Genomic DNA, 144,179 nt, shown 5'->3' with positions numbered 1-144,179 from the left:
CAATGAAAATGCCTTTTATAAGGTTCAACTCTTGCAATTCAAATCCCAAGGTAACCTTGGGTATTTATAGGAGAAGCATCTCCGTCCCCTTGATATTCCATCAATGTGGGACTTTGCAAAGTTGAGAAATATATGCATTTATTTTAATTCTAAAATACATTAAAGTGCTTAAAACAAATAATAAAACAACAAGTGGCAAGCAAGAGGGAGTGGTTAGGTGAGGACCACATGGCCTCCTTGTTCCCCAAGCCACCAAACCCACTAATCACACGCCGCCAGCTGGCAACAAGGTGCGCCTGCTGGCAGCCCTCGTGCTCTTTGTTAGGCTGGCCTGCAAGGCCCAACGAAGAGCAGCAACCTTTGCATGCTTGCGGGCTGCTGCCGTTGTTGGGCATTGTTGTTGCTGTCATAAGCCCGCATGCGAGCTGTTGTTTTTTGCTGGGCGTAGCACTCGCAAGCGAGGCCTGGTGATCTGCGATAGCTGCAGGGCCTTGCTTGTAGTGCTGCTGCGGCAAGCACTGGGCCAACACTTGGCTTGCGACACGCCCCGTCCAGTAGGCCTAGCTAGTGCATGCGCACAATGCTAAGCTTGCAGCTGGTACTTTCCTTCAGATAGCCCATGCTAGCCTAGCCCTCGAATAGCTAGGCCAATGAGAGGCTAGGGCTATGTTGTTTAACTTATTTGTATGTCTTGTCTATTCCTAGAATTTGACTCGACGTTCGACTTTCGGCTTTGATGCTCTAAGCTCGGAATCCGATGTCGGAGTACATATCCTCTTGTTTGTTGTATTAAGACCTAATTCGTCGCCTTAGTTTAGTTGCACGCTTGGGTGTGACCTGTTGGGTTCGGTCAAAGGAAAGTTGTGAGATTAATATAATTAATCTGACTAATCGAAGATGACCTTTAACCCGACTTTCCGATCACTTGACTTCACTGAATATTAACTCCGTAATTTATTTTGAACCCTCTCAGAATAATACACTTGTTCAAAGGACACCATTCCTTTCAACCTTCAACAACCATCATTGTCCATACCACCAACAAAGTAAACAAACAAGAGAAGTGTGAAAATACCCACACCACCACCTACCGTCACATACTTGACCAAATTCTTAAGAATATTGAGAGCTTGTAGGTCGAATTTGACTATGGTGGTGTCAGATCTGTAATAACCGCCAAAATTCGACCACCATGGCCTCAATTTTGATAAACTTGAGCAATTCTACAGTCAACGGTGATGGCGCAAGGGTGGAGGTGACGAGAATGGGTGACTTGTGCGGGAAGGAGGCCAGGGTCGAGGCTTTTTCTAGTGAAGATGAGAGATAAGGGTGGTGATTGATGTTTGGAGGTGTTTTCAAAAATAAGGGTGGTGGTGACAGTGGTTTCCATAATAGATAATTTGGAGGAGGAAAGGTGGTTTCAAAAACTATGGGTTTTGGTGAGTGACTCAAGTGAGAGAGCTATAGAAGGTAATAAGAATATGATGGGTTAATGATGTTGAAAAGGTGAGGGAAAATAAGTAAAAGTGTAGTGTTAAAATTGCCAAATAATTAAGAAAACAACTCAAGTAATAAAGAACGGCGGAAGTACATTTTTATCTTTAATTTCACGTTTGTCAATTCATAATTTCATCTATTTACATCTCCAATTATACTTTTTTAACAATATTAAATGCTAGATTAGATGTCGTGTCACGAACAATAATTTTGAATATTTTAATACAAAGTTCGCTTATAGTCATAGGGTTGTAATTTTAAGAATTTTAGGTTTGTTTGTAAACCCCTATTAATAAAATTAAGCTTGTTATTTTGACAGTCTTTTTGCTTAATTTTGAATTTAATGAGATTTTATCTCTTTACCCGTTATCTTTGTGATTATTTTTAATCTATGTGATTGCATCAGAATGAGGTATTTGATCGTAAGGGATGGAGGAGGAAGATTTTTGTGGATAACTATACGAAATAATCATTTTTTGGTCATGTAGTCGGCCCACTTATGGCATTAAGGCTTTGATTAATTGATTGATTATGCAATTTCTCACATAATCTTAGCTCTACTTTGTATTAGGCTTGGATTAAACTCTTATTGCATTTAACTTGGCAAGTGAAGTAATAAGAATTTAACTTTGTTATTTATTCTCTCTCAAATTGCAATTTGAATATTGAAACTTGGATTAAAAGTTGGTTTATCTTGGTTATTTCCTATCATACAAGAGAGGGTTTTAGGTCAGGTGAAGGTGATAGTAAGGGTTGATTTATGGAGGTGAGAGAGGGGGGATAAGGAGGTAGGTGAAGACAGTGGCAGAGCTAGGATTTTAACCTTAGTAGGGCACCACCGACTAATACTAATCTAATCGACAACAATATAATCCAATACAATCACATTAAATTATATATATATATATATATATATATATATATATATATATATATATATATATATATATATATATATTGTTTCGGGTGAAAACAATGGGACCTTATCGATGGTCCGATGAAGTGGAGAAGACTGGATTCGGTCCAAGTGATGTTGGGCCGAAGGTTTCCTGCACAGTAAACACACGTAAACTAGCCTCGGGGGTGTTGCCGAGGAAGGCCCCTCCGATGCTAAAGTCAGTACAGTGTGTAGAAAGAGAATGTTATGCAAGAGAATTAGTTGCTTGAGGCTTTGTTTTGAATCCATGTACAAATGTAATATTGATAGCTTTTATACCTTTGCATATATGGAGAATTTGGGCCTTAGCCCAATTGACTTGCCTTGAGGACTGATCTTTGACTTTAGCACAATTGGAGAGTTGAACCTTGACCTTGGGCTTTAAATTGGATCATTTAATGACTAGGCCCAATTGGACTAAATTGGACCCAAACAACTTGCCCCCCAGACCCGATTTGGCAGGATGACGGGTCGGGTTTGATTAATCAGGAAAGGAGGGAAGTCAATGATTTAATTAATCCAAGAAATTTGAATTTAAACCGTAATTAATGAGATAACAACAGTTAAGGCGAATAATTGTGGAAGTTGGACGGATAATGGGCGGTTTAATCGCAAGGTCGTGTGTTTAACGGTTACTTAGTGGGATGTTTAAGAGAAATTGAAATGCGGACTCCCAGAATTCCCATTTCTGGAGATATAATTAGAGGCGCGTCATCTCTCCTCACTTATTCACTAACACAAACCAAGAATTCTTAAGAAAGTCCCAAGAACCCGCGTCAAAACTTCGCAAATTCCCAGAGCATTAAGCTTAGAAACTGAGACTCGTCACTACCAATTCGTAAATCGGCAACTTTCGCTTCAGATTAAGGTAAATTCCTTTGATTTTAGTTTATTTTTCTTCGAATTTGAACTCCTTCCTTTTTTTTCTTCTTTTTTTTTTCTTCGAAACTCATCCATGGTGAGAGGAGTTAAAGGTAGAACCCGTGCTCCAAGAAGAGCAAGGCCAATTCCCGATCCCAGGAACAGGATTGGGACCTGGAATGGACAGAGAGCAGAGCCTGACCCTGCTGAAGGGATTAGGGCGACTCCCATTTCTTCGGCTCCTCCTCAGAGAACGGAGGGGCCGAGCGCTTCTGGGCGGGACGATGAAGTTCCCGCTATCCTTTGGGACATCCTTCCTGGGTTTTCGGAGTGGGAGGATGCTGAAGTAGCTTCGGCCATGATAAAGAACCGCCCCTACTCATGGTGGGTAGAGAATGCTGAACAGTATCAGTTTGCCGAACAGATTGAGTTGCATTACGGCATCCTTGAAGCTGATGGGTATTGGTGCCGAATGCCCGTGGCATCCGATAGAATCCATCGTCCACCCCCGGGGTATGTGGGGGTGTACACAAGACAACTTCAGTATGGGCTGAGGTTCCCTTTGGACGTATTCGTCCGAGACTTGTTGATCCATTATAATATTTCCCTATGTCAGCTAACTCCCATTAGCATCCGAAGGATGATGACATACTTATGGGTCTGCAAGTTCTTCAGGTATGTGCCGAACCTGCACTGCTTCAAAAAGCTCCATCGTCTAGTGCCAAATATTCAAAGTGGGCACGGAAGTCACGGTTCTGGGTGGTACCGGATTGAGTCTCGACCCCAATACCTAACCATGTGGCCGAACGACTCTTCAGACAAGGACTGGAGAGGTCAATGGATTTGGGTTAGGGCGCCCACGGACCCGGGCCACCCTTGCGTCTTCAGCGCTCCCAGGTATCTTGCTGAGCCTGATCCCGACATGGGAAGTTTAGGTCCCCCCGAAGATAACGGCCCAGATCCGAACCTTAATCAACAGAACATCTTCGGCAAGCTGCCGAACCGGGGGGGCAGCGGTCGAATGCAGCATATCCCAGAGACTTGGCTCCCCGTTACGCATTATGTCTTCCAAGAGAACATGTTAGCAGCTGTCGGCCTCAGCCGAAAGTTTAGGGATGGTAAGCTTCTTCGGCTGGGGCCGAGGCCTTTTAATTATCTTTTTTCCTCCGTTTTCACTTCGCTCTTTTCTGCTGTGCCAACCTAACTGAACTGACCTTTTCCCTCTTCTTTTTCAGAGCGGGATGAGACCAACGTCGGCATTAACTACGCTCGTCTTGGCGTCAACCGAGAACGAGTTGTAACCGATCGGGCCCCCTCTATCACTGAACCGAGGCATAGGGAAGTTCATCTAGAGTCTTCCCATTTCCAAATTGAGGCTGTTGCTCTGTATCAGAGGCAGAAGCCTTGGTGGAAGAAGAGAGATCCCTGGTTTCAGCTGTTAGACGAAGAAGCTGAAGCTGCCCGTACGGCCGAAGAGGTTGCACGGGTTATTGAAGCTTGTGAAGGAGGAGAAGGGTCCTCCAGGGCTGCTGAAGAAGAAGCTGCAGCTAGGGCAGCTGAAGAAGACGAGGCTTTGCTGAAGACCTCAGTGAGCTTTTAGACCTAGTTTTGCCTGTTTTTTTTTTTTATTTTTTTTTTTTTACTCACATCCTTCCTCCCCCCTGTCTTTTACAGTCCGAAGAGAGTAATAGACATAGAGAAGGGAAAGCCCCTGTTCGTCCCGAAGACCAGGCACAAGAAGAGTCTTCAGACTCAGACATGGAAGAGCAGCCGCTTCAGAAAAGGCGACGAAGAATGGCCATCATCGGCCCGCATGACTCTCAGCGGAGGCCGATGACCATCGGCGTCGAGATAAGGGAACCTGAGGAAGGCAATGGATCACCGAGGGTTCCCCGTCCGCCACCTCAATCACCTCCAAAGACCCCTCCGCCACCTCCCGAGATGGAGGTGGATCAGAAAACTCCCGAACTTAAGGGAGGGGTCCAAGAGGAAGTTCAAGAGAGTGCTGCTGAGCACAGAGATGAGGATGCTGTGATGCCCAGTGATGAGGGTTTCACGGCAGACATTGCAAGAGAGGTTGAGGCCTTCGTCCTCACACCTGAAGAAGAAGAAGAAGAAGTCATAATAATTGACTCTTCTGAGAAGAAGGGGGATGCCGAGCCATCCAAGATTCAAGAAGCTCCATCGTCATCCTTCCTTTCCTTCAAGACGCTGCAGTCTGGGGAAATGGGTTTCTAAGCCCCCCGAATTCCAATCCCAGATCATATCTGGGACCTCATATGGGGTCAGAACCGAGAAGGTGCTGCAGCCTACTTCGGCGATTTTGCTGGCATGTCCGAAGTAGATAGGGCAACAATCTGGTCGCTAAAGGCCACTGCTGGGATGGGCGAATCCAGCAAATCAGTTCCAGACCCAGCCAGGTCTAACCAACTGCTGATGATGCAGGTGATTCTCCTTGCCTTTATCTTTTTTTCAATTCAGCTCTTCAATTCAGTTTCAGTTATTATTATTATATATTATTTTTTTTTTGTTGACTTTGCTCCTGTTTCCAGTTCGTGCACAATCAGACTCTCACTGTAGAGCTGATAGATACCCTACAAGATAGGGTAGATGCTGCCGAGTTAGACAAGAAGGTAGCTGAGGAGGAGCTAAAGCTTGCTAAGCTGAAGCAAGCAGCAGTTGAAGAGAAGCAGCAGAAGGGTGAAGAATATGAAAAGAGAGTTGCTGAAGCCCTTAAAACATTCTGCGATGCTATGGAGAAGGAAGTTTTTCCCCCACTGATGGAAGGGGAAAAATTTCTTCAAGAGCACATGGGAGTGGACATCTCGAAGTTCAAGGCTACCATTGGGAGCCAAATCCAGGAAGGAGCTGCTACACAAGCTGAAGTGCAGCAGAAGCTGGAAGCTCTTGAAGCCAGTAGAATGGCCGCTGAAGAGATGCTCCAAGCCCGGAATATCCAACTCTCAGAGGCTGCTAATGCTGCTGAAGCTTAGAGAGCTAAGCTCCAAGAATTTTAGGATCAGCTGATGGCCAAAAAAGAAGAACTAACCCAGGCTCAAACAGAGGCTTCCCAAGTTCAGCAGCAGCTGAATGAACTGAAAGGTTCCTCCTCCAAGCTCGCCGATGAGCTGAAGAAATCCAAGGAAGACTTGGAGGAGACAAAGAAGAAGTTGGCTGATGCTGAGGCTCTACTCAAAGTCCGTATCTATACCCAAGAAGAGTATGAAATGGGTTTCAGAAACGGGTTCAGAGTGTACCGAAGAGTCTGCCTACATGCTAAGCCGAAGTTGGACTGGTCCAAATGTGCTGAATGGGTCCAGAATCCCGAAAACCCTCATATGAAATATGCAACTCCAATCGAAGCTGAAATCCTTCAGGCTGAGGAAGCCGAAGAAGAAGCTGAGAGAAAGGAGTTAGAGGCTGAACAGAAGGAAAGGGAGGCTCGGCAGAGTGCAAAGACTACTTCTTCTGCTGCTGGGGTAAAGGCCACCATGGGGCCCCACAATGCTAATCATTCTGATCCTCGGGCTGAAGCATAGGAACTCGGGCAGTCGTCTTCAGAATCTTGCGGTTCATCATGCGCTCAACTTTAGACTTGCCGCTTTCTGAATTTTTGCCTTGTTTTTTTGCTTCAGCTTGCCTTGTCGTACAAACAGTTTATTTTTTGCTTCTGTACGTATTTCGGCAGCTGTTATTTTCCGCTTGTGAGCGGCTGCCGATATATTTTTTAATTTATTTGAACTTGTAGCTCAACTTCTGAGCATGAATTATTAATCTGACGATCCTTTCTTCAACTGCTTTGTCTTACTTTGAATGCTTTACTGCTTCTTCAATTCTGCTGAACATAAAATTGCACTGGTAGTGCCTCTTGCCCCACCAGAAATTGAAGTATGACTTCAGCTGAATAAACAATTTCTCTATTTCTTAAAAATGGGTATCCGAAACACGGGGCCAACTGAAGGCAATGCTTCGGATAATGGCTTTCTGGGATACAAGGCTCAGTTAAGGCAATATCCCAGACTTGTCCATGGACTCATGCCTTTAGAGAACAAATCTTACTGAAGTTTGACTTCAGCTAAAAGACTAGAGTTCTTTAAAAAGACGAGTCTGTCAGCAATCTGAAACCCAGTTACCCGAAGGGGAAGGTTGCAGACGAGGCTGAATAAACAATTTCCAACAGTTGTTGTTATCCTTATTTTCTAGCTATCTTTAAAAAAAATGGATATCCGAAACACAGGGCCAGCTGAAGGCAATGTTTCGGATAATGGCTTTCTGGAATACAAGGCTCAGTTAAGGCAATATTCTAGAGTTGTCCATGGACTCATGCCTTTGGAGAACAAGTCATACTAAAGTTTGACTTCAGCTGAAAGACCAGTGTTCTTTAAAAAGACGAGTTTTGTCAGCAATCTGAAACCTAGTTACCCGTAGGCGAAGGTGTCAGACGAGGCTGAATAAAAACCCTTAAAGAGTAGATAGAACCAAGAAAACTTTAAAAGAATAAAAAGTTGCAAATATTTATATAATGGTTTACAAAGATTAATTCAAAATGTACTTACAAAGATTGTTCTGCCCCGAAGGGTTTACACATGATATTTTTTCAGTACATCAGCGTTCCAGTGATTTTTCAACTCAGTTCCCTCCAACTGCCCGAAGTCGATATGTCCCTGGCTGAAGCTCATCACAGATTTCGTAGGGCCCTTCCCATGCAGCTGAGAGTTTTCCATGAATTCGGCTTTTCTGAACTGCAGCAGCATTTCGAAGGACAAGGTCTCCAATTTTGAGAGGCCTTTCATGGACCCTTCGGTTGTAAAACTTGCTGATTCTCTGCTTATAAGCAGCCATTCTGTCTCGGGCCGAGTCTCTTACTTCGTCGAGGAAATCGAGAGATTCCTTCATCAGTCGCTCGTTCTCAGCCGAGAAGTGGTGCACTCGTAAGCTCTCAGAGCCAATTTCCACTGGAAGAACGGCTTCGGCACCATACACTAGTTCAAAAGGTGAATAGCCCGTTGCCTCTTTTTCAGTTGTCCGAAGGGACCAAAGGGTTCCAGGGAGCTCCTCCAGCCACTTGGACTTTTGATCTTCCACCCTCTTTTTGAGGGCATTTAGGATCTGTTTATTTGCAGCTTCAGCTTGTCCGTTACTTTGCGGGTGGCATACCGCTGAATATGCCAGTTTGATATCGACCTGGTCTATATACCGCTTCAGTGGTAAGTTATCGAATTGCCCCCCATGATCGAAGACAAATACTCTCGGGATGCCGAAACGAGTGATGATATTCTGCCAGATAAATTTTCTGACAATTTGCTCTGTAATGTTCGAGGCTGCTTCGGCCTCGATCCACTTACTGAAGTAGTCAACACCAACTATCAGCCATTTTTTTTGGTACATAGCCTCTGGAAATGGTCCTAGTATATCCAGTCCCCATTGGGCAAACGGGAGTGGATTAAGGATCGGCTGAAGATCCCTTGCTGGCTGGTGGATAACTGGTGCGTATTTTTGACATTTTTCGCATTTCCGGACCAGCTCCTTACCATCTGCGATCATGGTGGGCTAATAATATCCAGCCCTCAATGCCTTGTGGGCTAAAGTCCTTCCCCCGATGTGGTTCCCACAGATGCCGAGGTGAATCTCCCGTAGGATATAATCTGCATCTGTTGGTCCCACGCATTTCAACAATGGGGCTGAGAATGACTTTTTCAGAAGCTCCCCCCTGAAGACAATGAACCTTGAGTTGGTTCTCTTCATCTTGGAGGCCAAAGCTCAATCTTCGGGAGTTTCTCCCCGAAGTTTGAAAGCTAGGATGGGGTCCATCCAGCTAGGCTCTGGGTCAGCGCAGCACACTTCAGGTGCTTCGTCGACACTTCTTTCTCGACGCACTTCCACATATACAGATCTATTCAGCTCAGTGAGAGTTGAACTGGCAAGTTTGGAGAGTGCATCGGCTTGAGTATTCTAACCCCTTGGGATCAGCTGAACCTCAAAAGTTTTCAGCTTTGTAATGACTGATTTGATCTTGGCAAGATAGACTATCATGGAGGGCTCTTTGGCCTCATAGCTGCCGCTGATCTGATATGCAACTAGCTGAGAGTCTGTTTTCAGGCAGACATGATCGACTTCCAGGTAGATGCACAATTCTAGGCCAGCGATTGTTGCCTCATATTCGGCTTCGTTGTTCAAGGTCTTAAAAGAAAATTTTAGTGCATACTCGAAGGATTTGCCTTCGGGAGAGGTTATCACTACTCCTGCCCCCGAACCATTTTCGGTGGAAGATCCATCCGTAAACACGGTCCAGACTTTCTTTTCATTTTCTAGCGCTTCCTGGTATGAGCATTCGGCCAAGAAATCCGCTAGAGCTTGAGCCTTAATGGCAACCCTCGCATGGTAGCTGATGCTGAATTCGGTGAGCTCAAATGCCCACTTGGCCAGCCTACCAGATTTTTCAACTTTGCTGAGAACTTTTTCCAGCGGCTGATCAGTTAAGACCACTATCTGATGGCAATCAAAATAGGGCCTCAGCTTCCGAGCAGCTACCACTACCGCAAAAGCGACTTTCTCGAGAAGAGGGTAGCGAGTCTCGGCTTCCGTCAGAGTATGACTGACGAAATAGATCGGTTGCTGACTTTTGCTTTCTTCCTTCAGCAGTACTGCACTGATGGTTGCTGGGCTAAGGGCCACATACAGATACAAAGTTTCTCCTTCTGCTGGGCTTGCCAGCGTTGGGAGTTGAGCCAGATGCTCCCGAAGCTGCTTAAAGGCTTCTCTTTGCTCTCTCTCCCAAACGAGCTCTTTTGTTTTCGGGAGTTTCAGGGCTTTGAAGAAAGGTAACCCCTTATCCGAAGCTCTGGAAATGAACCTCGAGAGGGCTGCCATTCTTCCGGTGAGCCGCTGAACATCCCGCTTTGTTTTCGGCTTAGGAAGGTCGAGCGCTGCTTTGACTTTGGAGGGATTGGCATCAATCCCCCTCTTGCTGACTATGAACCCAAGGAATTTCCCTGACTTCACGCCGAAGACACACTTCTTCGGATTCAGCTTCATTTGATGCTTTCTTAAGGTGGCGAAGGTTTCAGCCAGGTCTTTAACATGGTCCTCAGATTTTTTGCTTTTGACGATCGAATCGTCGACGTAGACTTCCATGTTTCGGCCCTTTTGATCGGCGAAAACTTGATCCACCAGCCTTTGATAGGTTGCCCCCGCATTTTTCAATCCGAAGGGCATCATTTTATAATTGTACACCCCGGCGTTCGTGACGAATGTCGTCTTTGCTCGATCGTCGGGGTGCATGAAGATCTGATGATACCCCGAGAATGCGTCCATGAAACTAAGCAAGGCATGGCCACTTGTCGAATCAACTAGATGATCGATCCTCGGCAAGGGATAGAAATCCTTCGGACAAGCCTTATTTAGGTCCGTGAAGTCAACGCACATCCTCCAGGTACCATTGGCCTTCTGAACCATCACCACATTTGCAAGCCATTCTGGATACTGACAAGGCTCGATGAAGCCTGCCTCCAGCAACTTTTTGACCTTGGCTGCGATGTCTCGGTTCTTATTAGCGGAGTAATTCCGCTTCTTTTGCTTAATTGGTCGACACGTTGGGTCAACATTAAGCTTATGGGAGATGAGGTCTGGACTTATCCCGGGCATATCAGCTGCCGAGAAAGCAAACACATCTCTGTTGTCCCGAAGGAGCTGAATAAGTTCACAACGGGTGTTCGTATCAAGGTCCATCCCGATTGTTACACATTTCTCAACGTCTCCTTCGACCAACTCAACTGTTTCAGTCTGTTGGTCCATGTCCATTGCTGATGGACTGGACTCTTCAGAATCTGGCCTGCTGCCTATGTCAGCAGGTGTCCCAGTCTTTTTGTTCTTCGGCTGGGTCTCTGAGTCTTTCGGTTCAGCTGAAGAGCTAGCCTTTTCCTTTTCGGGCCCTTTTTCTCTGGGCACAGATCCTTGGGCCGAAGCACTTAGGCCTTTTGGCTTTTTTGTGCTTGTCTCTCTTTCTTTTTCTTTCTCCTCATCCTTGTCGTCATCTGGGCGACTACTGGATGGCTTGAGGTAGTTGCACCTTCGGGCGTCCTTTTGGTTGCCCTGTATCCTTTCGGGGAAGCCAGCGTCTGAGACGTAAATCATCAGCTGATGATAAGTTGAGACGACCCCTTGGATCTCATGAATTATGGGTCTCCCCAAAATCACGTTGTACACTGAAGAAGCGTCGATGACCAAAAACTCAATCATGACATTCCTGGCTGCCTCATCGCAGCCGATGGTGATAGGAAGTGTCACCTTCCCATCTGGATAAGTTGAAGCCCCGTTGAACCCGGATACCAGGTAGGGTACCGGCGTAAGGTGCTTGGGCTTCAGCTTAATTTGATTGTAGGCCTTTCGGAACAGAATTTTTGGTCCGCTGCCACCGTCAACAAGGACCTTACTTACGTCGTGGTTGGCAACCGTGGCGATGATCACCAACGGATCCTCGTGCGGGAACGCTACCCCCCGGCAGTCGGCATCTGTGAACGTCATGTTCTGCACCGGCGACTGGGGAGGCTGAATGTGAGCGTTGTTCACCTGGTGGGTCAGAGCCCTAAGGTGTCGCTTGTGTTCCCTCCGAGAGCATATTCCTCTCGAGATAACATTGATCGGAGAGAATTTTCCCTCTGGCTTTTTACTGTTCTTCCGGGGGAAGTCGAGGTCTTGCCGAGAGTCCTTTGCTGACTTCTCGGACTCCGTTTTCTCGCGGTGATCCGCGATGTATTTTTTCAAGTATCCCTTCCGGACCATGTCCTCTATCTGGTCCTTCAGTTGGATACACTCCTCAGTGTTATGTCCCGGAGATTCGTGGAACTCGCACCACTGATTTTTATTTTTTCGCTGATACAACTCTGGGAGTGGTCTCGGCTTTCGGTAACTCTGCTCCTCCTTCGTCACGCTGTAAATTTTGGCACGTGGAAGAGAGAGCGGAGTGTAGGACTCGTATCTGCCTGTGTATGAGGCAGATTTTTCCTTCTTTGGGTCGCTGGCCGAAGATTGTTCCGAGGCCTTGGCCTTTCCCTTTGTCCTCTGGCCCTGGCTTTCAGACAAGGGTGTTTGTTTTTGCTTCCCTCCCCCAGATTGAGGTTGGGTTTTTGTTTCGTTCCACTCTTCGCCTCGGATGAATTTATCCGAGGCGCTCAGAGCTTCCTCCAAGGTCTGCGGGGTATGCATGACCATGAAGTCTAGGAACTTCCCGGGCTGAAGGCCATTCTGCATTGCAAAAACGGCTAGCCCCTGGTCCAGCTGAGAGACGCTGGATGACTCGTTGCTGAAACGGGTCAGATAGTCTCGGAGGCTTTCGGTCTCCCCCTGTTGCAGACCCATGAGTTCTGCAGTAGTCTTCTCTCGGCGGTTTGCCGTGGAAAACTTGCTCCTAAATTTGGAGGACAGATCATCCCACCCTGTTATAGAGCCTTGCTTTACTCCCTTGGAGATCCATGCTTGCGCGACCCCCTTGAGAGTGGTTGGGAAATATTTGCACCAAGTCACTTCGGATCTGGGGCAAAGATGCATATGAGCCTCATACGAGGCAACGTGGTCCTTCGGATCCGAGGTCCCATCATATGTGATGTGCGACGGTATTTTAACCGTGGGCACGTGCTCTTCCAGTATCCATTGCTCGAATGGGGAACTGGCGGGTAGCATAACGGCCTTGCCCTTGTTCCTGGCCGAAGGGACCGCGCTCCGCCCTCTTAGAGAGGTAGGAGTGGTTTTCGTCCCTGGCTGGGAAGTCTTGGCCTCGGCCGCAGGGAACGAGAGGCGACTGTGCACGCTCGGTTCCTTGCCGCCGTGTCGGTCGAGGACACTTCGGCGAACAGTCTCGGGTTGTTCTAGGCGAGCAGATTCTTGCCGAGAAGCTGAGCTGCTGCTCTTATGCGTTTCCTGTCGGGAGGTCGAGGATCCTCTGAAGAATTGAGGGTTCTTTTTCCTCTCTTTTTCAGTTTTCCAGGTATCCTCTTCCCACTCTTCCAATTCCCGGAAGGAAGGAAGTTTCCCACAATCATGGTCTAGCTTCCTCCGTTGATGCCGGGTATGCGGAGGAGTTCGATCGCGAGGTGACGACATATTTTGTGCCCTCATTGCCTCCATGAGCACTGCCAGCGCTCTTGCCACCTCCTCCGAGATGGGCCCCGTCAAAGGGGTCCTCGGTTGAGTATGGGAATGAGAGCGGACGGTCGATGGTTGGCTTTGGGGCACTGAATGTGTCCTATGATCGGACTGACCCCTGCTAGACCGAGAGTGACTCGGCCTATGATGAGAGTTATGAATTACGGGAGAAAGGGAATCCTCCCTGTATGATCCTCCCCCCGAGCTGGCACCCTTGGGAGAGTTCCGGTCCGCTAAGGGTGATGGTGTAGGGGTTTTAGGCTTTTCGCCTGCTCCTTGACGGAGGCTTTTGCTCTTGCGGTTCTTAGCCATTGCTACTAAGATAATTGCAAGATGATTTTGGTTAGAAACTTCGCTTAAAGATTTTTGAAAGTCTTCCCCACAGACGGCGCCAAATTGTTTCGGGTGAAAACAATGGGACCTTGTCGAAGGTCCGATAAAGTGGAGAAGACTGGATTCGGTCCAAGTGATGTTGGGCCGAAGGTTTCCTTCACAGTAAACACACGTAAACTAGCCTCGGGGGTGTTTCCGAGGAAGGCCCCTCCGATGCTAAAGTCAGTACAGTGTGTAGAAAGAGAATGTTATGCAAGAGAATTAGTTGCTTGAGGCTTTGTTTTGAATCCATGTACAAATGTAATATTGATAGCTTTTATACCTTTGCATATATGGAGAAATTGGGCCTTAGCCCAATTGACTTGCCTTGAGGACTGATCTTTGACTTTAGCACAATTGAAGAGTTGAACCTTGACCTTGGGCTTTAAATTGGATCATTTAATGACTAGGCCCAATTGGACTAAATTGGACCCAAACATATATATATATATATATATATATATATATATATATATATTTAAATATATATATATATATATGTATGTTGATTAGGGGATTTTGCTCCCACCAATCGGAATGCGCCACGTGGGCCAATCAGGTCCTGCCAAGTGTCCCCCAGTTGGACCTCTCAGGGCTTGCCACGGGGCACACGCCTATTCGTCCACCCTGGACTTATTATGTCATGACACGTGGCATACTCCATGCCTAATGGAGAAGCCGGTCACCTAGGCCCAACTTCCGAGGGAAGCCCATTCAGCCCAAGGTTAACCTAAACCTAGATTGGCACGTTTCCCGAGGTTATAAATACCTCCCTTAATCCTCATTAAGGAAAAAAACGCAGATTACACACATTAAACACTCTCACCTAGAGAGACCCAATCACTTTAATTTCCGCATTAATTACTCCTTAATCAAGTACTAACTTGACCGTCGGAGGCGGATCTCCAATCATCCGGAGCATCCGTTTGTTTTGCAGGTACAGGCGTCCGGTTCCAGTCTCGGAATTGTAACTCTCCCGCAGGATATCAGAAAACCCCGAAACATTTTGGCGTCGTCTGTGGGGAGAGTACTTCTTAGATGGCACCCACGTTTGTACCGGCTCCTGAAGAGAGACGCCCCCTGGACGATCCTCTAGTTCAGTCCGACCACGATACTCAGAATGAATTTGAAGTTGAAGCTCACACAGCTTCAGACGGGACCCTAAGGGCCCGACGTACCCGTCATACCGAAAGGAGGGAACGGGAACATCTTCAAACTGGAAGCGAGCCAGCAGGCGCCCCGCATGTTCGGCAGCAGCCGACTGATGGGTTTGCTCCCATCACAAGGAACGAACTCATGACCTTCATGAGGGACTTCAAGGGAGAAATTCAAGAGTTGATCAACAAGAAGCCGCCTGCTCTGGACAAGGAGCAGTCGGCTAAGAAACCCTCCACTTCACAGAAGAGGAAGCCAGTTCAAGGGCGAGAGGCAACCCCTCATCCTAAATCTAGGAAGTCGGAGCCACCTGCCCTTGATTTCACAAAGTACCGTTTTCCTACTCCAGGAAATAGGAAACTTATTCGTCATATTCAGGCGGACGGGTCGAGGAAAACATACACATACGCTCGGCTACTGCTAGAGCAGAAGAAGAGTGACCGATAGTCAGAGTCGGCCTCTACTTCAAACTTCCAAGACAGTCTGCGAAATACCTCGATGAGGCATACTCAGTCGTATCATGAGGGTCAGTCAGGCGGCACCTCCCGTCAGTCCGGCTTTCATAGCGACTAGGCGGTACCAAACTTACCGTTTGTACCGCAACAACAGTATTTTTTACAGCCACCTCCGTTTGGTGGACATGCAGCAAAAAATGTCCAACCTATGGACTGGCAGCTACGGTTGCTTAGACTTGGTGAGCAGCCGTCGGCCTTCTCCAAGGAAATTACTGAAGCCGCTCAGCCGGCCAAAGTGAAAAATGTATTAGTAGGCGCCTATGACGGCACTACTAACCCAGAAGACCATCTGATGGCATTCACCAACCTGATGTACCTTCAAGGGTTTGATGATCCCACTTGGTGCAAGTGTTTCCCAACGACTCTCAAAGGAATCGCACAACACTGGTTCGGCAACCTGCCGACTGGTTGTGTAAATAACTTCAAGACGCTTGCTTACTTATTCACCTCCAACTTCGCCATGAACATCCCTGCGAAGAAGATGACCCTTGATTTAGGAACAATTCAGCAGGGCGAGAAGGAGGGGCTTCGTTCTTACATCAGGCGATTTAACCTGATGAGAATACAGATTCAAGGGTTACCGGATGAAGTAGCCTATACGACTTTTTCAGAGGTCTCAAAGACGGGTCGACCTTCAAATTTGATTTGGTCCGAAAGAGGGTGTCGACTCTTCAAGAGGCCTTGATTAAAGCGGAAGCCTATATACAGGCGACTGATCTTTGTAGTACGGTAAAACAGTCAGACGGGAAAAGGTCCGACAAAAGAGAAGGACGACAGAAGCAGTCGTCAAACAAAGACGAGAAGAGAAAAGAGGTCTGGGCAACTGATTCCTCTAAACAGCCGTCCCAGAAGAAGAAAAAAGAATTCAAACCATACTCCCCAAAGTATGTGTTTAACAAGGATAGATAATTTATCCTAAAGGAAATCAAGGGACGGATCTCAATTAAGAAGCCGGTCCCCATGAAGGGTTCTGCAAACAATCGGAACCAAGACAAATTATGTGATTATCATGAAGATGTTGGTCATCACACCAATGAATGCATCACTCTCATGCGGTATCTGGACCGCCTGGCTGAGCAAGGTGACCTTGACACTTATGTCAAGAAATCTACGGGGAACACTACCTCGAAAAAGCAGTCGACCAAAAAGAATCAACAGGCCGACAGCTCCGATACAGATGATGCAGTCGTCTACACCATTGCAGGCGGCTTCTCAGGAGGCGGCCCCACTATTAGGGGCAACAAAGACAATATCAGACGGTTAGATGTAAATTTCGTTCACCAAGAACGACCCTCCAAATATTCATTTCCTGAGATTGTCATCACTGAAGAAGATCTAGGAGGGGTAAGAGGGCCGCATGACGACCCTATCGTTATTGAATGTAAAGTGGCCAACCAGAGAGTTGGCCGAATCCTCATAGATACCGGAAGCTCCTCAGATCTCATCAGTAGCAAATGTCTGTCGAAACTAAAATATCAGACTGATTGCATACATCCGGCATCCCACCCTTTAGTAGGGTTTGGAGGAGGAGTCGTCCACCCAGTGGGACGAGTGGATTTACCCATCCGCCTGAGCGAAAAAGGGGAAGGACGACACATGGTAGTCCGGTTCCTGGTAGTAGAAGAACTCTCGGCCTACAACATGATTCTGGGACGACCAACCCTGAATAATTCCAAGGCTGTTATAATCCCATCTCTTGTGTTGCTCAAGTTTGAGAGGGATAATGGAACAGTCGGGTCCCTAAGGGGAGATCAGAGGATGGCCCTAGAGTGCTATCTCTCGGATGTCAAGCCCACTGTTATGGCCACTATGTCGAGCGGTGGAAAAATAGACCTTGACAATGTCAAGGAGAGTGCGCCTGTTAAAGAAGCAGGCGACAAGAAGAGAAAGGCATCCCAGACAGGGGCCGCAAGAAAAGACAGAAAATAGCAATCATTGGCAGAGGAGCGGTCGGATGAATTCCGCCCTCAGCCAGCTGGTGAACATACGGACCTGATCTTAGATGACTCGCGTCCTGACACAACAATCAAGGTTGGGAAGACTGCTCTAAGGGACCTGAGTGACCACTTGCACAAACTATTGAAAGAATACAAGGACATCTTTGCATTCGAAGTCCATGAAATGCTTGGCATTAGTCTTGATCTGGCGGTACATAAACTGGCCGTGGATCCGAAAAAGAAGTCGGTACGGCAGAAGAAGCGGAACCATGGCGAGGAAAGAAGTCAAGCGGCAGCCGCCGAAGTTAAAAAATTACTTGATGCAGGGTTCATTCGGCAATGTTACTTCCCAGACTGGGTTGAAAATGTGGTGCTTGTTAAAAAGCCGAATGGCACCTGGCGAATGTGTGTAGACTACACAGACTTAAAAAAGGCGTGCCCCAAAGACAGTTACCCTCTGCCTAAAATGGATAACCTGGTCGACTCAACAGCCGGCCATGCTTTGATGAGCTTTATGGACGCCTACTCTGGTTTCCATCAAATTCCTTTATGGAAGAAAGATCAGGAGAAGACGGCCTTCGTCACTAATCAGGGGTTATACTGTTACACGGTCATGCCGTTTGGTCTTAAGAATGCCCCGACCACTTTCCAGCGAATGATAAACCCTGTGTTCTTTGATTAGATTGGGAGAAATGTCGAGGAATATATTGATGATATGATTGTCAAGTCTAAACTTCAGAAAGATCATCTGTCGGACCTCCGAGAAACTTTCGCCACACTAAGGCGGCACCATGTCATGCTCAATCCCAGGGAATGTTTCTTTGGAGTTGAGTCTGGGAAATTTCTCGGATTCCTTATCAATCAGAGAGGAATAAAGGCGAAACCTGAGAAGGTGCAGGCGGTCATCGACATGCAGTCGCCTCGTACCATCCGAGAGGTTCAGAAGTTAACAGGTTGTCTGGCGGCCTTGGGAAGATTTCTAAGCCAATCAGGCGACAAATGCCTATAATTTTTCCAGGCAATTAAGAAAAAGGCAAGGTTTGAATGGGGGCCAGATGCTGAGGCGGCCTTCCAGAAATTGAAAGTTCACTTGCATTCCTTGCCGAGGCTGGTCAGCCCTTTGCCCAAAGAAGTACTCTACATGTACCTGGTCGTCTCTGATCATGCTTTAAGCGCTGTTCTCCTTGCTGAAAGAGATGGCTGTCAGCTCCCGGTCTACTTTGTCAGTCACGTACTGAAAAATGCCGAGTTGAGGTATCCCTTAGTGGAGAAATTTGGTCTTGCACTCTTCATGGCTGTTAAAAAATTGAAGCCCTACTTTTTGGCACATGCAGTCGTCGTGTATACAGACCAACCTATCAAGCGGCCACTGACCATCATGGAGTCGTCAGGCCGAATGATCAAATGGGCCATAGAAATACAGAGCCTCGAAGTTACCTTCGAGCCTAGAAAAGTAGTGAAGGGGCAAGCCTTTCCTGACTTTATTGTTGAGATGACTCGTCCTCCTGACTCTCAAGTTCCAGACCAAGTCTGGAAGGTATATGTGGATGGAAGCTCTACTTCAAATGGTTGTGGAGCAGGCAACATATGTCAGTCGCCAGAAGGCGACAGGTACGATTATGCTCTACGCTTCAGTTTTCAGGCCTCAAACAATGAGGCAGAATATGAAGCTTTACTAGCTGGAATCCGCATGTGCAAGGCGGCAGGGGCAAGAAAAATAGACGCCTGTTCCGATTCACAATTGATAGTTAGTCAGTACAATGGCGAATACGAAGCAACCCATTCGGCCATGATCAAGTATTTACAGGCGGTCCGACAAGCAGTCGGCTCCCTTGAGGATTTCCATCTGACCCAAGTGCCGAGATCAGAAAACAACCAGGCGGATGCACTTTCAAAATTAGCATCATCCGCTTCCTAAGATACTCCTCGAACTGTTTTTTGGGAAGTAATGGAGAGGAGAAGCATTGAGGAAGACCCTATTGGAATCTTAGACAGAAGCTCAACCTGGATGGATCCAATCAGGGCATATCTGACAAACGGTACCCTGCCGGATGATCATCAACAGGCGGCAGCACTAAAAAACGAGCAACAAGTTTTGAAATAATAAAGGGAGAACTTCACAAAAGGGGGTACCTTCAACCCTTCTTAAAGTGTGTTACTCCAGAAAAGGGGCGAGAGATACTAGATGATCTTCACTCTGGTTATTGTGCTTCCCATATAGGCGGTAGGACGCTTGCTCAACGGGCAAGGCGGCAGGGCTAATTTTGGCCTACTTTAGAAGCAGATGCGATGGGGATGGTGAAAAAATGTTACAAGTGCCAAAGGTTTGGCAAACTAATTCACCGTCCGGCTACTTGTTGCCGTCGACTACTTCACTAAATGGGTAGAGGCGGAGGCTGTAAAGGGAATCAAGACGAAGGATGTAATTTCATTCATTTGGAAAAATGTCATCACTCGGTTCAGGGTTCCCATGTCTATGGTTTTTGATAATGGTCCCCAATTTGAGACGCCTGTTCTCAAAAGCTGGTTGGGTGACCAAGGAATTGCACACTACTTTGCATCTGTCGGCCGTCCACAAGCAAACGGCCAGGTAGAAGCCTTTAATAAAATCATCTCAGACGGTCTCAAGAAAAAGATTGAACGAGCAGGCGGCCCATGGGCGGATGAATTACCACATGTTCTCTGGGCCATTAGGACGACTAAAAAGGGGGCAACTGGAGAAACTCCATTCCTCCTAACTTATGGTGCGGAAGCTGTTCTTCCAATAGAACACTACGAGCCGACTCTTCGAGTAATGCTATATGACAAAGAGGCAAACTGGGAAGCCATGCGCCTGGCATTAGACTCACTTCCTGAAAGGAGGGGCAATGCTGTCTTGCGCTATGAGATTTACCGCCTGAGAATGACTAGATCATACAACAAAAAAGTACACAATGTCCACTCAAAGTGGGGGACTTTGTACTTAGAAAAATGGAAGCAGTTGGAAGGGCTAATGAGTCTGACAAACTAACTCCCAACTGGGAAGGACCCTACCGAATCTGTGAAGAGGTCAGGGACGGTACCTACCGTCTGGAAACACCAGACGGCCAACCGTTGCCTCGAACTTGGAATGTAGATAATCTTAAGAAATATTTCTTTTGAATGATATAAATAGTCAAGGGCTACTTAATAAAAGTTTGCATACTTAATATTCAATTTTTTACTAAGAGGGGCACGCCTACTAACAAACAGTCGGCTACTCTCCAAACTCAGTTTTCATTTCTACTTAAGAGGGGCATGCCTACTGACAAACAGTCGGCTACTCTCCATGTTTAATTTTTATTCTTACTTAAGAGGGGCAGGCCCCCTGTACCTTTACAGTCGGCTACTCTCCATTGAGTATTTTACTCTATCTTCAGAGGGGCATGCCGCCTGTACCTTTACAGTCGGCTACTCTCCATTGAATATTTTACTCTATCACCATAGGGGCATGCCGTCTGGACATATAGTCGGATACTCTCCATAGAAGAGGGCCGACTGGTTCCAAAGCACACAGCCACCCCCCTTATACTTAGCTAAAAATGATCAGGGCCTGGCCGACCCTCTGCCTAAACAGGCGGCTACCCTCCTCTTACTTAGCACCTACGTTCACCAAGAACTAACCAAGGCCAAAAGCCGAATGATCAGTCCAGGCGCCAAGCCAACTGATCCAATCTTTAAACTAATACGACCTGTCCCAACATCATAGCAGGCGTCCGGCGGCATCCCTCCGGATGAAATTCATCGCAGAGAGCAGCTCCCTTTTGGGTGGAACATTGCTCTATAAACTAATTACACGGCACCTATACGACTGTCCCCAAGGGCAACCACGTAACCGTTTTTGAGACAAGGATAACTCTATCACTAACCAAACAAGTGGTAGCAGTTGACATCTGAGTCAGATGACCGCCTGTATTACTTGGGATAAATGCAGGGGGTACCTCTTGAGTTAATAGCCAACAAACATTGGCGAATCAAAAGGTTCAGCCGGCCTCCGCCGCCTGGTACCTTTACTACTCAAGCAGGAGTGACGGCGACTGAGTAACACCAAAGTTAACTCATAGTCACTGTCTCAAACTTAGTATGGAGCCTAAAAGGTATGAGTCGTCCGCCTGTTTTTAGCAAACAGGGGCTCTCAACCACTACTCCTGCTAGGTTAACAACCTATGAGTTAAAAGTCAACAAACATTGGCGAATAAAGGGGAACAACCGGTACCCACCGCTTGATACCTCTACTACTCAGTTACTTGGCGACTAGGTAACAATCATGTTTACTTGGTCACTCCTTAAAAATTTAGTATGAAACTAAAAAGGTGTTCATACAGCACCTGTTCACACTAGATTAAATATGGCGGCGAACAGTCGGCCTAGACGGCCTAAAGTCTCTAGCCTAAAAACATGACAAGTAGGAAACCACTTTCCTACTTGGTTAATTTTACAAATGACAGAACCGCCTGCCTAAAGGGAATCCAGTCTTTAAAATGGTTCGAATACTGATTGGATAAATGGCCGACTGATCGTCTAGCCTGGAAACAGACAACCAGTTGTCCAGGGGCATAGGCGGCGTGACTTACTATCCGTACCTGTCTGCAACTATCGGCCATGTAAAACAGTCGGTATAGTGTACATTTGGATATCAGAATATTCAATACTTGAACAAATTTGAAGCAAAACAAAAATATTCATTAAAAGGAAGCCGGTCATTAAAGACCGGCAAAATATTCAGAGCCCCGGCCCCCTGGCCGGGTAAATACAAACAAACGGCACTTAGGCCGGGGAAAGAAGACATAAAGCTTATGAAGGGGGCAGATCTTCAATATTAGCAGTTGCCGCCTGGTCAGCACTCTTTTTGCTGGACTCGGCTTCAGCTGCATCCTTCTTCGATGCATTACCCCCTAGCGGCGCAAGCGCCACTACCGGCTGCTCCTCCTCCTCCAACGCCTCTTCCTCAGCAGCCGCCAAGATCTCTTGATTATATCTATCAGAACACTGGTGGTACGTTTTTTCCCAGGAGGCAAAGTCGGCATTGGGGAAGAGGCGGCCCCAAGTCATGCGCTGGATTTGAGCAGAGTCTTCCATCATCTCCCAGACCAGCTCTTTCTTTTCTTGCTCGGCCTTTTCCGAGAGCTCCTGAGTAAGACTCTTCTCCTGTGTCACCAGGCGTTCCTTTACGCTCGCCAAGGATTTCTCCAAGGTTTCGTATGAGGACATCTTTTGGCGAAGAGGTCTCAACTCGGTTTTGAGGTTGTTGATGGTCCCCTCCAGCTCGCTATTCCTCTTCTGGGCCGCCTCTAACTAACCCGGATAGCGGCGGTAGCCTGCGCATGATAATAAAGAATATCAATTGTCAGAACTTTATTTTGGGCAATTTGAAACATTGCCTTATCACAGTCAGAGGCGGCCATAGCTTTTGCAGCCTTTACCTCTTTGTTCTTCCGGTCAAGCGGCTTCCGAAGGCCGTTCACTCGGAGCAGGGCCTAAGTTAAAAGGGGAACAGGCGTCAGTTTCCATACAAAAAAGAAAACAGGCGTCCTGGAATTCAAATACTCAAAAATATGCTAAGTATACCTCAGCAAGGACCCCTGCAATCTCGTCTAGGTCAAGGGTGCCGACACCCCTGACCGCCTCCCTTTCAGCTGGAGGTACGGCCTTGATCATAGACTTGGCCACTTCGACCAAGTCAGGCTCCTGAGGGCCGGCTGCATCAAGCATAAACAAACGGATTAGACCTAGTAAAAAAGGGAGCAAGTCTAAAATTTACAAGGACAATTTCATACTTCTAGGTGGCCCAGCTGGAGTTTAAGAAGAAGTGGTCGGCTGTTTCTCAGCCGCCGCATGTTTCCTGGCAGAACCAGGAGAGCTCGCAACAGTCGTCCTCCGGGCCTTGGGGTCCGGCTGTTGGGAAGAAGAAGCTCTTGGAGCGCCCGTCTAAAAAAGAAGAAAAGAGTCAGTATATGCATAAACACAACTCCAAAAAGAGGGTGAAAGGTTCGAAGCCCACCAAGGGTGCCCCCTTGTTAAGGGAGTCGGTTGAAGACTGTTGCATGATGGAGGCCCGCAACATGGTCGCCGCAGTCTTGGAGGCGGTAATTTTGCTCATGGCGTCCGCTGCAAAAACAAATAGCAAAGTTAATAAAAGTCATAACAAGAAATGCACGGAACAACAGAGTATTCGACAGGCCGGCTACCTCTTGAGCACCGACTGCTGAGGCCACAGGCGGCCAAAAAGTACTCGTCGTAGAGCCATTTAAAGCTCGGGACGCAGTACAGGGGTACTTGCTCTCGTACCCCTGAAGTAGAGTTCACCTTCGACTCTACTTTGAAGAGTCCTTTATCTAGGATCACTTTCTTAGCCTTGGGGGGAACAGGCGGCATGCTGCGGCCGCCTGCAAGAAGGGGCGGATTCCTGTTCCACCTGTTGAAGCGCTTGTTCAGCTCTGTGTCTGAACTCTCAATGATAAGGAAGGTGCTCCTCCAGTCCTTCCATTTGTTTGCTTTACCTCTCGTCATGAGGTAGCCCCTGTGGCTCGTCAATTGATACCAGCCGGTACCGCCTGCCTTAGGGGTCCGGCTGAGGTAGTTCATGTGGGCGAAAGCCTCGAAGTTCGGCTCCACCCCGTGCAGTTCGCACCCAGCCACATAGCCGAGTACGTTGACCCAGGAGTTCGGGGCTAACTGCCATAACCCCAACTCATACCCATCCAAGATCCGCTGAACAGCCGGAGGTAGTGGGAAGCGCAGCCCAGCCTTGATGGCCGCCTCGTAGCAGCCAAAGCAGGCGCCATCATAACTGGTACCAGCCGGCTAGACGACTGTGTCTTCTGGATCCGACACGAACACTAAAAAGCCGGGGCCCATTGTGTGGTTTGCGATAAAGCTCTCCACTTTCTCTTGCATGGCCGTGATCCGGCCCCGAGGTACCGTGCAGTAGTAAGGGGTATTTTGCTCTCGGTCAGAGGCGGATGGCTCCGCCCAATCGTCCCCCTTCTCAACTGCGTGAGAAAGCCTCGCCTCTTGTAGGCGACTGTTTTTCTCTTCTGTGTCCAGAGAAGCATGGCCAGAAGAGCTAGACTCGGAATCGTTTTCTGACGAGTCCGAAGAGGACGACTCCTCCCCTCTCCCGGAGGGGCCCGCCTCCTCTCCTTTAAAAGGAGCAGGAGAGAATGTAGAATTGCCAACTGTAAAATGGGAAGGGGTCACTTTGACTCCTCCCTCAGAACTGCCGGCTTTCAAGCCGCTTTGTTTCACTTCCACATCTGGCGCCTGGTCAGATGTTTCACTAATCGGCATCCAGTGGGAGGAGCCGTCTGAGTTTGAGATCCTGACAGTCTTTTTTGTTCTGGCCGTCATGCTCTGCATAGACACATATACAGTCGGACTTTGTATAAAGGGCAAAGATGGGTCCAGAAAAGGGCAGGCGGCACTCCTAGTCCTAGATTCAGCCGTCCCCGGTGACTGGCTGATCACTAACCTAGGTCGTGTCGTGTGCTTCCGTGGTGCCATTTCAAAAAAGAATAAAGTAAAGAGAAAATAAAGAGTAAGAGAACCGACGGTTACCTGAACGAGTGACGATTGATGAAGTTCTGAAAATCCTTTGCAATCGGCTTGTCAGAGCAGGCGGTAGGTAGAAAGGGTCCAAAATGTCAGAGCAAGTTCAGGGGTCCGAATGTTCTCTCACAAAGTTTTCAAGTGTGAAAATGACCGAAGTCAACACTCCTTTATATAGGCGAAGTGAGAAGGCGAAGGGTCACTTCCAGAATTCAAAATTTTGGCGGGAGAATCTCTCGGCCTCTCGCCGAGTGACATCTGTAGCAGGCCGTCGCCTGTTACAGGGCGACACTTGTCACAGGTAACACGTGACCAGTCACGTGCCACTTGTGAGGGGCAAATGATTAGGGGATTTTGCTCCCACCAATCGGAATGCGCCACGTGGGCCAATCAGGTCCTGCCAAGTGTCCCCCAGTTGGACCTCTCAGGGCTTGTCACGTGGCACACGCCTATTCGTCCACCCTGGACTTATTATGTCATGACACGTGGCATACTCCATGCCTAATGGAGAAGCCGGTCACCTAGGCCCAACTTCCGAGGGAAGCCCAATCAGCCCAAGGTTAACCTAAACCTAGATTGGCACGTTTCCCGAGGTTATAAATACCTCCCTTAATCCTCATTAAGGAAAAAAACGCAGATTACACACATTAAACACTCTCACCTAGAGAGACTCAATCACTTTAATTTCCGCATTAATTACTCCTTAATCAAGTACTAACTTGACCGTCGGAGGCGGATCTCCAATCATCCGGAGCATCCGTTTGTTTTGCAGGTACAGGCGTCCGGTTCCAGTCTCGGAATTGTAACTCTCCCGCAGGACATCAGAAAACCCCGAAACATATATATATATATATATATATATATATAAACAAAAAAATAAAAAATAAAAAATTAGCCAATTACTAAAGATTACCATTACGAAAGTATTATCATTGATACAATAATTATTGGTTATAGAGCAAAACATGAACAAATTTAACTACTATTTAAAAGAACTAGGAAGTGAGCAGAAATCGACAAGTAATATTTCATGAAACATGAGGAGAATCTAAATTCATCAACATTACCATTATCACTTTTATCAGTTTATATTGTTACAATCAAGGAAGCTCACTCACTACTAGCATCATTAAAGATTACATAGGATTAGCAATTGAAAAGGGCTAAACGGACAATATAGTGTAAAACAAAAGGCATAAGATTAATCATACAATACTCATCCACGCACAGATCTAAAGTATTTAGTACACAAACTAAGATTGAAAATTCTACACCCGCTAGCAAGTTAGAGTAGTTAATTGCGTGCAGTTCATGTTAGGTTTGTTATTTGATTTCAATTTTATTTTTTATTTTTTTTCTTACAAAAAACATCAAACTTAAAAATAAATTTAAAAAAAAAAAAAAAAAACACGTTAGTTACATGCCCTATCAGGTCCCCTCCTCCTCCGTCCTTGGGACGTGAGAGATGTTGTGGTGGTACGCCATATAACATAGGTGTGGTGGCAATGGTAGCGTATGCAGGAGTAGCTTTTCCACGTGTAGGAAATACCTTATAGTAGGAAAATTAGGTCCAACTCTAACCTCTTAGGATCAAACAAAATTTATATCACTCAACCACCCTAATACAAGTGTAGGGACAAGTCAATGGTCGAACCACTAGAAATGGTAATGTCTAAGCTAGGTCAAAGCCGTTAATGATAGAGAGAACTAAAACTAATCAACTAACATTACAAACAAACAAACAAAAAAAAAAAAAAAAGTCGGGCCAAGATCCACATTGTGTAACTAATAAGCTAAAGAGAATCCAATTAACAGTAAATCATGCAAACAAAGAACTTAAATGGAAATCAATTACACTTAAGAGTAGTCTACCAATAAAGTTTACTTTGATTAAGCTCATTACAAATTAATAGAAAGGAACAATCGTCCAAAGAGGTGTTCAAGCAAAAATGCAAAATGATGATAAAGCATATAAGAGTTGTGGAAATGGAACTTCAATTCTCTGTTAGAATTAATCTAAAACAGTTATCAACAGAGTCAGAGCATTATACATAGAGTGCAAAAGAATTGAAGATCTCAAGTCTCCAGTCCAACAATAAGAGCACCCAAGCACCATTCCCACCAAAACTAGTTGGATGAAATTCTCAGCAGAAAGATGTGCTGCACTGAAGATGAGTGAACTTATCATTACTGCCTGATACCATTCCATACTGGACGAAAGAGAGGTCAAGAAAAACCGTCTGTATACAATCTCCTCCAGCAGGGGAGCAACCACGCAATATACAAGTGTACAAGCAGTCTGAGCTATATTGCCGCTCAACAAAATCTCCTTCACTACTTGATTGTTCATATCCTAGATGAATCAGAACCAAATTTGTTAAGTGAGGTTTTTCAGCAATAAACGCATAAATTTAATTAGAACATTATAAAAGCAAAGATAGGAGAATGGAATAGACCGGAAAGATTGACAAGCAATTGCTTTAGGACACTAGGGTAGTCAGATTCGCCACTTAATTATCTCATGAGATTAAGAATTCCAACCAAAAGTAATAATAACAATAGTAATACAATCTGCCAACGGAATGCCCTTCAAAATAATATGCACCAAACCAAGTTTTGATTTGTTAGCACATACTTCTTATATTTGAACATTACTCTGAGCCGATAAAGTTAGTTTCCTCTCGATAGATATTCCTCTTCGTACATGGTAAAATCTTTTGATTACATTACTTTCTAGGTGTCCTAAAACTAAATGGAAACCTCATCTCAAGTTTCAAACCTGGGCCTCCAAAGGTATAATGGCTCCATGTTTCAAAAACATGTCTTTTTTCCTCAAGTGTTAGGTGTGGATTATGAAATTGCAATGTAAGAACTTGATCCCTAGGGAATCACAAGGAAACTATAGTAGAAAATGATGGTAAATAAAATGTATGTATCGACCTGTAGTCTATACCAAATTCTTTTTTTTTTTTCTGGTTATACTATTATAATTGATAAATATATTGTTATTGTTGATTTTATAATATTATTTTTTATTTTATACTGTTATTGTTCCAGCGAGATTTTCGATGGAGAAGGAGGGAAAGAGGAAAGAGAGTTTTTTTTTTTAATTATATTGTTATTGTTGATTTTTTACCGTTATTATTGATTTTATACTGTTTTCGCCCCTTGGTATGGTCCATACCGTAGCGGCCCATCATGCCTCTGTATGTATCATAAGCATTCAATACATCTCTGAAGTGGTATAAATGGTAAATAAAATGTCTGTAAATAAAAAAAATCACATGTTTTGGGTTGGAGGTACAAAATAAACCTCACGAACGGGTCATTCGGGTCGGGTCATTACTAGTAACATCACTCGGGTTGGGTCATTTCAGGTCGGTAACATCCTTCGGGTTGGGTCGAGTCAATTCAGGTTTCGGGTATGTTTTGGGTTGGTTATCGGCTCGAGTTCGGGTCGGATCAATTCCGAGTCGAGTATGTTTGGGTCATGTTCGCATCATTATGTGTTGTAGTCTGGATCTAGCTCAAATCAATAATTTATATATTGTTTTTGATATAATAAGCATTGTGTCGGTTTGTGAGTTCGATTACAGTTTAGGATGAAACAATTAGAGTCATTTTTGGCACCTAAATTTTTAGTTCGGGTATAAGGTAATTTTAGTTCGAGATATCGCATCTGTTTGGGTAAAGCAATTAGGTTAGTGTTTAGATCTTATTTTCTCTTATTTCCTTAAATTTTTCAATCTCAATTTTACTCTTGTGGCTTTCTCATGTGTTTGATGAAAGATTTACTTGTTCACACTTGTTTTTAATGATTTTGATGTATTCTTTCATAATTCCCTCGCTCCCGTAATCTTTGTTGTCCCATTGTAGGTTCCATGGCAATCTCATGTACTTAGAGTGTCCTTGGCCGAGCTTAGAAGCATAGATGAAGACCAAGGGGCAAAGAGAAGAGGAGAAGTTAGATGGAAAGCTTCAAGCATGGGGTTCGACCGAACTTCTCAGTAGTTCGGCCGAACCATGAGGTCCGACCGAACTGTTGAAAACTTCGGGCGAATTGCCAAAAAAAAAAGTGTCAGAAACTTAGGAAGTTTTCTCATTTTTACAGGTTCGATCGAACTTCTTAGAGTTTGGTTGAGCCAGGCACAGAGGAGTTTGATCGAACCCCATTCTTGAAGCTTCCCCTCTTAACTTCTCCTCTTCTCTTTGGCCCTTTGTCTTTATCTATGCTTCTAAGCTCAGCCAAGGAACCCTCCAAGTGCTTGGGATTGCCATGGAACCTACAATGGGACAACAAAGATTACAGGAGCGAGGAAATGATGAAAGAAAAAATCAAAATCATTAAAAACAAGTGTAAACAAGTAGATCTTTCAACAAACACACGAGAAAACCACAAGAGTAAAATTGAGATAGAAAAACCTAAGGAAATAAGAGAAAATAAGCCTAAACACTACCCTAGGAGTGACATAAATGTCACTTATCAAACTCCCCCACGCAAGGCTTTAGCTCACCCTCAAGCAAAACAAAAGTAGAATATAAATGAGAATGATCATGTTATTCAAACAAGCAAATAAAAAAAAAGTCGTAGTAGCTTTTAGCATGAGCAACAAGCCATTTAAACCCCAAAGTCGCTAATGAGGACGAGTATGCTCTCGTGAGGATTTCCAAAGAGCTTAACCCACAACTCTTCCAAAAATGTGTTCCAGACAAACCAAAGACAAGGAAAAGAGGGTAAAGGGAAGCAACTATTACAACACAAATCATAATCAAATCAAGCTTTTAAAGACAATAAGCACAAATGAATGACAAGATTTCTATGTAGTAGAAGTGAGCACACAAGGGGATGTCGAAGGTTGATTGAAGGATAAACCATGCTAAGCGTAGAGAACTCTAACATTCACCACTCCCCCCACATTGCATAAAATCTTACCGCGTTCTCTCATCTACATACAAATCCACCCTTGGAGGTACCATCTAATGATTACTCGAAGGAGCCGGAACAAAGATAAGACAATAAAAACAAGGGGAACCCAACATCTTACCAAGTCGTGCTCTCTCAATTTGCTTGAAATCTAACTCCCTCCACTGACTAATGACTTAACTAACCTAGGTCGAAAGGACATTAAGAGTGCTGTAACGTTGGCTAGGGGGTACCGGTGAGGAAAAAATTTGGAAATTGGTGCTAAGCCTAATTGTGATGCAAAGGAGGATCAAGCCTTTATTCCAAAATCAAACTCTTCCGAACTTTCAAACAAGATTGCCATAAGCATTAACCAATTTGCCTAACACTTTAAACTTATTTCTCTTCCTCTTTTCACCTCCATTTTCTCTTCTTTTTTTCTTTTCAACTTTTATTTCATTGTCCTTGCCTTTTATAATTATGGACGACTTTTTTTTCCTTGAATTTGCACTTGCTTTTATTAAACACAAATCTTCAAAAATCACAACCTCACTTTCCATTTCAAACCATCACCTTCCAACTTTTCAAACAAAAATCACAACAAACTTTCATGGCTCAAGCTTCACAATTCTGTAGGTGAAAAATGAAACAAAAGGGTCATGGGGTTTGTAATGTGCTATAACCATGGAGGGATAGGCTCAACATGGTTAGCAAAAGGGCAAATGCAAATAAAAATACAAAAAGCAATAAAAACAAAAGCTAATCCTAGAAAACAAAATAGTCACCGAAGGAAGAATGTCTTTGTCATCCCTAGATTCAGTTCGGTCGCGATCTCAGGTAGCTAGACGTCAAGTTCTCGATCTTAGCATGCCTTGGTAAGGATCCTATGCCACTAATATAAGAAATGTTGGAGGCTTGAACAATTAAGCTCACATCGAGTTACAAAAACTACCTTTAGGGCTTCAAATCCCCTAATGAGAGAAACACCTTCTTACCACAAACAAGTGAATTTGGGTTCGATGGGCCTTACGAGCTCTAGCACAACTACCTTAGCATAGACATATCCTAGAGCCAACCAATGGCAATCCCGAAGCGTGCAATCTTACAATACTCAAGAAGATAGGCATTCAAACACACAAGTAAACTTTTATTATGGTCAAAATAAAAATAGAACAGCTAAAATTCACATGGTTTGTCTTGAACAAAAAGGAAAATCTTTTCATTTTTCAAATTTTTCGATTTGTTTTCAGGTAGGAATAAATCAAAGCAAGAGTCATGTAAGCATATAATTCCCAATCAATAAACAAAGATCGCTTGGCATCAATACCAACAATCACCAGATTCCGTAGAATCGAATACATACAACCTCGAACAATCAACTCCAACCTAATCTAAGCTAATCTATGCAACAAAAAATTAAAAAGAAAGAGAGGAATGGTCTCACCAAATGTCGCTTGAATTAGAACACAGAGCAAATTTTACGATCTAACCAAGGTTTCCAAAGCTTAAATTGCTCTTTAGCCCATCTCTTTTTTGTTTCCGATTTTCGAGCTATAAGAGAAGGTGAGCAAAAAGAAAACACTACAACTTTACAATAGAAAAGTTAGTAAACAAAAACAAAAACTAGAGCTATAAACAAAAAGGAAAAGAAACTAACAAGAGGCTATTTATAAGTTTAGATTAAGGGAATTTGAATTAAAGAGATTTGGATATGGGGAATAAAACTTTCAAGTCAAGAGAGAAGAGGGGGACATCACAACATATAATATCATAGCATCACATCATCATCATTACGAAATAGAGCTGACCAACAAACAATCACCAACTACAACAAATAATCATCATCCTAAATGGACCACCTTATGTGCAAGCCTCTATCCTACCACACCACATTCCTTATGTACACTTCAGCCAAAATCGATTGTTTTTGCCCAGGCTAGTCTTTTGCACGTCTCGAGCAAAAGTAAAGGCATGGAAAACGGGGGGGGGGGGGGGGGGGGGGGGGGGAGGGGGAGGGAATGAACCCTCATTGTGCGCTTCTATCCACTCTTTCCTTGAGTGGGTTGTTAAAGTCAAACCCAGGTCTATCCATGAAAAGATGAAACGGCTTGTTGAAGTGCTCATAAGGCCACCCTTGAGCGCCCCAACCACCATCAAAAGGATTTAGGGTGAATTGTGGTGAGCACGCCAGATCGTAGTGCCAATCACAACCTCCCGGCCGGTATAGATCGAAAGGTGGGGTCCCAGTACATTGGGAAGGGTCGATAGGCCCTTCCCGATATGGAAAAGTATTGAGGGTGGGGTTGTTAGGATCATAGGGGGTCCCAACCCTCTGGAGGTGGGTGATAGGGATACTTATCATAGGGCGTTTGAATGCCCGCTTTCACATTTGTGTCTTACATCATTCTTCCGTAATACCCCCAATGTTCCATATAAGATTGGTTGTCATGACGAATGTCATTGAGGGTACTACGGGGAGGTCACTTAAATCAAAAGGAGAAGAGGAAGATGCCTCACCTCCCCCACGAGGGGGGTGAACGGGATACTCTATGTGGTAGACCGGTTGAGGGTGTGGAACGTCACCACAACCTTGAGCTCTAACCTGCAAACCATCGGGGATAAAGTGTCGTGGAATCTTCCACCGTATTGGGTTGGAAGGATCAACCTGAGTGAGAGGCACATCCGGAAGCACACACCACTAGTAGAAAAAATTTAATGGGAGCGGTTCTTAAAATCCGCTTTGAAATCCCTACAAAAACCCACCCAAAAAAAAAAAACATCAGACCTCAAATGGCAAGCGGTTTGGGTTGAACTGCTCCCAAAAATGTAATGGGAAGCGGTTCAAACCACTGCCCTTTTTAAAAATAAAAGCGGGATCTTTATAAAAAATGAAACCCTTCCTTGAGTTTAATCCCCCGCTTCATCTTCTTCAGTGTTTCACTCCTCCTGTTCATTTCGCACCCCCCTTTCACTCTCAAACACCGGCACTCCACTACCACCACCATTGCTACTGTTGTTGCTGCTTCACTTAACCCCCACCACCACCACCACCACCACCACCAACTCGTTGCTTTAAACATCACACCATCGCCACACCTAGCATTGCTACTACTGTTGCTACTGCTGCATTGGATATTGACACGGCGCGACCATCGCAGCCACCATCGCCGCCTCCACCACAGTCGGCCACACCACATGCACGTGTTGTTGCTGCTACGTAGTACCTGCTGCCCCTCTCACCTTACATTCTCTCGATCCCCTGCTGCAGCTACTTCACACGGCACCGCCACCACACCTCTCCCTCTCACCCCGCATTCCTTCTCTTTGTCCCTCTCAAATTAGGGTGAGTTCATGCTGAATTTTACTTCCTTATCTATATTTTCTCAATGATTTCCCAAATTTTAGGGTTTCAATTTTAGTTAACCCAATTTTATCTTAATTATTTTATTAATTATTTGTATCCATAATGTTAATTGTTACCTTAATTGTTTAAATGTTATATGTTGTTTGAATTTGAGTAGCCTAAAAGTGATTTTTCTGAATAAAATATAACTATTAGTTAACTAGTTAGTTTGTTTAATTTGGTTATTAAAATATAATGTAGTGGGATTTTTGGCAATTTTAATGAATGAAGTAGATAATTTAAATATCGGCAAATCCTAGTTTATTGGTAATGCATTATATGAATTAATGAATGGATTGCAAGTAAGATTAGTTTGCTTGTAGGTAGTCTAATTAGCATTATATGAATGAATGAACTTGTGTATTGTTGAATGTCAAACAAATGCAAATTATTGAATGCTTGCATCGTCATTTGCCTAGATACCCGTTTCAGTCGTTCTCATTAGGAGAAAGTCTTGAATAGTCCCCAGTTGGGACTGTTCTTGGACGTTTAATCTCACTTAGGTAGTGAATGTATGTCTCTTTTTCGATTTTAAGGAATATCTCGGCTTATCATTTTGTCACCATGTTCTCTGGGTGCATATGTAGGTAAGTAATTACCTACATTGTGTACTTGGAGAACTGGGGGGAAATGCTGCCGGATTTTCCTTAAAATTGGAAAGTTGACATACATTCACTAGTGAGATTAGACGTTCAAGGATGGGTTAGGTTGGAGTGATAAGGACCTTTTGGGAGCATTCATTTTTACACTATATGAACGATATAAACTATGTACTTTAATTGACATAATATATGTTGCAGTTATACATTATTTGTAATGTGTTGGTATGTTTAAAGGCAATTTAAAACGTCGATGGATCGTGGTTGGATGTATGGTAGACGTGATACATTGGAATTCTTTAATGGGGTCCAAGAGTTTTGCAAGAGTGCTTCACAATATCAGCTCAGAACGGGTGTGAATGACCTTTATTGTCCTTGTGCCAATTGTAATAATGTCACAATGGTCGATAGTGTTGATACTATTATGGATCATGTGGATGTCATGGGTTTAGGCCTCAATATCATGTGTGGGTTTGGCACGGTGAACAGGGATCGTACAGAGAGAATGTTGTTGGGAATGATACGCATGATAAAAGTGCCGAGATTCGTGTGGAAGAGGAATATGGGAGTGATGATGGTGGAGATGGGGATGCGGAGGGGGATGAGATCGAGGACGGTGGTGGTGATCACTTGGATGAGATGATGCATGATGTTGAAGGTGAATTTGGTGACCGATCTGATGTATTTGAGTCATAATCAGAGGCTGCCAAAAAGCCTTTGTATCCTGGGTCCAAAAAATACATCAAACTCTCAGCTGTGCTAACACTTTTTAACATTAAGTCAAAGCATAACTGGAGCAACACTAGTTTTACTTCTTTGTTGAGTGCGTTACGTGACATGTTGCCAGATGGGAATGAACTTCCTAATTCCTACTATTATGCAACGAAACTCATGTGTCCATCTAGTTTGGAGTATAAGAAGATACATGCATGTCCTAATGATTGTGTTCTTTATCGAAATGAATATGAAGAGTTGGAGGAGTGTCCACATTACGGTAAGTCGCGTTACAAGCAAAAGAGCTGCAATGCTGGTATAAAGGGACCTCCTGCCAAGGTGTTATGGTATCTTCCCATCATTCCAAGGTTAAAGCGTCTATTTTCAATACCAAAAGATGCTCAGAACTTGAGATGGCATGCAAAGGGAAGAAAGAAAGACGGTTTGCTGAAGCATCCGGCTGACTCTTCAGATCGGAAGAACAACAATATGAAGTTTAGGGCATTTGGTGATGAAGTCAGAAATTTAAGACTTGGGTTGTGCACTGATGGTATGAATCCATTTGGCACTCTTAGTACCCAACATAACACATGGTCGGTACTTTTAGTGATTTACAACTTGCCTCCGTGGTTGTGCATGAAACGAAAATACATAATGCTTCCACTTTTGATAACGGGGTCAAGACAACCTGGAAACGACATAGATGTTTACCTTGAGCCCCTTGTTGATGATTTGAGAAAGATGTGGGAACAAAGGAGTTTCTGTTTTTGATGCCCATAAGAACAAGATGTTCCTATTGCGTGCAACCCTTATGTAGACTATTAATGATTTTCCCGCATATGGCAACCTGTCCGGGTACAAGAACATAGGGCATAAAGCATGTCCCATTTGTATCGATGACACACCAAACGTGTACCTTGATCATTATGGCAAAGATGTGTACGTGAGGACCCGAAGATTTCTTAGGCGCAATCACCCATATCGTAGGCAGAAAAAGGCCTTCAATGGGAAAGTGGAAGAGGAGGCTGCGCCTAGGCTATTGAGTGGAAAGGAGGTGTATGGTCGAGTGAAGGGTATACCAACTGTTTTTGGTAAAACATCGAAACCTTTAGACCCACATGCTCTCTTTAAAAAGGAATCGATCTTTTGGAAGCTTGAGTACTAGAAAGAACATGATGTTAGACATTGTCTCGATGAGATGCATATAGAGAAGAATGTTTGTGATGCAATTGTTGGGACAATTATGGGTATTCATGGCAAAACAAAGGATGGAAAGAGTGCGCGATTAGATTTGGAAGCGTGGGAGGGTACGTCCGGAATTGTGGGTCCAGCCAAAAGTAGGGAAGGCAAAGGTAATGGAAAAGGGAAGCAAAGATGGTGGCAAGAAACTTAATGGGAAGCGCAAAGGAAAGGGCACCGGTGTATCAAAGAAGAAAGATGATGGAAAAGGCAAGATGACATTGTCTCGAAAGTTTTGTGCTTGTTTCTATGACATTAAGGTTCCATCTGGTTTCTCGTCAAACATGAAAAGATTTGTTTCCTTAAACGGAGAATTGAAGTTGACAAGTATGAAATCCCATGATTGTCACATGATGATGCAAGTATTCCTACCGATTGCAATTCGTGGTATTTTACCAAAGCACGTGAGAGAAGCTATTACAAGCCTCTGTTCGTTTATTAATACTATATGCAGTAAAGTGCTTGATCCTTTTACACTTAATTCTCTCCAGGCGAATGTTTTTGTAACTTTATGCAAATTTGAGATGTATTTCCCACTGTCATTTTTTGACATAATGGTGCATTTGATTCTTCATTTAGTTCGTGAGATTAAGTTGTGCGGTCTAATCTTTATGAGGTGGTGCTATCCTTTAGAAAGACACATGGGTACATTGCAAGATAAAGTCAGATATCCAGCCTATCTAGAAGGTAGTATGATTCAAGGGATTGTGGCAGAGTAGATTGGTAATTTCGTGGCAGAGTATGTTACCGTTGCCGAACGTATTGGGCTTCCCACTTCCAACATGAAGGGAGACTTGATGGTCATGGCACACTCGGGTCGAAACGGATCTCACCTGCTCGAGATCAGTTCTTGCAAGCTCACCTATTTGTGATTCATCATGTTGCGGAGGTTCACCCATATTTAGAAGATCACATGGATAGTTTGCGTGTCGAATTTCAATCAAAAGGGGAAAGGTCACTAATGCAGTTGCATAATAAGATGTTTGTGACCTGGTTCCATAATCGAGTGATGCGTCAATTGGATGAGAGTGTCTCTGATATAATAAAGTGGCTAGCTTATGGTTCAAAGGAAGATGTTCATTCATTTGAGGGATATGACATAAATGGGTATACATTCTAGACTGAGCATCGTGATCAGAAATCCTCATCGACTCAAAATAGTGGTGTCACTCTTGTGGCTTCATCAAGAGAGTTTGCAAGTGCGAAGGATACAGCACCAGTTGACGCACAATTATCCTACTACGGAGGAATTCAGGAAATATGGGAACTGGATTATCGTGAGTTCAAGGTAGGTCTATTTAAGTGTAAATGGGTCGATAATAATAGGCGCAACGTCAAACATGATGACTTCGCTCTTGTAGACCTTGGCCACTTACGAGATAGTTTGGAACCATTCATCCTTGCATCTCAAGCTAAGCAAGTGTAATATGTAACCGACCCAGCCGATCCAAAATGGTTCATCGTCCTTGCTGGCAAAAGAAGAATATTAGGGGTTGGAGATGTTGAAGACGAGGAAGAATATGATGCGTTTGATGATTCGCCCCCTTTCACTGCCCCTAGACTTGATGTAGCAAATGATGTAGACAATGATGCAAATTATATTCGATCAGACCACAATGAGGGAATACTCGAATGAGGTACTTTTATTCATGCATCATACTAACAATCCTATTGTTAGAAGGATTAGATGTGTATTTGGGATGATAATAAAGATGTTAGGTAAGTTAGAAGCTCATTTTAGGCTTTTTTAAATTATTTTTGCTCCTATAACCTTGTATTAGCATGAAATCAATGACTTTTAAGCATTTTCAATTTATAAACATGTTATGTATACCAAATATGAGTTGTTAGAAGGATTAGATGTGTATTTGGGATGATAATAAAGAAGTTAGGTAAGTTAGAAGCTCATTTTAGGCTTTTTTAAAACTATTTTTGTTCCTATAACCTTGTATTAACATGAAATCAATGACTTTTAAGCATTTTCAGTTTATAAACATGTTATGTATACCAAATATGAGTTGTTAGAAAGATTAGATGTGAACTAGTAATGAAAATAAAAAAGTTGGGAAAGTTAGAACCTCATTTATGCCATTTTGAACTTCTTTCGCTCCTACAACCTTGTTTTTGCATGAAATCAATTTCTTTTAAGCATTTTCTTGTCTTTAGTGATGACTAATTATTTGCTTTGCTTGTGATGGTAGGTGTGTATATATCATGGGTAATGATGAGTACCTTCACTATGATGAGGATATGGATGATCAAGATCGTGGTAGTTCTCACTCTGATGACGAGTTTTATGATATCAATAAGGAGACAGAGTTGGGTGAACCAGAAGACCAAGCTCATGATGAGTTGCACCGTAGGCTTGACGAATATGAGATAGCAACTGAATATGCCCCCCTGTTACGGATAATTTTGTTTCCGAGTTCGTAAGAGATTCACAAGGACAAATTCACACGCAAAGTCAAGTGAAAATCAACGGTGGTGGAGAAGGGGTAAAGGCACCGGTGAAGAAAAAGGTTAGGGGTGCAACAAAAGCTTTTAAGAAACCCGGGGTTCCCATGGTTCTTGAGTATGACGAGTTGGGTCAACCTACTGGCCAATGGCGCACCAAATATTCCACTCACATTGGCATACTTACTCGTAAAATACCCAATATACTTGAGTGGCCCGAGATACCTAAAGGGTTGCTTCAAACGTTTTGGGATGATACAATGGTAAGTGGTTTTTATTTGCATTTTTGGCAAAAACCTTTGTACATGAATTCAAAAGAGGCAAAACCCAAACATAGATTTACCAAATTTCACCACATTCACCAAAATTCACCAAATTCATCAAAATCCACCAAAATTCACCGGGCTACGGCTGCTGATTGGGCAGCTACGTAGCTGCCTAGGCTCTTACAGCTGCTTGGGTTGCTGCCCTTGGCTACTGGCAGTTGCCTGGGCTGCATTTTTTTTTAATTTTTTTTTTTTGTGCCCTTAACTAACGTGGATTTTTGCCATTCGTACCGAGTGTGTTTAATATTCCTGATGAGCCAGTCAAGAGAAAATCGTTTGAAGCTTTTGTATAAGACAGATTCAAAAACTTTAAAAGTTCCTTGAGAACAAGATGGATCCATAAGAAATAAAGGAAAGGACCGAAGAAAAATGTGAAACCTACTGGAGGAGAGGAGGAACCTGAGAAGAAACCATGGGATGTACATCCACAATAACGGTGAAGGACTGGGAGAAGTTTGTGGCCCAATCAACTACTACTACTGCACTTGTATGTAGTTTATATATCAATTAGAGTTGTCTAATAAATTTGGTTCACTACAAATAATGATGCAAACATTTGTTAATGTGTAGGAAAAAAGTCAACAAGGTACAAGCAATGCTGAGAAGAATATGTATAACCATCATATGGGTTGTAAGACATTCGGAAAGTAGACCAAAGTGGATCAAAAAGGGTCTATACCCCACATCAAAAATATCATCATCTGATAAACCGCATTCGTCCACGGTCACAACTTTGGTAAGTCGTGCAAATGACTGGTGGTGTGCTATGCACGGGATCGACAAGAAAACCGGAAAGTATGTCATCATGCATCCGGATACAAAAAGAGTAGCAAATGCACTTATAAGCACCCTATGATACTTATGCTAATAACTACATCTAACTTAGAGCTGGAAACTTTTTATGTTGTTACAGCTCCAGCGTACGTCAGAAGTGGTTGAAGGCAAGCTCACTCCAAGCATAGACAACGATCCTTTTACCTTGGCTTTGGGAAAGTACCACCCTGGGCGAGTTATTGGTTCGGGAGGGAAACAACTAGGGTGGGAAAAGGTTATGGGTTCAGAATACACTAGATCAGGAAGAACTAGATCAAGTGTTAATTCGCCACACCATATGGATGTCAAGGAAAAGGAATCAATTAAGGTGGAGATACGCAAAGAGGTGCAAGAACAATTGCAAAGTTAATTCAATGCCATATTGAAGCACATGAACTTGTCGAGCTTGTCGTTGCCCTCGATTACCCCAGTGGACTCATGTAGTCACCCAAAAGACGCTGGGGACGATCCACTTGTTGAGAGAGAGGTAATTTCATTACAATCAAATTGCAAAACATGAACTTGGTCAAACGAGGCCTTATGTAGCATAATTATTTTACTATTGCAGATTCCTAGTCCTACGCATGCAGACGCAAGGGGGATTGCAAATCCGACACCTGATCCTTTTCCAGATGTTAAGGTAAACTTCAACAGCTAATCAAATGTGCTTGTATTGGGCTTACGTTGGTTAATTAGTTCATAACTTGTCCTAATCAAATGTGTAGGAAGAGACGCCTTGTGAGCTTCTTCACCCCGGGAAAAACATGGATGGAGAGTTGGTGGGGTATGGTAGCGCACAACCGTTTGACAAGGTCCATTTCAAGTCTAATACTAGTACCCACTATATTTCGGTCGGAATCAATTCTATAGTACCTGGGTTTGAGGACTTACCATTACCGGTGCCTAGAGAGGAATATGACTTTTTCACGCTGCTTGATGCGAACAGTAGCTTTGTGCAATGGCCACGTGATCGGGTGAGGTTGATAGGAGGGGTTGTCAGCTAAATAGAGGCAAGCCCCCTCATCCTTCACCATAGCCCCGTGGATAGCCTTAAAGAACACAGCGTATTGGAGAAGTCGGGCAAAGTACCTCATGGCTATGTGAATGATATTGTTGACTATGCTGGTGTTCGTTCAGAAGGTGTCATTAGTGGAGATACTCCGCCACCGAGCTTACTCATCATATGGAATCCGACAATTTGCGGTCATGGCGGATGATTTATCCAAGGAAGTTGCATGCTAATGAAATATTTCATTGAGGTTATTCTCGGTAAGAGAGTGATCTTCGTTGAACAGGCTGAAGTGGAGGACAACATTCATTCCCATCCTCATCATCCTCCACAACCTCCATGCGCAATGAAGCAAGGAATTCCAAGGTGAGACGCTCATAGGTGCATGCATTAAGCTTGATAAACTCTTCTCAACCAAAGTTTGTCATAAGTCGGAGCACCTCATTCTTTTCCTCAAGTTTCTTGAGTGTTGAAGCACTGAAGAATCTTGTTGGTCGAATTGGATGATCAACAAGAGTCTTATAGGCCTCCCAAAAATGTTGATTGGTCGCGATGATGCCATGTGTTTTGTGACGTTTGTGGTAGCTATGATCATGATTCACAAGATTGCATGTTTCTTTATACTTCCCAATCCCCTTCCCTTGAGAATGAGAATGACAATAATGTTGAACATCTAAATTCTATGAATTACAATCCTCGCATGGGGAACATGGGGAACATAAGGCCTAACCCCAATCAAATGGGAAGCTGGAATCAAAATTAGAACCATGGTTAGAATTATATGGCATCATCATGTTCAAGAAAACGGGTGACACATCCACACCTGAATTTCCTCCACCTCTGGACATTCAAACACATGGCATCATCGCGACCAATCAACATTTTGGGATACATATAAGAATCTTGTTGGCCGTCCAATTCGGCCAACAAGGTTATTCTATGCTTCAACACTCAAGAAACTTGGGGTAAAGAATGAGGTGTTCCGACTAGCAACAAACTTTGGTTGGGAAGAGTTTATCAAGCTTAATGCATGCACCTACGAGCGTCTCACTTTAGAATTCCTTGCTTCATTGCGCATGGAAGTTGTGGAGGATGATGAGGATGGAAATGATAGTTATATTATCCTTCACTTCCGCCTATTCAACGAAGATCACTCTCTTACCGAGAATGACCTCAATGAAATATTTCGGCATGCAACTTCTTTGGATAGACCATCCGCCACAACCGCAAATTACCGGATTTCATATGATGAGCAAGCTTGGTGGCGGAGCATCTCCACTAAGGACACCTTCTGAACGAACACCGGCATAGTCAACAATATCATTCACATGCCATGAGGTACTTTGCCCGACTTCTCCAATACGTCGTGTTCTTTAAGGCCAACCATGGGGCTATGGTGAAGGATGAGGGGGCTTGCCTCTATTTAGCCGACAACCCTCAACGACTAAAATTCAGTTACTCATCTACTTTCATTACAAGGTTGTTGGACACCCAGGATGGTCGTCTTAGTGGTGAGATTTATATGGGAGGCATGATCACACTTATTGCTCTCCACTTGAACGATGAAGCCTAAAAAGATCCCATATCCATGCTCCCCTTCGTGAACCAAGGCAAAGAAGAAGAAGCCATAGATGTTACGCCCTATTCCCTTCACATCGCCGCTCTCCGCCAACAATGATTCATTAACTACACCACCAACCATGAATGACAGGTGTGTGCTTCCGAATGTGCCCCTCACTCAGGTTAATCCTTCCAACCCATTGCGATGGAAGATTCCAAGATAATTCATCCCTGATGGTTTTGTAGGTTAGAGCCCGAGGTAGTGGCGACGCTCTACACCCTCAACCGGTCTACCACATGGAGCATCCTGTCCCCCCCCCCCCTTCGTGGAGGAGGTGAGTCCTCTTCTTCTTTTGATTTAAGTGACCTTTTAAGTACCCTCAATGACATTCGTCATGACAACTAATCTTTTATGGAACATTGAGGGTATTACGGAAGGATGATGTATGACACAAATGTGCAAGCGGCATTCAAACGCCCTTTGTTAACTATCCCCATCACCCACCCCCCAAGGGTTCGGCCCCCATTGGACCCCCTATGATCCTAACAACCCCACCCTCGATACTTTTCCATATTGGGAAGGCTCAACGTGTTGGGACCCCACCCTTCGATCCATACCGACAGGGTGGTTGTGGTTGGCACTACGATCCAGGGTGCCTACCAGAATTCACCCCCAATTCATTTGATTGTGGTTGGGGCGCTCAAGGGTGGCCTTATGAGCACTTCAACAAGCCGTTTCATCCTTTCATGGATAGACTTGGGTTTAACTTTAACAACCCGCCCAAGGAAAAAGAGGATAGAAATGCGCAATTAGGGTTCATTCCCCCCCCCCCCCCGGTTTTTTCATGCCTTTACTTTTGCTCGACACGTGAAAAAGACTAGTGTAAGGGAGGACATTCGATTTTGGTTGAAGTGTACATAAGGAATGCGGTGTGGTAGGATAGTGGCTTGCACATAAGGAAGTCCATTTAGGATGATGACTTGTTGCAGTTGGTGATTGTTTGTTGGTCAGCTCTATTTCGTGATGATGATGATGATGACGATGCTATGATATCATATGTTGTGATGTCCCCCTCTTCTCTCTTGACTTGAAAGTTTTATTCACCATAACCCAAATCCCTTTATAATCTAAATTCCCTTAATCCAAACTTGTAGATACCTCTTTTAAGTTTCTTTTCCTTTTTGTTTATAGCTCTAGATTTTGTTTTTGTTTACTAACTTTTCTTTTGTATAGTTGTAGTGTTTTCTTTTTGCTCACCTTCCCTTATAGCTTGAAGATCGGAAGCACAAAAGAGAAGGGCTAAGGAGCGATTCAAGCTCCGGAAACCTTGGTCAAATCGTTAAATTTGCTTTTTGTTCCAATTCAAGCAACATTTGGTGAGACATTTCCTCTCTTTCTTTTTATTTCTTTGTAGCATAAATTATCTTAGATTAGGTTGGAGTTAATTGTTCGAGGTTGTATGCATTAGATTCTATAGAATCTAGTGATCGTTGTTATTAATGTCGAGCAATCTTTGTTTAATGATTAGGAATTATATGCTTACATGCCTCTTGCTTTAATTTACGCCTTCCTAAAAAACACAATCGAGAAATTTGAAAAATGAAAAAGAAATTCCTTTTTTGTACAAGACAAACCATGTGAATTTTACCTGTTTCATTTTCACTTTGACCATAATAAAAGTTTACTTGTGTGTTTGACTGCCTATCTTCTAGAGTATTATAAGTTTGCACGCTTCGGGATTGCCATTGATGACTCTAGGATATGTCTATGCTAAGGTAGTTGTGCTAGAGCTCGTAAGGCCCATCGAACCCAAATTCACTTGTTTGTGATAAGAAGGTGTTGCTCTCATTAGGGGATTTGAAGCCCTAAAGGTAGTTTTTTAACCCGTTGTGACCTTTATTGTTCAAGCCTCCAACATTTCTTGTATTAGTGGCATGGGATCCTTACTAAGACATGCTAAGATCGAGAACTTGAAGTCTAGCTACCCGAGATCGCGACGGAACTAAATATAGGGATGACAAAGGCATTCTTCCTTCGAAGACTATTTTGTTTTCTAGGATTAGCTTTTGCTTTTATTGCTTTTAATATTTTTATTAGCATTTGCCCCTTTGCTAGCCATGTTGAGTCTATCCCTTCTTGTTTATAGCACATTACAAACCCCATGGCCCTTTATTTCATTTTTCGCCCATAGAATTGTGAAGCTTAAGCCATGAAAGTTTGTTGTGATTTTGGTTTGAAAAGTTGGATGGTGATGGTTTGAAATGGAAAGTGAGGTTATGATTTGTGAATATTTGTGTTCAATAAAAGCAAGTGCAAATTCAAGAAGAAGAAAAAAAAAGGCGTCCATAGTTATAAAAGTCAAGGACAGCGGAATAAAAGTTGAAAAGAAAAAAAAATTCAAAAGCTAAAAAAAAAAACAAAAATGAAGATGAAAAAAGAAAGAGAATGAAAGTTCAAAGTGTTTGGAAAATTGGTTAGAGCTTGTGGCAATCTTGTTTGAAAGCTGGGAAATGTTTGATTTTGGAATAGAGGCTTGATCACTCTTTACTTCACAATTAAGCTTAGCACCAATTTCCAAATTTTTCCACACCTTTACCTTCTATCCAACGTTACAACCCTCTTAATATCCATTCGACCTAGGTTAGTTGAGTCACTAGTCGGTGGAGGGAGCTAGATTTCAAGCATATGGAGAGAGCATGACTTGGTAAGATGTCGGGTTCCCCTTTTTTTTATTGTCTTATCTTTGTTCCGACTCCTTTGAGAAGTCATGAGATACTACCTCCAATGGTGGATTTGAATCTAGATAAGAGAACGCGATAAGATTGTATGGAATGCGGAAAGAGTGGTGCATGTTAGAGTTCTCTACGCTTAGCATGGTTTATCATTCAATCAACCTTTGGCATCCCCTTGCTTGCTCACTTATGCTACTTAGAAAGCTTGCCATTCATTTGTGCTTGTTATCTTTAAAAGCTCGATTTGATTATGACTTATGTTGTAATCGTTGCTTCTCTTTACCCTCTTTTCCTTGTCTTTGGTTTGTCTTGAACACATTTTAGAAGAGTTATGGGTTAAGCTCTATGGAAACCCTCACAAGAGCATACTCGTCCTCATTGGCGACTTTGGGGTTTAAATGGCTTGTTGCTCGCTGAAAGCAACTACAACTGTTCTTTTTCTTCACTTGTTGAATAATTCAATCATTCTCCTTTGTATTCTACTTTTGCTTTGCTCGAGGGCGAGCAAAAGCCTAGCGTGGGGGAGTTTTATGAGTGACATTTATGTCACTCCTAGGGGTAGTGTTTAGGCTTATATTCTCTTATTTCCTTAGGTTTTCTATCTCAATTTTACTCTTGTGGCTTTCTCGTGTGTTTGATGAAAGATGTACTTGTTTACACTTGTTTTTAATGGTTTTAATGTATTCTTTAATCATTCCCTTGCTCTCGTAATCTTTGTTGTCCCATTGTAGGTTCCATGGAAATCCCAAGCACTTGTAGGGTTCCTTGGCCGAGCTTAGATGCATAGATGAAGACAAAGGGGCAAAGAGAAGAGGAGAAGTTAGAGGGAAAGCTTCAATCATGGGGTTCGACCGAACTTCCCAGTCGTTCGAGCGAACCGTGAGGTCCGACCAAACTGTTGAAAAGTTCAATTGAATTGGCAAAAAAAGTCATAAACTTAGGAAGCTTTCACATTTTTACAGGTTCGGTCGAACTTCTTAAAGCTCGGTCGAACCAGGCATAGGGGAGTTCGGTCGAACCTACCCTCTGTTTGATCGAACCTTTGCCCGATTATTGCTGTAGTTTGTACGGGCTATTTAAGCCTTAAGTTAGAACGTTCTGGAGAACTTTTTAGCTTTGCTTAATCTAGGGTTTTTAGCTTAATCTTAGAGAGAGAAACACTAATCTTGTGACCTTAGATGATTTGTAATCAACCTTTTTCAAGATTAATGAAGCTTCATTAGTAATTTCTTCTCATTAACTCTTTTTTTACTTGCTTTATCTCTTTCATTTGCTTGTTAATCATGTCTTTCCTTCTTAGTTGTATGATTAGCTAAGTTTCCATCATGATTAGTGAGTAATCCCCAAATTAAGGGAATGGTGATGGGTTAATCTAATCTTGAGCATGTTGGGGATTGGGATTAAGGGTTTATTAGTGATTAAAGTCCTTGTTTTTCATGATTTACCAACTATTTCTATTAAGTGGCCAATCAATGTGTGTAGTTGGGTGAGCTGATCTTGATTATGGCGACATTGTGATTAAGGGAAGCTTAGTAGATGATTCATGGTTATAACGACAGTGTGATTGTGTATGTTGAAGAAAGTAGTTGCTCTCGACGGGAGTGTAGGTATGCTTTTAATCTATGCATGGTTATAACGACAGTGTGATTGTGTATGTTAAGAAAGTAGTTGCTCTCGACGGGAGTGTAGGCTATGCTTTTAATCATCTTTCATGAGAAACTTAGTTTGCTTGATTCCCGTTTTCTTTCCCCTATCATTGCTTGAGTAAAGATTTGCCTTAATCCATTTCCTTAGAATTTGTCATACTTAGTTTTTCCTCTAGTTTAGTTATAATTTGTTAGTGTTTGTTCTTTTGTTCAACATATCGAAATAGATTAGTTGTTGATGGTGATTAAAGTGTTTTAGCATCTCCCTTGGTTTGACCCCTTTGCTTGCCCAATACTTGTGTTTGGTTTACCTAGGTTTATAAATTCTATTCGATTTAAGGGTAGGTAGTAACGGCCTATTTATTCCCTTATCAGTCGGGTCATTTCAAGTATCGAGTCAACTCTGGGTCAGGTCGAATCACTTCAGATATTGGGTCAAGATCGGGTTAACTCCACTTTCAAGTTAGATACGGGTCAAGTTGGACAGATTTCATATTTCAGGTCGTTTTCGGGTAAAGTTTAGGTAATGATTGTCAGGTCTAGTACAAAACCATGAACATGAGGATGAAACAAACCAGATTTAAATTAATACTATTGCCACCATTTCTTACCTCCTCTTAAATGGATCATAGATGTCTTTTACTCAACTTTTCACTTTATTTCCTCTAAAATTCTAGATATGCATAGTTTGTAGTTAGAACATAACACCTCACCTCAAAAGTTTCATAGGGAAGAAAACCAAGTTCATTTTGATATTTAGTTTGAAACAGTGACTGATTATAGAGAAGTAGGAATTAAGTTCCCTCTCTTCTATGGTAAGAGATATTTGGAGAATCTAAGGTTACTGATTCTTAGTGCTTGTTTGGTTCGATTTAGATAGTAGAAACTGTTTAGGGTAAAAATTACCCATGACAAATGGACCAATCCGGACCTGCCACGTGTCCACCACGTGGGCCAATCAGCGTCCGCCATTTGTCACCCTAAGAGGTCCAACATGAACTAATCAGGCCACGCCACGTGGCCTCCCATATGCCAAATAGGCAAAATGGCCACCAAGGCCCAAAGTCCGAGAGAAGCCCAATTTGCCCTGGTTAACCTAAACCTAAAATTAGCACGCTTCTCAAGACTATAAATACTTAATTAATCCTCATTAAAGGGGATTCAGCAATTGATGACTCTCACCTAGAGAAGTCTAAACACATTGATCACTCCTCCCCTATAGGAACCAGATCTCCCACCTTTACTTTCCGCATTTATCACTCCTCAAACAAGTACTAACTTGACCGTTGGAGGCGGAGCTCCCACCACAAGGAGTCTCCGTTGTTTTGCAGGTACAGGCGTCCGGTTCCAGTCTCGGAATTGTAACTCTCCTGCAGGACATCAGAAAACCCCGAAACAATTTGGCGCAATCTGTGGGGAGAGTACTTCTGAGATGGCATCCACGTCTGTACCGAATCCTGAAGAGAGGCGTCCCCTAGACGACCCTCAAGTTCAGTCGGACCATGATACTGAGGAAGAATTTAAAGTTGAAGCTCACACAGCTTCAGACGGGACCCTAAGGGCCCGGCGCACCCGTCCTACCGAAAGGAGGGAACGAGAGGCTGGTCCCAGTCGGCCAGCCGGCCCACCGCCTGAGACTCAGCAGGCGGCCGAAGGATCTGCTCCTATTACTAGGACAGAACTCATGACTCTCATGAGTACTTTCAAGGGAAAGATCCAAGAGCTTGTCAATAAAAAGGCGACTGCTCCACCAAAGGAACAGTCGGCCAGATCAAACAACTCCCAGTTGAAGTTACATGTGCCTCGCATGAAACTACTGGGTACAACCGGCAATATACCAGCCTCCGAGCATCCGGCCAGGCGGCCAACTACTGCAGGCGTCATACGGCCGAATGCAAAGAGTCAGACGGTCAAGCTTGTAAGCTATTTATTATTATCATATCATTATTATGATGGTAAAAAAAAAAACTAAATCATTATTATCAAAACATTATCATACGGCCACATGCGCCTAACTTACTGATTTTGTATGGCAAAGCTCCACCTAAGAGCCTTAGGTGGCAACCTACTACAAAGTTAATCTTAGCATTTGATATTATCAAGTGGCATAAGTAGTGTCATAACTACCAGCCCACATCGCTATATACATAGCCGGCTCCCATGATGCTTGTCACGAACAGCTTCCTCGGTCGGTTGTTCTACATGTCTAGGAAGCCTGCTGTTTTTCCTTCAATAAAGGCCCGACTGTGAGTGCAGTAGTGGCATGCCAACGTCGAGCCTTTGAGCTTTTAGGCGGCAACCATAAGAGCAGCCCTCATTCTCGCATAAACAGCCGGTTCTATATGATGTTTTACCAAGGTACAGTCGCAAGGTTTTTGCTCAAAATATAATGTCAAGTATACTTGATACAAATGAGTTTGGTTCCAGCTTGTTCTTCCAAAAGCAAACAGCCAAAATACTCGCACATACAAAAATCTCTCGGCCTGCCGAGAGGAGTAGCGCTTGGCTCGTAGTAATATAATTGGCCATGAGAGTGAATGCTTTAACTTGTTCATGTGCTAGTCTCTTATTGTGAAAGCTGGGCATTGGCGTCTCGCCCAAGGAAGCAAGCGGCCAGATGACAGCCGGCCTAGTCCTAGCCACGAAGCATGACAAATCAGCTAGCCATGCTAATGTAGGCGACACCTAAACAGCCAGCCCAATCCGAGCCACCAAACAGCCGGATTGATCACTTCAAGAACAAGCAACTCAAAAGGCCGAGAAGAATGAGTTCGTGTGTATGTAAAAAATAGGCAGCTAGGCAGCTGTATTTATGTATGGGAAGCATTGAAACCGGCTGTTTAGCCATCAAGTAAATCCAACAAACCATTGTCTTTCATGAAAGCAGGCGGCATCCACAGCGAACGCATCAAGCAATGCGTGAGGTGATATGGGTCTTCATGTTTTGTAATGAGGGCCGAGTCTTGAATCACTTTGGTCTAAATAATGCCAAGCACGTAAATAGCATGCAACCGGCATCATGCGCTAGTCACCTAGCTTCAGCCGGCATTTACATTATGGCTTATTGTATTGTGATGCAATGAACAAAGCCATGATTAAACGACACCTTTGTTCACATGTAAACAGGCGGTAAGGTGGTTAACCTTCGAACTTGGCTAAGCAAAGAAAGCAAGAAAGCCACTAACCGACAATGGAGCTAGCAATGTTACAAAGCAAGTGGCACATGCTCACTTAAAAGTCAGTGGTTAACTAAAGTGGGCAGCCCTTATTGGTTGGATATGAGAAAAACAGAGCAACCTTCGTATTTTGTTAGACAAGCCATAATAAGCATGGATGGCCGAGATCATCATGAAAACAACCGGCAATTTCTTGCTAAGTCAGAACCTTTATTGCTCTTATTTTAGTGAACGGATGCGCAATAAAATCTAGCAACTTCTCGTGGACGCTTCAGCTTGGGTAGCCGGCACTTCGATGGCACCTTCATTGGTCCTCACAAATAGGCTAGCAGGCGGCAGCTCAAACTCCAACCGGCACATCACGGCAGAACCAGCCGGCCTTTGAAATCATTGACAAAGTACAAGGTGGAGCATGGGCACCTATGATTAAAGCATCCGGCAGTAGCACAAGCAAGGGGCGAAAGCCGTATGTTTGATAGACTCCTTGCTGAGTGGAAAACTGAAGATGAATTAGAAACACAAGCGACATAATAAGCCACCTGTGAATATGCAAGCTATATACAAGTGGCTCGGCAATCGACATCATACAACAGGCGGCATGCCAAATGATTATTGAAAACACCCCCTCGTATCTTGGTGCTATGAGAGAGCCAGCTCTCTTTGATCAACCACCAAAGGAGACCAGCACCATGATTGGCCGGATGTGAAGCTTGAGCAGGCGGCATGTAAAGCGTCGTAGCTCAAGCAGCCGGCCTCAAAACCCAAAGAGTAGTCGATTGCTTGTTCATTGCAAGCATGTGTGGGGCTTGACGCCTTGCATATCGTATAAAACCTGCCGCATGATTGTTCAGAAGTCTCATCTTATGTGTGAGTTGTCACCATAAGCACATTATCATTATTATGATTGCAAGTAAAAAAAAAAAAAAAAATTTGCCTTAGGTTAGTAAAACCGGCTGTTTAGGCGGCACCCTATTGAAGACAGTCTCCCTTCTGTTTAGGCGACACCTTAGTGAAGACCATCCTCCACTTATTTGTGTGACAATCTATCAAGCAAGAGAAGCGGCATGAATAGTAGTCGGCCCCCTATACGACGAAGTCTCGAAGCTATGAAAGCAGTCGACCCTCATTAATTTCACTAAGGGGCTAAAGACCGGCAGAAAATGTGTGGGCCGAACAGCAAGGTCGCAAACCACATTAAAACAATTGTTCCCATTCGAAGAAAGTAGAGTCACCAATCCTCCATGGAAGGGACCTAAGTCCTCCATGGAAGGGAGCTAAGTGATCTATCTACTCTAACACTTGAAATTATTTCAATACTTGATACTAATTCAGAGGGGCAGGCCGCCTATACATTTACAGTCGCCTACTCTCCATTGAGTATTTCACTTTATCATCAGAGGGGCATGTCGTCTGTACCTTTACAGTCGGCTACTCTCCATTGAGTATTTTTACTCTATCTTCAGAGGGGCATGCCGTCTGTACCTTTACAGTCGGCTACTCTCCATTGAGTATTTTACTCTATCTTCAGAGGGGCATGCCGCCTGTACCTTTACAGTCGGCTACTCTCCATTGAATATTTTACTCTATCACCATAGGGGCATGCCGTCTGGACATACAGCCGACCCTGTGCCTAAATGGGCAGCTGCCCTCCTCTTACTTAGCATCTGCGTCCACCAAAGGACTAACCAAGGCCACAGGCCGAATGATCAGACCAGGCGCCAAGCCAACTGATCCAATCTTCAAAACTAATACGACCTGTCCCAACATCATAGCAGGCGTCCGGCGGCATCCCTCCGGATGAAATTCGTCGCAGAGAGCAGCTCCCTTTTGGGTGGAACATTGCTCTATAAACTAATTACACGGCACCTATACGACTGTCCCCAAGGGCAACCACGTAGCCGTTTTTGAGACAAGGATAACTCTATCACTAACCAAACCAGTGGTAGCAGTTGACATCTGAGTCAGATGACCGCCTGTATTACTTGGGATAAATGCAGGGGGTACCTCTTGAGTTAATAGCCAACAAACATTGGCGAATCAAAAGGTTCAGCCGGCCTCCGCCGCCTGGTACCTTTACTACTCAAGCAAGAGTGACGGCGACTGAGTAACACCAAAGTCAACTCATAGGCACTCCCTCAAACTTGGTATGGAACCTAAAAGGTTTGAGTAGACCGCCTGTTTTTTGGCAAACAGGGGCACTCAAACCCCTATTCCTACTAGGTAACCACTCCTTAGGTTAATAGCCAACAAACATTGGCGAATCAAGGGGATCAGCCGGCCTCCGCCGCCTGGTACCTCTACTACTCAAGCTAGAGAGTGACGGAGACTGAGTAACTCCCATGTTAACTCATAGTCACTCTCTCAAACTTAGTATGGAGCCTAAAAGGTATGAGTCGCCCGCCTGTTTTTAGCAAACAGGGGCTCTCAACCACTACTCCTGCTAGGTTAACAACCTTTGAGTTAATAGCCAAGAAAAACTTGGCGAATCAAGGGGACTATCCGGCCCCCGCCGCCTGGTTTCCCTACCACTCAAACAAAATAGGCAGTGATTGACTAACCGCAAGGTTAACCAGTCGCCCTCCTTAGTACGGAACCTAAAAGGTATGAGGAGTCCGCCTGTTTTTTGGTAAACAGAGGTACTCGACCACTATTCTTACTAGGTTGGCTATACTTAAAGCTGCCGTCTGTAACCCAACAGGCGTAGCTACTTTGGTTGGACGTCCTGTCTGACGCCTGCTTCTATGCAGCCACCAAAGCAGACGACTTGCCATCCCCCAACGAAAAAAACTAAGTACCAAACTTAGTATATTGAATCAAAAAAGGCCAATGGCCGAATAATGCTAAACGCTTACCCCTTATGCAATAGTTGACAGTCCACCTGATCAGGGGCTATCTGCATAGTGGGGCAAAGAATCGGCATCTGTCTAGTTCGGCGGCAATCATTATTATGATTGATAAACTTTGAAAATGTCATACCGCCCAAGGTATCAAAATTTTCTAAGTTAATCAAGTCCATCTCCCATTAGAACTAGACAAGATGCCGACCTAGCAAAGCTTCGAGGGTCTAACTTTCGAAAGGAGCAATCCCTCCTGGAAAGAGAAATTACTCCTTCCGAGGGGCAAATGTTTAGGGTAAAAATTACCCATGACAAATGGACCAATCCGGACCTGCCACGTGTCCACCACGTGGGCCAATCAGCGTCCGCCATTTGTCACCCTAAGAGGTCCAACATGGACTAATCAGGCCACGCCACGTGGCCTCCCATATGCCAAATAGGCAAAATGGCCACCAAGGCCCAAAGTCCGAGAGAAGCCTAATTTGCCCTGGTTAACCTAAACCTAAAATTAGCACGCTTCTCAAGACTATAAATACTTAATTAATCCTCATTAAAGGGGATTCAGCAATTGATGACTCTCACCTAGAGAAGTCTAAACACATTGATCACTCCTCCCCTAGAGGAACCAGATCTCCCACCTTTACTTTCCGCATTTATCACTCCTCAAACAAGTACTAACTTGACCGTTGGAGGCGGAGCTCCCACCACAAGGAGTCTCCGTTGTTTTGCAGGTACGGGCGTCCGGTTCCAGTCTTGGAATTGTAACTCTCCCGCAGAACATCAGAAAACCCCGAAACAGAAACTTCCATGAAATCTCAATGTCCATGCCATGGAAGTTCCAATTACCTAAGGGGAACTTGGTAATTTAATTCCTTCATTTTGTGGAAAATAAAACTTCCTAGCAAGTCGTACTTCCAACATTATTGTCAGCAAATAAGTACACATATATCCATTTCCTAGGAAAATAAACTTAACATGAATTTGTTTGTCAACCAAACAACCACTTAGGCATGATGATGATGAGACTGTTGTGGATATTTTCAGCTAGAAAATAACGCCCCAACTAAGAAACTTTCGTCGGGAGGAAAATCCTATTCATTTCAAAAGTTAATTTGAATTTTTGAATGTCAATATCTTAAAATGTATGAAGCATTGAATTCCCCTGATTTTACACACCTGTGGATTAGCATGTCACAAGGCTGATTTGATGAAATTATGTACGGGACTAAAGAAAATCCAAGATTCAAAAGGAGGGGACTTGGGAAATTCCAGATAATCTGTTTAGGTCTTTAAACTCACCATAAAAAAAATATTCTTTCTATGTTTTAGACAAACATGTAAATGCATTAACACTTAATACTCTAATATATTAGAAGAAAAAAAAATGCAAATACATTAAAACCTAGCACTCTTTCTCCCTATATTCTATCACATCATCAATAGGTTTGGCTTTTTAATATGGAATAATAAAATATTTAGGGATAATCTAGCACCTAATATCACCATTATTCCTATTGATAACATCACATGGAAACAAACATGTTAGTTAGCATAATAATAATTAAGGAATTATATTAAGGAAGAAAAATTTTATACCTTGAGGTAGACGTAGCTAATTTTTAGATAATAGATTTGTTGTACTAAAATTAAGAATGGGATTACGGCAATTAAAGTAGATCAGGAAAAGGATAGGTGATTTTAAAATTTTAGATATTAAAAGAAGTAAATGGTTTAAAATAAGTAAAGGTAAAGCTAATGAATTTTATTTTTTATTTTTTTATTTTTTGTTGGATTTTTATTAGAGAAAATAAGTTTGAGCTAATACTTGGAAATTAAACCAAATCTTAATTGCTTACAAATTCAAAATAATAAATGAGGAATTAAACTTTTTTTTTTTGGGTTTTTAGTATAAGGGCTAGGAACAATAATTTAAAATAACACCTAAATAATTAAACAATTTTTGTGTTTTTTTATATAAAGATAAAGAACAATAATAATAATTAAGCTAAAGAAAGTAGTTTTGTATTTTTGATATAGACTAGAGATAAAAACACTTAAATAATTAAAACTAGAGATAGTAATTTAAACTAAATGATATTTGAATGATTATAATTTTTTATCTGTAAGCTAAAACTTTAAACGAAGCTAGATTAGTGAGATTTTTACCAATAGAAGAGCTTAGAAAATATAAAAATTTAAAAGGCTATTTATAGAGAGATGAAGTATATATTTTTTCATATATTTTTTATGTAATTGAGTTGTGTATAATTTTTTTTCTAGTGAAATGTAAAAATTAGGAGGTATTTATAGGAATAGAAAAGGATGATTTTGCAATTTAAAAAAAATGTAATTAAATGAAAATAATTAGAAGATTTAGAGTTTAAATATCTATATTTAGGTAATAATGAGATTCTTTTTTATTAAATACATTTGTTTTACACTTCCTCTGTTTTTTTAATGGACACCATTTAACTTTTACACTATTTACAAACTACACTTTGACTAGCTTTTGCGGATTATAGCTACGATAAAACATAGTCAATTGGGATCTTGTTTGAATCTTCTCTATGTATATTTTATGAACATACACTTTTTATAATTTAACAATGTCAAGAATTAAAGATATTAATCGTTAAAATAATGCACTGGCAAACGTAATAAAAGAAAAATGTCAACTAAATAAAAACGGAGGTAGTATGTAACAAACTAAATAACCTAAAAAAAATGTTAAACTGATAAAATGAAAAAGAAACGGTAACTGAATTGGACTTTAATAGTCATAAAATAGAGAAGTTCTAAAATATCATGATATTACAAAAAAAAAAAAAAAAATATACAACATTTTTATGTCAAAACTATAAAATACACAAGTGATACACATATAATGGGTACCAAAACTACTCAAGTGATTACCCATGATCCTCACAACTTATCACACTCACTAGGGTATTCAACCAAAACTTATAATAAAACAAACGCCTCTTTGAGATATCAGCTCCGAAATTCAATTAAGCTATAGAGTTACAATATTCTCGAAGCTATACCTTTGACATATATCCGCAAGACATAAACTTTTAACTTTATTAGATCAAACGTAAAAATTTAAAAGGACATGTAATAATACAACAAAATCTTACAAAAAAAAAAAGAATGATTTAAAATAAATGACCCTTTCTAACAAAAGTGAGATATAATATAATCTAAATTACCTTATATATATATCTAGACTATATTGTATGCAAAGTTACACAACCTAGTGTTGATGTGCTCAAGGATTACATTTTTCTCATGCATTTGGGGAATTTAGTGTCTACATAATGCCCCTAATTGATTGAGTTTGAATAAAACGAAAATCAATGTTTGAGAAAAGACACCAAATTTTGATTAATGAAATGCAATGCAATTTTAAAAAATGACTTTAAAAAAGAATGAAAATCCCACTTGATTTTCAATTAATTGCATTTTAAACGTCAGCTTAGGTGCAGTTGAAAAACTGGCTTTAAAAATAATGAAATCCCACTTGATTTTTCAATTAGTAGGAACTTAGCTGTTGGCTTAGGTGCAGTTGAAAAATTAGCTTTAAAAAGAATGAAAATCCCACTTGATTTTCAATTAGTTGCATTTTAACCGTTGGTTAATTGAAAAACTGGCTTTTAAAATAAAAATCACACTTGATTTTCAATTAATTGAACTTAACTACTGGCTTAGGTGCAGTTGAAAAACCGGCTTAACCTTGTACCAATTAAATGGTAATTGTAAGTGGATGTTAGAGAAAAACTCACTCTTTTTATTCCACAAAATGATGGACTCCCATGTGTCTAAATTCAAATGAATGATTATCTGATGCTGTAAGGCAAATATTAGGAGTGTAACAAAAAATGAAAAATCATATAGGTTTTGAGAGTAGAAAAATTATTTTTGAAAGAACATCAAATAATCTATGGATTTTGGATGAAACAACATAAGGTGATTTGTACTGGGTTTGCGGAAAAGCAAACCCTTTTGGCCTTTTGTGTTTTGTAGCATTACCACCACCTTCCCTATATAAAGGGTGGTGGTGTTAGTTTTCTCACCATTTCCATCTTCTTTTCACTAATTTTTTTATTCTTCTCCAACCTCCTCTTTTCTTTTCAACTCTTTCCAAAAATGATTAATGTGTATCAAGAAGTTAATGAAATTAGTGGAGCTAGAAAGCTCCAACTTGAAGGGGTGGTAGAAAATATTTCCACACCTCGACTTTCACTTTTTACTATTGTCTTCACTATAACCATCACTCTCCTTCCGCCTTTTCCAACCCTGCTATGATATGATTCATGCTATTGTTGAATTTTGGAATACAGAACGCCATGTTTTTCGTTTCGGAGAGACAGAGATGAACCCTCTTCCAAAAGAAGTGGAGGGTCTATCATGTCTCGTCTCTAAATGAGGTCGTGTGATTACTCCCGCTAATGTAAGGGAAAATGATGCAGTCATGAGAGATTTAATAGGCATACCATGCAATATGGTAAGCAATTATCGCCTTGCTTGATATTTTAATAGTAGAGAATTTCCTTGACTCTTTCTCTTTATCTCATTGGGAAGATGCTACGCATAAAAATTTCCAAAAGTGTTAAGAAAGAGCTTGTATCCTCTTGTTGCTTGGCCTTGATACTCAAAGACTCGTTATTTTCTTGCCATCTTAGATGTCTTTCTTTGCTATCACTGATAGAGTCAAGGGATCGTTTAGGGCCGCTCATTTTGGGCGAGCTTATGATGGGGCTTGACCATTTAAAACAAAACCTAGGAGGTTTAGTCAAAGAATGTCCTGTTGTGCTTCAACTTTGGCTATGTGAGAATACCAAAAATATTCTTACTTGTGACTCTCTTATTTGCGAATTAATCGTGTTTCGTTCCGTTTACCCGTGGAGAATCAACCCTATTTACCATTATAATCGTTAATTGGTAGTTAGGTTAATTTGATAGGTTGGCTTAATTAGCGACATATCCATAACTTATAGATCTGGTGTGTTCACACAACCTTAACGTACTAACTTTTTATTTTTCTCTTCCTTTTCTAATCTATAAATACACCATACTTGTAATTTATTAAGCTTCAAATTCATTTTTTTCTACTGCTCATCAACCTAATTAGATAGAGAAAGTGTAGAGCTCAATAATTTTCTTAGTTCTTTCTTCCTTTCTAGCTATCTTTTGCATTGATCATTTTCAATGAGCTTTAATCTTGTGCAATGACCTTGATTTTGCTGTGTTTTTGCTTAATTTTGGCCAAAAGCATCTACTATAGCAGTTTTTGCCATATTTGTAGGTACTTTGCTCGGGAGTTCTTAGAGTTGAGTGAAACGAGAAGCTGCTGTGAGCAAGAGTGCAGCCTGTGCACCTTGGAAGCCTGTGAGGAGCAGCAGAAGCGTGAGCAGAGCCAGCTCCATGAGCAGCCCACAGCCACAGCAAAGGCATAGCATAGTAGCAAGTGCAGCAGCATCTCAGCAAGGCCCCCATGCTTTGGCAGCAAGGCCTTGGGCATGCAGCAGCAGAGACAACATGCACAGCAGCAGCCCAAGCACTGGCTTAATTAGAGAGAAAGTGTAGAAAAAATTAATTTTCTTCATTAATTCAAGTAATCCAAGTTTCAATTTCAAGTTTTGGTTCAAGTTTAGTAAGATGTCTTTACTTGCAACTAAATTTCTGTTTTTGTTGCCAAGTTTCTATAATTGATTGGTTAGTATAACTGTGATTCATTTGCTTCCTTTTTGTTTGATCTTAATGACGTTGATAATGATGAATATTTTGATTGCATTTTATTTCATTATGCCTAATGAGTAGTTTCTTTAGTTGGGGGATTAGGTGAATCTTGATCAAATGGTTATTAAGGTTTTATTAGAGGAATTTTGGGTGTTCACTCAATGATCAAAGTGATTATTTAAGGTAATTTTACCCTCTAAATGTATTTTAATAATTTCATTATTTACTGGAATTGGGCGCACTTGGTGGTCCAAGCATCACTCGATTTGAAAAGACGAGCAGGCTCCCCTGCTTTCACATATCGAATTTATGATGATGTTTGTTTGATTTGATAGGGTACCTCTGATGGCATATATGATTTGCATGACAATCTAAATTTAGCATAGGAATGTGAGTTTGGATTTGTTTTAATTGATAGCTCTTTATCAAATTTCTTTTATTGATTAAGTCATAGAGGAATCTAGACTTGGGACGTTTTAGATAAGATCATGCAAGGAATTGGTTGCTCTTAAAAGTTATGCTCATCCCAAACTTGCCCCCAATTGATTGATTTCCTTTGGCTGAGTGGATCCTCATTCCCTAGTGACTTTAATATCTTATATCAATCTCAATAGCTTAGTGTTTCTCTAGTAGACTTTAGATCAAACAACAAGTTTGACTTCAAATTAGCAGGTCTCTGGCGTTTGACACCCTTTTTGCTTGCGGACCAAACCATTGATTGCCATTGTATTTGGTTTGTTTGATGTTTGTCATAAAATTATTTTGATTGAATGTGAAATTTGGCAACAATTTTATGCTTGAAACTCAGTTGACAAGTTATAAGAACCAGAAAAGGAAGTTAGCAGACTAACCTTAGGGGCAACCAGTTTATCACCAACAAATTCTACAAAGAACATGGCTAGAATAAGAATTGCGAAACCTAGAAGAGCACTGGAGATCCAGTTCCTCTCATTCTGTTTTTTGCCAACTTGAAAGAACCTAATAGGCTTATGCTTTGCAGTAAACTGCAGAAGCAGCACAGCAGAAAACAGCTCCAGAATCTCAATCAAAAGTATGGCCACTGCCTACACAACAGAAGGGAAAATAACGAAGTTTCAGTATCAGCACGCGATTATCAATCTGAATCACTACAGATTCTCTCATTCTTAATATCAAAGATTGACTTTATGGTAGGTAATCTCGGACAAAAATTACCATTTCTGTGAATCAAGAACATGATAATTCCTGAATAACTATTTAAAGGCATATTTGATCAACATTTCTTCAGCAAATGGGTTAAAACAATACCGAGCAATGGTACCCAATTCACCCAACCAAAAATGCATATCTAACTATATAAAGCGAGAAATGAATACAGCATCAATTTCCAATATAATTGAACTAAATTTCATAAATGCAGTAAAAAATAAGATTCAAATCATTATTCATTCCTATAATTTCACCATCCAATTAGAGACATTCCACCCCTCCTTAACATGACAATTAATTTTTCATTTACAAAATAAATCAACGTCTCATTACAATCACTAGCAAAGGTATCAATAACTAATAGAAACTTTACCTTAATTTGAGGCTCGAGATCAGTCAGATGCAAAAGGTTAGCAATAACAGATAATCCACCAAAACTTAATGGTACATGCAAGCTAAAAATATACAAAGCCATTGTGCTCCAAACACTCCCACTTTCCCATGGTGGGTCGGATTCCAGTTGTGAGAAACGCTGTTTGAAAAATAAATCCAAGAATAACCCATTGAAATAATCACACAATTAAATAAAGGGTTGAAGCAAAAATTCAATTTTATGAAAAAAAAAAAAAAAAAATTTACAACCTGCACGGTTTGCTTGCGTTTTTCATGGTTTCTGCAGCAGATATTAGATTGGATTTTGGGTTTGAAAAAGTAGGGGATTGATTTTTGAATAACTAATTTATGAGTGGCAGATGAAAAAAATTGAATTTGGCTATTAACTTTGGCGGGTATATACTGAGTTGTGCTTAGTATTTCCATTTTTCTCTTGCGGTGTTAGGTCACGTACCTAGACGGCGTCGCGCCCACACCTGGCTGAAAACTTACCTTTTGTTCTTGATATGGATGACTTTATAAAATCGATAAAACAACCTTATATAAACATTAAAAAAACTATAGGCAATAAGTCTTTTGTAAAACGATTGTACATTAATTTTATTATAAGACGATCAGTTTGAGAGTAAATTTAACTATTTTTATGGTAACTTTAACCTCTTAAACGATAACTTTTAATGTGTCATTAGTTTGAATTTTATTTTAATGCGTAATTTCTTATAAATTTATGATTACATATTATAAATGCTAATATGATTAATCTAATACATTATAAGTTTTTGATAAGATAATATTTATTATTAGAAAAATAATAATTTTTTCAGTATAAAAGGTAACTTCAAATACTTTTAAATAAGTTTAACTCATTTTACAATAAATTAATGTACACCCGCTCTTTCGGGGAAATTGTGGAGTCATTTGGTTGGAGATGTTAGAATATAGTTAGAGTCTATTACATCTATTTATTGTTTAGTACTTTTGTTAGACATTTTTGGTATGAAATCTCATATCAATAGGATTTTTTAATCCATCCCATACCCCTAGCTTGAAAGATGAGGCGGGCTTTGTCCTCTTACATGTTATCTCTCCTTACAATATTTTAACACATCATACTCTCTGTCATCCACCACATTTCCAGTATTTGTTTCCTCTCCACCATCCTTTTTTTTTTAATTTTTCCACACAAAGGCTATCCTCTTAATTTATTCTACTCTATAAATATGGTCAAGGCCGTCTTAATCATTTTAGGACCTATTCTAAACTTAGAAATTGGGCCCTAAATTTTTTTTTACAAAATTATCATATAACAACATTGTTAAACGAAACTCAAAAGTGCAAACTACTTTTTATAATTGTAAATAATATGATTATTATCAAATTACAATCTCAAATTATTAAAAATGCAAAAAGGATTGAAACAACCTAGTAAATTCCTATAAAAAAAAAACTCAGTAAATTGATAATTTTTCCCGCAACTTTAATTGCCGATTTGACGGTTTGCCGCAACCCACTTCGCCACTTCACTAAATCAGTTCAGCAATGCCATGGCATGCATCTTCTTGACTTCTTGTTAACCACTTACACCCAATTTACAATTATTAGTAATTTACTATGAATCTTAATTTTTTTTTTTTTAATTCTCAAATATAATTTGAGTATGATAACAAAGGTTGTTTTGGGGTTTTTTAATTCTCAAATATAATTTGAGTATGATAACAAAGGTTGTTTTGGGATTTTTTAAAAATCCTCGGGATACAGGTTTTGAACTCGACCGGATGGATTCGAACACTTTCAAAACAACGAATATTTCGGTTGACGGAATATTTGTCTCCGACGATCAAGTTAGTCAGCGGAAAACGAAATAATTGTAGAGAGTAGTTGGAGCTAATCAACGCTGTTTTTATGATATGTCTTAATCCACTCCTCTTGTTTTGGGTAAAAATACTCAAAGCCACGTGGCCCAATAAAATGGTGACACGTGTCACCTTAAGGAAGGTTCAAAATGAACCAATCCTCTACTGACATGTGGCATCCCCAATCATAGAGAAAAAGGCAGCCCTCAAGGCCCTATTCCCAAGATAACGCACCAATCATTGGGGTCGTTTTAATTATTTTATTTAATTATTTTAACGAGGATAGGCCTCGGTTCCTTGGAGTTTTACGAACACAGACGTCGGATATCAAGCCTCGAGCGTCGAGACTGAGCGTCGCAAAATCACAAGCAACAAGTACGAGCATAGCCGTAGCATCACATTGGCCTAGCCATGTGAGTGCTAGGCTAGGCTAGTTTATCGCAAGCTTAACATGCTAGGCATGCTAGGTGCTTGCGCATATGCTAGCAAGCCACGCGCCCTAGCATCGCAAGGCTAGGCTTTGCTTGTATGCTAGGCGCTGGCGCTAGGCCAGGCCTAGCATCGCTCATCGCAGCACATAGCACAGCACTAGGCAGCATCGCCATGTGCGTGTGCATCGCTAGCACAGCACCAAGCAATAGCGTGCTTGTGCGTGTGGCTGGCGAGGCAATGCCCAGCATGCGTGGCTCGCTAGCAGCACGCATGCTGGCTATGCGATGTGTGTGTGAGAGGCTGGGCAGCAGCACTACGCACCAGCATGCAAGGCTGTGCGTGTGTGTGTGCGTTGGCTAGGCAGCAGCACTACGCTAGCAGCGCCCAGCAACCCAGCAGCACGCAGCACGCACATGCTGGGCGTGCTAAGGCCAGTGCGTGCTGGCTGCCAGCCCAGCAGCCCTTGTGGGTGGCGGTTTAGGAGAGATGGGGACCAAGGCCTCAAGGCTTCCCTTGGGGAGCAAGGCAATGGTCCCCCCCATGGGATATGATCCTCACCTAACCCATTCTCTCCTATTGCCACTTGCTGCCTTGTGATTGCATTTGCTTTATAATTTATTTTAGAATTAAATAAATTAGTGCATTTGCACATGATTCCACATTGATCATGAAAAGGGATTCATGTCCCCATTCTCTATAAATACCCCTTGGTTGGGATTTTGAGAGTACACAACTTGAGTAGAACTCAAAGGTATCTCCATTGTTGAGAAAGCCTTAAGTTTGTAAAACTCTCTTTTTATTTGATCGAGTCCCGACTAACCTTCGGGACTTGGATCTCTCGGGTCGGGGTTCGTGGGTACGAGCCATCTGAGACCTTGCGATTGCGGGGTTCAAGTAAGAGTTCTTTCGGTGAGTGAAGCACGCGTCTAGGGTATAATTCTTTATCCCTTTTTCTCTTAATTATGTATTAATTACGTTTTGCATGCTTTAATTGCTTTAGTTATCGGGGCGGGTCTTGGTGGGTATCCTTTCGCGTAGAGTGGGTCTTTACGAAACCCTACAGCGGTATCAGAGCAGCGCTCCTTTTAATTATTGCATTTTTTTTTTAATTAAGGTGTTTTAAAGTGGATTTAAATTCTGGTTTTGCTTTTCTAATTAGATTAGAAGGACATTTTTAAAATAGTTTTAATCTTGTAATTTTCGGTTTTTGGTCTGGGAACTCAGATTTTGGCTCAAAAATATTGTTTTTTTGGGTGGAATCGATGATCTAAATCAGTTTCAACTCTTTTTAAAGACTGTCCAGAAACCAAATTCGAACCAAAAACCTATTTTTTGAGGGTTTTTTTTTGTTTTCAACGAAAATTTTAAATCTTTTATGCCTTGATTAATGCAAGCATGTCAAGGGTAGATTAAATGCATTATTGCATCCCTAATCTACTGCAATTTAAATATCTTTTAAGCATGATTATGGAGTTATAATATATGCTTAAGTTGATATGTTCTTTTTCACATAAATTTGTTTTTCACAATTACGCAAATAAATTGCATTAATGAGTGAATGTTTATCGTGAATGTGTAATGTTAAGGTTCCTAGCATGTCAAAGATCCAATCTTTAAATGTTTAAATGGTTGGAATCTTGACTATAAAATTCCATGTTGAACTAATTTTGGATTTTTTCATATTTGGTTGATTAAAATCCTTAAAGTTCAAATGCTTGTGATTATTTTTGATTAATCTTCATATTGGAAGATGTAATCTTGTTATTTTACACAAGTGTAAAAGTTGGAAAATTTTTCCATTGGATGATTAGTCTATTTTTCCAACTCCCTGTTTGTCAAAATCCATTATTATTTTGCATATTGGTTAAATTAATTATGGACATAGGCTTTTCAATTTTAAGCATCAAGAAAGACCTAAAATATTCCAATGTAATTTTTGGAAATTTAGGCTTGTCGCCATTAAAATTGAATTTAATTAAGTTGGACTTATTTTATTTTCATTTTGCCCTAAATTAATTCTAAAATAAATTTAGATTAATTTTACGTCACACGTAAATAGGGATTAAAATCTCGAGGAAAATGCACGCAAATCGAGGCAAAAACCCGAAGCGTCACCAAGGCTAGTCGGGGTGCCCACGCAGCCCGCATGTGGCTGCCTATGGTGCGCACAGGGCTGTGCCTTGATGTTGCGCTGCTGTGTGGCGAAGGATGCAAGGGAGCTGATGCGTGGGCAGTAGTCTAAGGCTGCTAGAGCACTTGGGCACGCTGCTGGGCAGCATGGCAGCAAGCCCCAGCCAGTCCGCCACTTGTTGGCAAGCGCCAGCATGCTAGCCAGCATGCGCAGCATGCAAGGCAGGCTGCTGATGCTAGCAGCATAGCATGCTACGCCAGGAACTGCATGCTAGCACCACGCACCAAGAACACCCCATAAGGATACGAGTCGGCTGTTTTTGCTTAATTTCAGGCTATGTGTTTTGCGAAAATTTTGTTGTTTTAAAATATTTATGTAATTATTTTAACGAGGTTGGACCTCGATTTTTCCAGCTCTTGCAAAATTTTTGATTTTGACAAATTTGGGTTAACCGGCTTAATTAATTGGATTGATTAAGTTGGATACGGAATTTAGTGGGAGCTTAGCTAATTTTGTGAACAAATTGCACCTTAGTAATACATAATTTATTAAACAAATTTGATTAGTTTTAATTAGGCGCGTTAATCGGATTAACCACCTAAGTTAGTTACTAGTTTTACGTGTTTACTTGTTTTATCTCGTAAAATGCATGGGCCATTCACAAATAGTGAACGGGTGAATGAAAGATTGTTTCAAAATAGGTTTTGAGAAAATGGCAACTAGTGGGACCCGACTAGGATAGAAAATACGGACTGCGTTCCGTTACGTATTTTTGTAAATCTAAATACGGTCTGCATAACGTTAAGTATTTTTGTACTTAGATTAATCTTAGTCGTAGTAGCTAGTAATTTTATTTTGGCAGAGATGTCTCAAGACGGCGTTTCGATGAAGACAAGCCTAGATGAAGACCCTTGAAGATTTCAAGGGGTCATGCTAGTTGCCAAATGCATCAAATTTATGTCTTATATATATTGTGAATGATAGATGCATGTTTAGGATTTTGATATGTTGTGGTGATTAGTTTAGTTTATTTAAATCAACCAACATAGAAACCCTAGGTCCCTTAAAATATTGAGCTAAAATTTTCCGTTCCAAGAACAACACTTATCGAACTAATGCGCGTACGTGATGGGCTACACCAAAGCGAGGCATCACTACTTCCCTAGGAACGTAAGGTATACTAGGTATACGAGTTGATCTTGGTTAAGCTCAATGATATCAGTAAGGAGTCCTTAGATGTCGTGGCAAAAGAGATAAAATGTCAAGAAAGCATTAGATGCGACGTTTTATCAAACCGAGAGTAGCTTAGAGCTATTAGCAATTGGATTGCTTACCCTAAAATATCTAGTGTTAAGACAAGCCAAAGCATGCTTAATCACTTTTTGATTTTTGGGATCTCGGAATCATTTTATTATCGCTTAAAAGGGACAAATTATTAATGCGTGGATAAAATGCTCAATACGATTGAAAATATGCATGAACACTTTTAAAATTCAAACTTATTGATTATATGAATGGTTTTTCATTTCAAATTCTTTCAATTGTAGAACAATGTCTGCAAGTAACTCAAACAACAACCCTATGTGCCCGGATCTCCCTAACAAGTTGGCATTTTGCCTAAACTTGGTAAACTTCAAGGAGTGGGAGGAGGAACTCAGGAAAACTCTTCGGAATTGTTCCTTGGACTACACTCTTGACACTCCCATTCCAAGCTTCTTCTCTAAGGGGATCATGACCGATGAGGCTCATGAAGAATGGTCTTCCAATTGCAAGAAAGTCTCACGACTTATGGCTAATTCCATCCCGGAAGATTGGAAGGAAAGCCTTTCCTCCTACCTTCCGGACATGTTCCTCAAAGCACTTGAGGACGTTGTCAATGTGAGAGTCACCAAGAGTGACAATGGCAATTATGATGGACTCGTGTTTGATTTGACTAGGTCACTCTCAAACATGAAGATAAAGCCACCGAATGTGGGTTGTCTTGCTAAGGAAAGGCGTCGGCTTTGGACAAAGGTCTATAATGCCAAATTGAGACCCGGCATGCCCTTCCGACCTCATGTGCTTGGAATGACTAGGCTCTTCAAACACATGCAACTTCTCGGAATCTCATTGGAGGATGAGATGGCGGGGCATATCTTGCTTGCTTCACTCCACTCGGGCTATGATGCACTTAGAATGCATATAGCAGAGGGAAAGGAGACACGCTCTTTAATGGAGGTGGTGCAACTTCTTAGCCGAGCCACCGCCCATGGAGTGACCGAGAGGCCCTTAAGAGCGAGGAGAAGAGAGTTCAAGCAGGTCAAGGCAAAGATGCAATGCTTCTATTGTGGTGGGCAAGGCCTAACATCGCTCATCGCACCATTGCAGCACATAGCACAGCACGAGGCAGCATCACCATGTGCGTGTGCATCGCTAGCACAGCACCAAGCAATAGTGTGCTTGTGCGTGTGGCTGGGGAGACAATGCCCAGCATGTGTGGCTTGCTAGCAGCACGCATGCTGGCTACGCGATGTGTATGCGAGAGGCTGGACAGCAGCACTACGCACCAGCCAGCAAAGTTATGCGTGTGTGTGCGTTGGCTAGGCAGCAGCACTACGCTAGCAGCGCCTAGTAACCCAGCAGCACGCAGCACGCAGCACGCACATGCTAGGCGTGCTGGGGCCAGTGCGTGTTTGTAGTGTGCGTGATGGCACCTCAAGCTGGCTGGTGTGCTGGCATGCTAGCTGGCTGCCAGCCCAGCAGCCCTTATGGGTGGCGGTTTAGGAGAGATGGGGACCAAGGCCTCAAGGCTTCCCTTGGGGAGCAAGGCAATGGTCCCCCCATGGGATATGATCCTCACCTAACCCATTCTCTCCTATTGCCACTTGTTGCCTTGTGATTGCATTTGCTTTATAATTTATTTTAGAATTAAATAAATTAGTGCATTTGCACATGATCCCACATTGATCATGAAAAGGGATTCAAGTCCCCATTCTCTATAAATACCCCTTGGTTGGGATTTTGAGAATACACAACTTGAGTAGAACTCAAAGGTATCTCCATTGTTGAGAAAGCTTTAAGTTTGTAAAACTCCCTTTTTATTTGATCGGGTCCCGACTAACCTTCGGGACTTGGATATCTCGGGTCGGGGTTCGTGGGTACGAGCCGTCGGAGACCTTGCGATTGCGGGGTTCAAGTAAGAGCTCTTTCGGTGAGCGATGCACGCGTCTAGGGTATAATTCTTTATCCGTTTTTCTCTTAATTATGTATTAATTACGTTTTGCATGCTTTAATTGCTTTAGTTATTGGGGCGGGTCTTGGTGGGTTTCCTTCCGTGTAGAGTGGGTCTCTAGGAAACCCTACACATCCGCCACTTGTGATACTCCTAGGTCAGTCTTTTGGGAGGTCATGGACAAAAGAAGCATTGAACATGATCCCATTAGAGTTCTTGACCAAAGCTCTAACTGGATGGACCCCATCCGGGATTATTTGGTAGATGACACTCTGCTGGATGCCCCTTCAGAGGCGGCAACATTAAAGAAGCGAGCTTTGAGCTTCGAAATGTACAAGGGAGAGCTCTTCAGAAAGGGTTACCTCCAACCGTTGCTGAAGTGTGTTACCCCTGAAAGGGGAAAAGAGGTGCTAGAGGACCTGCACGCGGGCTTTTGTGCTTCACATATAGGCGGCAGAACTCTAACAGAGGGCCAGGCGACAAGGCTACTTTGGGCCCACTCTTGAGGCAGACGCCATGGAATTGGTGAAGAAGTGTGACAAGTGCCAGAGGTTTGGCCGGCTCATACACCGTCCGGCAATAGATCTGACGGCCATCTACAGCTCGGTTCCATTTGCAAAATGGGGCATGGACATCTTAGGTCCTTATACGCCTGCATCAGGCGAAAGAAGATACATCCTTGTGGCAGTGGATTACTTCACCAAGTGGGTTGAGGCAGAGGCGGTCAAGGGCATTAAGACAAAGGATGTCATCTCCTTCATTTGGAGAAACATCATCACCCGATTCAGGGTTCCTATGTCCATGGTCTTTGACAACGGTCCTCAGTTTGAAACGCCTACCCTCAAGATTTGGTTGGAAGATCAGGGGATCTCACATTGTTTTGCATCCGTTGGCCGCCCCCAAGCAAACAGCTAAGTTGAAGCCTTTAACAAGCTTATCTCGGATGGCATAAAAAAGAAGATTGAAAAAGTTGGCGGTCTTTGGGTGGATAAGTTACCTCACGTTCTTTGGGCCATCAGAACAACCGATAAAGGGGCAACTGGCGAAACCCCGTTTCTCATGACATACGGCACTGAAGTCGTCCTGCCAATTGAACTTTACGAGCCAACACTCCGAGTCATGCTATATGATGAAGAGGCTAGTTGGGAGGCCATGCGTCTTGCATTGGACTCACTCCCGGAACGCAGGGGCAACGCCGCCTTGCGTCATGAGATATACCGTCTGAGAATGACGAGGGCCTACAACAAAAGAGTACACAAACGACCCCTTAAAGTGGGGAACTTTGTGCTACGAAAAATGGAGGCAACCGGTAGGGAAAATGAGCAAGTGAAGCTAACCCATAATTGGGAGGGCCCCTACCGGACTTTTGAAGAAGTCAAAGGTGGCACCTACCTCCTGGAAACACCAAACGGCAGGTAGCTAGCTAGAACCTGGAATGTAGACAACTTGAAAAAGTACTACTTCTAAGGATTTATAAATAGAGTATATTAATGAAAGAGTTACTTTATTTCAATTGCTTTTTGTATAAAGTCCCATGTGCAATGCACAACCGGCCAACTTCTAAGTCCCATGTGCAATGCACACCCGGGTATCTTCCAAGTCCCACCTGTGCAATGCACATCCGGGCACCCGTTTGCTCAAAATGAGTAGAAGGCTAAGTAGCTAACTTAGTTATTCAAAAGGCCAAAGGCTAACATATTTTACATCGCCTGCTCTAAACGATGAGCACGCATCCGCCGACGCCCATTTGGGTGAATTCGTAGAAGAGAACATCTACCTTTCGGGTGGTGCATTGTTCTATGCGTCATGAACTCAAACGATTTTAACAGGTTAGGCTAAAGATAACCCATGGCCGTTTGAATGACCTATCAAAATCAAGATACACCCGGTTATTGCCCCTAGGTAATACAAATGGTGAATTTAATCTTGATCTGCAGCCGGCTTTTGCCAAAAAGCAATACAACCTGCTCCAGCTTCCATAAATAGGGTCAAAACCTTGTTAAAATCAAGGAACACCCGGTTATTGCCCCTAATGCAATATAGGCGGTGAATTAAATCTTGGTCTTCAGCCGGCTTTTGCCAAAAAGCTATACAGCCGGCTATCATTTCCCTTATCATTATCATTAATCCGCAATTGTTTAAAATGCATACGTCCAGCCCCAGGCCGCCTGCATACCAACCAACGGCATTGTCGGATACCTAAGGGGTAAAACCCCAGCCGGTTAAGCGCGTATCCTAAGTTTGATTTAGCCGGCACAGCCGGCCAATTCGACTTGGGTTAAATTCTGTTTTGAAACGGTCACAGACCGCATATATATTCATCCGGACGCTTATGGACGGTTGCTTGCTTTAAGTTTGTAACTACTAAGCAAACAACCTTCCAGGGGCAGACAGGGCTAATGCCTCCGGTATATATCAATTCAAATTGCAACAAAAAATTCAACAAAAAATTCATTCAAGGCAAATTGCAGAAAATTGAAAATTGAAACAAAATGGCAAAGTGAACCGACACAGTCGGTATGTATATATATAAAAATTTCAAGTTAAAATGTAAGCCGGATCCCTGTCCGGAGAAAGTGAAACAAGATTACACGGCTCGCAGGCCGGATGAAAGTAGGAGTTTAATTTTTTTTTGAGCTACTGCTGCTGCTGTTCCGGCTGCTGGCCTTGACCGGCATTAGGGGCATCTTGGGTCTGCTGGGGTTGGGCTTTTCTTGCCCCACCCGGCACCTCATCTTCCGCCTGTTCATCCCCTATGCCGGCCCACTCCTTGAAGGGTGCCGGCTGCTAAAGCCCGAGTTCTTGAGCATCAAATACCTCTGTTGCGTATTTGTACCTCAAGTCAAAGAAAGCATAGTCGGTGTCCGAGTGGATCATGGACCATGCCATCTTCATGCGTGCTTCGCAGTCAGGCTCATTCTCGGTGACCAGCCGGTTCTGTTCAGCCGACAGCTGGTCCAAATGCTCCTTCTTGGTCTTAACCAGCTCGTCCTTCAGCCGGGTGACCTCATTTTTCAGCGCAACATTCTCCTTGTCAGCCTCCCCCAAGGCCTTGACGTCAGCCTTGAGTTTTTGAACTTGGAGTTTCCAGTCGGCAGCATTTTGGTTGGCTGTATCAGCAACAGCCGTAAGCTCCCGGATGAGTTCCTCCTGTTTCATCTCTCGGGCTTTAGTTTGGATTTCAAGCATAAGGGAGTGATATTGACAGATATCAATTAATTCGGCTGCCCGTCTCTAGGCATCCCTTACCTCCTCTTGCTTCTTCCGCAAGGGAGCTTTCATCCCGTTAACCCTCAACATTTCCTGCAACGTCAGGCAGAAAAGAAGTCAGTTAAGTTATATAATAACCGGCAATTAGAAAAATTGCCCAAAAGTACCCCAACTGGTATTTTACCTCAGCCAGCAGTGAGGTGATGCAGTCAAGGTTGACCTGGTTGACACCCGGTACCGCCTCCTTCTTGGATCGGATGAGGGTCCTCAGCATTCTCTTGGTGTAATTTTGCATATCCGGCCAACGAGAAGCAATATCTGCATCATGAGAGATATTTGTTAAGTGTTGGGCATAAGCGGCTTCTATATTCAGCCGGCTTCCGGAAGAATCCCCTGACTGAGAAGCTTAGGACTTGACTCGAATAGGCCCAAGCGGCCAAGGGGGGTCAAAAGGGAAATCTGTACCTTCGTTTTCAGGCTGAGGGGGGAGACCACCTCCAGCCGCATTTGAGCCGGATGCAACAGCAAGCACCCGGCCAGAAGGAACCTTAGGCTCCTTAGATCCGGCCTCAGCAGGCCATGAGCTTGAACCCAGGCTTTACAGACTTTTGCCTGCTGTTGTGGGCCTTTCAGGAGCCGGTGTTCTACCGGCTGAGGTTGGCGCGGGGCCGCTAGAGACCCTCCGTCTCTTTGAAGCTGGCTGGGGGAGTTCCTCCCCAAGTCTCCTCACCATTTGCCTCAAAGAACGAGGAACGTTCTGGCTCCCCGTCTGCAAAAGAAAGCAAAGCAACAAGTTAGAATCAAGATTGTATGCAAGACATACAGGCGGCATAAGATCATCCGGTGCTTACCCCACCGCCTCTGGCCGCAAGTTAGGCCCTTTTCTGCTCGAGTTGCTCCTTCCTTATTTCGGCGGCTGACTTAGCTGGCGTTTTCTCTGGTGGATTCATCTCAAGTCCTTTCACTGCAAAATAGTAAAGAGAAAAATGTTAGAGCATTAAAGCACCATACAGGCGGCATAATATGCCGATTAAGCAGTAAACCTATGTTTGTCCCAAAAGGTGCTAAGACCGCAGGCGGAAAGGAACGCCTCGTCTCTGAACCAATCCGGATGAGGGACCTAGAATTTAGGGACAATGATTTGTGTCCCATCATCCAGTGACATTGTAGTCTTCTTGAACAACCCCGACTCTATAATAGCATCCCAAGATTCAGTCGGTATCTTGGGGAGGGCACATTTCTTTCCCAGTAAAGCCGGTGATTTGCAGCTGTAGATGGGGAAGGGACGAAATAAAATTTGCTCTTCTAGATTGTCCATTTGGAAGGCTTCTCCAACGTCATCTTATATTCCGGATGCGTGGTCAGTGTGTACCACGCATTCCAGCCGCCTGGGGCACGGCTCAAGTAGTGCATGTGCGAGAATGCCTCCCAGCTAGGCGTCACGTCCTGCATCTCGCAGGCGGCAATATATCCCAAATTATTCACCCAAGAGTTGGGTGTGAGTTGCCAAACGCCAAGGTCATAACCCTTTAGAATGGCTTTGATTGTTTTGTGAAGGGGGAATCGGAGGCCGGCTTCGAATGCCGCCTCGTAGCAGCCGAACTAATTATTGGCATGTTCTAAGTCGTCATTCCAAACGACGGTTGCATCAGCAGGCGGGACGCCAACCTCCCATCTGGCCCCTATAGGGCGCTTCTCCAAGAATGCCGGGAGGGTTGCATTTAAAGTGACAAAATCCCGGGCGCTCATGTGCGCTTCTGTTGGACTATTTGCTGATGGCCAGTTATATGCCTCCTCATCCTCTTGAGGGGCATCCGGCGTCATTGTAGTCTCACTTGAGTCGGATTGCTGGACGGTTTCCTCACCGCCTGGGTTACCGGACTCTTCTAATATCTCATCTCCGAGCGTGCTAGGTACGCTCGATTGGTCAAAAGGTACATCCTCAACCGGAGTTCTGACTGAACCATCTGATTGGTACTCGGGGTCAACAGCCGTTTTCCTTGTCCGAGCCATTCTGTCCCGCACATGAACAGGGACGGTCGAATTCCTAGCAGAATTAGGGTGGTCCAAACACCCCAAGACGGCATCCCTAGTCCTAGAATCAGCCGTATCCGTTGAACGGTTGACATTTGCCCTAGGTCGTGCCGTGTGTGTGTTGGGAGAGTCCATTATTCTCTAACCTATGCAACCAGGAAAAACTCAAAGTTACAAAGGGCAGAGACAGTACCTTGAAGTGTGGAAGTTTGTAGAAGACCGTTATTTCAAAATGTGGCTTGTAGATGCCACAGGCGGAAGATTCCGGTTGCTTGTGTTTTGAAAGCTGAAATACAAAGCAAATAGTAAGGCGTTTGCGTAGAAAATTACTCAAAGATACCCCAGACGGTATCTGTAGAGTGGCTTTTTGAAAAATTGCTCCAAGATATCCCAGACGATATCTATGAGGTGCATTTTGTGAAGATTGCTCCAAGATACCTCAGACGGTATAAGACCGGCTGAGGATCCATAAGATGTAGTATTTGAAAATTGCTCAAAAATACCCCAGACGGCACAAGGCCGACTGAGGATCTTATGAAATCAAATCAAAAAAAGAAAAAATTGCTTGAAGATGCCCCAGACGGCACAAGGCCGGCTGTGGGTCTATAGAAAGCAAATTATGAAGATTGCTCAGAAAGGCCCCAGGCGGAATATTTCCGGCTATGGGTCCATTGGATGCAATCTGAAGGCAATTTTTTGAAGATACCCCAGACGGAATATTTCCGACTGAGGGTCTATGAAATGTAAGTTTTGAAGACAATTGTTTGAAGACCCCCAGACGGAATATTTCCGGCTGTGGGTCTATGGAATGCAATTTGAGAAATAAATTGCTTTGAAGTGCCCCATACGGTGTAAGACCGACTGTGGGTCTAATCCATGTAATTTGTGAAATATAAATTGCTTAAAAGTGCCCCAGACGGTGTATGACCGGCTGTGGCTCTACTAGAGTCAAGAAGAAACTGATTAAGTCAGACGGTACCTTAGAAAAGGTCAAAGTACTCAGCCGGTAACTGGATGCGTTTGAAAGAAGAAGCTAGCTACACGAACGAGCATCCGGTGTTAGAGCTTTTTTCTCTCAAGTAATTTTTGTGAAAATATGTAAAGTAGCAAATGAGAGGTAGAGGCCTCCAATTTATAAGGGGGGGCAGAAGGCGAACCGTCACCTCCCCCTCCAATTCAAATTTAAATCCAAATTCGAATTCACAAAAAAAAAAAAATAAATAAATAAATAAATAAAAAATTAAAGAAGAAAAGAGAGGGAAGGAGACAAACCGTCACCTTCTCGGAATGTGACACGTGTCACAGGCACCACGTGGCAAGCCACGTCACACCTGTGAGGGGCAAATGTTTAGGGTAAAAAAACCCTATGCCACGTGGTCCAATACCGTGTTGACACGTGGCAGCCCTTCAAAGGGCCTTTGGGATCCAATCGGATGCTGACACGTGGCATTGTAACCCTAATAAGGGAGCAGATCTTCATCTGCTATAAATAGAGGAAACTACTCATTTATTGGGGATTAAGAAATATTCATAAATGCATACTAAAAAAACCGAGCAATATTAATTGCGGAATCTCTCTGAATCAGGGAGAAAAACTCATTTACTTTCTTCACTTTTACCCATCCGGAATCATACTAACTTGATCGTCGGAGGCGGAACTCCACCCAACCGGAGTTTCGTGGTTTTGCAGGTACAGACGTCAGGCACGCATTCCCAGAATTGTAACTCTCTGAATTCGAGGCACTTATGTCGAACAAATCTGAATCTTTTGAGAAATTCAAAGAGTTTCAGAGTGAAGTGGAAAATCAGCTTGACAAGAAAATCAAAGCACTTCGATCGGATCAAGGTGGCGAGTATTTGAGGCACGAATTCGACGATCACTTGAAAGAAAATGGTATTCTTTTAGAATTGACATCTCCTGGAACTTCATAATGGAACGAATTGTCCGAACGGGGGAATTGAACCTTGTTAGACATGGTTCGATCAATGATGGGTTTTAGTGAACTTCCTATCTCTTTCTGGGGACATGCACTTCTAACCACGACACTAACGCTGAACTGTGCTCCGTCAAAAGCTATTGAAAAGACTCCATATGAATTATGGACGAAGAAACCTCCACAGTCGTCTTTTCTTAAGATTTGGGGTTGTGAAGCATATGTCAAGAGATTAACTTCTGACAAACTTCACCCAAAATCTGACAAGTGTTTCTTTGTGGGCTACTCAAAACAAACCAAGGGGTATTAATTCTACATGAAATCCGAGAACAAAGTGTTTGTTGCTCGTGATGGTGCCTTTTTGGAGAAGGAACACCTTTCCAAAATGACAAGTGGGAGGAAAATCGAACTCGATGAAGTTCGAGAGGACGAACAACAAAGTCAACCTGACAAAACTAACAATCAAAGTGCTTTAGAAGCAGCTAATGACATTGGTCGGAGTCAAACCGACAATGTAAATGCTCAACCTACCCCGCGTAGGTTGGAACCTCCAAGATCTAAACCAGACAGATACCTTGGTATTGTCTTAACTGAAGAGCAAGACATCCTAGTTATGAATGAAGATGAGCCAGCGACATACAAACAAGCTATGACAAGCCCCGACTCTGCAAATTGGCAAGAGGCCAGGAAATCCGAGATGGACTCCATGTCTGAAAATCAAGTCTGGGACTTGGTTGATTTGCCCGAAGGTTACAAACCTATTGGTTGCAAATGGATTTTCAAGTTGAAAACAGACAAATATGGAAATGTATCTATATAAAAGGCTTGACTGGTGGCAAAAGGTTACAGGCTAATTCACGACGTTGATTATGATGAAATCTTTTCGCCAGTCGGCATGCTTAAGTCCGTCCGGATTATCCTAGCGATTGCTGCATATTATGATTATGAAATATGGAAAATGGATGTCAAAACCACCTTCCTTAATAGGATTTTGGAAGAAACTGTGTATATGACACAGCCGAAAGGTTTTTTTTATCCAAACAATGCTGGGAAGGTATGTAAGCTTAAGAAGTCCATTCGATGAAGCCATTAGTAAGTTTGGTTTTATCAAGAATCAAGATGAGTCTTGTGTTTACAAGAAGGTTAGTGGGAGTGACATCGCATTCCTTGTCTTATATGTCAATGACATATTACTGATTGGAAACAGCACTAAGCTCTTAGAGTCCGTCAAGGGCTGGCTTGGTAAGTGCTTTTCAATGAAGGACTTGGGAGAGGCACAGTACATATTGGGCATCAAGATCTATAGGGATAGATCTAAAAGGATGATTGGATTGAGCCAAAGTACTTATATTGATAAGGTACTAGCACGATTCAACATGGAAGGGGCCATGAGAGGGCACCTACCCATGTCGCATGGCATAACTTTCAGCAAGAAGCAGTGTCCACAGACACCTGATGAGCGAGAGAGGATGAATCAGATTCCATATGCTTCGCTTATTGGATCGATCATGTGTGCCATGATATGTACTAGGCTGGATGTATCGTATGCCTTAAGTGCTACGAGCTGATACCAATCAGACCTAGGAGAGGCGCATTGGACTGCGGCCAAAAATATCTTAAAGTACCTAATAAGGAACAAGGATAAGTTCCTGGTCTATGGTGGTAGTAATGATTTGGTTGTTGAAGGTTATACTAACGCGAGCTTCCAGACTGACAGAGACGACTCCAAGTCGCAGTCAGGGTACATATTCTGCCTGAATGGAGAAGCGTTTAGTTGGAAGAGTGCTAAGCAAAGCACCACTGCAGATTCTACAACTGAAGCCGAATACTTGGCAGCTTCGGAAGCAGCTAAGGAGGCAGTTTGGATTCGTAAGTTCATTAGTGAACTTGGTGTTGTACCCTCCATCAAGGGTTCGATAGACCTCTATTGTGATAACAATGGAGCTATTGCTCAGGCCAGGGAGCCAAGGGAACACCAGAAGGTCAAACATGTCAAGCGGCGATTTCACATGATAGGGAATAAAAGTTCGAGGGTGATATCAGAATTTGTAAGATTGGAACGGAAGAAAATGTAGCTGATCCATTGACTAAACCTTTGCCTCAAGTGAAGCACAACAAGCACGTTGAAGCAATGGGAATCAAGCATGTTGGAGATTGGCTTTGATTTCCCTGTATATGTGTTTTAATTAAACTTGATGTCTTCATGTTAAACACTATGTTGAACCATTCGGTTTTGGAGCAATTAAATTTTCTGCAAATTTATTATTACTCCATTTATATTTAATCGTGGTTTAGAATTAAATAATGAGTCCATTCAATTTATGAGAATATTCAAAAGGGTATCAAGACCATGTATTGGATAAAGAAACACTTGTTCAGTGAACATTGAATATTTCAATAAAAAAATTATCCCTAATCAAGGTCATTTAAATGATGGATGATTAATGACCACTTGAGATTAATGTGTAGTATGATTTATAGCACCGTTTCTTGTGCTATGAGGACATGATAGTCATAAATCATTTGCACAGGTACTAGTTTGGAACTATACTGGATCGACCTATGAGGGTACTTTAAGAGATTTAAAAACCGCCATAAGTACATTTCTCATTATAGCTATCGGAACCTCTTTCCTCGACCATGAGTATTGTAAGTTCTCTTGTTTGAGTACCAGTCATTTTGATGTTGTCAAACATCTGCCGTAAGAAGGGATTATAACGGCAACACTCGGGCGGCTAGGTCCTCTCAATAAGGGTAGCCTATAGTACAAGACTGGAAATGTCCGCCTATAAACAATAGGGAATTTGTCTTTGTTGTTTACAAGGCCTCTTGAAGAGCGAGATTGTGAAAATGCATGGTCGTGCTCAAATGGAGTTTAGAAATCATCTTCTTATTGACAGTCGAACTCGAAAATCGAAAAACACCTCTAGACGTAATAAGGATGGCGAAGCATCTTACCTTATAGTTGATGAAGAGACATTAAGCGACATAGAAAAAGGGTTATACACTAACTGCACACTTATTCGGAAGGACAAGTGGGAGATTGAAAGGAATGGTGTCCTTCCAACAAGTGTATTATTCCGATAGAGGGTTCAGAATTATTAGAAAGCTAATTCTTCAGTGAGGTAAAGTGATTGGAATGACTAGGAGGAGGCCGCTTAATCTTACGGCTATTCATAAACTTGCCATGAATCCCAAAAAGAAGTCGGTTAGGCAAAAGAAAAGGAACCACGATGAGGAAAGAAGTCAGGCGGCAGCTGGCGAAGTAAAGAAGCTGTTAGATACTTTGTTCATTCGGCAATGTTACTTCCCGGATTGGGTTGCAAATGTTGTTCTTGTAAAAAAACTGAATGGCAACTGGCGGATATGTGTTGACTACACAGATCTGAACAAGGCATGTCCGAAGGATAGTTATCCCTTTCCAAAGATCGACAATTTGGTCGACTCTACAACTAGTCATGCTTTGATAAGCTTTATGGATGCCTACTCTGTCTTTCATCAGATACCCTTGTGGAAAAAAGATCAAGAGAAGACGACATTCGTCACTGATAAGGGGTTATTCTGTTATACTGTGATGTCGTTTGGGTTGTAAAATGCGCCTACTACTTTCCAACGAATGATTAATACGGTCTTCATTAATTAAATTGGTAGGAATGTAGAGGCATACATTGATGACATGATAGTCAAATCCAAGCTACAGACGGATCACCTTGCTGACCTCCTAGAAACCTTCACCACCCTCAGGCGGCATAAGGTCATGCTCAATCCTAAGAAGTGTGTCTTTGGTGTTGAGTCAGGGAAGTTTCTCGGATTTCTGATTGATCAAAGGGGGATAGAGGCCAACCTAGAAAAGATACAGGCGTTCATTGACATGATGTCACCCCGCACTGTTAAGGAAGTTAAAAAATTAACCGGTTGTCTAGCGGCATTGAGGAGATTCCTCAGCTGGTTAGGTGACAAGTGCTTCTTTTTCTTCCTAGCAATAAAAAAGAAGACTAGATTTGAATGGGGGGAGGATGCTGAGGCGGCATTTTTGAAGTTGAAAAAACACTTGCATTTATTGCCAAGGCTTGTTAGCCCTCTGCCACAGAAGGTGCTTTACATGTACTTAGTCGTCTTAGATCACGCCCTAAGTGCCATTCTCCTTGCTGAGAGAGACGACATTCAGCTCCCGGTCTATTTCATTAGCCCTGTTCTTCAAAATGCCGAACTACGGTACCCTATGGTTGAAAAATTTGGCCTTGCTCCTTTCATGGCAGTCAAGAAGTTAAAACCTTACTTCTTGGCACATCCGGTTGTGATCTACACAGATCAACCCCTCAACGGCCAATGACAACTTTGGAGTCATCCGACAGGATGCTAAAATGGGCTATTGAAATGCAAAGTCTTGAAACCTCTTTCGAACCAAGGAAGGCAGTGAAGGGTCAGGCGTTTACCGACTTCATTGTCGAAATGACAAAGCCGGTTGAATCGGAGAATCTTGACCAGGTTTGGAAAGTGTATGTATACGGGAGTTCTACTATGAACGGCTGTAGTGCAGGGATTATATGCCAGTTCCCTGAAGGGGACAAGTATGAATATGCACTACGGTTCATGTTTCAAGCCTCAAATAATGAGGCGGAATATGAAGCCTTAATAGCCGGTATCCACATGTGCAAGGCGGCAGGGGCAAGAAAAGTTGATGCTTACTCTGATTCACAACTGATTGTTAGCCAATACCATGGTGAATATGAGGCCACCCACCCGGCTATGATCAAATATTAGCAAGCGGTAAAAAATGAGGCCGGGACCCTTGATGAATTTCATCCAAGTCAAGTGCCCAGGTCAGAAAACAATCAGTGGGATGCTCTCTCTTAGCTGTCATCATCCGCCTCATGTGATACGCCTAGGTCAGTCTTTTGGGAAGTTATGGAAAAAAGAAGTATTGAACAGGATCCCATTGAATTTCTGGACCGAAGCTCAACCTGGATGGATGGCATCCGGGCTTATCTAGCAGACGGTACTTGTTTCGGGGTTTTCTGATGTCCTGCGGGAGAGTTACAATTCTGAGACTGGAACCGGACGCCTGTACCTGCAAAACAAACGGAGACTCCTTGTGGTGGGAGCTCCGCCTCCGACGGTCAAGTTAGTACTTGTTTGAGGAGTAATAAATGCGGAAAATAAAGGTGGGAGATCTGGTTCCTCTAGGTGAGGAGTGATCAATGTGTTTAGACTTCTCTAGGTGAGAGTGTTTAATGTGAGTAATCTGCGTTTTTCAGCGTGTAATTCATGTAATCTCCCTTAATGAGGATTAAGGGAGGTATTTATAACCTTGGGAAACGTGCCAATCCTAGGTTTAGGTTAACCTAGGGCTGATTGGGCTTCCCTCGGAAGTTGGGCCTGGGTGGCCGGTTTCTCCATTAGGCATGGAGTATGCCACGCGTCATGACATAATAGGTCCAAGGTGGACGAATAAGTGTGTGCCACGTGGCAAGCCCTGACAGTTCCAACTGAGGGACACTTGGCAGGACCTGATTGGCCCACGTGGCGCATTCCGATTGGTGGGAGCAAAATCCCCTAATCAGTACTCTACCGGATGCATACTCAGAAGCGGCTGCAATGAAAAAACATGTCGCAAGCTTTGAGATTCACAAGGGAGAACTTTTCAAGAAGGGCTATCTACAGCTGTTATTGAAACGTGTCACCCTAGAAAGGGGGAAAGAGGTTCTAGAGGATCTGCACTTGGGTTTTTGTGCATCACGTGTAGGCGGCAGGATTCTAGCAAAAATTGTCAGGTGGCAAGGCTACTTTTGGCCCACTCTTGAGGCAGACACCATGGAAATGGTAAAGAAGTGTTAAAAGTGTCAAAGATTTGGCATGCTCATACACCATCCGGCTACTGACCTGACGGCTATTAACTGCTCAGTGCCATTTGCCAAATGGGGCATGGACATTTTGGGCCCGTATATGCCTGTTGTAGGTGAACGGCGATATGTTCTAGTTGCTGTGGACTACTTCACCAAATGGGTAGAAGCAGAGGCGGTCAAAGGCATAAAGACAAAGGATGTCATCTTCTTCATTTGGAGGAATATTATCACCCGGTTTGGGGTACCTATGTCTATGGTCTTTGACAATGGCCCTCAGTTTGAGACTCTTACCCTCAACAACTGGTTGGGAGATCAAGGGATCTTACATTGCTTCACATCAGTTGGCCGTCCCCAAACAAACGGCCAGATTGAAGCCTTCAACAAGCTCATCTCAAACGGCATTAAGAAGAAAATTGAAAGGGCAGGCGGTCTATGGGCAGATGAATCACCTCATGTCTTATGGGCCATTAGAATAAGTGAAAAAGGGGCAACTGGTGAAACCCCGTTTCTTATGACGTACGGTGCATAAGTCGTCTTGGCGATTGAGCACTATGAGCCCACCCTTCGAGTCATGCTTTATGACGAAGAGGTTAATTGGGAGGCCATGCGGCTAGCATTGGACTCACTCTCGGAGTGCAGGAGCAATGTCGCCATGCTTCATGAGATATACCGTCTAAGAATGACCAGACACTAGACGAAAAAGGTAATTTGGCACTGGTTCAAACCCCCCCTAAGGCATCGGTTTTGAACTGTTGGGGATTTGAGGGATGCCAAATCCTCGAAAATTTGGCACCGGTTCAAAACTGGTGCCAACTAAAGGCTTTGGCACCAGTTAACCGGTGCCAACTTCAAACGCACGAATTTTTTTTTTTTTTTTATTATCAACACTATTGGCACCGGTTTTAGGCAAGAACCGGTGCGAGGCACCGGTTCTTGCCTAAAACCGGTGACAATAGTCTCAAAAAAAATTTAAAAAAAAACTTTTGGCACCAGTTCTGGTACAAACCGGTGCCAGAAATACCCCAAAAAAATAAAAAAAAAAAAAATTTTTTTGCATTTTTTTTCACTTAAATTGATGTAGAAACATTAACATATATATAAACTTACATATTTTCATTAAAAAAGGCTATAAAGCCTGTAATATTACAATTTTCGTCCAAAAAAAATAAATAATCCAGACTTATCTCTGATCGACCTTTCTTGCATTACACTTAAAACAGGGACCGGGACAACACCTAACACAAAGCCAAAACTACGGAGAACAAAACAAAAAACAGCAGCCCAAAAAGACTTCCTGAAATGTGAGAAGTCCTGCGTGGTGGAATGCACGAGCTATATTATACAAGGCTTCCTGAAATGACTTGGATTAGTACTATAGTCTCATATGAGTGACTTTAAGATTATGCACACAAAGTAAAAGACTTATTTATTAAATTGGTATTACAAACTTAGAAAAAACATTAATATTAGGCAATCAGATAATATTTATTAATGTAATAGACTTGTCAACTTTTTAAACTTCATCCCTGAACAAGTTTTCTTATTTAACAACACCTGCTTACCTGGCTATTTTCACAAAGTCGCAGATTGTTGTAAAGGAAAGCTAAGCCTTGTGCAACACACTGATGCTTGTTTTGAAGTCTATGTCTAAGGGCTAAATTGATTAAGGCAGTCCCTGCAAAGTAAGATGCATCAGTTAAATGGAGAATCAACACCAGCACACTCACATTAATCAGATTCGGATAAAATTACATAAAACATACCGACATAGAGATTGGTCAGTGGGGAATTTGGCATTTGTTTATGTGCTTCCAAGTATTCCCTTGTAGCTACTTGGTGTTGACTGATCATTGTAAACTGATTTCCAGAAATGATCATGGGTGACACTAGATCCTTATGTTCAACTCGCATATGATGCAGAAACTTATTATGCTTTGAGAGACGATTCTCTAACCTAAAGCCAGATGAACAATAGTAAGAAATATTATAAGATAGTTTCAAGTTATAAGACAGACCATAGCAAACCAGATAGGAAAAGATTAACCTAAAACAGCCTTTCCGATAATAGAGGAAATTAGGCAAAGTTAACATCAATCAAACCACACCAACAAGGTTAATTAAGGAGGTGTGCTGAATGCTGATGCCATGTTTTGCGCTTCCATGAGGTTCCTGCCGTGTTAGCTTCTCTAAAACAAAGGATGAAATTGTAGCAATCCATCTTCATAAGGTCCATATCTGCATTGATTATGAAATTAGCAACCTCTCAAAAGATCTATCGTGTATGCTAGATAAATTTAATGATACACATGTTATCCCCTTCAATGACTGAATTTCTGATGTATAGAATCCTCTATCCCACATTGTGTATAAGTGACATGTATGTTGTTCATGTGTGACACATTTCGATTGCTTGATACTATTACTACAGCACGACACTTTTTTTATGAACCAGACAAAATAAACGGCACATATATCTGATATATGCAATGGTACACAGACTGTGGGACTAACTCGGCTAAGGATTTGATTTCTCTCTACCACAATAATAAATTTCTACATAAACTCCGGTAAGTTATTTGACTGTAGTCTGTGACTCTGTTCTAAATCAATGATCTTAACTGTGGAAATGGAGAGGAGAAAGCAGGTTCATTCTAAATATAAGAACGAGTAAACACTGAACCATGGAGTAGTTCACTAGTGAACCACACAGAAGGAAGAGTGTGGACCCCACATAAAATAAGAATTACCAATTTTTGTCCCTGCCTTACTTTCTTGGTTCACTGGTGAACTAGTTTTCTTTTTAGCCGAACTCTAATCGTAAATGGACGACATGGTTAGCCTTATACATTTTCAGATGAGCTTGGTGCTAACCTGTGTGCTCAGTGGAACCCATCACCAAACCACCTCGAGCAGTTTAGTCACTGACATTTAAAAAGGGCGAACCAGAGAAAACAATCTTCTTTTTCTTTTAGAGATTGTTAATTACACTAGACAAATGACATAAATTTTAGCAGCCAATAAAATAATTAATGTTAAAACGATCAAACAAGATTGCAACTTTAATAGGGTAACGTATTCAAAATTCAAGATGATATCAAAACTAAGATTATCTTCAATTTGAATCAAAATCAGCTTTTCAATTCATTAGTCAATTTGCTTGTATAATATAAACATAATATATCAAATATTTCATATATATATGTGCTTCAACCTTTATTTTCCAAATGAAACTTTTCAATTGAACAATTAGACAGCTATACAGCAAAACAGACATATTTGTCCTAGTTACAGATATATTGGCCTGTTGCACTGAAAATAGGGACATACATACCTAGAGGGAAGAGAAAATAGGGACACCGGGTAGAGTGGCACCAGCATCGACGATGAAAAAGTTGCATGTTACATATTCTGAGGAGTCGAAGAGCAAGTATCGGACAAGAGATGTTAAGTCTGGATCAGATGTTCCAAATGTTCGTAGAGGTACAGTATTCACAGCAACCTTGTTAAGCCAGTCCTTTTCCATCAGATTCTCGGTGATCTCAGACCTGAATAGTCTAGGAGATATGGAATTAACTCGAATCTTATACATGCCGAGTTCCAGGGCCATCATCTGCACCATCACTCACCGTTAGATAGCTACACATGACACAATTTTGCTGCAATTTTGCACCCTTCTCAGGGATGGGGGGAACACTAAATTTACATGATGGCACAATTATTTTTCAAAGTATGACTGCTGGCATAACCAATCCCACACCTCTTTCATGTATAGTTTACTGTGTTAATGTAAGATTAAGTACTCAAAAGGGGCGAACATTTCTGAAAAACTTTATAAATACTATTATACAAAATAATTATGCCAAAATTTAATTTCTCAGTGACCAAAATTTAATTAATTTCTGAAACACTTTATAAACACTATTACACAAAATCTTTAGAATTCTGAGAACTAATAGAACTTGGTTAGATATCAGATCAAACAATGGCCATGAATATTCACAGTGTATACTCCTTTGTAAATTGAAAATAATAACGTATCTAAATATTGAAGATACTCTTATTTAAAAGCAGTTGGAAGGACTCAAGCACGAAGGATAAGCTTCCTTAGTTAGTGTGGTAATCACTTAAGGTTGACTCTAGTCAAGTAGAAATACCTTAGTCAGTGTATTCAGGCCTGCCTTTGATGCAGAATAGGCTGAGGATCCAAGTAGCTGGCCTTTGTTCAGACTAGCAATTGAAGATATATTGATGACTGATCCTTCTATCTTAGCATCACGCATGCGTATGCATACAGCTTTTGAAACCAACCATGCCCTAGTCAAATTAGTTTTGAAGTTATTATTCCATTCCTCCTCAGATAACTCTAATGAAGTTCTCACAGTACCTGTAAATGAAGAAAAAAATTGAATATCGTTCATGTAGCCATGGACACAGTGACAAGAATTAATATATGATCAGGCAGAAAAAACAGAAGCTCTGAGCAGGCACAGGAACAGTCAAACAACCCCAGCATACTGACTAGCTCAGCATCACAGTATAACACAGCCTGCAGCAGCACACAATAGACAAAACAAGAGCTAGAGAAACAGCAACTCAACCCAGCAGATAGAAAAGACAGACTCAGGGCATGAATCAAAGATGAACAGACTCCAGAACACACGCCAAATCCAGAATTCAGCAAGGCACACAAAGAAGAAATAGACAGAAAACCAGGCCAGCAAGAAAAACAAACACCAATTCTGGTAGAAATCAATTTGAGGGTAAAAGTCAATTTGAGGCATTTATATTGAAACATGCGGATTAACGAGTAGAAATCATATAACAATTGATTTAACCTACACCTGTAGTTATTAAAGAGGAAATAAAAGTTAATAATCCTGAGTTGGTATATCATATTATCAAGGGTATATTGTTGATCATTTCATCAATGCGATATGCGAAGTATGATTTGCATCATAAATACCAAAGTTCATAGTTAATTAAAACCAACTTTGCACAGCATTAAACCTACAACAAATCAGTTATATGATTTAATGATTCTATCAAAGATTTAATTCACGAAAAATAATTCTCTCTTGAAAGAAGAAAGTTGCCAAGATTGCAACTCCCCCATCTACCCATATGCATTTAATATAATTTTCAAACACATTTAGAAGATTAGCCTCAAGGAAGTAGCAAATAACAGCAGAATTTACTTCGTTTTCAATATCTTCAACCTCAACTTTAGCTAAATAATCGTATCCAATGTTCTCAGAAATTTTATGCAAATTGACATCTAAATTCATATTACCACAGCAAATTTCAAACAGCAAAAACAGGAGAAGCAGAGTAGTTACCCATACTAATCCCAAGATAAACTCCGCAATCAATAGAACTATATAGTATCTATATGGTACCAAGTACCAACATTGATTTTAAGTCTTCAAAATCCTATTTATAACGACCGAGGTGCTGCTACGGTGCTACCAGAAACTCTAAGACATAGATAAGGAAATAAAACAGAAAACCTTTTTCGTGCAACATCATTACTTGAATTCTGAGATGAAGAAGCCAAACAAACACCTCTTTTTCTTCTTCCACCCCAATACTTCATTTCTAGAGCTGAAATTGGAATTAATTTTTAACATCAACCCTAATATTTCTACATAAGAATAATTCTTAATTAATAGTTTCAAATTGAAATTTAAATGTTGCCAAGCATTATCAAATGTAGAATTTTATGATCAATTTTAAAAAATATTAATTTGACAGAAATATAAGATTATGATAGATTAATAATACAAAATAAGGAAAAAAAAAATGCAGTAATAAAGAGGAGAAGAGGAGCAAATCCAAGAAAAAAACCCAGAAACCCTAACCTCGAATTTCTGATTTTTGGTTCGAAATTGATTCGAATTTGTTGTTGTTGAAGACGCACGCACATCGAATTGATTCAAATAGACGCACCCAGAAACCCTAACCTCCAATATTGTAGAAAGAGAGAAGGAGAAGGAGATCGAAAGAGAGAAGAAAGGAAAGGGAAAGTGACGGTTATGGAGAAGGAGATCGGAGGAGAGAGACGGAGTGTTAGGAAAGCTCAGAAGCCCCTTCAATGGAGAAATTCGAGTACGCTACAATGGAGGAGAGAGAGAGGCAGATTAGATGAGAACAAAGAGGAAAGAGCAAGGAAATGAATTGAAGAAGAAGACGCGCCTTAAACCGGGTTTTTTTTTAATGGCACCAGTTCAAACCGGTGCTAATTACTATAGTTGGCACCGGTTTTAGGCGAACCGGTGCCAACTCTATTGCTTTTTTTGTTTTTTTTTTTTTTTTTTTTTTTTTTTTTTTTTTTTAAGGTTGGCACTGGTTTGAACCGGTGCTAATTAAATGAGTTGGCACTGGTTTTGGTTGGAACCGGTGCCAACTCCCTATTTTCCAATCCCGCCCATTTCTTTTGGCACCGATTTTCAAGAACCGGTGCTAAAGGGGGGGTGTCTATTTGATTTTTTCTACTAGTGAGAGTCTACAATAAAAGAGTGCACAAACGACCCTTGAAAGGGGGGGACTTTGTGTTACGGAAGATGGAGGCAACCGGTAGGGCAAATGAATAAGGAAAGTTGACTCCTAATTGGGAAGGCCCCTACCGGATCTATGATGAAGTAAGAGGCGGCACCTACCGCCTGGAAACCCCAAACGGCAGGCAGCTAGCCAGAACATGGAACATAGACAACCTGAAAAAATACTACTTCTGAGACTCCTAAAATTTTTGTAAATAAAGTTTGTGAATGAAAACTCGTTTTATTTTCAATCATATTCATTACTTTGTGTATGAAAACCGTCTATGCAATGTACAAACGGATTTGTTAAAATTTTGTGTGTGCTCCAACGTGAGTAGAAATAAAACAAGATAAGTCCAAAAACTTAGCAGTTGTGTGTTGTTCCTTTCGAAACAACCTAATGAGGCCAATGATCGGATGACATTAATGAGGCCAATGGCAAGATAATATTGAAAACCAGCGCCTGCTCCAACATGGGTAGGCATCCGGCGACACCCATCCGGCCGGTGAATTTGTCGCAGAGAGCATCTCTCATTTGGGTGGTACATTGCTCTACAAACTCAAAAGCAAGCGGCCCTACCAATTGTCTAGATTAAGATAACTCGCAGCCGTTTGAATGATCAATTGAAACCTGGATAACTTTGGCTACCGAACCGGTTTCTAGGTCGGATACAATCGGTTGTTGCTCAAAAGCACTACAAACGGTTAAAATTGAAGATCTAAGCTAAGTAAGAACCTTAGAAGCTAAAACAATACTCATTTAAACCCGTCAGCTCCATTAGGAGCAAGACATCCGGCGACATAATTCATCATGGAAATTAACCGGCAAAGACTCCTAGAAGGATTAAATTACAGCCGGCTGACCTGAATAAACTAAGGAACCTAGACGCCATAGCAAGAACCGCATGTCTTATTGATACCCGCGGGTATTCGCTTGTCATTCCAACTTAGAATAAAACTAAAAACTAATTCAAACGCGTTCAACGACCATCTGATATTTAGCCCGGATGTTTAATGGACGACTGTCCTCTTGGTTTGGGGCAATCACCTTGGTGATTGGTTGACCCAGAAATCAGTCATACCCCTTTTGGGTATCAAAAATTTCTAGGTCAATCAATCCACTTTCGAAACCAAGCGTACTTCCGTCCAGGGGCAAACACTCCTACTGCATCCGGCAAACCGCATGTATTAGGTTACTTGGCAAAATATGTGAACGATGAAAAAATTGCAGATTGAAAAACTAATGCAAGTTGCAAAGATTGGCAAAACCGACATAATCAACAAATCATAATATAAAAAACCCACCAACAAGTCGGGAGAGAAACTGTTAACCGGATCCATATCCGGAGAAATAAGAATGTTGTGGAAATAACAAGAAATACACGGCACGTAGGCCAGAAGTACAGGTAGTAACCATAAGCTGAAACTACTAAGACGGAGCTTGGAGAGTATCCTTAGCAGGCGGAATTGGGGCAGAGTTCACTTGGGCTTCAACCTCAGCCTTATGGTGCTCTTCTTCCTTTTCCTCCTCTGCATCATCATCATCATCACCCTCCTCGCCGGCTGTAAGCTCCTTCTTGACCAACGCTTGGAAAGGCTCGGGTTCCGGCTCTCCTCCAGCTCTTGTTGAGAGGACAAGATCCGAGTACCTGTAAGCTAGGTACCATACGTTGTACTCAGCCTCCGGATACACCAGGTCCCAAGCCATCCTCATCCAGTCTTCGCAGTCCTACTCATTCTTCTCAATGAGGCAGTTCTGCTAAGCTTATAGAGTGGCCTTGAAGTTGCCCTGAGAGGCGACCATCTCCTTTTGCAGACTGTCGATGTCTGCTTTGAGAGTGGCATTCTCCTTCTTGGTCTCCTCTAAGGACTTGAGACCCGCCTGAGCATCTTTTAGCTCCAACTCAGCATTGTCAAGCTCCGCCTCCAGATTAAAGGCCTTCAGATTAGCCTTATTGAGGGCAGCCTTGAGCTGCTTGATGGGGTCCGCCTATGACATGAGCTCAGCTTTAGTCCCAAGATCATGAATTAGCATTTGATACCGAGCAACGTTAGTGGTATCAGACACATCTCTCTTGGCCCGTCTTACCTCTTCCTACTTCCGGGCATACGACTTATTTAGCCCCTCTACTCGCAGCATTGTCTGAATAAATGCAAACGGTGTTAGAAAAGCAGCCGGCAATACACTTGAAAGATAGTAAATAAAACTACTGTACCTCAGACAGCATAGCAAGGATGCAGTCAACATTGAATGTATGAATCCCGAGGATGGCTTCCATATCCTCCTTGGAGACAGCCTTCAGCATGGTCTTAGAGTATTGTTGTACATTCGGCCACCGAGGGGATTGATCTGCACCAGAAGTTAGATATGGTGAGAAAGCTACATATGCACCACCAACAGATCGCCGACTGCCCGAAGATCCTTCTGATTGAAGTTGGGAATGTGACTTGACCCGCATTGGCCAACCTAACTCAAGGGGAGAGTTGAAGGGGTCAACGGTACCTTGGGGATAAGGCTGAGGGTTTGGATCCCCTACAGCCGCTGCAGAACCGCTTGCAGCTTTGGGTGGCTGGCGACCCTTCGGTACCTCAGAGGCACCCGGCTAAAAAGAAAGGTCAATCCCCAGACTGACATTTCTAATACTCTTTCCCCCAACGGTCAGCCGACTTTTGTCAAGCGGAACCTAGGAAGACGTTTGAGAAGACGTTGTTTTTCTGGATTTATTGGAGCTGGTGACCTCGTCACCCGGCCTCTGTCTAATTAACATGGAAAAGGATCTAGGGGATCCCTTATCGCCATCTTGAAAAACGAACCAAATAAGGCAAATGGGGAAGAAACTGGGGCAAGCGGTTTATACTTGGCCTTTAGCCGCCAGTGCGACTTTCTTCTCCGCATTTTCCCTACGGATGTCTACTGCAGAACGACCAGGCGTTTTGTTTTCTGGGAGCATTCTTCTGCCGGTTTCTGCAAAAAGAACCGTATGTCAGACCATCAAGCAGGCAAAAATAAATCACAAGTTAGAAACACTAGACCGCAAAGTATTGCCGGATGCATGTTCAACATACGTCTGTCAAATTTGGTGCTCAACCCACAGGCGGATAGGAACGCCTCATCTCTCAAAAATTCATGCTTCGGTACCTAATTCTTGGGTACGCTTGTTAATTCTCCGGTTAAGAGAGCGGTGGTTGTAAGCTCAAAAAACCCCGCCTCTCTTATTTTTTCATAGTCCTCATCCGGGACTTGGGGAAATTTGCACTTTTGCCCCAATAGATCGGGCTTCTTGTTGTACGTGTGGTACAATAAGTTCTCTCGCCGCTTGGGGGCAAAAACCAGATAGAACCTGTTCTTCCAGACAGATCACTTAAACGGTTTGTTTAGGGTCATTAAGTATTTGGGGTAGGTGGTCAGGGTATACCACGCCTGTAAGCCACCTTGGATACGGCTCAGATAATGCATGTGAACAAAAGCCTTGTAGCTGGGGTGAAGGCTTTGCATCTCACAAGCGACAATGTAATCCAAAATGTTAATCCAAGAATTGGGGGTTAATTGCCACACTCCTAGGCCATATCCTTGAAGGGTAGCCTTGATCGCATCATGGAGGGGGAAGTGGAGACCGGCTAGGAAGGTCGCCTCATAGCAGCCAAAGAAGTTGTTGGCATTTGGCTAGTCATCCTTCTAGGCAACGGTACCCAATTCAGGCGGCACCCGGATGACATAACCCTCACCAAGAAGACCTTTGCACGTGAAGACCTCAGGTGCTTCTCCATGTTTGCCTTTTCTCTGGTAGAAACATGGAATCGAAAAGGGTCCCCCTCATTATTCCACTTTGATCTCTCCTTTGCCTCACTATCCTCAACCGGTGATAGTGAGCTGCTGCTCTCTTCAGAGCTAGACCTAGACATAGAGGCGAACTCACTCTTGTCTCTCTTAGAAGCAGCTTCATCCGCCTCCTCAGCGCCAGATACAGAGACGGCTTCTTCACTGTCTCCATTCTCAGATTCGAGGATCCCATTACTAGGAGTGCTGGATGCACCCATAGGGGATCCTCTTGCTTCCTCAACCTGTTCTACCTCAGGCGGCGCACCTTCTGTGCTCTCTTCCCTATACTCCGAATCTATAGCCGTCCACCTAGTCCTAGCCATAGTGTCCTGCACAGACACGGAGATGGTCGGATTGGGAGATGAACAAGAGTGATCCAGGCACCCAGAGGTGGCACCCCTAGTCCTAGACTCAACCGTACCAGGTGACTAGCTGCCTACTAAACTATGTTGTGCTGTGTGTGTTGTTAGAGAACCCATATATGGAATGCTTTGTACACAAACAAAAATATACAAAAGAGGTGAGAAGGGGAGAGACGGTACCTCAAAGATGAGCTGAAAAGTACTCAAGCGTTGACCGCTAAACTAGCAGGCAGAAATCTAAAAATTGCTGGTAAGAGAGGCTTAGACGGTTGACCGTATGTACCCCCTGGAAAATGGAGAATTGTTTGCAAAACCCACAGATGGTTCTCAGAAATTTTCCTATCTGTCAAAGGTACAGACGTTTTACCGGCTGCAACCCCTTGGAAAGCAAGAGAATTCTGACAAATACTCAGACGGTTTAGATGATCCCCCGTTTGAGAAAAATGCAGGTGGTAGCCTGGCTGTGTCTAACAAAATGAAGGCAATTGCTTGAAGGATACACAAGCGGTTGTTAGATGTTTCTCTCTGAAAACGGTAGACTCTTTCTACATTTTGGAAATGACCAAAAATGGGAAGGGTAAAAAATCTATTTATAGGAAGGTAATTTCAGGGGTGTTCCTGTAATTCTCCCAGTGACAAGTGTCACAGGTGCCACGTGGCACGCTACATCACACCTGTGAGGGGCAAATGTTTTGGGTAAAAATACCCAAGGCCACGTGCCTAATAAAGTGGTGACACGTGTCACCTTAAGGGAGGTTCAAAATGAACCAATCCTCTATTAACATGTGTTGCATCCCCAATCATTGGGAAAAAGGCAGCCCTCAAGGCCCAATTCCCGGGATAGCCCACCATTCCTAGGTTTTCATAACCTAGGATGGCAGCACGCATCCCAAGACCCTATAAATAGGGAGATATTCCCACATGGGAAAGGCATTTAGAAATTTACACAAAAACATTCACTGAAAACAGAGTAATCATTAATTATAAATATTTACCTCTCACCTCAGAGAATACCATCGATCTCGGAATCCGAGAAGATACTTTACTTTCCGCACTTTTAACATCATTCGAACACGTTCTAACTTGATTGTCGGAGGCAGAACTCCACCCAACCGGAGACTCCGTTTTTTTTGCAGGTATAGGTGCCCGAAATCTAGTCTTGGAATTGTAACTCTCCCGAGGGAGACAGAAAATTCCGAAACACCTCCCATCGTAAATGTTTGGGGTATTTATAAGGTTGGGAAAGTGTGCCCCTTTAGGATTAGTTCCCTAAAAAGCTGGGCTCTAATCAGCGGCGCAATTAGGTTAGAACATGTTGGGTTTTGCAGTGTTCGACACCGGGCGAAAACAAAACCCGATAATCAGATCACATGCATAATAATTATAACATAAACAAAAGCATGCAAATAAACAAAACAAGAACATATAAAGAGAAGATAGAGAAATAAACTCACCCTCGACGCGTGCTTTGCTCACTCAATGAGCTCGGACTTGAAAGCTTCAAGCTCCGCAAGTGCAAAACCTCCGAAGGTTCACACCCTCGCTTACCGAACCGGAACCGGTCCCTACCCCGTAGCTTAGACGAGGATAGACAAAATCGACTTAGAGTTTACGAACTAACGTTTTCTCGCTTATGGAGATCCCTTAGAGTTCACCAACTCAAGTGAAAATCCCAATACCCAATAATTGGTATTTATTGGGAAATGTCCCCAAGATTTCCCATTATCTTTCAATGTGGGATAGTTGGTAAAATGCCAAAAGAAAGAATTAATTTATATCTAAATTAAATAAAAATAGCAAGACAATCATCAAACAACAAGTGGCGTAAGGTGAGCAAGGGAGTAGGTAAGGACCACAAGGGAGGACCATACTCCCTTGCTCCCCAAGCCACCCTTTCAGAATACCGGGTGCAATGGGATGACGTCAAGTGGTAGCCCGCCTTGGGCACCAAGGCAGCCATGCTGGTGCCTGGTCTCTCGACTGGACCTTCCCGCACCAGCAAGGCTCGCAAATGCGGGCTGCTTTGTTGCTTGGCATTGCTGTTGCTAGGCACTAAGCTCTATGCTAGTAGCTTATGCCTGGCGTGCCTTGCTGCTAGCTCTCGCATGCTGGAAGGCTGCTGTTTGCTTACGGCACGGCTTGCTAGCCCAGCCACGTGCCACTAAGCTCTATGCTAGATTTCCCATTGAAGCGTGCCGGCGCTAGCGTGCGTTCAGTTGGGCGTGCAAGCCCACATGCATGCTCGCCCTAGACGACATGCCTTGCTCGCATGGTTTGCTCGGCCAGCTCGCCTAGCCATGCGTACGATGCATGCTGAGCTTGCGGCCAAGCCTTACCTTGCGGCAAGGATTTCGGCTTGCCATGCTAGCCCACCTAACCCTCGATTGGCTATGCCATATTGAGGCTAGGACTTTCACGCGCGTTGACTTGTTGTTTGACTGATTTTTTTGTCTTGTCGATTCCTAAATTGAACTTATCTTTCGACGCTCTAAGCTCGAAATCCGACGTCTTAGTTCGTAAAATCTCTATCGACTCATTAATCCCTTGGATTAATTTGTCGCCTTGGTTCGGTTACGCCATTGGGTGTGACCCGTAGGGTTCAGTCAGGAGCAAGCTGTAATATTAGTTATACATTAATATTACTGATGGAAAGCGGTGATAAGTGTCATTTATGACACATATTAGGGCGTTTTTCTCCCTTAGTTTTAGGTTTATTTTGGTGTTTCTTTGTTATTTCTATTCCTTTTACTCTTGTTTTAGTTATATTTGTCTTAGTTTATTGTTTTAGGCCTTAGTTGTGAATAATATGCTTTTTCCTCGGTTTCTAGCTTGATTTGCATGTTTTTCTATGTGTTCTTTCACTCTTTTCTCTCTTGGTCTATTTGTGTAGGTGCTTAAAGCTTTCTTCGATGCTTATGACCCGAGAAAAGGAAAGAAAGTTCAATAGAAGAAGCTTGAAGCTAAGGAAGAAGCTAAGAAGCTTGAGACAAGAAAGCTTGAAGCTCGTAGAAGGCCTTAAACCAAGTCTTGTTCACTCTTTTAGCCATAACTTTTGATATACACATTGGATTGAATCGATTCAAATTGTGTTGGAAACTAGACTTGAAGAGCTTTCCAACGATAGGTCGCACACCCCAAGAGGCTTTCTAGAACAGAAGTTATGGCTGTTTGAATCTGCAAGATACTGCCAAGCTACGCAGCCTCCGCGGGCGCGGCCGTAACACCCGCGGGCGCGGACAGTGGTGCCGCGGGCGCGGCCATATATGCCGTGGGCGCGGCACTCTGTTTTCCCGAATTTGCAACTCTCTGGAGATGCCTTGCCGCGGGCGCGGCTCATAGGCCCGCGGGCACGACTACTAGACCCGTGGGCGCGACATTCTGGGTCTTTTTCGAGCTTTAATTCCGGATTTCCTTCTTTATTTTCTTGTAATATAAATAGAAGACTTCCTAGATTTCTTAAGAGGGGGTTTTACATTTTCCTCTCTCCTCTAATTAGGATTAGGGTTAGATTAGGATTTTCTCTCTCTAGTTTAGGAGTAGTTTTAGAGAGAGAAAGCTTGGATTTCAATGGAGATTTGGGAGGTTGAAGAAGCAACTTTGTGGATCCTCTTCTCATCTATTCAATGAGCTTTTCTAACTTTCTCTCACCTTTATTGCTTTGTTTAATTCTTGTTTTGGTTTAATTCATTGTTGATTAGAGTAGTTAATTAGTTTGGTTGTTTGATTCTTTCTTTAATTCTAGTTTTATCTTGTTTTCCATGTTCATCTTCATTATGTTTGCTTAGTTTTTGTTCTAGGGAAATGGATGAAGGTTAGGTTGATGGATTGAGTGATTGGTTGTGATTAGTATGCAATTGATTCTTGATTATTGTGTTTGGATGATGATTACATTGACTAGAATCATTTTAGCTAATTGATTCTAGGTTCTTCATTGTGCTTGCAATAAATTGTGCGGAAGTGAGTTGATTGAGAGTATAGATTCTTCCATACCTTTGCTAGGCTATTTGCACGGGAGTGAGTTAGCTTAGTAGGATAATTAGCATGCTTAATTGCGCGAGAGTGAGTTGAGTGTGTTATTCGTTCCTAATTGAGATAATGATCATCTATTGCAACTTGTTATTGAATTGATTAACATAATTGGATTCCCCTTTCCCTAGTACCTTGTTCATTGCTTTAAGTAGTGTTTTAGTTGTTTCTCTCTCTTTCTCACAACCTTCCTACTAGTTTAATTAGCTCAAATTAATACACTTAGTCCTTGTGGTTCGACCCTAGCTTGCCACTATCTAGTGTGAACTTGATAGAGTTAGGTTAGGAATATAAATTGTAAATTTGATCTAGGATAGTAGACCAACGACCTATTGTCCACCGATCAAGCGGCCTCCAACTAGGCATTCCGATCACTTAACCTGCCTGAATAATTAGCTTTCCTAACTAATTTCGAACCCTCTATCGGAATAATACACTTGTTCGAAGGACACCATTCCATTCAATCTCCCACTTGTCCTTCCGGACAAGTGTGCTGATTATGTATAGCCTGTTTCCTATGTCACTTAATGTCTCTTCATGAACTATAAGGTAAGTTTTTTCATCATCCTTATTACGTCCAGAAGTGTTTCTCGATTTCCGAGTTCCACTGTCAATAAGCAGATGATTTCTAAGATCCATCTGAGCACGGCCATGCATTTTCACAGTTTCGCTATTCGAGAGGTCTTGTAAACAACAAAGACATGTTCTCTACTGTCAATAAGGGGACATTCCTAGTCTTGTATAGTTAGCTTCCCTTACTAAGAGGCCCTACCCACCCGAGTGTTGCCTTTATAATCCCCTTGTACGGCAGACGTTTGACAACATCAAACAGACTAGTACTCAAATAAGGGAACTTACAATACTCATGGTTGAGGAAAGAGGTTCTGATACCCATAATGAATAATATACTTATGACGATTGTTAAATCTCTTAAAGTATTCTCATAGGTAGATCTGGTATAGTTCTAAACCAATACCTGTGTAAATGATTTATGACATTCTTGTCCTTGTAACACAAGAAACGGTGCTATAAATCATACTACACACTAATCTCGTGCGGTCATTAGTCTTCCAACTTCCAAATGACCTCGGTTAGGGATAGTTTCGATATGAAATTCAACGTTCGCTTAATAGGTGTTTCTTTATCCAAGACATTGTCTTGGTACCCTATTTTGAATATCGGCAAATCGAATGGACTCATTATTTAATTCTAAACCACAATTAAATAGTTCGTGAACTTATTAGTAAAAAATTTATTCCACTATGAAACTTTTCAACGTTTCATCTTATGATAAATGGTTTTCCCCAAATATTTTAAGAGTAATACTCTTTACAAAACATTTATAGAAATCATACCCATATCTAATATGCTTGATTTCTTTTACGCAATTGTGAATGTTGTGGTTCACTTATTGCATAGGTTTAGTTATCATTACTTTGCAAATCTTAGCATCTTCATTATCGAATACTTTCATAATAAGATGATAAAATTTGAGTGTGTTATGGATTACATGTGATCTAGGATTTATTACCCAAGTGATGGCTCCCACTCATTTTCATGATTTGAGACCTCCAACTTGGCAACCTATAATCATCAAAGTTCAACAATGAACTATCTATTAAATAACATCCCTTTTATTGCCTTTAAGACAACAATGTTCTCAACATATATTTAAAAAAGATTTTCTAATGATGTTATGCTTGGATTTTACTTCAACTAGTTCACAATGATTTGGGATCATTTGTGATTATGGAATTTTACCTTAAATTTCCGCACAATACACATGGACATAAGTCCATGTTGCCATTCTCAAGCCACAACGTATCTAAGCTCATGCTTATAAATGGCTTCCTCATTAAGGACCTAAACCTTGTTAAGGTTGTGCTCGCAACATCAATAATCAAATTATATTTGTTTCCATGTATCAAGAACTCATCCTTTTACTTACCAAGTACTTTAGATGTTCTTGATCTTAATCTAACAATCCATTACTTAGATCCAAGTCGATTGGTACATTATACTTGTCATGCTCTCTAAATATGCAAGTTATGTGACGGTTCTATATCGTAGCACACATGATGGATTCAATTCCAGAACTATTCACAGTTTGATCCCATTCATGTGACTTTTAGCTCATCCAGTTTCACTGAGTCTTGCTAAATTGTTTGCTACATGATACAGTTGAAAGTCTCTTCTAGAGTCTTTCATGTTTGATTTAGTATTTGCCTAGCTTATACTTACTTCAAACATTTACTTAATCTTATACATATGGGTCGAAATCTTTTTCAAGTCCTTCATGTTTAACACGGTAAATTCCTATACTCGTTCAAACATTTTTATTAAGTCTATCTAATAGTTTTTAATTCACACTATGTACTAAGTATCTCCTTTAGCTTGGTCCAATATTGAAAAATACTTTCAAATCTAAACATTTAGCATTTGATAGTTACTTTACAATAAAAGAGATCGTAAACTTCTTGTTGGACCATTACAAAATTGACTTTAATTAGCTCCCACTAAACTTCTTTATTCAAAGAATTTTCATGTTTCTCAACAAGCCAAACCTTATATTAGCTTTATGAGAAAAACGCGTTCCAATTCCTGCATACAATGCTTTCTTGGATCCACTAATGGAAATCTTGAGCTTGCTTTCAAATCTAGCATAGTTTATATTTACAAAACCCTTAGACTACATCCATAGTCTCTTCCAAAATCCTATTTTAGGAAGTTGGTGTTTGGTATCTATTTTGCCATATTTCATATGCGCAATTTTGCTAGAATAATCACAAAAAGACTTAAGCATTCCGATATTAAAATCAACGCCATGGATTTAATTGTAACATTTTCAACCAATCTAGCTATGTATACATATGCATTTCCATATTTGTTAGTATTATCCTTTATGCAATTGATGGGTCTTTACCCTTTATGCAAATTAATCAAGTTTCAAACATAATTTTCAAACATGGAGTCTTTTTCGGATTTTATGGCCTCTAACCATTTTCGAAAGTTGGATTTGTCGTAGCTATCTCATAAGATATTATTCCCTTACTATCTAATAGTAAATAGTATACTTGTAAGTCTTAGTTACATTTCTAACTTAATAGAAACTTTATAGGATTCAATCCAAGCCTTTTGGTGAATTTTATACCTATACGGGGTAATTGCATTAAACACTAAGTCTTAAGGCGCTTCTAAAGCCCTTTGATTGTTTTGATCTTACTACAACATTTCTAAAGTTTTGTAAGTAATGAATTCTCTTTAAGGCACTTGTAAAGTCCTTAGAGTATTCTTGGTCAATGATTCTCATGAAGCATTTCTAAAGTCTTCCGAGATTCTCAATTCTGGTTTGTTGCTTGTCTCGATGGTCATCGAGTTCATTTTCCTCCCACTTGTCGTTTTGGAAATGTATTACTTTCTAGAAAGACACCACTTAGAGCAACAAGTACTATGTTCTTATTTTGGTTGTGGAAATAATGCCCGTAGTCTCACTTGAATTCTTACAAAGAGATATGTATATTGTCTTTGGGTAAAATTTTGTTATGAAACAAACAGTTAGCTCCCACTTGAGCTATCTTAGCTCTTATCGATCCACTTAGCTCCCACTAAGCCAATGAGCTCCAGTTGAGGCTAAGAGCCCTAGACATATACTTAAAAAGACACTAGAAACTATTTCTATCCATAGCTGAATATGGTGTCCTTTCTTAGCTTCGACAATTTTGTTTAGTGTAATACTAGTCATTTGTGCAAATCTTTAAGAACTTTATAGGAGCGGATGTGATCCATCATCATTCAAGTCATTTCCAAATGGCATCGAGGTCTCCGTCAAGACATACTGTATTCTTTGTGGAGCTAATTATGAAATTCCAATTTCATAACTTTGATATGATCACTCTTGGCTTAAGCAAACATCGCTCGACCTAATCTAGATGTTTTGATATCTTGCCAAGTCGATTCTATACTTCGCTGAACTTTTGAGCTACTCAAGATCCAGTTTGTTCACATTTGATGAATATAGTCATATTCTTTCAAATTCTTGTGAAAACGTTGAAGTAATGGAATCCTCTTTAGCTTTTGGAGTCAATTGTTTATACCAAGCACAATAGCTCCTTTCTTTGTCTGTTTCAACAAGTATGACTTCCTTGCCTTAGAATGATTTTGAATCAATCAACTTTCAAGAGTCTATCTAATAGAGCCTTGAGTATGTTCTTGTTGATGTGACATTGCTAAAGATAGACGAAACACAAATCATGTCCATGACTTGATCCTTGTGAGTTTACGTTAGGGAAATGTTTGTTTATAATCAAGCATTCTTGACTCATGGCCCTAAACAACCTTGCCATTCAAATAAAACCAACAACTATTGTTCTTTTACTTTGAATGTGAGTCTTTCCATGTGTAATCAGAACATTTGCTGATTATGGAATACAATAATTATTATTTGTTCCAGCCTTAGCTTTAAAAGGTCTTTAAACAAAGCACATGACCATACAACTGATGTAGCACCTACTTGCTTCATTCCAAGCTCGTAAGTTAATAACTTAGCTTAACTTCATTTGTTATGAGGTCACTTGGAAAGTGGAACTCTCAAGCAGTATCTAATACTTGTGAAGATAAGTTTCTATGTTTACTATGATAACATGAACTCATAGGTAGAATTGGAATCTCAAATTCGTTTTCTTTGTTCCTTGTTTCCTATATTTCTTATCATACATCATCTCATAACTTTAAGAACCTTTTCTGTAAGTATTTTGACTTTTATACTTTGTTAAACATCCTCTATAAAACAAAGTTCCATCTTTTCCTTTAATTCGTACATGAATTAGTACATCAATGAGTCATACTCATTAATGTATAAAGCGAAAAGATATGTTGGTTGTTAGCTATTGACGATTTGAGTTTTCAACTCAATACTTCATGTTTGTTAAAACTACCTAGTATTTTGATACATGATGTCCAACCGTCCTTTTGGACTTAACCCATAAAAGTCATTTATGAGAAGTTTAATTTAGAAATGCCTCTTCTTTCCCTGAGAACCATTCTCAAAAGATTTCCTTTTACCAATCGTTGGAAACATTATAATCTGATTTAGAATTCTACAAATATAAGTGCAAAGTATAACCATTTATCAAGGTAATAACATAATAATAAGCTTTGAAATACATGCAAACAAGCAATTTCAATTATCTTATTAACGTTCTATTCACACATTTATAAATTGTCCCAATTAGGCGAGAATAAAACAATTCCAAGATCCCGCAAATCATAACTGATTAAGCATGCTTTGGATTGTATTAAAACTTAATATTTTAAGGTAAGCAATCTATTTGCTAATAGCTCCAAGCTATTCTTGGTTGATATATCGTCGCATCTACTGCTTCCTTGACGATTATCTCCTTTGCCACGACATCTAATGACTCCTTACTGATATAGTTGAGTTTAACCAAAACTAACGTGTATATGATGCCTTGCTTTAGCAAGCCCACCAACATACCTTACTTCCCTAGGAAAGTAGTAATGCCTTGCTTTGGCACAACCCAGTTCCATAAGTGTCATTTTGGAATGACATATTTAATTCAATATTCTTTGGGACCTAGGGTTTCTATGTTGGTTGATTTAACTAATCTAAGTCAATCATTCAACACTGAAGTCCTAAACATGCATCTAATATTGCAATTATATATAAGCAAAATATATAAGGAATAAATAAAGAGGCTCTTATACCGCTGTTGGGTTTTGCAGTGTCTGACACCACGCGGAAACAAAACCCGATAACCGAATCACATGCATAATAATTACAACATAAACAAAAGCATGCAAATAAACAAAACACGAACACATAAAGAGAAGAAAAAGAAAGAAACTCACCCTCGACGCGTGCTTCGCTCACTGAATGAGCTCGGAATTGAAAGGTTCAAGCTCCGCAAGTGCGTAACCTCCGAAGGTTTACACCCTTGCTTACCGAACAAGAATCGGTCCCTACCCCGTAGCTTAGACGGGGCTTGACCAAAATGGACTTAGAGTTTACGAACTAAGGTTTTCTCGCTTTTGGAGATCCCTTAGAGTTCACTAACTCAAGTGAAAATCCCAATACCCAATGATTGGTATTTATAGGAAAATGTCCCCAAGATTTCCCATCATCTTAAAATGTGGGAGTGTTGGTAAAATGCCAAAAGAAAGAATTAATTTAATTCTAAATTAAATTAAAATGGCAAGGCAATCATCAAACAACAAGTGGTATAAGGTGAGCAAGGGAGTAGGTGAGGACCACAAGGGAGGACTACACTCCCTTGCTCCCCAAGCCACCCCTTCACAAAATCGGGTGCAATGGGATGCCTCTAAGTGGTAGCCCGCCATGGGCATCAAGGCATCCATGCTTGCGCCCGGTCCCTCGACTGGGCCTGCCAGTTGGGCTTTCCCGCACCAGCAAGCCTCACAAATGCGGGCTGCTTTGTTGCTGGGTGCTGTAGCTTGTGCCTGGCGCGCCTTGCTGCTAGCTATCGCATGCTGGCAGGTTGCTGCTTGCTTGCGGCATGGCCTGCTAGCCAAGCCACGCATTGATGCGTGCTGGCGCTAGCCTATGGTCAGTTAGTCGTGTAAGCCCGCATGCGTGCTCGCCCTAGAAGGCACGCCTTTCCCTCAAGGTTTGCTCGGCCAGCTCTCCTATCCTTGCGTACGATGGATGCTGAGCTAGCGACAAGGACTTTGGCTAGCCATGCTAGCCCACATAGCCCTCGATTGGCTAGGCCATATCGAGGCTAGGATTTTCACGCGCGTTGACTTATTGTTTGAATGATTTTTTTGTCTTGTTGATTCCTAAATTCGACTCATCTTTTGACGCTCTAAGCTCAGAATCCGACGTCTTAGTTCGTAAAATCTCTATCGACTCATTATTCCCTCGAATTAATTCGTCGCCTTGGTTCGGTTACACGATAGGGTGTGACTCGAAGTGTTCAGCCAGGAGCAAGCTCTAATATTAATTATAAATTAATATTACTTACCGGAAGCTGCCTTCTACTAGCCATTCCGATCACTTGACCTCACTTAATAATAACTTTATTAGGCTACGTGTCTCTATGGAATTGGACCACGTGTTGAGGTAATTTTTACCCTAAACATTTTCCCTTCAGAGGGGGTGACTCGCACCATACAGGCCGCTTCCTCTGATCCTTATCCGTCCATTATAAGCCGACTGTTTAGGCTGATGGAGCATCGTCATTAATAGGAGACGGACAGTACCGTCCGCCTGCCTATGGGGTTTCTCCCTTGGGCTAGCTGCCTTGATTGGTCCACCTAATTTTATTAGTGGACTTGAGTTACAATCAGGCGGACGGGTTGTGCCTACTGGCTTTGAGTAGGACACCTGTCTTCCGTAATTTTCAGAATGACCGTTCAGATTCTGCTGACATAGGTGTCTATTTTGACGCGCCGTTAGGGTGGCCGTACATCTTCTCGTCTTAAATGAAGGAGCGGTTTTTTAACCGTATAAGCCTCTAGGTTAAACTTTTCAAAAGTTACTATTTGAGTTTTGGGCGGGAAAGGTGATTTTACCATTCTACCCTCATAAATTTTGCTTATAAATAAAGCTGGTTTGACTTCATTTTGTCACTTTGGAACTTTTTGTTTTTTGAGAGAAGTTAGAGCCTTTAGAGAGAGAAAGTGGAATTTCTTCCCTAATCTTGAAGAGCTCTACCGTGTCCCTTGAGTTTCCCGGTCAGGTTTTTGAGTTTTCGGGACAATCTTCAAGACTTTCAAAGACTTCTCAAAGTTTTCTACACGTACAGAGGTAATCGCCTGCTCTTCTTTACTTCTTCCTTTTTTCTATACTTGTTTTATTTTTATAAACACAAACTGGCACAACACTCGGCTTCGTTCATTTCTCCTCACGAGGTTGGTCATTCGCCTAGGACTGAGGAATCTACAGTGGACGAAGACGAGTCTTCCTCTCTATGGAGTGGGTCCAGTTCTAGTGTGTACCAACTCACCCCCATCTATTCTTCTCTGTCCCTATAGTCGAACATGGCGCATATCGAGGCAAACTTACAAACGAGACGTCCCCAAAAACCCTAATGGGAGTATAGTGGACCCCTTAGTCCCCTATGATCCGAGCAATACGAACGGGGAGACCACAAACACAACCACTATTAGTGGTAGTGCATGCTCTGCGTAGAGGTGACGACCTCCTTTGAAGAATTGCAAAATCAGCCAGGCACTTCTTCTTTAACGGAGACGTCCGGGCAAATTCCGGAATCCCACCTCTCAATTTATACCAGCTCAGTCTTGATGCCATCTGAGCTGCCATCTTCTAGAAGGCATCCTTTTTCTTTTTAAGCGGATGTTGGGGCGTCTGTCCAAAGTCTGCAACAACCCTCAATCTAAACTACCAGGTCGGTCAGGCCTAGGACTCACATTCATATTGTTGAGCCAGCCGACCTGCCCCCTCGCAGCGCTCCTCCTTCTAGAAATCAAGAGGACATTGGAGGAAGGAAAGATAAGGAAAAAAAGCCCTTGGTGCCTGAAGGCACCATTATTACCGAAGGCGGCCAGGGCTCCAAGGGAGGGAGCTCGGCCGAAGCTATTAAATTGGACACAGTGTTGTCCTCCGAATTTAAGGCGGCTCCCCAAGCTGCCAAGGGTGAGGCTGAGAACCCGGACGCCGATCAGGCGGTCGAGGAGCCCAATGCCGATAATTTTAAGGACTCGTACGCCTGTACGGTGGGCGACACTGCCTTAACCTTCCTACACTTGAAGTTTGAGGAATTTAAGAAGTTCCTCCACTTGGGAGAAGGCTAAGAAATCGTAGCGCCTACTCACTCTTACTCAGCGGTCGCTTAAGAGAGCAAGAGGCAGCGGAAGAAGTGCTTCAATGTCTACCGCACTGCCTTAGTGGTGGATCTTCGCTTTCCCCTGCTTCCATTCGTCTAGGAGCTCCTGGACGAGTATAATATTATAATCTTTTAGTTGGTGCCAAACAGCTAGGTAAACATTTTTAGCTATCTGGTGACGTGCCTTTGGCAAGGCTTCAAGCCGGACGTCCTAGTTTTTTATGATATGCATTCAATGGTCCGCTTAGATGCTGAGACGGACGACTGGTTTATTCAAAGCACCTAGAAAGATTATTTTGTTGTGATGAATAGGTCGTCCAAGTGGTAAGACTGGAAGCACCGATTCTACCGCATCAAGACAAGTGACGAAGAGTTTAACTTGCAGATGAATCGGTTCAATGCCGATCCAATTTAACTCGGTCGCGGGTAGCACCGAACCTCAAAGCCACCCGTCCATCCTGACAACTACTTTCAACTGGACTTTCAGGGTTAAAAAGGTTGTCAAGGATGGAAAGACGGTTTTTGTGCCGTCTAGTTGCATACTTCTTGCTAGGACTGGCAATCCCTGACCCGACCCGATAACACGACCCAAACCCGACCCGAAGTTATTGAGAGAAACTCGAACCTGACCCGAACGGAACCGGAACAGCCTGAATTCAACCTGATTTGACTCAAGTTTCATATTTTGTAATTATATTAAGTTTTACGCGATTATTTTTACAGTTTCTAAGCATAACCCGAAATCGACTCGAAATTTGACCCGAACCCGACCTGTTGACCTGAATTGCACCCCTACCTTTGGCCGCGTGGCTAAGGAACCTGATATTCATGTTGGCATATGGCCTGTACCAAAAATACCCTCAAGGTGGAACCTTGTGACTTAGTCGTTCGAATGTTATTTATAACATGAAAATATTCTAACAATTGCTATTCTTTTTCTTTCCTCAGACGTAGCTCTTGGAATGCTGGATCCTAAGCAGAAAGGGGAGGTCGACATGTACGAGCTGGACATAATACGGTATAAATTCCACCAAGTGACCTGACTAAGGAGGTACTGACAATCTGCGCTTTTTTTTTTGTGTCGAGCTAATGTGTTAGAGGGAGAATTCTTCCTCACTTCACTCGGACGCAATTTGTCTTGCTTTCATGCCGAGTTGATGTGTTAGGAAGAATATCCTATCTGATTTCACTCGGACGCCATCTTTTACCTATGTTTGCCGAGTTGGTTGGTTGGGAAGAAGTTTCTTCTCAACTTTGCTCGGATACTTGTTTCATTTTATCTAACTATCTCGTTTCTTTCAAGCGGCCACTCCTACTCCTCGGTTGAAGAGAAAGCAGCCGACTTCTGCTTCTAAGGACGACCAGTCGTCCAAAGCCAGGAAGACAACAGCTACAAAGGCTAAGCCTTCCACCAAGGCGGACAAGGTCATGCCGTAGACTGCTCCAAAGCAGTCTGAAGGAGAGTCACCCCAGTTGTCACCTAGCGGGGTCTCCAAACCCGTGGATCTGCAAACTAAGGCGGTCCACGATGAGTCCGTCTATGCAGAGATGGGGATAAGTCGTCCTCGACAAAAACGGCCGGCAACATAACCTCGACTCCGCATGTCGAGGTAGTAGAAAAATATAAGTGGCAGAAAGCTGCTTCTCAGTCGGCCAAAGAGCAATGCGGCCGCACTCTAGAAGAAGGGGATGAGCCAATGCCCCCTCCTTCATTTAACTTTCCATCTCCTCCATCTTTCTCGGACGGTATGTTGAACATTCGTACGCCTTTTACTTGGGTTTTTATGAACTTGTTTGATCACTCTAACACCCTTCCTTACCCTGCGCAGATATTGTCGAGGAGATGCACATGAAGTTGCTTGGCTAGTCGCTCACAGGAGCTGATCGGAAAACTATTAGGGAGGTCATGCAACAGGCCGTTCCTAAGGAGCAGTGGGATAAATTTCGTGGCATTAATGAGGGCTTCCTTGACCTAATGATCAACTGCAGCGCCGAGGTAGAGTCTCTTAACAGCACTTGGCTTATTTTTGCTTTCATACTTAGATTATTTTCTTAGTTTGCTTTTGCTGACTTGTTTCTGTCCGAATGCAGATCGTCCTCAGGCTTTGTGCCTTCTTGGATTGGAAGGATAAGGAGAATGATAAGATCAAGGCGGCTTGGGCCACCATTAACCGAATAAAAGACGAGAACACCAGCACCCTGGCCCTACAGAAGATCCATTACAAAACGACCGTTAAGGCTCACGAGAGCAGCTCGACAAAAGAGGACATCATCAAGATTGGCGATGCACTCCCACGAGAGCAGCTGGCTAGGAAAGCGCTTCAGCTAGAGCGGGACAAGGCGGTCGCAAACGCCTCTCAGTGGAAGGATGGCTTTGAAGCCTCCGAGAAACTGAAGAATGAGTTAACCTCGTCCCAGGAAGCTCTTCAGACGGCCCTAGATAAAGTAGACTCCCTCAAACTTGAGGTTGAGCGCTTGAAAAAGTCCATTGCGGACTTGTCCGAGCAGTTGAAGGCTCCTCTGCCGATTGACCCTTCAGAGGCCATCCGTATAGAGCACAAGGCCGAGGAAAAGCTGAAGAGTCCCTTCTACAAAGCCTTCTCCATGATGGTTGAGGAGGCCTATTACTAGGAGCGCTTTGCCAGGCTCCTCAACTACGTCTGCCTCAAGGATGAGACCGAGGCGGTCGGCAAGCCCCCTCCCGTGTTTGTTGAGACTTCCTCTGACTTTGAAGTCGAGGAAGATGATGATGGAGAGGAGTAGAAGCCGATCGGAAAGGAGAAGCCGGTCGAGGAGGTGCTTGCCGAAGCTGCGACCGGCAAGGAGAAGCCGGTCAAGGAGGAGCCTGCCAAAGATGGTGAGAAGCCGGCTGAATGAAGAGCTCAGGTCCTCTAGCTGTTGTTTTAAAGCTTTCTGTACTGTAATTTTATTTCCTTGTTTTTGAACAATCTCATCTCTGGCCGCGTGTTTTGAGCTGTCTTGTAATATACTCTCTTTTTATTTTTCCGTCTGTTTTGAACGACTATAATTTATGAAGCTTTCTTCTTTCATTCATACTTAACATTTTTGAGCAATTTTTCATGCCTTATTTTTCTTCTTTTGCGTACGAATGCTTTTTACTGAGGGTATGCCCCTTTATTCGGCATTTCGTCTGGTTCATACTCAAGAAGATTTGATTAACTTAGTAGATTTTATACCTTAAAGGGTATGACAACTAGTAAGTTAATAAAATCATAATAATGATTTCCCTTGGACTAAGTTAATGTCGAATCAATTTCAGTTAGACGACCGCTTTATTGGCTTGTGCTGAGCTGTCCTTTGATACTATCTCTTGGACACACTCATGAAATTTCAAGCATTATCTCAACTTGATTATTTCTAAGTGTTTATTGGGCTCGGACGCCTAGGTATGCGCTTGCCCTTTCGGTAAAAATACCTTAGACAACTTCTGGGTTACCTTATGTTTCATCCGTTCAACCGTTTTAGGGCCGAATGGAGTGTTTAACATCCTGACCTATATGGCCGAGTTGCCTGGCTAGGGGATGCCCTTGCTAGGCGTTTTACTCGGCCACTTGATCATGCCCCTTTTAGAGGACGAGCTGCTATATGGCAAGCAACTTCGTTTCCCTTTTTAGGCGGCATTTCTTTTTCATCTTTGCCCTTGTTAGGGGCCGAGCAGCTATGTTGCAAGCCACCCTTGTTTATGATTTTAGGGCGGCATTTCTGCTCATCAATAAGTAAACGTACAAAGTAAATGGCAAAAGTAACAATGTTTTACTTTTTCATTAATATCGTCAAAATTACATTGTTTTTGGCCGTACGACTTTAATTACATTGCTCGGCCGTTTAGACCTAGTTGTATATACAAATTTTGGCTAAGTACAAAAAATTTATACATAATATTTTTTGGATTGTGCGTATTTCTGTACGGGGAATAGGATGGCCAGCAAAGGCTTCAAGACAGTAGGTACCATCTTGGACTTCTTCTTTAATTCGGTAAGGCCCTTCCCAATTTGAGGTTAGTTTCCCATCCTCTTTAGCTCGACTTACCGCCTCCATCTTCCTTAAGACTAAGTCTCCAATCTTAAGCGGCCACTTGGACACTTTGCGATTATATGCCCTTGTCATCATTAGACGATAAATTTCGTGTCAAAGCGTCACATTGCCCCTAGCCTTTGGAAGGAAGTCTAGGGCGGTCTTCATGGCCTCCCAATTGGTCGATTCATCATATAGCATCACTCGTAGAGTGGGCTCATACATTTCAGTTGGGAGCACGACCTCAGCGCCGTAGGCAAGAGAGAATGCGATCTCCCCTGTTGAACTCTTTACCGTCGTTCGAATGGACCATAACACATTGACCAACTCATCAACCCATAGGCCACCTGCTTTTTTAAGCTTCCACTTGATGCCATTGGAGATTAATATGTTGTATGCTTCAACTTGGCTATTTTCCTTTGGGCGTCCCACTGAGGCAAAACAATGTGTTATGCCCTGGTCGCTCAGCCAATCCCTGAGTTGGTCGGTCTCAAATTGAGGTCCGTTATCGAACACCATTGACTGTGGAACACAAAGCATGTGATTATGTTCTTCTAGATGAAGGCGGATACATCTTTCCATTTAATTCCTCTGATGGCCTCGACCTCTACCCACTTCGTGAAGTAGTCATTTGCTACTAACACGTACCGCCTCTGTCTAGGTGCCGGTGTATACGGCCCCAAGATGTCCATGCCCCATTTTGCAAAGGGAAGTGGACTACTTATGGCCAACAGGCTGTTTGCCGGGCGGTGAATAAGGGTTGCAAAACTTTGACACTTGTCACATTTTTTACCATTTCCATGGCGTGCGAATTCATGCTCGCCCAGTAGTACCCCAGATGGGTAACCTTCTCTGCTAAGGACTGTCTGCCTATGTGTGATCCGCAAAGCCCCAGATGGAGGTCGTCCAGCGCTTCATGCCCCCCCTCAGGCATGACACATTTCAGATAGGGCTTTTCAAATGATCTTTTGAACAAATCCTCTCCCTTTATCTCAAACCATGTCGCTTTCTTCTTCATCAGCCAACTCTCCTTTGGGTCGTCCGAAAGAACTCCATCCTCTAGGTAGTAGATTATTCAGTCCATCCATGTGGAGCTTCTGTCAATGATTTGCACGGCCTCGACATCAATGCTCTTCTTTTCCTTAACTTCCTAGAGCACAGATCTCGGAGTATCACATGATGCTGAGAAGGCTAGCCTGGAGAGGGCGTCTGCCTGATGATTCTCGGACCGGGGGACTTGTTGCAGCCTGAAATGCTCCAGGCTCTCGGCCTCATCTTTCACCATCATTGTTGGTTCCCTAGCCTCGTAGTCACCATTCACTTGGCTGACTATCAACGGAGAGTCCGAATAGGCATCAATTTTTTTTGTCCCGGCCGCTTTACACATTCTGAGGCCAGCTAAAAGGGCTTCATACTCGGCCTCGTTGTTAGAGGCTTGGAACTGAATTCTCAAAGCATACTCATACTTGTCTTGTTCTAGAGATAGATATCTGATACCAGAGCCGCATCCGGTCGCCATTGCATTTCCATCCATAAAAACTTTCCAAATCTGATCCCCTACAGGCTGTTAGTCCGGCCGTGTGATTTTGGCTAAAAAGTCTGCAAAGGCGTGGCCCTTGATTGCTTTTCTGGGTTCGAATGTGATATCAAATCCTCTCAACTCTAAGGCCCATTTAAGAATTTGGCTGCTAGCCTCCAGTGTTGTGAATGTCTTCTTCAACTATTAGTCCGTGTAGACCACAATCGAATGAGCAAGAAAGTATTGCCTTAACTTCTTTGATGCCATGAACAATGCCAGGCCGAACTTTTAAATAGGTGGATACCTAAGCTCGACATTGTGCAGAACATGGCTGATGAAATACACAGGGATCTGATGGCCGTCCCTTTCAGTAAGCAGGACGACGCTCAAGGAATGATCTGAAATAGCCCAATACATATACAACTTCTTATCTTTAAGTGAACTGACTAGCCAAGGAATGTTATGAAAGTGATTCTTTAATTGTACGAAGGCTTCCTCGGCCTCCTCTGTCCACTCGAACATTGCTTTCTTCTTGATAGTCTGGAAAAAATAGCGACACTTATCCCCTGATCTTGACAGATTTCGTTCGAGTGCGGCTAAGGAGCCGGTCAATTTTTGGACTTCTTTTATGGTCCTGGGCGATTTCATATCTAAGACCGCTTAGATCTTTTCAAGGTTGGCCTCAATGCTGTGCTGATCAATTAAAAATCCGACAAATTTGCCGGACTCAACATCATAGACACACTTCTTTGGATTTAACATCATCATATGTCGCCTAAGTTCGGTAAATGTCTCTCGAAGGTCACTCAGATAGTCGGCCGAAAGTTTTGATTTAACAATCATATCATCAAGGTAAGCCTCCATGTTTCGGCCGATCTGATCTCCAAAGACCGTATTCACAAGTCTCAGAAACGTAGCAGGAGCGTTCTTCAGGCCGAATGGCGTAACGTTGTAGCAATATAGTCCTTGCTCGGTCACAAATGCTATTTTTTCTTAATCTTCCTCCCACAAAGAGATTTGGTGAAATCTGGAGTATGCGTCCATAAAGCTCATTAGAGCAAGCCCAGCCATTGAATCAACCAGACGGTCAATTTTAGGCAAGGGAAACCTATCTTTAGGGTTGCCTTATTGAGATTGGTGTAGTCTACACACATTCTCTAAGTTCCATTCGGCTTCTTGACAAGAACTACATTGGCTACCCAATCAGCGTCCAACAGCTTCTTAATCTCAGCTGTGGCCGCCTGATTCCTTTATTCTCCATGATTCCTCTTCTTCTGACGAACAAGTCTCACAGCCGGGTTCATAGCCAACTTATGAACTGCTAAGTTTGGGCTGATACCCGGCATCTCATGAACTTCAAATTCAAACACATCTCTTAATTCACTTAACAGATTCAACAAGTCATCTCCAAGCAAGCCCATGCCATAGTGCCCACTTCGACCGTCTGATCAGGCTGGTCTAGGTGAAGCGCTATGTCCGTATGATCGTCGGCCGGCTTTGGCCTCAACTCTTTTGGCCAGCCGACAGCCATTAGCTGCTATGCTTGCTTTTTCTTGATCAACTTACGCTTCTTGCCGACCTAGTATGTTTAGAGTGACCTTTCTTCGAAATTTTGCATAGACGCAGTCACATGTCCGAATGTTGTTGGCTTCACGGCTAGCTGATTACATTCTTTGTCCATGATTTCCGTTGTTGATGTCAAATTTGGGCGGGTGATGATAACATTGTAGCCAGTGAGCTCCTTAACAACTGGGAAGCGGATGACCATGTCCCTTCCTTGTCCCATCTGCCCAAATCGGATAGGTAAGTCTATCCGTCCGATCGGGTGAATAATACTCCCACCGAACCCAACCAACGTGTGAGAGATATCCTTCTGGTTGTCCTCTGGGAACTTCAGATTCTTCAAACATGCTAGACTGATAATGTCGGACGAGCTGCCAATGTCTATTAGCACTCGTCTGACCTTCAAATTGGCAACTTTCAAGATGAACACCATGGGGTCATTGTGAGGGGTCATGATTTTGCCTCGGTCTACCTTGCCAACCCCCACTTCTAGAAAGGGCTCGGCCTTTATCCCTTCAGTGTGCATCACATTTTCTAAATTCCAAGCATCCTGCTTGATTCCCTTCATGGTAGGACCGCCTGCATCAAAGCCGCTTGATATGACGGCCACAAATCCTGACTTTGTGTTGTTTCCATCATCATCTTTTCCTATCTTCTTCTCGGATTTTTCGTCTGTCCGAGAGTAGGTGAACTTGGAATTCATGACGTACGAGTTGAGCATGCCCTTCTCAACCAGTTTATCCAACAACATGTTCAAATTGTTGTAGTTGTTTGTGTCATTCCCCATAACCTAGTGGTAATGATAGTACTTGTTCTTGTTTTTGTATGGGCGGAACCTCTCAAAGGCTGAGGCTTCTCGAACTCGAATATGTCTTTGATTTCCATCAAAATTGAATAACAATTTTTGTTGTACTCGTACTAAGGCTCGTACTTCTTGGCTTCCTTTGACTTTGTTTGTTGGGTGTCGGCCACCTAGACTTCTTTTCTTTTGTTGCTTCCTTCCTTCTTTTTGCCGGTCGAGTCTTGCTGAGAAGATTGTTTCTTCTCGGCCCCCTTGGCCGGCTCTTCTGATTTTATAAGGGAACAAAAATCAGCAGCCTTAATATATGATTCGGCCTCCCGTAGAACACATACGTATGTCCGAATCTTTTTGCTGATCCAATCAAACTTGAAACCATTATGCCTTAAACCTCGAAGGAACTCAGAGTAGGCCATCTCACCTGGCAGATTCTGAATTTAAGCTTTCTCCAAGTTGAACCTCTAGATGTACGAGCGCAACCCCTCTTTCTTTCCTTGGACGATGGTTGCCAAGTTAAGACTAGTCTTCCAGGGTGGAATATTATAGGAGAAGTTTCCAACAAATAATAAGCTGAGAGTTGTGAAGGAAATTAATGCATTCGACCGACAGACTATTGAACCAGTCTTGAGCCACACCCTTGAGGGTGGCCGGGAAGCGTTTGCATGTGGCATCATCCACACTCTACAAGTACATCCGATTTCTATACGAGGTAACATGCTCTAACGAGTTGCCCGTACCATCATAGGCACCCACGAGTACGCTCTTTACTTTAGCTGGATTAGGAGAGTTGAGAATTTAATGAGAAAACGGAGGCTGCTTGTCACCAAGATTCAAAAAGCGTATTTGCCAATCAATGGGATAAGGTTGTGCGGTCCGTCCACCCAAGTATGATGCCTGGTCGTACGGCTGGCCATACTGCCCGTAGATAAGGGGGTAGGCGGTAGAATTACTCCACAATTCTGGGGCATCTGGAATTGAGGCGGTTGAATTACTGGAACTGGAGTTGGTGTACGGTGAACTTGACTCCTGCTTGTCCAGGCCGAGCTGGTATGCTTGGAGAGAGTATGGTTGGAGAATTCCATCCGGCGTGATAGGAGTGGAGGAAGTATGCTAGTAGTGTGCCTGCTCTTGCCGCTTGTGCCGGAGATAGTCTCTAGCATCCTTCCAGCGCTGGGACGGCTCGTTTGGCTGCCTCTGAGGCTGCTTAATCTGCCCCCCAGCCGACTGTGTTTTCTCAAGGAGCCTAGACCAGTTCATCCGGGGCACCCTTGGTGACCTTGCATGTCATTTTAATGGCCTGTTCCCAGCATCCTCGGTGTTGGCCGTCTTGCCCTGGGGTTTCTTTTTGACACCCTCTCCTTCTCTTCTGGACGATTGTCTAGATGATGAGGGTATCTTACCCTCAAGCCGCTTTTGGAGCTTTTCCAAGGCGGCCTTCAAGGAAGAAACTGTGACCAGGGGATCCTCCGCCTCATGGAATGAAGCGGTCAAAGGATCGCTAGAGTTGATTGTTGCAATGAGATTCTCTACATGTCCGTCCTGACCAAGATCGGGTGTCTGACCATCTTTAGCCGTTTCAGACGTGTATCCCCACAGATGACGCCAAATGTTTTGGGATTTTTTGGAATTCCTTGGGATACAAGTCTTGAACTCGGCCGAATGGACTCAGACACCTGAAAAACAATGAATATTAAGGTTGACGGAATATTCGCCTCCAACGATCAAGTTATTTACCGGAAAACAAAATAATTGTAGAGAAAGAAAGTAGAGAGAAGTTGGAGCTATTCAATGCTCTTTTTATCATATGTATTAATCCACCCCTCCCATCATAAATAATTGGGGTCTTTATCGGGGTGGGAAAGTGTGCCCCTTTAGCTTGGCTCTGATTGGCGGCGCAATCTGGTTAGGACATGTGTCCTATAGTAGCGTCGTTTTGTGGCTTTCTAGGGAATTAGCCCTCTTGATGTAAGGAGGCCTTTTCTCTTTTTAAGGTTCTCTTATGTTTGACATGTGTCATATCTCTATAGGGATACGTGTTGCCCTTTTATTGGGCCACGTATCGCTATGGGATTGGACCACGTGTTGGGGTATTTTTTACCCTAAACAAAGGTTATTAAAGAAAATAGGAGATGGAAAGAAAATTATAGGGGTAAAAAATTTAACCACTTGATAAACGAAAAATAAGGGGTTTAATTGTGCAAAATACGAAATTAATTTTTTCGTTGAAAGCAATTTAAGATTTGGGAACATATTCTTCATACCTGTTGTAATTGATACAAGGCAAAACGTTAAATATGGAAAATTGAATAATTTGGGGGTATAACAATTAAATTAAATGAGAAAATGGGAAGGATTAGAGGGAAGATAGAAGATTAGTAAAAAATTTCAGAAATTTGGAGGTTGGAGCAATTCACGAAGTATGGAGAGATGAATCTTGACAACTGATTAATTATGGGAGTAAATGGAGGAAGCTGACTTTCAGCCATTCATTGTTTGAGTTCAGATTTTTTTTATTTTTTACTTTTTAATTTTTAATTTTTAATTTTTTTTCTTAAGGTGGGTTGCGCTTCGAAAATAGGGGCCCTTAATAATTTCAGGGCCTGTTTGCACAAGCCCTTAACAGGGCCTGAATATGGTCGCATATATATATATTTCATATTTTTAAAGTATGATGAATAGAAAATTATTAACGCTAGTTAAAATCATGTGAAGATTTTTTTTAATGATTCTTTTAACGCAACGTTAAATAATAATAAGTAAAAATTGTAAATAATAATCCCAACTTTGCCGTATTTTGTTTTAATAATCCTAAATTTGGATTGTTTAGGAATAATCCGAATTTTAGGGGTTGTTTACTTTCTTCAATCCCAAACTTGTCAACAAAAGACAATGATCTATTATATCAGGTAACTTGACACGTGTCAAGTCCTGATTGATAAAAAAATTTCAAAAAAATATGAACGAGCAGCCTCCTCTTCCCCCACCGGCGGCCCTCCGCCTTCCCCGGACCGCTGCGTCTCCCCCTCCCTCACTAGACTGCCACATCATCGTTTTCCCCCCTCCCATTCCCTACGAAACCACCAATGAAACCCCTCACCACTGCTAAAAACCCCAAATCGCTCCTCCCACCACCTTGAAACCCTAGAGACTAGGGCTTTTGATGGTGGAGGAGGGGTTTTTGGTGGTTTTCGGGAGTGGGGGAGGTGGTTTAAGGATTTTCGAATGGAGGGAGAGGTTTCAAAGGAGGTCAAGGGTTACGGATTGAGAATGGTAGCCGAAAACAGGAAAATGGAGATAAAGAGGGAGGTTAGGGGTTCACAGCACCAGCGCGTGGGGTGGGTGGGGAAACTGGCGCAAGGGGAGGGGAATTAGCGGCGTAGGGGGAGGGGGAATAGCAGCAACTGGAATTTGGGGTTAGGTTGGTGGCCATAATTTGGGGTTAGGCTGGTGGCCGAAATATGGTGTTTGGATGGGTTTTTTTTTTTTTTTTTTAATTTTGTTTGTTTTTTAATTTTATTTAACCAAATTAACTTCTGACACGTGTTACTTTTAACAAAATTAACCCATTCAACCGGTCACCGGTAATCGGGATTGAAGGAAAGTAAACAACCCCGATGTTCGGATTATTCCAATATAATCCAAAGTTAGGATTATTAAAAGAAGATACAACGAAGTTGGGTTTTTATTTACAATTTTTCCTAATAATGATAATAATAATAATACAAATAATAATAACAATAACAATAACAATAACAATAAAAATAACAATAACAATAACAATAACAATAACAATAACAATAACAATAACAATAACAATAACAATAACAATAACAATAACAATAACAATAACAATAACAATAACAATAACAATAACAATAACAATAACAATAACAATAACAATAACAATAACAATAACAATAACAATAACAATAACAATAACAATAACAATAACAATAACAATAACAATAACAATAATAACAACAAAAATAATAACAACAACAATAATAATAATGAAAATACAGCAAATTTGGTTTTTTTTTTTTTTTTTTTACAGCAAAGTTAGGTGTTTTATGCGGCTGGTTTTTGCTGTAGGTTTTGGTGGTTGTGTGTAGCTATGTCAACTGCCGTTGTGAAGTTTCATCGTCCCTTTGTGGGTCTTAGTGGTTGTCAAGATGGAAGTGGAAGTGGCCTTACTAGGGGTTCCCTTATAAAGCATCTTTCTGATCGTCATTGTTGTATTAGCGCGGGATATCACACGGCATTCTCTTACTTCTATTTTGGCTGTTTATAATGAGGCTGAAGTTATCATTTCGCGTATGGGGATTTGGTTATGTGGAGTTTGCTACAAAACGCATACGCATCGTACTAAGTGCCGTCATAGTACGGGTGAGATTGTGTAACCCTCGGATGAAGGAGATGGTATTGTTTGTTTTGTGCTTTATGGTTTCCCCAAGCCACCAGCTCCTTCTTCTCCACCTCGGCTTGGGCGCATGAGTAGTTTGTTGCAAGATCAATATTGTGGTTTTGATGTGGCTCTCCTTGATGGTTGTTCTCTAGGGGGTTTCACACTGTGAAGTCTATCCTCCCCAATTGTCGCTTAGGGTTTTCTCGGGTTTTGAAAGGTGCTCTTGATAAGGTGATCTCTAAGCATGATGACATTTCTAATTGGGTCTCTTTGTTGGTGTTACCTCTTTGCACCCTTGAAACCTTCCGTCCGTGAAGTAGTCGTGAGTCTTGTTTTTCAGTGAAACGACGACATCAGGAAGAGAGTATTTCCGGTGCTATTTGTTCTTAGAGTGCACCTGGTGGTAGTTTGCAGCTTGCGGGGAAAACTATGGCAGAGGATTCTCCTACTTTGTTAGTCATTGATGATGAGGACCTTGATTTGGAAGAGCGTAATATCAAGCAGTGTTGTAGGAAGATATGCGATGGTCATTACACCGCTGCAGTCAGGGTTCTTTCTTCTTTAGGCGTTGCTCCTTATAATGAGGCCACTCTTGCGGATTTACAATTAAAGCACCCTTCTTCTCCAGCTCCATCCTTGCCTAATATACCTGTTGATCACCTTCATCTCGTTACTACTTTTGATGTGGTAGGGACGGTTTACATGCTCAGCACCTTATGGATTGCTTGAGTGGTGCTGCCGTGGCTATCTCAGATGAGTTAGTTGACTCTATTTCCGCGTTGGTTAACCTCTTTCTAGCTAGAAGATGTCCTATGGAACTAAGAGAGTATATTGCTAGTGCTCCTCTCACACCTCTTGTCAAGCTTGGTGGTGGTATTCGTCCTATTGTTGTGGGTACTATTTAGCGGCGTCTGGTTTTGAAGGTCGGTGCTGTTATGGTTGGCCAGTCTTTAGGAAGTTACTTTGATGGTCTCCAATTTGGTGTTAGGGTTTCTTCGGGAGGTGAGGTGATTCTTCTTGCTGTGAATAGGTTGATTGAGGATTGTGGTTCCGATGTTGGTCTTTCTATGTTGTTGGTGGATTTTCAAAATGCCTTCAATCTAGTTGATCGTACGGTCATGTTACGTGAATTTGTCGTCATTGTTCGGGCCTTTCGCGATGGGTTGAATTCTGCTACTCTAGACCAGCTAGGTTGTATTACGGGGACCACACCTTATGGTCGTCTCAGGGGGTGCATGATCAGTGGCCATTTGGCCCACTTTTCTACTTCGTTTCTTCCCCGATTGAGCCCTTTCTTTGCCCTTTTTCCTCTATTTTAGCTTAGTTTTGTTATTATTGAGCATATTTGTTACTTGGAGTGGTTTTGAGTCATTTTTGGCTCATTTCCTAAGGTTTTATTCCCTCTCCTTTAACCCATTTCAATTTGCTCCTATTAGAACCTTTCCTATGATTTGTGTTTTCCATCTTACAGGTCCTCCCGTGGCAAAGAAAGCAAGGATTGGATGCAAGGATTAGGCATGCTTTGGAGTCAAAGGGATTGGAGCATTAGAGCCCAAAATATGAAGGAAAGAAGAGTTCAGAGCGGGCGCTCTAGATATGAAGCGGGCGCTCTAGCTCCCAGAATAATCAGAGCATTTTCTGCGAGACTTCAGAGCGGGCGCTCTGGCCTTAGAGCGGGCGCTCCGTGTTCCCCTGACCGATTTGAACTCTGCTACACGCGTAGGCCGACGGCTCTAATTATTTTACTCTGCACGTGATGCCTAAAATTTTGGGCCTTGATTTGGGTTAGGTTTTAGAGGAGGGTATAAATACCTCTCTTCCTTGTAATTGGGAGGGGAGAGGTATGTAGAGAGAAAAATATTAGAAAATCAGATTTCAGCTTATTGTTTTTTTTCTTTCTTTTGCACTTTAGATTAGTTAGGGTTTAGTTCCTCATTAGATCTAAAACACTACTCTTTGTTACTCTTTCATTTTCAATCCAAGATTAAATCTTTTGGTATTATTTCTATCCCTACTCTTTATTTATTGCTTTATTTATCTATTTTAATTAGTTTTAGCTTATCTTTAGTTGTTATTTCAAGTCAATAGAATAGTTTAATATCTTAGTTGCCTCCTTGTTTAAACTTGCAATTTCTGGTTTTGATCCTTTATTTTCTTGCTATTAGTATAATATTATCCTTATTTGCTTAGATTTCATGCTATTTAGAATAGATTACAAGTAGACTTAACATATTCTCTTCAAAGTTAACTTCTTTAGTAAAGTTTAATCATCCTATTTTCTGGTTTTAGCCATGTTTCTCTCATTAAACTTAGTTTTTGCTTTTGTTAATGTTCTTGTGTGCTTTGGTATGACCCTTCCTTCTCTAGGCTAGGTTTCTAGCTAGGGGAGGGGGAAATGATGAACTAATGATGAAATGAATGATATGTGGTGCAAGATTGGGTAGATTGAGAAGTTTTGCAGTTGATTCCAACCTAGGTTTTAGTTGTTAGGAATTAGAGATTGATCACCTCTAAGACCCTATTTTGTGTTGCATGCTAGTTGCGCGAGAGTGAGCTTGTATGTGATGATGACTAGGTTAGGGATGACCTCGACCACCGAGGCGGGGTTGGGTAGGCGGTGTTTAGGTGAGCCCGAGAGGGAATCCTAGATGTTGGACCATAGGCCCCAATTGTTTGGTTGACCGATTGAACCATTCTTGTTGCCTCTAATTGTTGAAATCATTGTTAGTTAGGAATTCTCCCCTATCCCCTAGTGTTTGCTATTCCTTGATTTTCGAAGTTTTATACCTCTGCTTGTTGCTTGTTAATTTAGTTCTTAGTTTATTTGTTTCCCTAGTAGCTATAGATAAATCCATAAAAAATTTATTCCTCCCTTTTCAATTGACTTATAAGTGATCTAAGCAAGAGACGTTTGACCTTCCCTGAGGATTCGACCCCTCTTCCACTATGCTACCTTTGGTTAGTTTAGGACGTGGGTTTTCTTTTTATTCTTGACTCGACCTTTAGGAACTAACGACACCTAGGGGGCCGATCAGTGCAGTAGGGTGATCCCCTTGGTCCTCTGCTTTTTTGCTTTGGTTTTACAACCCTTGGTGTGTAAAATCAGAGACACTTTTGATGTATATCTTTAGGCTTGGTATCTGGATGACGACACTGTTATTGGTGACACGTTGGTGGTGGGGAAGGTTCTGGAGTTGATTATGGAGGAAGGGCCTTGTTTTGGGTTACATCTTAACGTGGAAAAAACTAAAGTTTCCTGGCCTATAGAAGACCCTAGAAGCAGACTTGTGGATGTCTTTCCACCGAATATTGCTCTACCCTTGTGTGGTGTTAAGGTGCTTGGTGGTCCCGCTAGTTTCGATTCCGGTTTTGGAGGTGAGCTTGTGATGTAGAGAGTGATCAAGACCATTACGCTTATGGATAGGGTTGCTAAGCTTGATAATCCTCACTGGAGTTTCTAACTCTACTTTGCTTTGCATACTTGTCCCCCTTGTACTTTTGAGGTGGCTCAGCGCACATTCGACGAGGCTCTTTGATCTTCCTTGGAGCGTAACGTTGCTGCTTCAGGGCCTAGGTTTGGCGATTGGCAGTGGCGGCTTGCCACCTTGCCTTTTGCGTATGGCGGGCTTGGTGTTTATTCTACAGGTGATGTTTGTCATTATGCTTTTCTTGATTCGCGGTTACAGTATGCTAGGTTGCAGACAAAGCTTCTACGGCATGCTGGCGTTGTTGGCCTTGGTCGAGCCTTTAAGGATGCGTTGACCTTGTTCAATAAAACGATGGAGTCTGAGATTTTGGGTAATCCTAGTGAGGTCGCTGCCCCTAAACTCATGAAGAAATTGGCAGATATATATTTCACAAAGGTTACCGATTCTGCAGAATCCACCTTCTCTTTATCTCCTCGCCAATCAGCATTGTGGAAATCGCAGCACGGTGATCATACCTCTGCTTGGCTTCGGGCGGTTCCTATTTCGGAGTTGGGTCAAATGATGAACGCAAAGACTTACCAATGTGTGTTGTGCTACCGCTTCGGTGTTCCATTATTCTTTGTCTCGATGCCGTGCTCTGCTTGTTAAAGGGTTTTATTGTGGATTTTTTCGATGATCACGCGGTGTCGTGTGCTGGTATAGGGGGTATTAAACATCGACATAATGTTGTGCCGGGTACCCTTGTTTATCTTTGTTATCGTTCTTGGATTTCAGCTAGAAAGGAGGTTGACATTGGGTTGTCTGGAGGGAACGACGGGGCCCTCAAACTTGCAGATGTATTACTTTATTCTTGGGATCATGTTCGCGATATTTGTGTTGACTTGACAGGGTCTTCTCCTATGACACGGTCTGGGTTATCTGACTTTGTTCCTGGACGAGTTGTGGCTGATACAGCTCATCAGAAGCGGTTCAAGTACGAATCCAGTTGTCGGGAAATTGGATATGGCTTCCTTCCTTTCTCTTTCTCTACACTTGGGGAATTTGAGAAGGAGGCGGTTACATTGCTGAAGCGGATCTAGAAGTTCTCGAAGACTCAAGACATTGGGGCACGTGCTGCTGCTCATATCTTCATTAGAATGAGATTTGCTATAGCTAGAGGAGTAGGGGCCCAGATTGTATCTCGGCTTCCTAGTAATTTTTTGTAGATTGTATGACTTTGTCTTTTTTGAGATAGAATAATAATAATAATAATAATAATAGTAATAATAATAATAATAATAATAGTAATAATAATAATAATAATAATAATAATAATAATAATAATAATAATTATTATTATTATTATTATTATTATTGTTATTATTATTATTATTATTATTATTATTATTATTATTATATAAAATCCATGCAATTATTAGCAACTCAAATTGTTATGGATTATTAACATAAGGAAATTTACCATACATTATAAATTTCTCAATACAATAATACACAAAATTAAGATAAAAAGCACTCACTGATACTTTAAAATACAAGAAATACGGGAAAATCAAGACCAATCACTTATTATAATACTTTTTCTTACCGATTACAAGTATGCCCAAATCTTGCCCATAAGTGTTCCACCACCTCTTTTTATTAGGGACATATGTGTTTGTTTATCATGGAGATTTTCTTGTGTTATCATTTATCTTGTTAAATTTTTATTTTCGTATCGTGGTGCTACGACGAAAGTCGTTTCTTTTTAGTTTGAAGTTCCCGTTAAATACTAAGGTTGTTCATTAGCAAACTCATCAATGGTACCCCAATAGTAAGGATAACTATCGCGCTCATCTTCCACGGTCATATTGTGCATGATAATACATGACATATTGATTTTCCAATCCATGCCAAAATTGGATGCCTTATATGGCAAAATGAGCTTGCAACACTCCAAATGCATGCTCAACATCTGTTATAATATTCTTTTATTAGGCAATATATAATCGTTTGTTAGGGGTTTGTGGTGCAGTTATCACATCCATATATAAATAATGCTTCTCATTTTGGGTAGATCCCATTTGTGAGATAATACCCCTAATTGGAAGTATGTCTAACAAGTGGAGCACGACGATTTAGAATGTTGTCATCAAAGACGGGTGAACGTTAAAGGACATTTATATCGTTGCATGATTCAAGTTTACAAAAAAGGCATGCTATATCCATAGATTCCAAGATACAACAGGTTTTAAGATAATATTTGCCATTTTAGATTGACCTTGACACATCCATTAATTTCCACCCCAGCTGGATAATTTTTTCACTTTCAACGCATGTACTTGATGCTTCATAACGTACTAGAGAAACCTAGTTCTTGTCCCTCTCTTAGAAGGTTAGATTTATTTACTTTTATTTATGACATTAAGAAAGTAAAATTTTGAAATGATAGGCTTTGAGATGGAATTTGAAAGTTTGTTAAATTGGATTTAATTCTTTAAAGGCTAGATTTGGAACAAATGCAAATACATATTCTAGATAATATTGACCAAACGAGTTATTTGGCCCAAATCAGAATTTCAAATGAAATTCATGATTCTAACACAAGCCATTAGAGAATTTGCTTATAGATAGCACAAATGATTCAAGAACAACAATAACATACAATAGTACTCCCTCCGTTTTTGTATAAGCTAGAGTTGAGATTTTCCACTATTCATATGTCATCATTGACTTAATGTTTTTTAGCAACATTTAATACTCCCTCCATTCATAATGTTAGTCCCATATACGTATATCGATGCAAATTTTTTATCGCAAATAACTTTAATCTCACAGTTGCAAAAATTACATAAATTAAATATTAATAAAGTACTTATCAAGATGAATAAAACTAGATATTATATGACTATGTTTGTTATTATATATAGAGAGAAATTTAGTAGATTCCCTCATATTTGTAAGAGTTAAATGGTTTTAAATGGGACTAACATTATGAAACGGAGGAAATATATAAATATAATCATACAATATGTTGTTGGAATTGTCATAATGCCTAATTTTATAAATTAATTTTTTTTTTATAATTTTTACTAACCTCTAATCAAAGATATTCATGGTCAAAGTTGTTGATTTGGGTAAAAATACCAAGGCCACATGGCCCAATCAGAAGGGGACACGTGTCACCCAAGGAAAGGTCTAGAGAGGACCAATCACCATCTGACACGTGGCATTCCCAACCATCAGGGAAAAAGGAGGCCTTCAAAGGCCCCAATCCCGAGAACGCCGTAAAAACGGCGCAGCCCATTTACCTAGGTTGATGACCTAGAAAAGGGGAGCACTGATTCCCATGACCTTATAAATAGGGAGATTTACCCCAATTTGGGGGATATACATTTTTTTTACACACAATCAATTCTCTTACAACAGAGAAAACGCCTGTTCTCAGGATCCAAGAAGATCTGTTATTACTTTCCTCTTTTTATTCCAAACACGTACTAACTTGATCGTTGGAGGCAGAACTCCGAACAACCGGAGCTTCCGTTTGTTTGTAGGTATAGTCAGCGAGGACCCAGTCTTGGTGACATAACTCTCCCGCAGGACACATAAAAATCTCGAAACATTTGGCGCCGTTTGTAGGGAAAGTACCTCTAAGATGGTTTCTCAATAGACTGTACCGCCTCCTGAGGACAAGCGTCTAGAAGTAGAGGTCCATTCGGACCATGATACAGATTATGATCTAGAGATCAAAGTATACACGGCCAAAGATGGATCCCGTAAAACCAGACGCATCCATTCTAAGGATAATAGGGAACGGGGCGTTGATCAGGCGAGTCCGAGTAAGCCAACTGGCCAGCCCCAGGTGGCAGGACAAACTACTTATATCACCTGAGAAGAGTTCATGAAATTCATGACGAGTTTCTAGGGAGAGATGAAGAATCTTATCTCCAAGAAAACGGCTGGACCCAGCAAGGGCCAATCGGTAAAGAGGCCCTCTCACTCTGAGATGGCTAAGTCGGTGAAAGATAAGCATCCCACTCCGCATCCCAACACAAAGGAGGGGGGCAGGCCTTTTATCGATTGGTCCAAGTTCCGCTTCCCAGCAGGGAAAGAGGAAGTCCATCCTTTATACTTAGCTGGATGGCAGCTAGAATACTTTCTCTGATGCTCGACTTATCATTGAGCAAAAGAGAAACAAGTAGCTGTCTGACTCAGCTTCAACGTCGACTATGCCAAACAGCTTCAGGCATACCTCGATGAGGTATTCCCAATCTGTACAGGAGAACCTGTTAGGCGACCTTTCCGTCCATACAAGTCCTCAGTTGATAGGCTCGATCCCGTATGTGCCCCAACAACCATACAGGCCGTTTGCCCAACCATATTAGCAACCTGCCCTCTTCGGGGGTCAGGCGGCATATCAAGTTCAACCACTGGACTGCTAGCTCTGTCTGCTAAAACTTGGTCAAGAACCCTCTACGTTCTCCAAGGAAATAACCAAGGCGGCACAACCGGCCAAGGTTAAGATTGTTTTGGTTGGAGCCTATGACGCCACCACCAACCTTGAAGACCACCTGATGGCCTACAACAACCTTATGTATCTACAGGGGTTGAATGATGCCGCATGGGTGCATTTCCCAACAGTGGTTCAGCAACCTGCCGCTTGGGTGCATAAACAATTTCAGGACGCGTGCGTTCTTGTTTGCCTCAAACTTCTTCATGAATATACCCGCCAAAAAGACAAGTCTTGACTTTGGCGCGGTATAACAGGGAGACAGGGAGGGGCTTTGTTCTTATGTCAGGCGGTTCAATCTGGTGAGAATCCAGATCCAAGGACTATCTGACGATGTTGCATATACAAACTTCTTTAAGGGTCCAAAAGACGGGTCAACTTTTAAGTTTGACCTCGACTGGAAGAGAATCGACACTCTTCAAGGGGCGCTGATGGAGGTAGAAGATTATATACAAAGGACCGAAATCTGCTCCACCAGCAAGCTGTCGGACTCAAAGAAGTCTGACAAACAAAAAGGGAGCCAACAATATCAGCCGGCTCAAAAAGCGGAAGAGAGAAAAAAAAAGAAAAGAATTTTGGGCGGTTAAGGACTCCGATCAACCGTTTAAAAAGAAAAAGAAAGAGTTTAAACCGTACGTCCCCAAGTACGAGTATAACAAGGACTGCTACTCCATTCTCATGGAGATAAAAGACCGGGAGACTATTGAGAAGCCTGCAGCTATAAAGGGTCTAGCCAAAAACCGGAACAAAGACAAGTAGTGCCATTTCCATGAGGATATTAGCCATGTCACAACGACTGCTATAGCCTCAAGCGGTTGTTGGAAAGACTGGCTGATAACGGGGTGTTGAAGTCTTACATCCTCAAGTCCAAGGTGACCCTGAAGACGGACCCCGAGCAGCCGTCAAAGAAGCAAGCAAAAGTTGCTAGCAGTTTTGACACAGATCAGGGCATGATCTGCACCATAGCAGGCGGCTTTGCCAGTAGGGGCCCAACTATCAGAGGCACCAAGGACCATGTCAAGCAATTGGATGTCAACTTGGTCAATGAGGGCCAGGCATCTACAGAAACTTTTCCTGAGTTCACCATCTCTGAGAGGGACCAGGGCGAAGTCCGCTGACCGCGTGATGACCCCATTGTCATTGAATGCAAGGTTTCCAACCAAAGGGTTGTTTGTATTCTCATTGATACCGGAACCTCGTCTGACATCATGAGCAGGAAAAGTCTTTCCAAGCTGAAGTATAAGCCAGGCAGCATGCAAAAAGTCATTCACCCCCTGGTCGATTTTGGGGGTGGAGTTGTGCACCCATTCGAATGAATTAATCTACCCATCCGGCTAGGAGAGAAGGGAGAGGAGCGTCACATGGTCATCCAGTTCTTGGTCATAGACGAGCTGACCGCGTATAATCTCATTTGAGGTCGTCCAACTTTAAAAGAATCTAAAGCCATCATTATCCCATCCCTCATGCTGCTAAAATTTGAATGAGATGATGGATCTGTTGGCTCCCTGAATGGAGACCAGAAGACGACTCGAGAGTGCTATCTCTCAAACGTCAAGCCCACGGTTGTTGACAGGGACTGGAGCTAATAGACCTTGATGATGTTAAGGAAGCAGAGCCTGCCCCACCAGCAGGCGGCAAGAAGAGAAAGGTTGACCAGCTGGTGACTGTGAAGAAAGAAATTCAATAGCAATCACTGATCGGGGAACAGTCAGATGAACTCCGTCCCTAGCCGGCTGGAAAACACATTGACATCGCTCTGGATGACACACGTCCAGAGCGAACTATAAAGGTTGGGACAGTTGCTTTTGCAAAGCTGGGGGTAGCCTTGCACAATCTGCTGAAAGAATTCAAGGACATTTTTGCCTTTGAAGTGGAAGAGATGCCAGGCATCAGCCCGGATCTCGCTATCTAGAAGCTCGCCGTGGATCCAAAAGAGAAGCCTGTTAGGCAAAAGAAAGAAATCACGGCGAGGAGAGAAGTCAAGCAGCATCCGCCGAAGTAAAGAAGTTGTTAGACGCCGGGTTGCGAATGTTGTTCTTGTGAAGAAGTCGAATGGTACCTGGCGCATGTGTATTAATTACACTGATCTGAACAAGGGATGTTTGAAGGACAGTTAACCTCTTCTAAAGATCGACGGTTAATTACACTGGTCGACTCTACAGCCGGACATGCCTTGATGAGTTTCATGGATGCTTATTCAGGCTTTCATCAGATACCCTTGTGGAAGGAAGATCAAGAGAAGACGAAATTCATCACTGATCAGGGGTTATTCTATTATACTGTGATATCGTTTAGCTTGAAAAATGTGCCTGCTACTTTCCAACGAATGATTAATACGGTCTTCATCAATCAAATCGGAAGAAGCGTAGAGGCGTACATTGATGAGATGATAGTCAAATCCAAGCTACAGACGGACCATCTTGCTGACCTTTGAGAAACTTTTACCACACTAAGACGTCACAAGGTCATGCTAAATCCCAAGAAGTGTGTCTTTGGTGTTGAGTTTGGGAAGTTTCTCGGATTTTTTATTGATCAAAGGAGGATAGAGGCCAATCTAGAGAAGATACAGGAGGTCATTGATATGAAGTCACCCCACACTATAAGGGAAGTTCGGAAGCTGACCACTAGTTGTCTAGCTGCATTGTGGTGATTCCTCAGCCGGTCAGGTGACAAGTACCTCTATTTCTTTCAAGCGATCAGAAAGAAGACCATGTTTGAATGGGGGATTATGCTAAGGCGGCCTTTTAAAAGTTGAAAGAACATTTACACTCTTTTCCAAGGCCTGTTAGTCCTCTACCCAAGGAGACGCTTTACATGTACTTAGTTGTCTCAGATCATGTCCTTAGTGCTGTTCTCCTTGCTGAGAGAGCTGGCATCCAACTCCCGGTCTATTTCATTAGCCATGTTCTTTGAAATGCTGAACTCCGATACCCAACGGTTATGAAATTTGGCCTTGCTCTTTTATTAGCGGTCAAGAAGTTGAAACCATATTTCTTGGCACATCCGGTGGTAGTCTACACAGACCAACCTCTTAAGCGACCAATGACAACCTTGGAGTCATCCAGAAGGATGATCGAATGGGCTATTGAAATGCAAAGTCTTAAAATCTCTTTTGAACCAAGGAAGGCAGTGAAGGGTCAGGCGTTCGCCGACTTCATTGTTGAAATGACAAGTTCGGTTGAACCGGAAAATCTTGATCAGGTTTGGAAGGTTTATGTAGACGGGAGCTCTACTATGAACAGTTGTGGTGTAGGGATAATATGTCAGTCTCCTAAGGGGAAAAAATATGAATATGCACTACGATTCAAGTTTCAAGCATCAAACAATGAGGCTTAGTATGAAGCCCCACTAGCCGGCATACGCATGTGTAAGGCGACAGGGGCAAGGAAAATTGACGCCTGCTCTGATTCACAAATAGTTGTTACCCAATACCATGGTGACTATGAGGCCACCCATCCAGCTATGATTAAATATTTGCTGGCAGTCAAAATAGAGGCTAGGACTCTTGATGAATTTCATCTAAGTCAAGTTCCCAGATCAAAGAAAAATCAGGCAAATGCACTGTCTAAGATGGCATCATCCACCTCCTGTGACACACCTCGGCCAGTCTTCTGGGAAGTGATGGAAAAATGAAGCATTGAAGAAGATCCCATTGACGTACTTGATCGAAATTCAACCTGGATGGACGGTATCCGGGCCTATCTGCTAGACGACACTTTACCGGATACATATACAGAAATGGTTGCAATGAAAAAGCGTGCGGCCAATTTTGAGATCCTAAAAGGAGAACTCTTCAAAAAGGGCTTTTTAAAGCCTCTATTGAAGTGTATCACCCCCGAGAAGGGGCATGAGATTCTAAAAGACTTACACTCGGGCTATTACGCCTCACACATAGGCGGTAGAGCTCTAGCAGAATGGGACAAGCGGCAAGGCTACTTTTGGCCCACTCTTGAGGCAGACTCCATGGAAATGGTGAAGAAGTGTGATAAGTGCCAAAGATTTGGCAAGCTCATCCACCGTCCAACCACTGATCTGACGACCATTCATAGCCCAGTACCATTTGCCAAATGGTGCATGGTTATCTTGGGTCCGTAAACAACCACGCTAGGCGGACGGCGGTATATTCTAGTTGCTGTTGACTACTTCCCCAAGTGGGTAGAGATAGAGGCGGTCAAAGGCATCAAGTAAAGGATGTCATCTCTTTCATTTGGAAGAACATCATCACCAGGTTTGGGGTACCTATGTCTATGGTCTTTGACAATGGCCCTCAATTTGAGACGCCTACCCTAAAGAATTGGCTGGGAGACCAAGGGATCTCTCACTGCTTTGCATCAGTCGGCCGACCCTAAACAAATGACCAGGTTAAAGCCTTCAACAAGCTAATCTCAGACGGCATTAAGAAGAAAATTGAAAGAGCTAGCGGTCTATGGGCAGAAGAGCTAACTCATGTCCTATGGGCCATCAGAACAACAGCAAAAGGGGCAACTGATGAAACCCTATTCCTCATGTTATACGGTGTTGAAGCCGTCTTACCTATCGAGCATTATGAGCCGACTCTTTGAGTTATGTTGTATGATGTGGAGGCAAACTAGGAGGCCATGCGGCTGGCATTGGACTCACTTCCAGAATGTCGGGGCAATGCTGCCTTGCGCCATGAGAATTACCATTAAAGAATGACAAGAGCCTACAACAAAAGAGTACACGAACGACCCTTGAAAGTTAGGGACTTTGTGTTACGGAAAATGGAGGTAACCGGTAGTGCCAATGAACAAGGCAAGTTGATGCCCAATTGGGAAGGTCCTTACCAGATCTATAAAGAAGTGAGAGGCAACACTTATTGCCTGGAAACTCCATATGGTAAGCAGCTAGCCAGAACTCGGAATGGAGACAACTTAAAGAAGTACTACTTCTACGACTTGTTAATTTTTGAAAATGAAAATCCTATTAATGAAAAGTTGCTTTTTATTTCAATCTGTTTATTTTTTCTTCATTATATATGTTTTCCAATGGGAACACCACCTGTGAAATATGCAGGCAGCCAAATCTAAACCAACCGTCTACTTCAACAAAAGAAAGACATCCGGCGACGCCCATTTAGGTGAATTTGTTGCAGAGAGAATCTCCCATTTGGGTGCTACATTGCTCTATAAACTCAAACACAAATGGCCCAAGTGACTACCTAAATAAAGGTTAGCTCATAGTTGTTTGACCTGAATAATCTAAAATGGAACCTAAACGGCGTAATAAACCGCATGTCCAAAGGACATCAAGCGACAGCCGGCCGTTATTTCGACTTAGATTAAAACTTTATAATTTAACGATCCTCCCAATGGGACAAAAGGACATTTGAGTACATTTTTTGCATGGATAATCTAGTCCAACTTGACAGATGGCCCTGACGGTGGAAAGAGTATTCTTTGTCCAATGGACAAAGTAATACAAAAATTGTTTGGGGCACGCCTGAACCTTGGACGACTCTATACTTGATTTGGGGCAATCACGGTAGTGATTGATTGGCCAAGGAACCTGTCATACTCTTTATATTATCAAAATTTCCCAATTCAATCAATTTAATTTTTGAAACCAACCACACATCCGCCTAGGGGCAAGAGGCCAACGGGTTTGTTAGTTGCCGCATGCAATTAATAAGTTAGGCAAAAAATCGCAAAAATCAAAGCATATATAAAAAATTGCAAAATTGAAAAATTAAACTCAAATTGAAACAAAACTGACCCAGTCGGCCATTTTATTAATAAAACCCGACCCTAAAGTCGGGGGAGATATTGTAATACAAGATCTACGTCCGGGCAAAACAAAGATTGTTAAAAATTACAACACAGATACTCGGCACGCAGGCTGGAAGAGCAAACGGCTCAGGGCCGAAAGAGAAAGAAATAAAGCTTAATTTTGCTGAGGCGAGGCTATCGACGATACTTGCCCAAAAGGAAGGGCACTGACATTCTGCTAATGCAGGGGAAGAGTAGAGTTGATTGGCGTCTCTTCTACTTGATTCTCTTCTCCTCCATTTTCCACACCCTTCTCTTGCTCGTCCTCTGAGCCCTCTTCTTTGTGCACCCAGATGTCAAACGGCTCCGACTCTAACTTTTTCTCTGCCATGGCAATAAGAACAAGATTGCACATTGGTATTTCAAGGCAAAGACACCCCATTCGGTTCTCAGATAAAGGAGGTCCCATGCCATATTCATGCGATCTTCGCAGTCTTGTTCATTCTCCTCTATGAGGCGGTTCTGCTCACGCTCCAAAGCCACTTGATGACTGGTCCTTATTTGAGCCAGCTCATTCTTCAGATGGTCAATGTTTCCCCGGAGAGTGGTGTTCTCTTTGTCAGCACCTTCCAAGGCTTTAAGGTCCAACTGGGCATTATTAAGTGTCGCCTCTAAGTCGGAGGCTTTCTTATTTGCCTCATCTAGTGCAGACGTCAGCTGCCTGATAGACTCTACCTGCGTCAGTATCTCAGCCTTAGTCTCAAGTTCATTTATTATACATTGATATTGGGCGACATCAGCAGACTCTGCCGCCCGGACTTTAGCAACCCTTACCTCTTCCTGTTTGTGGGCATACGACGTCTTTAGACCGTTAACTCTCAACATGGCTTATATTATACAAACATCATGTTAGACACCCAATCGGTATTTTACTAAGTTGAATATTTAAAGGTTTGAGATAGCAAGGAAAGGATGTGTTCAACATTGAACGTATGCACCCGAAGGATGGCCTTCTTGTCCTCCTTGGCTATAGACCTCAGAAGAACTGCTGCACATCCGGCCATCAGGGGGATAGATCTGTAGCATAAGGTAGATTTGGTGAGTACGAAACATAGGCGCCACCAATAAACTGCCGGCTGCCTAAAGAACCTTCTGACTGATGTTGAGAGCGTGACTTGACCCGCATGGGCCAAGAAAGATCAAAGGGAGTATCAAAGGGGTCACCTCTACCTTGGTGTAATGGCTGAAGGCTTACATTGCCTACAGCCGCTGCAGAACCGCTTGCAGCTTTGGCTGGCTCGCCACATTTAAGCGCCTTAGTGGCACTCGGCTTACCAAGGTCTATCCCATGACCAAAGTTTTTTATGCTCTTTCCCCCCAACGGTCAGACGACCCTTTCAAGCGGAAGATTAGGAACTGTCTGGGATGAAACCTTCCTAGACTTGGCTAAACTTTTGGCCTCGTCCTTAAACTTCCGTTTGATCAGCTTTGTAAATGATCTAGGAGGCCCCTGGTCTCCATCATGGATGAAGAAAACATATTGTAAGGCACAATTGGCTGACATAGGGAAAACTAGGTCGTTGTTTAATCCTCCGTAGAGCCAAACAAAATTTATAATCACTTAACAAACCTATATACAAGTATAGAGGTAAGTCAACTAGGAACGGTTATGCTTAAGTGTTTCCAATATGCGCCTAAGCTAGATCGAAGTCAAGGGTGAAGAAGGGAGTAACCAATACTAATCAACTACCAAAACAAAGAGGCAAACAAAGAAACACTAGGGAATGGGGATCAACAAGTAATCATGATAATTGCAACAACTTGTGAAGGTTAAGCTAATCAACGGTTGTGAAAACTAATGATAAGAGCTATTAATTGGAATCAAAGAGCTATCTCCTAATCGTTAAGCTAGGTTTCCTCTATGAATAAAAAACTAAGAGAATCACAATCCAAACCAATCAACAATTGCAAATCCTAAATCAAGTGGTCATGTTTTAAGGAATCACAATGCAAACTAGCATAGTTCTCAAGGCCTAATCAAACTACACACATGCAAACTTACATTAATCACTTTAATCTCAACAATCAATCAACATAATTCCCAAATCCATCACAAACAATCACTCATACAAGTTTTTCCCAAACCCTAGTAAAACAACTACTCAAGAATCATCATCTAATAAACAAGCAAGTAAATGAAATCAAGAATTAACAAATATGAAGAACAACTACACTAATCAAGATTCAATCATCAAAACCAAATCAAACAAACATGAAATTAAACAAAGCAATAAGATGAGATAGAGTTAGAAATGCTCATTGATAATTGAGAAGATCTTCAATACAATTATCACCCTTGCATCATCAAGTTTCTCAAATCACCATTGAAATCTCTCACTTTCTTTCTCCAAATCTACTTCTAAACTAACTCTAAAACTAGGGAGAGAAATTCTCAACTAAGCTAAAATTATGAGGAAAAATAATGTCTAAACTCCTTACAAAAATCGATTAAATAAGTATTTATAAGAAGCGGGAAAAATGAAGTCAAAACAATCAAGAAAACAAGGAGACGCGCTAGCGCACGGGCTGCGCGGCCGCGCTGAGTAAGGTAGCGCGCCCGCACAGATGTGGGATGCGCGCCCGTGCTCTTCTAGGTTTCTTTGAGTTCTTCGTATCTTCGTGCGCTCGCAAATGGTTCCTTGTGTGCACACGCAATGTCTTCATGATAGTCACTAAGCATGGCAGATTCAAATGGAATTGACGGTGGGTTCAACACCATGGTTTTATGAGAGCGCAAGAGCTAGAACTTGGAGCATGCCACTATCTTAGTTCTTGAGCTTTCCCAATGCTATAAGCTTGCTCCAAAGGCATATTCCAACTTAGTAAGCCACCAATATCAAGACCCAAACCTCATACATTACCTACAACCATGAAAAGAGAATAAATAAAGGAGAAAACACTAGAATATCCACAAAAGTGGACAAAAGGACAAAATAAGCAAGAATAAGAAAACTAAAGAGAAAATGAATAAAACCAAGCATTTATTAAGAAAGAAAGCCATGAAAAGAAGGTTAAAACAACCTAAAAACTCATCAAATGAGTTTTATAAATGGCACTCATCATCGGCACATATATGTATAAAGAAGAATGATCATGACAGACGGGATATACCTAATCCTTTTGGGAAGCCGCCTGCTGGGCCCGTCTTTTCTCAGCAAGGTCCTTCCTTATTAAGGCAGTTGAGCGGGAAGGTGTCTTGTGTTATGGAAGCATGGCTCTGGCGGTTTCTGTAAGAAAAGCCGTCTGTTAGATCACCAAAAAACAAGAAAACCTGGAACAATAAAGGCAGCGTTAAAATGCTTGATGATTATTTGACATACATTTGCCAAACATGGTACTGAGACCACAGGCAGACAAGAAGCATTCATCCTTCAGCCACTCATGCTTTGGGTACCCAATTTTTGGGCACAATGATTTGTTCGCCAGTTGATAGGGGCATGGTGGTTACCCTAAAGAAATCTGGTGCTATTATTTGGGCCCAGTCGTCTTCTGGGATGAGGGGCATAGAACACTTCTTACCCAGCAGCTCCGGCTTCTTATTGTAACAACGATACTCATGATTTTCTCGCCGTTAAAAGGAAGAAACAAGATAAAACTTGTTCCTCCAATCAGACCACTTAAACGGTTTGTCTAAGGTCATAAGGTGTTCCGGGTAAGTGGTCAGTGTGTACTTACCTTGATTAGTTTGGTCTTCATATTTGGTTTTTTCTTGATTTCAATTACTTACCTTTATTTGATGATGAATTGTAGTGAGTAGTTGCTTTCTAGGGTTTGGGTAAAGCTTGTATGATTGATTGATTGATTGTGATTAATTTGGGAATTATGTTGATTGATTGTTGAGATTAAATTGATTAATGGAAGTTTGCATGTGCTTAGTTTTATTAGGCTTTGAGAACTATGCATTGTAATTCCTAATGATATGACCACTCGATTTAGGATTGCAATTATCGATTGGTTTCGATTGTGATTCTCCTAAACTATTACTCATATAGGAAACCTAGCTTAACGATTAGGAGATAGCTCTTTGATTCCAATTGATAGCTCTTATCATGAGTCTTCACAACCATTGATTAGCTTAACCTTCCCAAGTTGTTGCAATTGTCATGATTACATGTTAATCCCCATTCCCTAGTTTTTCATTTGTTTGATTCTTTGTTTTGGTAGTTTGTTGATGTTAGTTCACCCTATCCTTTAACTTTGACTTCGACCTAGCTTAGGCGTTAATTGAAAGCACTTGAACGTAATCGATCCTAGTAGTTCAACCCTTGACTTACCTCTATACTTGTATTTAGGTTTGTAAAGTGATTATAAATTTTGTTTGGCACTAGGGAGGATTAGTCAACGACTTACTTTTCCTTACGTCAAAATGGCATCGTTGCTGGGGAACGGTGTCTATGTTTGAGTGTTTTTGATTGCTTGAGTCTAGGTCTTTGTACATAATTTTCTTTTATTTGATTTTTGTTTGTTTTGTAAAAAAAAAAGGCATGTCTCTTATTTCCCCAATATGGTAATGAGCCATTTTTTGAATATTTTAATAGACTTGAGGGATTTCTTGACTATAATTGTTGTAGTATTTGGGAGGCTTGTGAGATTTGTTATTCTTGTTTGAATGAGCAAACAAGGGATTTAGTTGAAAGCATGCATAATGGTGAATTTTGAGCATTGTCAATTGATGATGCTTGGGATTTTTATGTTTATTTTGCTTGGGATGTCTATAATAGAGGTAATCATGATTCTAATATTGATGTGCAATGTCTTGATTCTTCTAATATTAGCATGAATTCTCATGATTTGTCATATGATCCCATTATTAAACCTAGAAAAATGATTTCAACTCTATTTCCTTTGTTGTTCATGATGATGAGGTACATGTTCAAGTTGATGCTAATGGTGTGTTTCAATATTTATTATTTAGCATGCCTTATTGTGATGTGCTTTGTTCCCTTAATAATGAATCTCATATGCTTGATTATGCCCCCTCTCCCCCATTTGAAGAAAGTGCTCATGTTTATAATATTGATGATCCTACTCATAGTCGTGACTCTTATTTACTCTTAATCCTCAACCTTCTTCACCTTCTAATTCTTCAAACTCTTATGTTGTGTCTCCAATCCCATATAGAACAATTGTAACACCCTAGAATTTCCTTCCTTTAAAATACTTGTTTTGCCCTTTTTAAAATGCGAAATAGGAAAATTTAAGGCATTATCGCCACCGTGATAATGGCTAAGGCATTGAAGACATTTTCAAAACCTTTCAAAATAAAGTTAAAGTCCAACAGTCCAACCAAACAAAAGTATAGTCAAGTCAAAGTCAAACAAAGTCAAACCAACAACTTGAAACCATTGTAGGCCCTTTTCCAAAACCAAAGGTACTTAAAACCAACGCGTTAGTATCACTAATCGGTAATAATAAACCAATAAACAATAACATCACATATTAAAGATAAAACTAGAATAGGATTTGTTCTTCACTCAAACCCCAACATGAATATGCCGCATCACCTGAAAAAGTTCCTTTAACTGTCCCTACTACTCACCATAAGAAATGGGTCGTCATGGGGCCAAGATAAAGACAAGGCCAACATAAAAACAAAACAAAACAATCAGTAATGCTGAGTAGATAAGCGTAAATGGAAACACACTAACATGTTAACATCCTAGCAATATCAACAAAACATACCTTTTCTTAGAGTTCAACCTACAAACAATAGACACAACATGAACTCATTACTTTACTTATTTTGATTACGCATCGAACGGGTTTCCCACAAAATCCCTGCCCCAAAGAATAAACTACTCTGGGAGCTAACCAAGTAGGCATATATTGTTGGGTTTCGTAGTGTCCAATGCTACGCGGAAGAGAAACCCGCCCAAGACCCGGTCACTAATTAAAGCAAATAAACATGCAATCACATACTTAACAACATAAAAGAGAGAAAGAGAAAAGACATTCTTACCCTAGACGCGTGCTTCGCTCGATTCACGAGCTCTGTCTTCAAAGCTTGAGCCACGTAAGTGCATCAGCCTCCTACGGCTTGCACCCTCAACCCGACCCGAACGGTCTTAATCCCGAAGGTTATTCAGGACTTGACCAAACAAAACTAGAGTATTACAAACTTAAAGGTTTTTCTCACTTTTCAAGGAGATGCCTTTTTGAGTTCAACTCAAGTGATTTTTCCCAAACCCAAAACATGGGTATTTATAGGGAAGGGAGACTTGATCTCCCTTTTCCCATCAATGTGGGAGATTTGCATTTTCCTCTATTTTATTTTAATCAAAAACAAAATAAAAATGCAAGGCAATCAACAAGCTCCAAGGGGCACATGGAGGGAGAGAGTAGGTGAGGACCATTCAGGGGGGAGGACAAAATCCCCTTGCTCACCAAGCAATCCTTCAATTTTGGTCCCCACACAAAATCGCACCACCTCACCACTTGGCTGGCTGGCAGCCTACCTTGGCTGCCAAGGCTGCCAGCTGGCGCCTAACACCAAGGCTAGGCAGCCCAGCCAGCCAGCTCGCAACACATGCGTTGCTAGCTAGCACGCAGCCAGCCAGCACAAGCATGCGCTGCTACTGCTGCGGCTTGGTGTATGATGTTGTGCGAGTGGTGAGTGCTTGGTGCTGCTCGTTAGCAAGCACGCACAGCTAGCTGCTGCTACTTGGTGCTGATACGCTAGCAAGCACGCACAGCCACCTGCTTGGTGCTGCTACGCTAGCTACCACGCACAGCCACACACACGCATGCATGGCTTGCGATGCTGCGTGCTGTGATATGCAATGTCCAAGCATGCTGCGATGCTGGCGATGATGCGGCTGGTACTGCTATGCTAGCAAGCACGCCCAACCATGCATGCACAGCCACAACACATACACGCATGGCATACATCTTGCGATGCTTGTGTTGTACAAGGTACGTGTGCTAGGCAATGCTAGGTACGCTATCACACATGCGATTTTGGGATCTCGCCTAGCCTAGCACTCGCATGGCTAGACCAATGCGATGCTACGGCTTGGCTCTTACTTGTCGCTTACTTGATTCCACGTGTCGTCAAATTCTAAATTCGACTCGACTTGCGATGCTTGGTCTCGACGCTCTAAGCTTGATATCCGACATCTTTGTTCGTAATACTCTAATGACTCATCTAATCCTTCAGATTGATTCGTCGTTTCGGATCGGTTATTCGATAGGGGTGCGACCCAAAGGGTTCAGTCAAGATTAAGCCATAATATTAATTATGCATTAATATTACTGATCGGAAGCGGCCTCCACCTAGGCATTCCGATCACTTGACCTCACTGAAGAATTAGCTTTCTAATAATTCCGAACCCTCTATCAGAATAATACACTTGTTGAAAGGACATCATTCCTTTCATATATTTCACATAAAAGTAACAGACGTCCTGCGTATAAAAAATAATAAAAGGAAAATACAGCGCCCTATACTCCTAGTAAAAGGTATGGTTAAATATAAAACCCCATAACTCTCCCCATATGTCCATACTCAAGGTATATACGTTACAAGAGTTTTGGTGCGTAAAATCTTTCACTTGACGTTGTTTTACTTACTTTTAAACTTGGTGATGACTCTAAATCCACTACACAATCAATCAATATAACCAACCAATATGAATCATTCAAGTAATCAAACATTCCAATTTAATTCTTGAATAATTAGTGACCACATTTAATTTAATGTTGAACCCTTTTAAAGCTACCTTGGTGTAGAAACACCTTAAGCGCATAAAGCACCCAAATCCTATCCCTCGGTGTATAAACACCTTAAGTGCACGAAGGCACCCCAATATAATTTATTCCTGTGTACTAAGACACTTAATAGCTCAATTCCCATGCTTAAAATCATCAATAAAAATTATATGAGCCATAATAAAATTCCCTTTTCATATTCCAAACCAAATTAAACATTTATTTTATTTAAACATGCCTTTAATCATTCCAATAATAAAGTATGGTTCAATAACAATAGTCCAATATCACCAATTCCAATAAATAATTAATTTCAACCAATCATGCCTCACATATATTTCATCAAAACCATTCCAATTCAATCAAACCAACTCAAATCACCAATTCCAACAAATTCCTACCATGATACTAATTTAGAATCACTAAATTAAATCCTAGCATGCTTCTACACGCTATACAAAATTCCGAGTACGCATACGTACCTCAAAACGCTACCAAAATCCGCAACTTTGCTCAACTAATCAAAATCAATGTCTCCTACATAGAAGGACAATAACATAATATCAATTACCCTTGTATGCACAATTTCCAGCAACTTAAACTCACTTTAAATCACTCAAGATAATCTGAAAATTATTTTTAAACCCCCAATTAAAATTCTCTTTAATGGGTAATTACACCATTTTTATAAAAGCATCAAAACTAGTACTTTAAATCAATTTTCAGCACTTTAGAATAATCAAAACCTATTAAAACTTCATTAAAAACATACTTTACATGCCCAATTATAATTAGAAACATGAGTCATATAAAACCCCCAAATTAATGGATACCAGAACCCTAAAATTCAAGTCTTGAATAAATTTAAAACCCTAACTTTATAAATTGTGAAATCTGAAAATTAAACCCAAACTAATAATCTTAAATTATACTTTTAAATCATTAAAACATGATTTGATACTATATAAACATGTTTCAATAAATTAAAAACTAAAAAAAACCATATATACATAAATATAGACTAATGAAATAAAGGAGGGGAAAAGGAAAGAGAAAGGACCACTTATGAAGGGGATGTCGGCTGGCTGATCACCGCCGACAGGAGGTGTTCCGATGGCGGCAAGTGGTCTGGTTGGAGGGGTGATGATGACGTGGCATCATGGAGGAGTGTTGGCTTTCTTGTTCACAAAAGAAAGAAAAGAAAAGGAGTTGTACTTCTATGTGAGACCAAAAAGAAAAGAAAGGAGAAGGAAAGATAAAATAAGGGAAAATAAAAGGAGAAGAAAATAAAACTTATCCCTTTAATTTTTGTGTGGAAAATTTGAGGATAAATGGAGTAATTATAGTGTAGAGTAGGTTAGGGTAGGTTTAGGCTTCATGAAACTAAAAACTTGAATAATGACATAATTGACCCAAATACAAAAATATAATGATTGTGTTTATTCTGAAAATGGGCTTCATGAGATAGAATATCTATTGACCCAAAAATTAAATCTTGTTTTATTTTTAAATCCAATAATTAAAATAATTTAACCCAAAATATATTTTGTAAATAAATTAAATAATTTAAAAAATACATAAAAATACAGGGTAAAATTATAACAAATGATGAATCTTTGAGGGAGTTTTAGATGAATGCTAATCTTAGGCCCTTTGAGAGAAAATGATGGAAACTTTGAGGAGCCGATTGGAGATGATTAGAGACCGTGAGGAAAAGAAGAGTTAAAAAGTCAATTGTCATATTTGATGCTTGTTTGTGAAAATTCCAAATCCAATGTGTGTGTTGAGGATGATGATGATGATGATGATTTTGCATAACCTAGGGTGTATGAGGATCCCATTAGTGAGAATTTGAGTGATGGAGAAGGAGTTGAGCATGAAGTGAATGTTGATTTTGAAAATCTCAACCCCCTCTCCCATCGTGATGAGTCTCAAGTGCATGATTGTGATTCTTCTTTCCATGAGTATTTGGACTTGTTTGAGGTTATGTCCAAAATGTTTTTTGAGGTTCAAATGAAAAATCATAGCCTTTTGAATGAGTTCATCGAGAATGCTTCATGGGAGAGAGATGAGTTTGAAATGACTTTGCATCCATTTATGCATGGAATTGAGACTTTGGGCTTTGAGGATATTAAGGGAGTTGTTGTTCATTGTTGTGATGAAGAGAATGATGTAGTTTCTCTTGGAAGTTGGATGTTTGAGGGAGATGGAGATCATGAGTGCTCTTCTTTTGAGAATTCTATGATTGATTTCCATGCGCTTATTCGAGATGTGAGGAATGGTGGAGAAGAAGAGACCATTTGTGGGACCATTGCTCCTATTCCCTTTTCTCATGTCCCTTTTTCAAGGAAATTTAACCATATCCTCTCCTATCCTATCTCCATCCCTTCTTTTCTCAACGAGCCTATTGGGGACCCTCCTTCTATTGGTGATATTCAAGCTCCCCACTCATCGTTTATTGAGGAAAAGGGTGATTTTGCCACCCGAAAATATTTTGAGGAGATTTTGCCTTATTCTTCTTCTTCTTCTTTTTCTTCTTCTTCTTCTTCTTCTTCTTCTTCTTCTTCTTCTTCTTCTTCTTCTTCTTCATCATCATCTTTTGTTGAATTTTCTTTTGATTCTTCTTCTTTTTCTTGGCCTCTCTTTCCTCATTTGTGTGCACTATCCTTGTTGCACGTCCTTTTCCCGTCATTTTTCTACCTTCTTATGAAATGTGTAGTAGTGCATTTGACAAGCTCTTATGTTCGTTGCAATATTATTTACTAGAGCGGTCAAGCTTTGACCTTAAGCAAGCCTTTCTCGGGAAGTAACCCGTGTTTTATTTCTTTCATTTTCTATTCTTTTTAGTATAGATTTTCTCTCATGGAAATGTTTGTGTGCCTTGTTCTAGGTAAATGACTTGATAAACTCTTATGTATTGGTATTGGATCAATAATCAAGGAAGTTTGACTCCTTTTTCCTAGCATATGGCAAATGAGGCATAGCCTTTGAGGAAATTGGCTTTGAAATGTTTAATTGGGTCATTTGCGGGTATTTACACCCACCTATATTCGGTAATATTTTTCCTTGCTCTTTCTCCAATGGTTGATGACTTGTTGGCCATGTGTTGGTTTGTTAATTCTTTCTTTTACCCTCCCATGGATTCTTTGGTTTATGGCTTGAGAATGTTGTCTCATTCAAGATTGGGAGAGGGTATTCTATCTAGTTAGGTAGGATTTCGATTATATATTCCATGCACATTTGTACATGCATTTCCATTTTCTTTATTTTGAGAATTCCAAAGATTTTGGTTTCTATCAAGGAAAATTTGCATTGTGTTTTGTACTTGTTCTTGCTTTGGACATAATACTTTTGGACTTGTGTTCTCAAATGCTTTTCTTCCTAAATGGTAGTGGTTTGCACGCTTTGAGATATTTTGGGTTGACTCTAGGATATGATACGCTAAGGTAGTTGGTTAAGAACTTTGGGACCATGAAGCCCTAGTTCACCCGTTTGTGGTAAGATGGTGTTGCTTCCTGTAGTGAATTTGAATCTAAAAGTGAGTTTTTGCTACCCCATGTGAGGTCTCATTTTTCTAATCTTTAACATATCTTGCTTGAGCGGCACTATCGCTTACTCTTATCTAGAACATGTCTTTTATCACCTGAGATTGCGACCGAACCATTTGGGAAGGACAAAGGCAACTTTTCAAGGTGTTATTTTCTTTTTCTAGGATTAGATCTTATATTTTTGGGTTTTGGTTTGCATTTACCTACTTGCTAGGCTTTTGAGCCTTTCACCTTCTTTTCGAGCCATATTATTAGCTTTTGAGCCACTTGTTTGTCTCCAGTTTTTGTGAAGCATAAAGTCTTTAGCTTGTTAGTGCTGGCGAGAATATATGTTTGATCATTTAGTTCATTTTCTACGCAAGTATGTGTTGATTAAAGTTTGTGAAAAGCAAATGCAAAGTATAAAAAGTCGTTTAATGTTCAAAAAGGAAAGGACAATGTAATAACGAAAAGTAAACGCAATGCTTTGATATATATGAAAATACAATAGAAAAAAAAAAAAGAAAAGCACAAAAATATTTTGATGTGGTTATGATCTTCCTAGTTTAGAGCATTAAGGACAATGCTTCATTTAAGCTTGGGGGAAGCGTATCTACGCTTTTTGTATATATGTTTGTGGTTTTGCTTTGAATAAGCTTGGGGGTGTTGGTATATTTGTTTGGTGATTACTTGATTATGGTGTTAAGGATTGATCACCCTTTGCTTCACAAATTAGGTATACCACCAAATTTCAAATTTTAGCCTACCTTAACCCTCTATGTCCTTACGTTACAACCCTCAAAGACCTTTTGACCTTTATGGTTGAGTCTCAAGTCGGTGGAGGGAGATAGGAATCAAGCCTTGAAAGGAATGGTGTCTTTCCAACAAGTGTATTATTCTAATAGAGGGTTTAGAACTATTACAGAGCTAATTCTTCAGTAAGGTCAAGTGATTGGAATGCCTAGGTGGAGGCCACTTCCGATCAGTAATATTAAGGGACAATTAATATTACAGCTTAATCTTAACTGAACCCTTTGGGTCGAACCCAATCGAACAACTGATCCGAGACGACGAATTAATCCGAAGGATTTAATGAGTCGACAGAGTTTTACGAATACAGACGTCGGATATCGAGCCTAGGGCATCGAGACCGAGCGTCGCAAAATCACAAGCGACAAGTACGAGCATAGCCGTAGCTAGGCTAGGCTAGCTCATCGCAAGCCCAGGCGAACCATGTGTGTGCTAGGCGCACCATGATGTGCTAGGCGTAACATCATGCCTAGGCACCATCGCAGCCCTAGCATCACGCCTAGGCGCCATCGCAGCCCTAGCATGATGCCTAGGCGCCATCGCAGCCCTAACATCATGCCTAGGAGCCATCGTAGCCCTATCATGATGCCTAGGCGCCGTCGCAGCCCTAGCACCACGCACAGCACCATTGCAGTGCTAGGCACACGCGTGTGTGCGTGTGCGTGTGCACCATCGCCCAGCAGCCTCGCAATGCAGCACCGAGCATTCGCACAACCCTCCTTGAGGCGGTTTGTGTGTGGGTGTGGGGACCAAGCAAAGCCTTGAGGAGCAAGGCTATGGTCCCCCCCACCTAACCTTGGGCATCACTCATAAGCATATTATTATGCCACTTGTCGTGTTATGATTGATCTTAATTATTTATTTAATTTGAAATTAAATAAATTATTGATTTTTACCAACTCTCCCACATTGGTGGGAGATTGGAAATCAAGGGTGCATTTCCCTATAAGTACCAAAGGCTTGGGTATTTGGGTATACACAACCTTGAGTGGAATTAAAAGGCAACTCTTGATTTGAGTAAACCTTGATTCGTAAAACTCATAGTTTTATTTGTCTGGGTCTCGACTAACCTTCGAGACTTAGGACGCTCGGGTCGGGTTCGAGGGTACGATCCCGTTGGAGACCTCGTATTTTTGGGGTTCAAGTAAGAGCTCATTGTTAAGCGAAGCACGCGTCAAAGGTATAATCTTTTATCCTTTCTTATGTTTAATTATGTTTTGCTTGTTAAATGCATTTATTACGGGGGCGGGTCTTGGCGGGTTTCTTTCCGCGTAGTGTGGGTCACTACGAAACCCAACAACGATATCGGAGCCACGCTCCTTTTAATTTTTTGCAATTATTAATTAATTAAGGTGTTTTAAAGTAAGATTTAATTTCTGGTTTTGCTTTTCTAATTAGATTAGAAGCTCGTTTTAATTAATTTTAAAACTCGTATTTTTATCGATTTGGCTGTTGAACCCAGATTTTGGCTCAAAAATAGTGATTTTTGGGTGGAATCGACATTCTGAAACAAATTCTATCCTTTTCTAGGGTTGTCCAGAAGCTAAATTTGAGCCAGAAACCCAAGTTTTTGGGGTTTTTTCGTTTTTCAACGAAAATTTTAAATCTTTTTAAGCCTTGATTAATGCAAGCATTAGCATTACAAGGTTAGATTAAATGCATTATTGCATCCCTAATCTATTGCTATTTTAAATATCCTTAAGCATAATTTAGAATTAATTTTTCCTCTAATTGATTCTAAAATGTAATTTAGAATTAATTTTTGTCACACACAAATCGGAATTAAAATTCCGAGTAAAATGCACGCAAATCGATGCAAAAACGCAGGCGCCACCAAGGCTAGCCGGGCTGCCTATGGTGCGCGCATGGCTGAGCATCAATGTTGCGTGGCTGTGTGGCGAGGGGTGCTAAAGTGCTGGGCTTGGGCAGTGGCATTGGCTGCTGGCTGTTGGGGCGTGGTAGCAAGCACCAGCCACCCCCCACTTGCTGCCAAGCGCCAGCATGCGAGCAGGCATGCGTGGTGCTGGCCAGCGTAGTGTGTTGTGCTGGGCGCAGCATGCTAGCACCAAGCGCCAGCACAACCCTTGATGCTGCTGGTGCTGTGTGGCGTAGGCTGCTGGCAAGCTTGTGCTGCTGCTGGGTAGCGAGGCAGCAAGCCCCAGCCAGCCAACCCACTGCTGCC

The 144,179-nt window shown here is 42.0% G+C and overlaps 3 protein-coding genes across 6 annotated transcripts; all 3 read right to left on the bottom strand.

Moving 5' to 3' along the window:
* Positions 1-26,865: 26,865 nt before the first annotated feature.
* Positions 26,866-60,238, bottom strand: LOC110685214 (putative membrane peptidase YdiL). The gene is made up of 4 exons (XM_021861699.1): positions 59,962-60,238; positions 59,693-59,851; positions 58,983-59,195; positions 26,866-27,333 (listed from the first exon to the last, which is right to left on the bottom strand). The coding sequence occupies exons 1-4, from the start codon at positions 60,136-60,138 to the stop codon at positions 26,992-26,994; spliced, it is 891 nt and encodes a 296-aa protein (XP_021717391.1). The 5' UTR covers positions 60,139-60,238; the 3' UTR covers positions 26,866-26,991.
* Positions 60,239-81,463: 21,225 nt separating this feature from the next.
* On the bottom strand, positions 81,464-86,267 carry LOC110685213 (estradiol 17-beta-dehydrogenase 8-like). 4 transcript variants are annotated; one of them, XM_021861697.1, is made up of 8 exons: positions 86,222-86,267; positions 85,871-85,964; positions 84,518-84,747; positions 83,695-83,973; positions 82,408-82,598; positions 82,127-82,317; positions 81,926-82,038; positions 81,464-81,714 (listed from the first exon to the last, which is right to left on the bottom strand). In XM_021861697.1, exons 2-4 carry the CDS (start codon positions 85,887-85,889, stop codon positions 83,695-83,697), a joined length of 528 nt encoding a protein of 175 aa, XP_021717389.1. In that variant the 5' UTR covers positions 85,890-85,964; positions 86,222-86,267; the 3' UTR covers positions 81,464-81,714; positions 81,926-82,038; positions 82,127-82,317; positions 82,408-82,598. The 4 variants fall into 4 exon arrangements, with proteins under 4 accessions (XP_021717389.1, XP_021717388.1, XP_021717390.1 ...); XM_021861696.1 differs by having other exon boundaries at positions 82,127-82,598; XM_021861698.1 differs by lacking the exons at positions 83,695-83,973; positions 84,518-84,747; positions 85,871-85,964; positions 86,222-86,267 and having other exon boundaries at positions 82,408-82,597.
* Positions 86,268-108,081: 21,814 nt separating this feature from the next.
* On the bottom strand, positions 108,082-108,549 carry LOC110685108. Its single transcript, XM_021861569.1, has one exon. It carries the CDS (start codon positions 108,547-108,549, stop codon positions 108,082-108,084), a length of 468 nt encoding a protein of 155 aa, XP_021717261.1.
* Positions 108,550-144,179: the final 35,630 nt, after the last annotated feature.

The sequence above is a fragment of the Chenopodium quinoa genome, unplaced genomic scaffold (assembly GCF_001683475.1).
Source record: "Chenopodium quinoa cultivar QQ74 unplaced genomic scaffold, ASM168347v1, whole genome shotgun sequence".
Taxonomy (NCBI): Eukaryota; Viridiplantae; Streptophyta; class Magnoliopsida; order Caryophyllales; family Amaranthaceae; genus Chenopodium; species Chenopodium quinoa.
This window is presented reverse-complemented; position numbering and strand designations above follow the sequence as displayed.

Excerpts from the sequence above, each read along its gene's own strand:
- LOC110685214 (XM_021861699.1), bottom strand. The coding sequence starts at position 60,138 with ATGGAAATACTAAGCACAACTCAGTATATACCCGCCAAAGTTAATAGC. Across the intron at positions 59,196-59,692 it reads ATCTCGAGCCTCAAATTAAG|GCAGTGGCCATACTTTTGAT; the intron begins GTAAAGTTTCTA and ends TCTGTTGTGTAG. Across the intron at positions 27,334-58,982 it reads ATAAACTGGTTGCCCCTAAG|GATATGAACAATCAAGTAGT; the intron begins GTTAGTCTGCTA and ends TGATTCATCTAG.
- LOC110685213 (XM_021861695.1), bottom strand. The coding sequence starts at position 82,454 with ATGTTAACTTTGCCTAATTTCCTCTATTATCGGAAAGGCTGTTTTAGG. Across the intron at positions 82,039-82,126 it reads ACTGACCAATCTCTATGTCG|GGACTGCCTTAATCAATTTA; the intron begins GTATGTTTTATG and ends CTTACTTTGCAG. Across the intron at positions 81,715-81,925 it reads GACTTTGTGAAAATAGCCAG|GAAGCCTTGTATAATATAGC; the intron begins GTAAGCAGGTGT and ends AAGTCATTTCAG.
- LOC110685108 (XM_021861569.1), bottom strand. The coding sequence starts at position 108,549 with ATGGAAAGATGTATCCGCCTTCATCTAGAAGAACATAATCACATGCTT.